The 109,453-nt window shown below is 33.9% G+C and overlaps 2 protein-coding genes across 6 annotated transcripts; one reads left to right on the top strand and one right to left on the bottom strand.

Moving 5' to 3' along the window:
• Positions 1 to 10,521: 10,521 nt before the first annotated feature.
• LOC143243774 (transmembrane protein 209) lies at positions 10,522 to 70,814 on the bottom strand. 2 transcript variants are annotated; one of them, XM_076487412.1, is made up of 17 exons: positions 70,635 to 70,814; positions 62,071 to 62,209; positions 61,112 to 61,170; positions 49,954 to 50,085; positions 48,947 to 49,124; positions 46,869 to 46,932; positions 46,437 to 46,551; positions 40,690 to 40,770; positions 38,151 to 38,320; positions 34,939 to 35,001; positions 34,235 to 34,331; positions 28,495 to 28,620; positions 23,544 to 23,641; positions 16,353 to 16,467; positions 14,835 to 14,929; positions 12,797 to 12,870; positions 10,522 to 10,779 (listed from the first exon to the last, which is right to left on the bottom strand). In XM_076487412.1, the coding sequence occupies exons 2-17, from the start codon at positions 62,205 to 62,207 to the stop codon at positions 10,725 to 10,727; spliced, it is 1,659 nt and encodes a 552-aa protein (XP_076343527.1). In that variant the 5' UTR covers positions 62,208 to 62,209; positions 70,635 to 70,814; the 3' UTR covers positions 10,522 to 10,724. The 2 variants fall into 2 exon arrangements, with proteins under 2 accessions (XP_076343527.1, XP_076343536.1); XM_076487421.1 differs by lacking the exon at positions 12,797 to 12,870.
• Positions 70,815 to 85,301: 14,487 nt separating this feature from the next.
• On the top strand, positions 85,302 to 100,292 carry LOC143243633 (uncharacterized). 4 transcript variants are annotated; one of them, XM_076487391.1, is made up of 3 exons: positions 85,302 to 85,422; positions 98,523 to 98,771; positions 99,411 to 100,292. In XM_076487391.1, exons 2-3 carry the CDS (start codon positions 98,600 to 98,602, stop codon positions 99,602 to 99,604), a joined length of 366 nt encoding a protein of 121 aa, XP_076343506.1. In that variant the 5' UTR covers positions 85,302 to 85,422; positions 98,523 to 98,599; the 3' UTR covers positions 99,605 to 100,292. The 4 variants fall into 4 exon arrangements, with proteins under 4 accessions (XP_076343506.1, XP_076343422.1, XP_076343517.1 ...); XM_076487307.1 differs by lacking the exon at positions 85,302 to 85,422 and adding an exon at positions 92,762 to 92,947 and having other exon boundaries at positions 99,411 to 99,680; XM_076487402.1 differs by lacking the exon at positions 85,302 to 85,422 and adding an exon at positions 92,763 to 92,947 and having other exon boundaries at positions 98,523 to 98,751; positions 99,411 to 99,680.
• The last annotated feature ends 9,161 nt before the right edge of the window (positions 100,293 to 109,453 follow it).

The following is a 109,453-nucleotide window of genomic DNA, read 5'->3' as shown; positions in this document are numbered from 1 at the left end:
CAAATTTATGGATAGCTTGCTCAGCAAAGCTTTGAGGCACAATATAGAAGCGTAAAACATTTGTACACTAACAGAGATGGTATCCATGACAATGAGGATAGAGGTGAAAACCTTAGACAAATTGCACAACACAAGAAAGCCTACAGAAGCAGTTAGTACATTAACTACCAATATGTGCAATTATACTCAAGTCCCTGCTTATCGTCAAGCTCAAGTTTAACTAAGAGCGAAGTGAACCTACATCCGCCAAATCCAGATGTTGTAGTGCAGACAGGCTGGCTTATAATTCATAGGCAAACTACTCTACTCCATAATGTAAGCCACAGATGAGGCTAATGATGCTTTGATTCATATGAAATTTGGAAAGGAGGACAGAACACTTGCTTTCGTTGTGGGCTCATGGGCAACTTAGTGTGAAGCTCCATATCTTGCTATACAAACTAACTACAAACTACAGCTCTAGAAAATTAGCAGAGTCAGAGTTGAGTCCGATAAATAAATCAGGGGAGCATATGATACAGTTCGTGACAAAGAATTTTGATGGTCAGCTCAACACTTTCATGGTGGTTTGATGCTTAGTATGTGACTATAAAGATACACAGCTGGATAATGAGCTCCTTACTGATACAGAAGCTAGCAATACTTGTTTAGAAATTCCTGTCTATCAGGTATATTAAACCACAATATTGCAGGAGTATCACATTGCATTATTCAGTTATGCAAAATTCGTATGTAGATAGACTATCTTACCACAAGGCAGGGGCGAAGATTTTTTACACTCGACAGGGGGGGGGATGATTTTTGCAAACACTTATGTGGACTGTTCAATTTGCAAATTGGTAATCTCTCATTACGTGAACCTGAAAGCTGTAAACATGCGGCCACAGAGTAATTTTGTTGCCACGATACTTGCATGTATACTTAGGCCTACTGACTGATACTTACGAACTATCGCTTAGATCGAAAAGCTTAGAAGCATGCCTATATTAAAGATGTACATTTCGGCGATTGAAAAAGCCTATATCTAGGCCTAATTATGTAATTCGATTGGTAAGAACACGAGAATCACAAGAACAAACACACAATTTGTAGGCCTGTGATGCAATAAAACAATTCAACAGACCAAACTGTAGGGGGATGATTGTATGCATCATACCCCCACCTAAAATAAAGGGGGGATGTATACCCTCCATCCCCCCAGGATATACACCCCTGCCACAAGGAAAGAACCTGAGATGTCTTGACTCTAAACATTAGCTCCAGAACTCTTAAACGATTGTAGTACCCACAAATAATGATGGCACTCTTTGCCATGAAGCAAAATAACATGTGATCATTGAAGGTTGAGGAATGTGATGCAAGTGTACGCAGTCTGTGGCACTCGTACAAGAAGTTACAATTTCATAATACTTTTAGACTGTTTTGCAGCTAGTGCGTTACGTAGGCAAATTCTCCATAATGCAAATACTAAAAATACTATCGGAACGTATTTGTGTTGTGGTATTCAGCAGCAGTGTCACCACTGCATGAACATATTCAATTCCAGCAAAAAAAAGATTGGCTTTCTCTTCTAATAAGTAGCCCTTATATTGAGTTTTCTTTGAAATAGAATGATTAATTTGTGTGTGCTACTTATTTTCAATTACTTTAATAAGTCTAAACTTGGTCTAAAATTTAGCATACTCCATTTCTGATGTATTGACAGAGCAATGAATAAGGTTATTTAGCATTCCTGAAGAAATATTCACACAAAGGGCTATCTGTTCTCTGTCCACCACTGGTAATGAAACCCAGTTTATAGCAGTACAAGTCCACAGACACACCATTGTGTCACTGGGGGCGAACTAATATGAATAGCCAAATATTCTATGAGTTGTATGAAGTGTTGGGTAAAGATTCACACTTCAGCATATCACTCCTAGACAAATAATTAATCAGAGCAGGTAACACAAATTACTGAGAATATGAGTGTGATTTGAATTTCGCGCAAATCTACACGAGATCTATCTACGCTAGCCTTCCCTAATTTAGCATTCAAAGACTAGAGGAAAGGCAACTTGTCATCACCAGCTATTACCAACTCTTGGGCTACTGTCTTACCAACGAATAGTGTTATTGACTGTTACATTATAAAGCCCCACGGCTGAAAGGACGAACATGTTAGGTGACGAGGATTCGAATCCACAATTCGTAGATTGCAAGTCCAGCACCCTAACCACGTGGTTATACCAGGCTGAGAATTTGACTGCAAAGTTTCTTAATCCTGTTCAAACTAACTGGAACAAATCCTTTCTACATGTTGTGATGGGATAAAAATCAGTTCATGTATGGTCACAATATTATTCTCCCTGTAGATGAGATGTAGGATTCATAACCTAGCAATAGGTGTTATCTTGAAGTGGCTAAGGCGCACTGACCAATCACACAAGTTTGTGCACCAGCAACTAAGACAGGACATTGTATGATAGAAGAAATATATCTTGACAAAACATTCAAGGAATGGACTTTTCAGTTTTGATATTGGGTATGACTTTGATTTCATGTCATTAGCGTGAAGGCAGCTCGGTTCTATCTGTACAAATCCAGATTTATTATTTTAACGAGTCTGTCCATTGAAACAGGAGATCCAGTATTCATGAAGCAAGCAAACATGTACAATGACCTAATGTAACAGAGGAATCTCTCATTACTTGATTCGCCTAGGAAGTGGAGTCCATGAATAATATATAAGGGAAATATTAGGATGCAGTATTAGGACATCCATGGTCAATTGATAAGGAAGACGCTGAGATTACTAATCTGGTAGTACAACATGCTAGATGAAGAATACTTATAGAGGGTAAGGAAAACTCTAGTGGTCAGTCAAACTATGATGCCGACATTCTTATCATTATGGCTGGGAATGACTCCTATTTAGCAGTTTGGATATTGGATAGATGAATATTGTGCAATCACAAAGTGAAAGAAAGTGGTGATTCTTATTCATGTTGGTCCGAGATTGGCGACCATTACAGTTAGTAAAAGCACATTTACCAAGAACAGTTGTATTTAACTGAAATTTGTTGCCTGTCTATTGATATAAAAGTAGTTACAAGACAAATATTAATCTTAGAGACAGTAATTTTAGCTTAAATGTCTAAGTTTGGATAAATTCTCCATGTAATTGTCTATTTCATGATGCGTTTAAAACACTGTTGAGTTTCACTACTTACAGTTGGCGTCACTCTGTTAAAGTCTGACTATCAAGGTATAATCTTTGGATGTAGCCTAGATCAGTTACAATGTTAAAAGTACACAAGTCTAAGGTGGTCTGTTTACTGATACTATTGTAAGTGACAATGTGTCAAAGTTTGAAACTCTTAAATATGTCAACAGTTGAATGAGCGAAGGTGAGAAGATATATCATTCTTTATAATCCCCATATACTTGTACCAAGAGGACAACATACTGATCAAAATTCGGGTGTGAAATAAGTGTCATGTACTGCATGCAGTGTCTGATCTATATAGAAAGAAACTACTATATGTTACTAATGTATTCTAGAATAAATTAATTCAATAGCATTAAAAATAAATAAATATTGATAAAAATAGTCTAATTCTATATATTAAGTTTTATTGCCATGCCATGACCCCATAAGTGGAAAGATTATTGGCCAACAGATCCTATTTTGATTAGTCCAGTATGTTTGCAGACAACGAGCCGAAACAGATTTGAACAAATTTGGATATTTTATCATTTTAATGATAATCAGAAAATGGACGAGTTTTCAGGCAAGTTCTTCAAAATTCAACCAGTACTGGACTATTCCTTCAATAAATTCAGGGCACTATACAAGCCAAAGCAACAGTTGTCATTGGATGAGGGAATGATTCCATAGAGAGGACGTCTACAATTCCGAACATACAGCTCTGCAAAAATGATAAAATAAGATCTTCTGGTGAAAATGGTGTTTGATATTTGCAACATTAATTCTTGTACTGATGAGGGTAAAATTGTAGGAGAACGGTTCTTTCAGTTCTTGCTCACAATCTTGGACTGTGGCATCATGTATTCCAGAACAATTATTACAACAGTACTTCCATTGTAAACCTGTTCCTAGAACATAAAACAAGAGTTTGCAGAACAATCAAAGTGAAGAGAGGGTTGTTACTAAGCCTGAAGTTTCAACAATGAGAAAAAAAGTTGAAACAGCCTTCCGTAGAAAAGATGATGTTCTCGTTTTCAGGAGAGAATGGTTAAAACCAACCACGACTCATCTGTTTCTACCACAGGAAAAAACATAGAATAACTGGAAAAGAAATAAACCTGTGTAGATTACCCAATACAATGTCCACATGAAAGGTGCTGATCGTGCAAATCATTACCTCTCATTCTTCACCATTCTCAGAAAATCAGTGAAATGGAGAAAGAAAGGTAGTACAGTACTTTATCTAATAAATTGTGTTCTTTTCAATTAGTATATAATACACAAAGCCCTGAATCAACGGAAAAAATATATAAGCAGTTCCTCCTATTTGAGGCAAGAGAATGGGTCACTAACAGAGAAAGAAGGCTCACTGTAACTAGAAACGAACCTGTTCCATCATCTGAAGGAACAAGATCTTTACATTAAGCTCTCCCAGGAGAACCATCTGGTGACATGAACCAGCATATTCATGTCTTCATTTCATCTAATAGAAAAAAATTACTATCACAGCCTGCAGTTGGTACTGCTCATAGAAAAACAAGTAAAAAGTGATCCGTATGCAAGTTCTGTACAGTTCCACTCTATGTAAAAAAATGTTTTACACTTTAAACATTTACTGGGCGTCTTCATGTACGTACTCTGTATGTTTTAACTGAATAATAAAGAATATAGCTGAGTTACAAAAAAAAAAAACGCGCTCGACTCCTTTCAAACTCAATATTTTAATAAATGTCACACAAAGACGCTCTGCACGAAACGCGAGTTAACTCATGATCTGTTTGCAATGTGCTAAAATTAACTCCTAGATTTTATGAGTTAGGATATTGTATCAATTTCAAATTTTGTTTCAAACAAAGTGCACGTCAAAAGTACACAATAAAGGAAAACATGAAAATAATTACGTAGAAGATATTACAATCAACCATAAATCATTGATCAAATAGAAACCTAAATCAAAACTGGGTTCAAGTTCTCATACATATGCCATGGATCCCAATGATTAATACCGTGATATCTATAGATAGTGCAAGCATGTGATATTGGCCGTAAATAGGTTTGTACAAAGATTTTTCAGCTCACTTATTTGACATGAGGAGAATACTCAAATAACAAGTTTGTCCTGCAGATTGTTTGTTTAGTCATTAAGGTACAAAATGGGAATCTTTAAGCTGCCTCCCATTTCCATTCTATCGCAGAATATTGTCTATTCTTGAATCACATTTGTATTTCGTGATCATGCTGTGAATGTATTGTCAACAAGTCTTAACACAATGTTTGGGCATAGGACGTTTGTTTCCAGTGCATTAACTTCGAAATATTCCATGTAGCGGTTACTGAACATTAGTGGTAAGGGCAGACTCTTGTTGTTGGTAGTATGTAACTCTAACACAGAAAAGAAAATCCACTCCTAAAGAAATGCCAGAAAAACTTGGAACAGAAATGATCAAACCACTAACAGTAAAAACCAAGAGAGCACTACCTTACTGATCAAGGTTTACTTGGATTTCACAAATAAGATTACACCCTACGGCCCATAGTTACCCACAGAGATTCGTTATGCTACCCATTAGTTAGATATTTAGTAGTTATAATATCACCATTAACAGTAAAACATCCTCTCATGTTAACAACTTTGCTCACTTTGCAGAGATTATAGGAGTAACCATAAGATACCAGGATTAGTTTGATGCATCTAATCTCTTCACTAACATACCAGTCCCTGACACATTACAAATACTCCTCTAACAGCATAGAACTATTAAGGAACATACCCAATAGAAGAGGAACACAGAGCTATCGAAACTTGTCGTACTTAATTTTAAAGTGATAGTTCAAAAGGAAAAGAGTTAGTGGAAAACTGCTCAACACTTAGTCTGGAGTTACTCTTTTGAGACCAAACAGTGAAATTCAGCTGTTACTGTCGTAAAGAACCCAACCACATTTACGTTGGCAGGAATCACACATAAACCTTAGAAATACAGCTTCGAAATCTGTCACACTAAGCCTAAAAATGATGTGGCTAAAGTAAAATGTTCAAACAAGGAAAACAGAAGCTATTAATTTTATAAAAGTGAAGTTAAATCACGATAAAAAAAAACAACACAAACCAGTCTTATTCTCATACCTGTGGTATCTGCTGAGGTTCAGTAACAGAATACATGTTATTAACCACTTGGTTAGGAAAACATACCATTTTATAACAACAATTCTGATTCATTCTAAAAACCTGTAGAACCTGATGGGGTACAGTAATTGAGCCTCGTCGTTTGTTAAATCGTCGGTTAAACAACCACCTACTGTCTTACAAAAACATTGATTTATAGTTTTCATGAGTTATTAACCACAAAATAGATTTCCTGTGCTCTGCTCGTCATGGATATTGAAACCCTATATTTAGCAATGTAAGCCCGTAGGCTTACTGATGGACAGAAAATTCTAACAAACACCGAAAGAAGTGGGAAAAGAGAGCAGGTGTTTGTTGTGGGCTATATTTTCAATGTTTTAATTTGGGTGTTAGCTAGAGGGTGTACGATGTTAAAAGTAAATATATTTGCGGAAATAGGTGTATAATACTTTGAATATTCTAAGTGACATCAAGAAAATCTAGTCACTTAAACGAATATCTAGAAGTGATTCTTGTATTATAATTAAGAGAATAAGTGAATCGGTCAGTTTTGTTCATTATTGAAGTACTTGGTTCAGTGTTAGGTATTGCATATATTTTTGTACTGAATCGATTAGCTACGAAATTGTACAAATAAGTTTGTGTACATCAGTCACAGTAATATAAGCGAGATATATTACAAGTTACAACAGTGTATAAATGAAGTGAGTTTGTGGAAAGTTAAAAAAGAAATGAACTAATTTGTTATCATTCTGGGATCTGGCCTTTGAACAATTTTTTATCAAATAACTTGATAAACTTGTACGAAAAAGAGACATTACAACGATTCACTCCATAACTGTGTAAATTATCATTTTTAAAATTCATGATATTTCATGTCTCCACCTTTTATTAGGTTGTAGGTTTTATTTCTCTATAATGTTAACATTATTTGTAATAGTTTAATTTCCTTTATTTGGAACTGACATTTTGTATTGGTTAGTATCACAATATTTACACGCACGTGTTCTTTGAAAAAGGAATTATTGTATTAACGTCACGTGATATTTACACGGGTGCTCATACCTACAACACTGTGAAACTGGTATTGATCGTCATATTAGCTAACATCACGTGATATATTTACACGTGTTTTTGTTGGATATATACGACTATTTGACTTTAACGCAAGTATTACGATTAAGATTACTTAAGTGTAATTCAAAAGTGTTGAATTTACTTATTTTTACAAGCCATAATCTACGAATCATGCATTGTGTAGTTCAATTGTTGTGAATTGGCGATTGTTATATCATTCCGTCATTTTTGACGAACGTTTTAAGTTTTCTTTGAGTATTATTGTATTATATCTTGTAGCGTGTGTAACGCGTCCAAAATGTAGTTCGATTAGTAATTTAATGAGAGCAGTGGAGCCTGCAGATTCCCTCGTTTTTGTAAATTTATTAATGAAATACTGTTTCAAAAAATCATTGATATGCAGAACAAATTTCATATGAACATTACTCAAAATTAAAAGAAAAACGGTTTTAAAGAAGAAATTACACTTATAGATTTATTACTTTACTAAGAGGAGGGCAATATAGCAATGTCTTAACGAACCAGATATGTGCAGAACTGATTGAGTGTTTATATTTACATTCTAATGAACAATAATTAAAACTAGTTCATTAAGCCAATCATTACCCATCGTACTCCAAAGACATGTTTTGAGATAATGCTAAATGCGCATTCTGCTATTGATGTAGACACTTCAGCGAACTCTGAAGGTGTTGAAGATGTTCAGATAGAATGTACAAGAGTCCTTGTATGCACTAGAAAGGTTGTAACTTAAAATATCACCGGAAGTGATCATTGCATGTCATGATGTCAGTTCAGTGTCAGCACACTAAAGGGAAGGAAGTGTAGATATTCTTACTTGATATCACAACGTGAGAACATTTTTGTATATATATATACGTGTGAGTACTGCACTACCCAGCATTGTGTAATTGTAAGTTGAGCAATAAAGAGGATATAATGGCAGATTTATAAGCGAAATTATCACAAATTGTATTGCAATAATGGAATAGAGAATAATAAGTTGTCTTGTCAATTATATTCTAAAGTGATTGAACAAGCCAGTGTGGAATATGATGAAAAAAGAGAGAATTATCTGAAGCTCTGGAAACAACTGTGATAACCAAGAGTGTAACAAACGTTTGGCTTACTTTAAAACAAGTAGACTGTTTGCTGTTTCATTATTATTAAAATTTATTGTCAACAAGTCACAGAAATCTACTGTAAAGAAACCAGCCCATGTTATCTATAAAACTAGACATGGTAAGCCAGCCAGCCAGAAGCTGTAGGGGTAAACAGTGGTAGAGTAGACAAACAACTACCAAACAGACCCTTATATACACACAGCTGCAGTCGTGGCACAAACATTGTAGAGATCACAACCACACTTTATAACCATGTCGACTGGTTTTTATAGTGAAAAGAAAAGGACGAGCAGCTTGGGTTTAAAGACGACGATCAAGGAGAGTTTGTACAACATCACGAACGTGAGAATGTTGACAGAGAAAACATTGGAAACAGAAAGAATAACAGTACAAACTGAAATCACCAAGCTCACCTACCAGAAAGATGAAGGGCCGAAGAATAACAATGAGGTCAGAGCTAGAGCTAGCTGACTCAACCTGTCCCACATTTGATAAACAAAAAGATGAAGAGGAAGGATGAAGAATAACAATGAGGTCAGAGCCAGCTGACACAACCTGTCCCACATTTGATGAACAAAAAGATGAAGAGGAAGGACGAAGAATAACAATGAGGTTAGAGCTAGCTGACACAACCTGTCCCACATTTAATGAACAAAAAGATGAAGAGGAAGGACGAAGAATAACAATGAGGTCAGGGCTAGCTGACACAACCTGTCCCACATTTAATGAACAAAAAGATGAAGAGGAAGGATGAAGAATAACAATGAGGTCAGGGCTAGCTGACACAACCTGTCTCACATTTAATGAACAAAAAGATGAAGAGGAAGGACGAAGAATAACAATGAAGTCAGAGCTAGCTGACACAACCTGTCCCACATTTAATGAACAAAAAGATGAAGAGAAAGGACGAAGAATAACAATGAAGCCAGTTAGCTGACACAACCTGTCTCACATTTAATGAACAAAAAGATGAAGAGGAAGGACGAAGAATAACAATGAAGCCAGAGCTTGCTGACCCAATCTGTCCCACATTTAATGAACAAAAAAATGAAGAGAAAGGACAAAGAATAACAATGAGGTCAGTGCTAGCTGACCCCACCTGTCCCACATTTAATGAACAAAAAGATGAAGAGGAAGGACGAAGAATAACAATGAGGTCAGAGCTAGCTGACACCACCTGTCCCACATTTAATGAACAAAAAGATGACAGATTTTTTTCCTGCAGAAGTGTGAAGGATTTATTCAAGTTAACAACTTAGACAAAGGCGACTGGGTAGTCTGTTTCAAGTTACTTCTCATGGACTATTTCCCAGCCATCCATCATAAATACTGGAAATAAGGATCCTGTGATAACTAAGATTATGAAATGAGAAATAATGATCCATTACCCTGCAAGATTAGCAGATAATTATATATTTTTGCAAAGAGATATCAATTACATAGAACTTTCATCATGGAGGGCAGAGAGTTCAAGTACATTGAGCTTAACCCAATAGTTCGTATTATGGCCTCTTAATTAGGTTTTAAAACATTTTTTTGTTCCAAGTTCCTTGGGGTCCATGACTTTGTTCTTTTGCTTACAGAATCAATAAGAACAATAATAATAATACATCAGTCACGTAATAAAAGTGAAGAAAATAACTTTTAAATTTACAAATATTTTCCATAAATAATGCTGGAATCCTTTATGTATCTTAGACAGAAAATAAGTGACTCCACCCACTTTATTTGGACAGATCTTTACACTGTTTCTCAGAACAGCTGGTAGGGGTATTAACACTTTTATTGATAAGCAGAGAACTATGTTTCGACCTTCCTAGGTCATTTTCAGACTAACAAAGAGAGAGTTTGTAACTGACCGTTGCTGGACACGCGTCTTCGGGATGAGAGTATAAACAGGTACGTTGAATGTTATTTTACACTGAATGTTGACAAATAAAAATGTAAAATTACTGTCTACAATATAGTCTGTGGATGCTACTGGCAATAAAAGATATTCAAGCAAGTTGGTTAATATGTTTTTTATTTACATTTTTTTTAAAAAAAACATTACAAAAAAATTAACAAAATGCATATGAAACTAGATGCACACAAAACATATAAGTCTTTCTCATCAGGAGAAACAATCCCTCGCTGTTAAAATCAAAAGTTATTTTTGTCAGCCTTCCATGATACCCCTGACACCTAATTTCTTGTCTTTATAGTTTCTTCAGTTCTCCAAGACCCACAGAATATTAATTCCTGAGAGTCCAAGATTAACCCTTCTGGAAAATAAAATTTAATATTCTAGTTTTTAGCAATAACTTTCCAATAACATTTATAAAGAGAACAATAATGTATGACATAATAATAATATGTATTTCAAATGAATGCAATTCACTAAAAATGAACAGTAAAAATTACAACATACCATTACATACCAACTGAAGAGCCAGGTATTAGATATGATATAAAATTAAAAGTGAAAACGTTTCCAACTGGTTAAACCCAAATTATAGTCTAAACAGTACAACATTCACTGTTTTATAACACCAAGTAATACAAGAGTAAACTGTTTACTAGTTATTTAAACCCAAGTAATAAATAAAACACCCATTGTTTTATAATATTACAAAATAAAAGACTAAAGTTTTATTAATTATTTAAGCCCAAATAATAAATACAACAATAAAACACCCATTGTTTCATAATGTCACATAATAAAAGAGTAAAGTTTTATTAATTATGTTGAGCAAGAGATGAGTGAAGTAACTGTATGTCATTCAAAATAATCTTTTGTATTTTTACAGTTTTATAAAACAAAATTAAGGAACACGAAATTTCTTTAGAAAGAAAAATGGAGTTTCATTTGTAATGATTGTTCAACTCTTGAAATTAGTGACTGCTAGCTGGAAGAAAAGCCAGTGGGTTCAACTGTTTAATTAATAAGCATTAATGGATACTAGAATTTATCATCATTTGATAATCCAGATGAGACTGTGATCATACAAGGATAACATTTATGGAAATGTACACAGTAAGATTAACTTTGCTAATAGTTTATTGCTTATTGTTAACGTACATATCACCAAAGTTCACAGTAGCAAAAAATAACAGATTCAAAAGAATTTTCAGCATTTCTTATTATTAGTGTTTCATTTCATATGATAAAATGTAATTATGACTGCAAACACAGATATAAATGTTAGAAGTTTGTTAAAAATATTTGAAATTAGAAATGCATTGTTTACAGGAAATTCATATCAGTTGAATAGTTTTATCTGCTAAGGACATAAATCTCATGTTCTTTTACATTTTTGCAGTGTGAAAAGCAATTTTGATGGCAGGATCTAAAGTAACTAACAAACATTTGCTAGTCGACAAAACAAAGTTTCAATCCATGATCACAGTGTGAGATGAAAAACTATACATTATTTCATTAAAACCTGCTCACTATTTTATTATAGTTTGTCTGCTAATTCTTTAAAATGGGTCCATTACTTCATTAAAACTTGCCCTCTATTTCATTATAGTCTCCCTACTAATTCTTTATAGTGCCCCTTCATTACAAGCTGTCCACAATTTCATTAGTCTACTAATTCTTTAAAATGTGTTCCTTACTTCATTAAAATATGGCCACTATTTCATTTAAACTTGCCACTATAAATACACTTAATACACATACCTACATTCTTGAAAGTTCAAAATATGTGGTACGAATATGCGGTTAAAAACTTAAGTAAATAAAACTAAAATAACCTTTGATCTCATTTCACAAGTTTTGTAAAATGTTTCCATTACTTCATTAAAACCTATCCACTACTTTTTGATGTTTGTTAACACAAATAGACATAAACATATTGTTCTGAATCTGAAAGTTCTGGTATTAACACACAATGATCATCTAAAGAAACCATTTATTTCATATAAAATTTGTAATGGAGTTACCTTCAAAAATATCCTATACATCTAAACTTCATATTGGGTTACAAAATTTTGACCAATTAAAATCTTTGAGTTATGAAAATTAATCAATGACTATCACCAATGATAAGGTTCTTTTAAATTTAAGTTTTCTTTTTCTTTAGTACTGCAGGTTTTAAGATATTTTACATTAATAACTAGCACAAAGCTATCATATAATAAATTTAATACCTGGTTTAAATTTAAACTGGCTTTACTAAATTTTTTTTCTTAGAAATAAGTTTTAGTTTATAAATATTTTTTCAAAACATTCAGAAGAGTGTGTATACAAACTTATATTTTTTCAAAACATTCAGAAGAGTGTGTATACAAACTTACCCAAGCATACTAGCCTCTTTCACCTTAACATGATGAAGAAAAAGCAGGATTGCATAAAAAATGTTGTTCCAACCCTAAAAACATTAATATAAATTTCTAAATCTAAATTTATTTTAAATGTTGGTTGTATAAGAATTATATCTAGCTGATACGTGTTAGTTTGTACATATATTTTATTGGACTTTCTTGGATTAGGTGTATGATATAATTTAGTAAATTTATTGATGGATGTTGAAGAACATTTAAATTATGGAATTATTGTTTTTATTTGTAACAGCTATAGGTAGTCAAAATACAGATTTTAATAAAATGCCAAGTATATTCTCTTTTTCAATAATTTTTAAAATATATTTTATATATGAAGAAAGTAATTTACTCTTTCTTGAAAATTATTTCAATTAGTTACTTTTCCAAAGTTAAGTTTAGTGGACTTGTAACATGCCTTGGAAACTTTATCAGTGGACGAGAGGGTGTTACTACTGTTTCTAAAGTAGTATATTTACATGTAAATAATGACATTGTTAAATAATACATTTTGTAGAAAGGAGTCTCTAATGATCTACACCCTTATGCAAATTAATTGAAACAAGACGAAAAATTAAGATTTTTTCAATTTTTTGCATTTTATTTCTGAGAATCCAAAATTACTCACAAATTAATACATAATATAACCTCCTTTACTTTCGGATCGTGATACCACACCTCAATTAGCTTATCATTCTTAGTACAGTCTTTTCCCCGAAGTCTTTCTTTACAAATCGCCCAAAGATTTTCAATAGGATTTAAATCCAGAGAGTTTCCAGGCCAGTCCAGCACCTTTATTTGCATTGTAGTCATAAAATTCTTCCCAAGTTTTGATGTGTGGCACGAAGCCAGATCCATCTGGAAATCTTTTTTTCAATTCTGGAACGACTCTTCTCTGCAAAACTTCGATGTACTGTGGTCCTCGCATCATACCTTCTACGATATGTAAGCTTCCTACACCATAGTAGCTGAAAAAGCCCCAAAACATCTTCTTCAAGGGATGTTTCACGAATTGATTGATGTGAGATTCTCGAAGTTTCTCACCTAGAGATCTGCGAACATGCAGACTTCTTTGACCCTGTACGAAGAAATGTGTTTCGTCACTGAATAACACCTTCCTCCATTGTTCTTGTGTCCAATTCTTGTATTTCAGACCCCACTGATACCGTTTTTTCTTCATTGAGTTGGTAAGAAGTTGTTTATTGACTGGTCTCCTTGCCCTTCTATCGCAATTTCGAATGATGTAATATTCCTCAAAATTTCGTCATATATTCCAAAAATAGATTGACCGAACTGCAAAACACAGCTAATGATGCTGTCTGTGTGAAAAAAATGACTATTAAAGGAAATAAGCTGGTCCAGTGAGTCTACACTGGCCACCATGCTGAAAATATTGTAAAATGACCATTTGTTTCAATTAATTTGCACAAGGGTGTATACACAGGAGCATTTGGGACAGCTATGGGCTCTAAAATTCACATCCCAAGCCATATTTCCTGTTAACATTAATAATATAATAAACTTGTTTTTACTAGAAATATACACAATAAGTATATTGTTCATATACTGTTACCTTCATTAATAATACTGGTTATATTATCTACTATATGGAATGTAATTACTTTTAATTATTATTTTGACAAGTCATTTGTTATTATACTTTTATTGCAATGATTTATTTGCATTATTACCTTAGAATTTGTATTTAGAACTAACCCAAATCTCCTAAGCTGACTGAGCTTTGCCAGATATTACTGATATTGCAGCCAAAAATACTGTTAACAGCAAGGGTACCCAACTAATAAAACAATGTATTTTAACCATTATATGTAGAAACATAAGAAAGGTGTTTTTAATTAGCTACACTGATGGCCAAGTTTATTTAGTCTCATTCTAAGTAAATAGCTTGCCCTGATCAGTAATTATTACAAATTACTATTATTTAATAATTCTCACAAATAGTTTCAGAACATTCAACATATTATTTTAACGATACGTTATGTTGCAAGCTTACCTTTGGTGGATCCCACGTATCCTCACCAGTCACTACTTGATAATGTGGTGGGTTGATCCATGATTGGTATATATTTATATTGCTTTTAGTGACATCTGAAAATAATAAAATGAGAAAATGCAGTGAAAATAACAACCACACACTTTTTTCCAACAAAATCTCGTTGTGTAGTGAAATTGTTATTAACACATATGGTATCAATGTAAGAAGGAAACTGATGTAATTTTAGAAGGGTAAAATTCAACATTAGTGAGCAAATAGAGTGAACTTTAGTAGACTTGCATCACACAGCCTCACAATGAAACTCGTGCTTTGAAACAACCACACTGTTTAAAAGGTAAAAAACATAACCCGATAAAGAATGCTTCAAACCCCCAGTTGCTATTAATCAATGTTCTTGACAATGTTTGTATAAAACTTAACAAATTCAGAAAACAACATGTATTAAAGTCATAACTGTTCAACCCTCAACCATTTCACATCAACAGTACATTCAGCACAAATTAAAATACTTCACATATACAGCAAAAAGGTAAACTTAAAACTATTCCTTTTAACAGGAGATTAAAGAAACACTTGAATTTAACTGGACATGACAAACCTGGAAGCAACTAACTCATACCCTGGGTGATGAACATTCACTTTTTTCAGTACTTTAACATTTAATATTGTGATTTTCTTTCACTGTAATAACAATGCTCTTATAGCTGTTATAGAAGTTTCACATTTTATGAAGCTTAATCCTATAACTACATTACAGAAGTCCTGTAGCGTGAGCCTTAATACTACAACTATGTTACAGAAATCTTGTAGTGTGAACCTTAATACTACAACTATGTTACAGAAATCTTGTAGTGTGAGCCTTAATACTACAACTATGTTACAGAAATCTTGTTGTGTGAACCTTAATACTACAACTATGTTACAGAAATCTTGTAGTGTGAACCTTAATACTACAACTATGTTACAGAAATCTTGTAGTGTGAACCTTAATACTACAACTATGTTACAGAAATCTTGTAGTGTGAACCTTAATACTACAACTATGCTACAGAAGTTTTGTAGTATTAATCTTATTCTTAGAGCTATGTTACAGAAGTTTTGTAGTATGAACCTTATTCTTACAACTACATCACAGATGTCTTGTAATGTGAATCTTTCTTACAACTACGTTACAGAATTCTTACAAAGTAGTTCTATCACATTTGAATCTTTCATATTTATGTTTGAAGAATAAAGTGGTTTTAAATTATATGGTTGTTTTTTAGTGAGTGTCAGATAATGGTCACAGAAACTAGAAGCCCAGGAAGTAAACCAGACACTAACTCAAAAATAAAAAAAGCCTTATATTTTGTCATTGTTTATTTACATTTAAAACACAGTTTCTAAACTACTTTGCTATATAGAGAGTTTGAATTCATCATACATAAACCTGTTTGGCTTATCTGGAGCACTAAAATATTTTTAAATAGGCCATATACAGAGTTACAGTATATTAGAGATAAAATAGAATCTTACTTGGCTTATCTGGGGTCTTTCTGAAGTACTGGGAGGTGAATGTCTTCCCATCTGGGTAGTGTGGGTCAGCAGGAAGGCGAGAATCCATGTACGTACAGAACATATGCATCACTACCTACATTAACATGTGTCAACACATATCTATGTTATTACAGATAAAACTACTTTAATTCCAAATCTACATCAGCATATGACAGTGAGAATCTTCTCATGGATATTTTAATTTTTACTTGTTTCAAGTGCAGAAAACAAGTATAATAAATCACAGGACTGGTCAAATAGTGTCTGGACATAACTTATTTTGAAATACACATGCTAATACTATATATTAGAAGATGGCTAGCCATTTGTAGGCCAATAAAAATTAACCACTTCTTGTAGAACAATTACTGAGAATAATTTAGTTTAAATGTTTTGTATTAACTATTTATGTTTGTACTTTTACAATATCATAACAAATTTTATTTTATATAACTTATTTCACTCTGCTTTCTAGATACAGGGTTTAAACAAAGAAACCTAGCATATTGTTGTCTTCTACACAACTTTCCAAACAAAGGGTTTATATTAAGATATCTAATCAAATATATTTTTCCATACCTTTTAGATACTGAGGGTTTAAACAAATAAATCTAGAGTATTGTTGTCTTACACACAAGTTTCTATACAGAAAGGATTGATACCAAAATATCTTGCCAAGTTTCTTTTCCATAACTTCTAGATACTAAGGGTTTAAACAAAGAAACATAGTGTATTGCTATCTTACACAGAACTTTCCAAATAGAAAAGGCTTATATTAAGATATCTAACCAAATGTCTTTTCCATAACCTTCTAGTTACAAACGGTTTAAACAAAGAAGCAGTTTTACAGATTTTTTTTTTAACCCCACTGATATTTTATATAAACAGCCATGTAGTAATTAGTGGAGGATCCTTCAACCAACAAAGTTATGAGCCAAAAAGCACGTTAATGAATAAACAATTGACAAAAATGTGTTTAAAAATGATAATGCCAGGGTTAGATAGTCAAGACATGTATTGTAGTTTTATAGTTCCCAGTGACAAAACTTAGGTGATACTGAAGTAAAACAACAGATGAAACTTTGTAGAAAGACTTTCGAAACGTTGTCCTCTACACTTGCGTCTCCACAACAGGCAATTGCCGTCCATTCTACAAAGTTTCATCATGAATACTCTGCCTAAACAAAGAAAAGCAGTGGAGTATTTTAGATACTAAAAGAAAATAATGGTGTTTTATAATCCCATAAATAATAATGTTGGATACTCAGAAAATGTCGGAAGCTTTACAGATCCTTTAAATAAAACTAAGGTTTGATACACAAGAACAGTGAAACATGACCATTTTACCAAATGATCTTTTATGTTCCACAGAGAAAATTCTGAATTTTTCCCCATCAAATCAAACATTACGTTTGATCTTTCTTGAAAGATGTGTTATTCATGAGATCTACATCTTGTGAAACTCTCCACCTACATCAATGCTCAATCTATACTGATACTGCATAAAAGCACCTTATTCAGGTAATGTTATCATGTTTTTGAGACTTTCTCAATCCCAGTCTCTAATACTGGCTCTCACTGGGGAGGAAAGACAGGGGAGTGTGAGTGGAGGTAACTATTATTAAAAATATATTTTGTAATTTAGAAAAATGTTGATTTCCAAAACATACTTACCTTATCTCCCACTTATAGCTAGAATCCCATGTTGAGAAAATGGAAGGGCCATTGAAGGCATTATTCAGACAAAAATTATCTCCATATATCATGGTTGTGCCAATATAAGATTGGTACCCTTATGGAAGAACAGGTATGTTCTTTTCACCCATAACTTAATTCTTGTATTGGGTGGAATTTATGAGAGTTATCATCACTATAAGCTGTTCCACACCAAGAAGCTGAGGTTTCACAACTTGTGGTTGCAATTAAGGGAGCCATGGTCCCTATATTCCATGTTGATGGCTAAGGGAATTGGGTCACAAACATTGTATATACATACTTGTGAATGTATAAAAGAGCAATGCATTACAAGTCATGTGAATCATGACCATAAAGTAAACAATACTAAAGTAGACAAACTTTTTCAACCTGAGGAAGTTCAAAAGGAAACACCCCAGGCTAGGAATGCTGGGATCTTGTATGCCATACTAAATCTTATGAGACAGAACTCATCTGGTCTGGAATTATGAATACTCATCCTCATTTCCATTTCCTTGTGAGCATGTTTGAAATTATACTTTACCATGAACAATATACTAAACCAATGTTAATCAAGAAGAAGGACCATGCACATACGACTCAGATATCTGAGTGTCAAATCTTAACTGGCATTATTAGTATGCTTCTGAAGGAAAAGAGGTAGTAATGTACATTACAGAGCCCTTAGGAAACAGTGCAGTAGCTGAACCAAGTTCCCTTATGTTTTTAAAGCAAAATTACTAGCAGGGACAAGCAGGATACCCTTATGCTTTACTCACGAGTGGTAATTCAGCACAGAAAAGTAATACCACTTGGTCAACTTCTAAATGGTTTTATGGAACCCTTCATTTCTACAGAGCTTGTTGCAACCTGTATGAAGTATATTGAATTAATGGTTTCTAATGTGGAATTGGATTGATAAAAGCACACCTGCCTGGGCATCACTCACCACAAACTGGGATCCTGTGAAAACAAAGTAAGAGGCCCTAAATGGTAGCAATAAAAGTACTTGCCCCTTCATATAATCTGTGAAAGTGGTTAAGATAGCTACAGGGTGTAGCCAAATACATTCAGATGAAGAGACTGCCAGATCATACAAGTAACGTGAGATAAAAGTACATATACTAGTCTGCAAAATAACCTCCAGTGAGCAATTTGACCAGGCTGTTAAGGACATAAAAATGTTACAAATGTGAAAAATCCTCATTTTCAAATAGAACCCAGAATAAATGTCATTGTTTAGCATATCTAAAGGCATTAGTGCAAGCAACAAAATCGTCAAGACCCTCACTGAACATGATCATGATCAAAATCTGTTTCGACACAGAAGTGAGAAACAGTGATCAGATAAATCAGTGAAAAGAACTTAATCCCCCTTCCTGTCCAACAGTGTCTTGTATAAGAACTGGTCTTAGAATGAAGAGATAATGAGAAAGCAGTCTGTGAACAAATAGCACAAATCACTGATCAGTGATGTCACTAGGCTAGCATCTAGGAAAAATAAACTTTCAGGTAAAGGGAGATACACAGCATATAAGAGTCAAACAGGTGTTGAGAAAGAGCATGTAATGTAACATTAACATATTCGTTTGGTAACCGGAAAGGTCTTTTGGAATTAAGAACCCAAAACAACTTGAGAAACTTTGAGAGCAATGGGGATTAAAAAATATGTAGTGGTGATAATTGATCGGAAGTTGATAAGGCCTCCTTAATCAAAGCAAATGTGGAAGATACAAAAACTTCTGCCACACAGTCAGGTCAAAAATGAATTACAGTTGGCACTTCTAATCAAATGGGTTCAATCTCCTTTCAATAAACCACTGTCAATATATGCATGTCATTTCAGTTGATAAATGCTCATTTTGGATTAACTGAAAACTGAGACAGATACATGGAAACCATAGACACTAAACCTTGATGCCATGTGAAAGACTGCATAACCTTTATTCCTGAAGCTTGAGGAATGTTGTACACCTTGTTAGCCAGGTGTACCATATAAGATCATGATTATTTCCACAGATATGGCCTAAGGATAAGTAGAAGAGATAGACACTCTGGAAGGTACTGCAGTATCCAAACTGGTGCTACCAACAGGACCCAACAATGGGTTGGAATAAGAACATTGGGTATTATATGAAGTAAAGAGAAGGCTTAGAGTTGTAACCTCATCTTGTCCTGATAGAATGTATTTATCTGCCAAAGCCCAAAGATGAGTTACTGAAGACCAAATGGCCAGAAGTTGGGTGATCCAATAAGAGGTAAACCAATCCAACAGAATCTATCAATGCAGCATCTCTATTGTCAGGAGAATCTGTTTGGATTAAGACAATTTACCAGATATCATTGACATAACCTGTTAAACATGACACACTTGTAGGGAGAAAAGACAGAAATGGTTCCAAGAAAGGACCTCCTTGATGAGAAACACAAGACATCAGCAAGGAATTGTTCAAGTGAAGCCAGATGATTCCCCTTAATAAGCCCAGTCATCTGACATTGCTTGTTAAAGAGTAAGAAGGACTAGAACATTGTGTAGAGAATTTCTCTCCATCCATGCATAGTTCCTGGTATTCCTGACTGTTGGTATATGCATCCTACCTCTGCAAAAAGTGTCCAGAATGAATAACCCCTCAAGATTGAAGAATAATCCTGGCTAAGGAAACTGAGAAAACCAGTAAACAGAGGCTTAGGACTTCTTTATTGCATAAAAACCTTGAAAAAGATATTGTATTCTCATCCAAAAGGCACAAGGCATTTGAGTGAAGCATATATTCCCAGATGAGAAAGAACCATCCTGCAGAGGGAGGAGAGGTGAATAAGAGTGTGGTGTCTTACTCTCTATTGTTGAGTCAAATGGGAGTCAGTAAAGCATGACAGACAAGATGGAAAATTACAAATAGTCAGACTAATGACATATTGAATTTAAACAAGAACAGATGCCTCAACCCTGAAAAGGAAGCTTGTTCTGATAATTGACAAGATGGTGCTAGCAGTATCAACTCATCCAAGGAATGGCGTGTAATTAGTATGAAGGAATGGGGGTAATGAAAATTAAGAAAAACACTTGTACCAAAGTACAGAAACCATGTGAAACCAATGGTAAAAACCTAGATCTGCAGAATATGACCCTTTTTATATAAATGCTGACAGTGGTGGGATAGCCTTGTCATGAAAAAGTTCAGATAGAAACCAACTACAAATTCACACATTTACATCGTAGTAAAAAAGTCAACTCAGATTTAGGTATAAGTAATATAAAAACCTTGTAGAATCTTGGCATTAATATAAACAAGATGGATTGAAGACTGGATACCAATCTCCTATCTGCATGTGCCGAACAAATGGAAGGAATGATATTTCAGAAAAACTAGCACAACTCTCTAACTACTTCCAGACCAAAAACTCTGATAGCTCTAGAACTAAGTTACAAATCCTGATGATGTGTAGGAGACAGAAACCCTACAATTTGGGTAGATAACAGTGGAGACGATGTGAATTGAAGGACTGGTCCTGACTTGCAGTGCTCCTTGATCCATGGTTAAGGCCCAGAAATTCTTGGAGCTGAGCTCACACAGATCCTGAAGGTATACAATAATTATCAATGCTACTGCTGATCCAACCAAGCAGCAGAATCTAGGCACTAAGGCACTGATGTTGGAGGTCAGGACCAAGAACAGGGGTGGAATTATGACAATCTGTAGCAGCCAATGAAATTTGAGCCTCCAACAACAAGGAGGAGGAACGTAAAACCAAAAATTGAATCAATGTGCATGATAATAATGGATCCAATTCATCATCAATGAAGTTAGTGATTGATCCTGAGAGTCTTTCAACGAAGTGAATTAAAGGAAAATAAATCTGTTGGATTTTAGAGTTGCAAGTCTGTAAGTGGTCTCCTTTTATATTATTATAAATCACTTAAAGACTGTGTTGACTACCATTGATTGGAACATCATTTTGCAAGGTAAATTTGTTTTGTTGAGACAAAGTAATGTTGGGCCATCTGCTACATCCACTCCAGGGAATTGAACCCCAAAGCACTGAAAGTCTGCAACTCCCAATTATCCCACAAGGTGTCTGAAAAGCAAAAAGACTAAAAGAAGATGTAGGAAATAGCAAATCTAAATTTTCTGCAGGATGTTGAAAATCATCCTCAACTTCAGCCTCAGAGGACCAACACTGATCTACATATGTGTTTTCATTAATAAACTCACTGACAGTCTCAATCAAAGCCTTCCCAATTGTTGTGTAACACTAGTCATCAAAGGTGGGATAGGAAAAGCCTGATTTGTCTCCATGCTGGAGATAATAATTACGGAATTCAAACCATATATTGACTTGCCACTTAAATAAAAAAAAATTTGAAACTTTATTAATGCTATAAAAATCAACTTGATAACATGGTTAACATTCAAAGGAATAAAAATTATCATAATGCTAAGAAACTTTGGTTTTATTATTTTTATCTTTAGAAATTACAGTGGAATAACAAAAATAACTAGATTTTAATATTGTAACATGTAGCATAATGTTAAATTATACTTAGTACATGTAATGGTTCTTTAGGTTCAGTTATAATTTAACTTGAGATTGTAAGACAAATTAAATACATTACTTTATTTAATATATAGTCTAAAAAACTAGTTCTGTCAAACTTAGGCTTAACAGTGTAAACAACAGGCTACTGGTATTTAATCAAAGTATTGAGTGTTTATTTCAATTCTACAAATAATATAATGGTTAAGACTAGTTCAAGGGTTCTCACTTTATTAGGTGTGATAGGTGCCATGAATAGGTTTTATTTGAGAACTCTGGACTACTATGCATTTTTAAGGAAGCTAGCAGTGAGGATGCTCAATTTATATGTAGAGTTTACAGGTTGGAGGAAAAGATGGAGGCTATCCTAACAAAAGTTGATAAAACAGATAAAGAGAATTATAAAATGTGGGAAATGACAACAGGACTTCAGGAGGAACTAAAGCTTTTTCATGCAAGGGAGGGATCAGCTAAGATTAACAATGACATTCATGAAGTTAGAAAGGGTATTATTAGGATTAAGAATAGTGAACTTAACTGTAAAAATCCTATTATATTGTGCAACATATTTCAGCCCTTGACTCATATGTATCATGTATTTCATGATAAACAGCTTGGTTTGTACAATGTAATAATATTTTAATTTTCCAGTTTAGTTTAAAAAGTAATTGTATTACTGTGTATTTTATAAACTATTTTTTAATAATGTTTTCAATAGACAGTATCACATTGAGAGAAATGATATAACCTGTTTGTCTTTAGTAGATGGGTTATAAATATACAGGAAAACCTCTTTGTGTCTATACAGATAAGCTGTTTATCATGAAATATATTGTGTAACAACAACAGTTCTGAAAATTAAACTGGAACATTAAAAGGATATTACACTATTTGCTACACATAACTTATACCCAATTTTTTTCTAATACATTAACGTACATTACAGTCTGTTGGCAAATAATCTCCCCATGGCTTTCCCTTATAGCTTCCACCCTTGTTCCATTTGAACTCACTCATACAGCCTCCTTTAGCAAGCTCTGCAATGAAAAGTAAAATGTTCCATTGTTTTATTTACTTACTAGTAAATGTTTATCCTGTGATGACTAGGAATGTGTTAACTATTGAGTGAAACATATTTTTAGAAGAATAATCATGTTATTGAAAGGACTTCACTTTAGTTAATTGTAATTCCTAAAATGTTTCTTAAAATACAACTACAACACTTTTATAAACACCCTCTATTTTTGCAAACACCAATCTTCTTTCTCAAGAATTTCCTGTCGTATCAAGTACACATCAACAATATACACGTGATAGCATTTACCAATCTTCTGTCACAATATCAGCTCATCCCATAAGCAATGTCTGATTTTTGGTTGAGAAAAAGAGAAAGGATTTCAAATGCTTTTAATGTTATTTAATCAATGATGTATGTTCTATTATTATTAATTACTTCCTGTCAATGATTCACAAGCATTTACATGCCACTTCTAGAACATTCTTGGAGTTTGGAGGAAAAGAACATAGGGTAGGTTTGACACATTCATGTGTTCCAAGTTCTTTTCCATCAACATAGTTCTGAAAACTTCAGAATAGATGATAAACAGATGGGGCAAGGTCTGGAGAATAAGGAGGGTGTGGAAGTTTTTCCTAGTCTAGCTCTTCATTCTTTGCAGATGTGATCCTTGATGTATGGGGCCGTGCATTATCCTGGTGTAACACAACACCTTTGCGATTGATTATAGATGGCCTCTTTTCTTTCAATGCAACATTCAAGTGCTCTAACTGTTGACAACAAAAACCTGATGTAATAGTTATATTAAGTGGCAGCAACTCAGTGGATCTCACCAACATCCCACCAAACGCTTAACAAGACTTTCCGAGGGTGGAGGTCGATTTTGGGCTGTGCTTTAGCCAGTTTACCTGCACTGAGCCATTGTCCGTGGCACTTAACATTGTTATTAAATATCCATTTTTCATCTCAAGTCACTAACCTGTCCGAAAAAGGTGAATTACATCCACGATAGTGCAGAGAAGTGCGAATGTCCACTCTTGCTCTAAAGTTGGCTTCTATCAAATCATGGTGGACCCATTTTCCAAGATCTGACACCTTTCCAAGCTCTCACAAAAGATGGTGAACTGTTAAATAGGTTAAATTAAGCTTCTGTGCTAGTTCTTCAACTCTTATAGCACAATCTTCATCAAGTGCAGCCAGCCGCTGCATCACTAAAAGTCATCATTAAACTCAAAAGGACGACCTGAACATGGCACATCACTTAAGCTGTAGTCATCTGAAATGAACTTCTGAAACCACCTTCAACATTTTCTTTCAGAGAGACTTTGCACCATAAACACCTTGAATGTTTCTTGTAGTGTCTGCTGCACTATTGCCTTTTTATAACTCATTATATGCTTAATGTGCTCATCAGACACATCCATCTTCAAAAGGATTTGATTAATGATCTGAAAAAGTGGAGTCAGGTTAGTTTCTTTTATTTGTCTGAACATTTTTATACACATCCTACTACATATTTTAATCATTAAAGCATTCTACAAAGACAAAAATGATGATACACTTTCTGTATTTAATTTTCAGACGTTACTTATGGGATGTCTCAATACATCAAGTACACCTCAACAGTATACATGTGACAACAGTTACGGATCTTCTGTCATAATAAATCAAGTACACCTCAACAGTATACATGTGACAACAGTTACAGATCTTCTGTCATAATAAATCAAGTACACCTCAACAGTATACATGTGACAACAGTTACTGATCTTCTGTGTCAATACATCAAGTACACCTCAACAGTATACATGTGACAACAGTTACGGATCTTCTGTCATAATACATCAAGTACACCTCAACAGTATACATGTGACAACAGTTACGGATCTTCTGTCATAATAAATCAAGTACACCTCAACAGTATACATGTGACAACAGTTACGGATCTTCTGTCATAATAAATCAAGTACACCTCAACAGTATACATGTGACAACAGTTACTGATCTTCTGTCATAATAAATCAAGTACACCTCAACAGTATACATGTGACAACAGTTACTAATCTTCTGTGTCAATACATCAAGTACACCTCAACAATATACATGTGACAACAGTTACGGATCTTCTGTCATAATAAATCAAGTACACCTCAACAGTATACATGTGACAACAGTTACTGATCTTCTGTCATAATAAATCAAGTACACCTCAACAGTATACATGTGACAACAGTTACGGATCTTCTGTCATAATAAATCAAGTACACCTCAACAGTATACATGTGACAACAGTTACGGATCTTCTGTCATAATAAATCAAGTACACCTCAACAGTATACATGTGACAACAGTTACGGATCTTCTGTCATAATAAATCAAGTACACCTCAACAGTATACATGTGACAACAGTTACGGATCTTCTGTCATAATAAATCAAGTACACCTCAACAGTATACATGTGACAACAGTTACGGATCTTCTGTCATAATAAAACAAGTACCCCTCAACAATATGGGTAACAAAGTTAATAATAGGATTCCTGGAACTATCAGTTAACTAGATTTAAGACTTTTGTAAACCAAGCTAAAGACAAATTAAAACCCTTAGACATGTTTTTGTGATCACACAATACTGCAAGAGAAATATATAATATTTGAGAATCCACTCTTTTAGTATGTGAACATTTTCTACAACTCCTTTTGAAGAGCCAATGAAATTCAAAAACACAAAAAAAATCATCAAATGTACTGTATGAATTGAACTGATGCAATCAATCTGTTTTACAACTTCTGAGGTTTTTTCAACATTGTTCTCCAGCTCTTTCACTTAAGTACAATTTTTTTTCATCATCTCCTCTTTGCATTGCTGATGATATGAATTATTTTTCTTCCTGTGCATATTTCAGAGATTAAGTTACTTCTTAGTTTTTCCATTCACTTTTAGGTCATTCTATTGTTATTCAGGTCCGACACTTTTCTTTGAAGTCAGCTTTGTTGTTTTTTTCTATTCTTGGAACATGATATTTTGAGTAGGCATCCTAATCTTACTTCAGTAACTCCTTGCACATAGTGACCTTGGTTTCTCCTCACATACACTGATATAATCACACACCAGCCTCTATGCAACAAATAATATAACATTCTGGGACAACAAAGGACCTACTGATCCATCTTGGGTATCCCATCCTCTAAACTAAAGCTATTATTAAAAATCTAAAACAACCTTAAAATGAATCCCTATAATTCATACACTCAGCAAGCTTTCTCTTAAGCTCACTTAAATCTACTGGTTCCACAACATTAAATATAAAAAAAAATGATGCATCACAACTACTACAATTGTAAACACCTTAATCAGAACATTCCTAGTTTTTGCTTTATTTCAAGAGAAAACAATTTGAAAGATTTCACCCTCTTCTCATATGACAACCCCTCCATTATAGGTACCATTCTAGTAACCTTTCTCGAACCCCTTCCAACAATGCAATGTTTTTCCTATGGTAAAGAGCACAAAACTGAACCAGGACCTGTACAATAAAATTATAACTTCTTTAGACTTGTATTCAAATATATCTATAGATAAAACCGAAAATCCTACCTGCCCTACCACCAGCATGGCTTAGATGGCTCTAGATACTGATCAACTATTACACCAAGATACTTTTCTTTCATGACATAGTTAAGGTTATTCCTACCCAAATTATAATTTGAATTATGATAACCCACATGCATTTATTATAATTAAAACCTATCTGCCATTTATCCATCCAACTCATTAAATGATCTAAATCCTTTTTGTAAATCAACAGATCCTCCTCATAGCCAACAATACCCAAGACCTTATCACTTGCACATTTAGGTAACTTACTGACAATTCGTTCATCTATGTCCATGACTTATTAACTTTCCTCTAATCAGTTATCATTCAACACACTTTCCTACAATAACATTAACACTTCAACACATTGTTCCTGGCTTAATGCAAACATACTATAACCACAGTAGGCCTAGTCCCACCATTTGCATTAGCAGAACTGTATGTCTATCAAAATATGCTAAACTCTATTTTGTACTCCTAGCCCAGGCAACAGACCTAGACAGAACAAATGCATGCAAACTTAATCTAGCACTCCCTGTTTCATGTAGGTCTACATAGAATGAATACAAAGTGCTTTACTGCTATTAAGCATAGGTGCACTGTGGAAGAAACCAAAAGTTGCAAAAAAAAGATACAACATCAATACCCACAGAAATCATATTTAAGACCTCAAAATCCAACACCCGAGAATTTAAAATTTTTCAAGTCTTTAAAAAATACAAAATTCAATTTAATACTTTTTAGAGACTGCAAGAAAGTGTGGAAGTAGAAAGGTTATAAAAAAGAAATATGGGAAAGATGTTTGTATGAAGTTGACCAAAAATCATGGATAGAACAGTGGCTGAAGCAGAATTAAAAGTAGTTTTGGAAGTATTCCAACTTTGAAAAAATATTTGGGGAACATCCAATATTTCATTACTGTTACAATCCATTAAGTTATAAATATTTGCAAAACCTTCTACAAAGAGATATTTGTAAATTCTACCATGCCATACTGACTGTTGATTTTCTGAAGTTTTTACTCTCTTAAGGTCAAATTGTTTCATTAGTACAGTATTAAACCATCAAAAAAGCATAATAAAGCTGTTGAATCATAGGTTTTACAATAAGTATTTTAAATAATTGTTCCAACTGCTATGTTTTACACAGAAAATATTAATTTTTTTTTGAAATACATTATACATTTTAAAATCACAATAATATGAAAAAAAAAAAAAACCTACATTTACCATTTGTAGAATGGTTTATGGTAATGAAGAACCAAAATAAAAACAAACCTTTTATTCTTTGCACCAAATAATCTTGGTTAACTGTGAGGTCTAAATATGGCAAAAGTGTGGCTAATTTTGGCACATGCTGACCTTTAGTCAGTGCTACTTGGCGCAGCGTAGAAAAGCTCACATCTAAGGATATAAACAAAACATACAACTATATACTTTGTATTTCAGTATTTCTTAGACATGCACTCTATCTAACCACATACAGTTTTTCCTTACCTTACTTGTGTCTATACATTTTGTAAGGATTCCTTATTTCCAGGCACTATATTGAAAGAAAACTGTCTGATGACACCAAATGCTGTTCAGCATTTCAAAATATAGTTGCCACTACCTCCCCTCAACATCTTTGCACAGAACAAATTTGTCAATAATAATGATTTTAAATTACTTTCCAAACCAATATTATCTTATGGAAAATATTCAAGATGTAAATATTCATAATTTTATATTCACAGACCATGGAGACATGATGATTGCCAAAGTTAAGCCAACATTATAAAGGATACTGCAGAAAGAGGAAAAGGTAAGAGATATGTAACAAGAAATCTCCTACACAGTAACTAATTTTTCTACACATTTTTTCATAGTACACTTCACTGTCCATCATGTGCTACTGTCAAATGATGTTGTGTATATTACAGGTGCATGACTATGTTGACATTGTTCCAGAATCTGTATTGAACATTAGTTAGGTGCAGATGAAGATTTAAAGACCAAATATCAGTTATCTTTCTGCAGTAGATTAAGGATCTTTAAAAATATTTCTTTGCAACATTAAAAACTGAAAACTTACATAGTATTAAAACCTCATGCCAATTTTATTCATACTTTGTTTTTAAAATTCCAGCTTCTACTTAATTTATTAATGTAATAAAATATCAATGTATGAACTGTTAGAAATTGTCGTCATTTGTAAGGTATATGGTTTCCAAGTATGCGAACTCTTTAGATACTAAATACACATTCAATTAGTAAGCTGGTGAAAAGGATAGCTTGAATCAGAACCAGAGTCAGAACATTATCTTATATACTTACTGTTGATACACCTACTGATACAAGTTACCAGTTTTATGTCTATCAGTGTAATTCACCAGTTTAAATTTCTCGCTATGGGTAGGTTCAAAGTACACATCACAATTTTTTTTAGAGTTACATTCAAAATTTAATTAAACTTCTTTATTGTCTTTGTATATGAATAAGGTTGGCATCAAAATATAGTTAAGAAATCAGATTTTAATACATGTTTTAAGTTCTTAATGTTATAAAGAAACACTTTAAGAAATCCTCAATCTCCTTTAGTATGAGAACTGTGATATTTATTCTCTAGGTCTTCCCTCATCTCCAAATTATCTATATTCCTTCCAAGAAGATAAGAATTTATTGTAAATTACACATTACTATACAGATGCTACCAGGTAAGCATAATTATTAGTTTGTGGAGCCATGAACTAGAAAAATAAGACCAACATGCCACACCTATCTGTTACATCCTCTCTTTCAGAAACGGTTAATACTTTCTGTTAGCATTTTGTACAATATAATTTATAGCTAATGTAAAGACAAGGTTTAATCTATCAAATGGCATATTATATTGCATTGGTTTCTGTACAAAAAACTTGTCTATGTTTCCTTCAGTTTGAAAAATTCTTTTAGAAATTTTATCATAGAGATAGAGAGCCAGATAAATTAAGATAGCTACTGAATTTTGTATGTGTTATAATTTTGTGTACTTTTGTGCATTACTTAATTAAATAAAAATCATTTAGTATACCATTAATTCAAACAAGAAGCTTAACTTCATCAACAGTTGGCAGTAAAAAAAAGACGACTTGGGTAGGAACTTTATTTCATGTTTTCATAAATATTCATCATTATTATAAATGTAACTAAAACGTAAGGATTAGAAACTTGTTTTAAAAATAATTATGATAACAATTATCTATGGAGTCTGTTCACAAGCAGATTCTGTATTACATAATTCAGTATGATAACATGAGCTACACAATCATACAGTGATTATTAGTTAGACTTGGTTCATATAGTGATAAAACAAAAAAGTACATTGTTTAGGATAAAAAGACAGTTTCATGTTAACACTTGCAGTATTTTTTTACGGTGTTTATGAGGTTAGTCAAATTGACTGAATGCATGTAGAGTTAGGGTAGAGAAAATAACAGATAAAATATAAAGTTTTACTGAAAATGTTTATTTAATTAAGAAGTGTAAAGTGATTATCAAATGAAACTTAACAATTTTCAAATAAAATTATTTTTAATTTAAATATGAAAATTACTTTGTACTTAGACCAGCCAACACTCTAACTCCATACTAGCATAGACAAGTTTTAAGTGTAAATACTTAATTAAAATTTTGATTTTTTTTGTATATAAAAACCTGCCAAATTTCATGAAGATACATAAAACATATTAAAAGTTATAGCACAGAAACTGATGGTTGAGGGAACTTTTCAACAACACTCACCAATAACTTTTATCTAATGAAATAGTAGGCTTCAATTATTACTCACCAATAACTTTTATCTAACAAAATAGTAGGCTCAATTATTATTCAACACCAACTTTTATCTAACAAAATAGCAGGCTTCAATTATTACTCAACACCAACTTTTATCTAACAAAATAGCAGGCTTCAATTATTACTCAACACCAACTTTTATCTAACAAAATAGTAGGCTTCAATTATTACTCAACACCAACTTTTATCTAACAAAATAGTAGGCTTCAATTATTACTCAACACCAACCTTTACCTAAAAAATTGTAGGCTTCAATTATTACTCGCCACCAACTTTTATCTGACAAAATAGTAGGCTTCAATTATTACTCAACACCAACTTTTATCTAACAAAATAGTAGGCTTCAATTATTACTCAACACCAACTTTTATCTAACAAAATAGTAGGTTTCAATTATTACTCACCACCAACTTTTATCTAACAAAATAGTAGGCTTCAATTATTACTCACCACCAACTTTTATCTAACAAAATAGTAGGCTTCAATTATTACTCACCACCAACTTTTATCTAACAAAATAGTAGGCTTCAATTATTACTCACCACCAACTTTTATCTAACAAAATAATAGGCTTCAATTATTACTCACCACCAACTTTTATCTAATAAAATAGTAGGCTTCAATTATTACTCACCACCAACTTTTATCTAACAAAATAGTAGGCTTCAATTATTACTCAACACCAACTTTATCTAACAAAATAGTAGGCTTCAATTATTACTCAACACCAACTTTTATCTAACAAAATAGTAGGCTTCAATTATTACTCAACACCAACTTTTATCTGACAAAATAGTAGGCTTCAATTATTACTCACCACCAACTTTTATCTAACAAAATAGTAGGCCTCTAATTATTACTCAACACCAACTTTTATCTAACAAAATAGTGGGCTTCAATTATTACTCAACACCAACCTTTATCTAACAAAATAGTAGGCTTCAATTATTACTCACCACCAACTTTTATCTAACAAAATAGTAGGCTTCAATTATTACTCAACACCAACTTTTATCTAACAAAATAGTAGGCTTCAATTATTACTCACCACCAACTTTTATCTAACAAAATAGTAGGCTTCAATTATTACTCAACACCAACTTTTATCTGACAAAATAGTAGGCTTCAATTATTACTCAACACTAACTTTTATCTAACAAAATAGTAGGCTTCAATTATTACTCAGCACCAACTTTTATCTGACAAAATAGTAGGCTACCTTTACCTAAAAAATTGTAGGCTTCAATTATTACTCACCACCAACTTTTATCTGACAAAATAGTAGGCTTCAATTATTACTCAACACCAACTTTTATCTAACAAAATAGTGGGCTTCAATTATTACTCAACACCAACTTTTATCTAACAAAATAGTAGGCTTCAATTATTACTCAACACCAACTTTTATCTAACAAAATAGTAGGCTTCAATTATTACTCACCACCAACTTTTATCTGACAAAATAGTAGGCTTCAATTATTACTCAACACCAACCTTTATCTAACAAAATAGTAGGCTTCAATTATTACTCACCACCAACTTTTATCTAACAAAATAGTAGGCTTCAATTATTACTCACCACCAACTTTTATCTGACAAAATAGTAGGCTTCAATTATTACTCAACACCAACTTTTATCTAACAAAATAGTAGGCTTCAATTATTACTCAACACTAACTTTTATCTAACAAAATAGTAGGCTTCAATTATTACTCAACACCAACTTTTATCTAACAAAATAGTGGGCTTCAATTATTACTCAACACCAACCTTTATCTAACAAAATAGTAGGCTTCAATTATTACTCAACACCAACTTTTATCTGATAGAATAGTAGGTTTTAATTATTATTCTTGCAGTGCATCAATAACCCCAAAATAAACAAAATTTGTGGTAGGAATTAACGTTTGAAAATCTTTCAGATCTTAGAACTAATTTCTGGGTCCTGGAAGACAATCAAGAGTGGTCAGAAGCTCTTGCTGCATATTAAGAAATTAAGTGCCTAACTAATCTGTAGAGAGCTGCTTGACTTAGAAGATGGGATATGAGAATTTAGGGAGAAGGTTCGATGGATATGCAATGTTTAGGAATGTGCTGATAAAGCCATGGAGGGTCTGTCATTTAGCAGCAGGTATGGAATATGTGGATAGCAGAGATGTCATCAGAGAAGGAGCAGGGAAATGGAGACAGAGTGAATGTGATTTAGTTTTGTGAGATTTCATAAAAGAAATTTTATTAAAGTTAGGGGATTTTGAAGAATTTTGATAATAAACTCTGATTAATTAGTTATAGTGTTGGATGCTTGTTTTCACTCAAAAAGGCTGCAACTGTGCAGTGATTGCAATTAAACCTTTAGTGTATACCTTTGACAAATCTTACTAGGTGTCTGTCTGTGTTTTATGCTAGTGTTTTGGTTAGTATTGAGAATGCTGTTGATTTCTAGGTGATTTTCTCAAGATGTTCAACAGGCTTATGAGTCTATGTGTGTTTAGTTCAAGTCTTTCATGAGGATGACTTTTATAATCGTGGACTTCCATACTGCTGAATAGTACGTGGAAAAATAATGATACATTACATACGGAGGCTGGGCGTTTAAGTATATTGTCAGAAATGTTTTTGATGATGTTGGTTGTGTTATTTATGTGATCTTCACCTGGAGCTGTACGTTTGAGTATTTTAAGGATGATTTTTATTTGTGTGAGGGTTTGTGTATGTGCAGTAGTTGTAATGTTCGTGTAACGTGGATAGGTCTATTGGGAATGAAGAGTTAAATATGGTGTAAATATGTAATTAATAATAGTGTTGGATGTCAAAAGTAGAGCCCAAATTCAGGAGAAGGTTTTTTTAAGGAAATGGATAAAAACTAGTAATCCTAAGATTCAGAGTCCAAGAATGCCAAGTATAAGGCCATTGTCAGCCCATAATCTGTAAAACTTTGACGTACATTTTCTTGTAGTTTCTTCTAAAATTATAAGTTCCTTTGCAAATGTCTTTGCTTATCTATTTCCACACACACTTAATGTCAACATGTAACCTTTAAACAATGGTACCAAAGTCCCTCTTCATACTTATAAAGCTGAGAAAGAGAGGACAAGTTGCTTAACATTTTACTATCTATTTTATAGCAGAATTTAAAATGCATATTAGTAAAACTGTTTAAAAGAACAGTTTATGGCTAGATTGGTGAAGAACTTTGACTCACCTCCAATCTGCAATTCTGCAGAGCCTAACCTCCTAAGACTTTCATTAATATTATCTATTTCTGTAGCCAGTTTCCTCAAGATTGTTTGGGTCAGCCACTAATGATTATAGAAGAGTACCGTGTTAAGAAACATTACAAATCAATTTAAATTCATTCATTAAAATGATTGATTTATCAGTATATTATTTTTCTAGTTAAATCATATTTTCGTATGGGTATTAACACTAATTCTACAATGTGTTCTACTACAATCTTTTCTGACTTTCACTTAAAAACAAAATTAGCTATATGAACTAATAATTTTAGTTTTACTTCTAAAGAAATTTATAAATTTACAAATTCCAAAGAGAATCAATAAATTTTAAAATATCATAATAAAGTCCCAGAAAAATTGCAGTAAACGTCCAGTTAACAAAGTTACAAAAAGAAAAGCACTAAACTTTCAAATAAAATTAATATAGTAAGAAATGTAATAAACACCAAGTTAGCAAAGTTATATGAAATAATGTTCAAAATAGTAAGCGTTAGTGAAAAATGTCTGATGCTAAAGTTCACCCTTCTTTCAACATGAAGTCTAGATAATAGTTAGATACAAGAACAAACTTTTAGTCTCGGAAGATATAATAAAGAAATATCAGGAACGTATAACTTGTTAAGATGCATCCTTGTAACTTAAATATATGTTAAATGTTTAAAAGTATAACCTTTCTCAGGTTTTCTACCCATACGTTAAGCTGGTTCTCTGTTATCTTCAACCTGCTGAACACCTGTAAAAGGGTTAATACCACATATTAACTTGATAAACTAAATACAGAAACAAAATCCAGAAATAAGGATGTACACTAAAGACATCATTTCTTTGAACTATAAGGCAAAGATTTTTAAGTTACATAAAATTTAAGTGTTTCTGTTAAAGAAGATTCATACTGGTGTTCCACTTAATACATGACATATGGTACAGAATACTTAGAAAGTGTATATACGAATTTTTTATACGAAATGTAATCATATTTATTCATTTTTTGTTTGATTTAATCATGTTTTTATTATTAAGTTCATTAAATACAACTATGGTCAAAAGAAGTTCTTTCATATTTTCTCTTTATTAGTAATCATACCAAATCAGGTAAATTGCAAAATAAATTAACAGCCAAAGAATGTAAATAAACAATGAAATATACATGAATAAAAATATTTCTGCTATCATAGCATATGAACATCAATACTTTTGGAACAAACTACAGAGGTTAAGTACATTTCATTAAAATGACATAAAACCTCATCAAGTTGTTACAGTCTATGTTAATCATGCTTCATTTGACAATATCAATCGTGAGTCCTGTATTGTAGTTTCTACTTGAAAAGGCACCATCACAGAACTATCACGACTAAAGCACATCATATTTCCCTTTAAACTTTCAGTAATCAAGCTGTCATATGAAAATTGTGGTTTCACAGCATCCATTTAAACAGTTCAATCACCTAGAAATACAAAGGCATTGCAGGAGTAGCATGAATACCCATTTCATTTTCCAAATGCTTGAAGTATGGAATACTTGAACTGATGTATGCATGACCCACATTTCTTTCTCATATGAAAATCCTTCTTGTTTATGTTGTGTACTGTTGACTTATTTACTCATGAATTCTCATCTTTTATATGATGCTGCATTTTGCTTACCACAAAAGTGGTTTGACTTGTTGCAGGCCTTTTTCTGAAAAATCCTGGTGGCTCAAGTTGATTCATATTGCTTAGTTTTCTAATACTATCAAGCACAAGAGATAACCCCCTCTTAGAAATTCTAAATCCATACTATGCACATACCTTTATTATTTGAATGTATGTCTATTTTGTTTTAGAATTGTCTATTACATACCCTTTGCATAAGTAATCCATTTCAGTAATATTACTATACCTAAAAAATTATAAAAGTAAAAAGTAGTTCTTATATATGTAGATTCACCATGGCTTTTTATCAGTTGTGGTTGTCATTTGATCTTCTGACTTGCACATTCAAAATTGTTTTCATAAAATGTTCCCAGCTCTTTACAATCTATGTACCTCTCATTTTGTTGAAATTTACAATTTCTATTTTTATGAAAACACAAGAAAATGCATATTCATTCTTAATGTTTTATATGATTATAAAATATGTACTTGAAACTATATGGACCATGAAAACTTAACTACCAGGAAATTTCTCTTATGTGCTTATTTACGTACTCTGGTGCAAACTGAAAAAATTAAAAAAAAAATGGTACAAAATCAAAATGATAATTTTATTTTAAACAAGTTAATATTCACTAGGATTCATTACAAAGAAACTGAACCACAACAGTGAGTTCAAAGTATATCATTACAGAATATACTTTCAGTTAATCAACATTAACAAACTGAATCACAATACTGTTTAAAAAAACAAGCTGTGTCATGAGATCACCAGAAAGAAAATAAACAACATGCAGAAGTTTTCTCTTTTTATCCTTCTTCAACTTCATTAGGGTTCAGTCTCAACTAATATTCTTTTTACAGCTGTATAAGTTAGTTCTCAGATCTTGTTAAGCCTCACTTTTCACTTTGTATTGCTTTATATGATTGCATACATTAGTTTCCCATCATTTTTGAATCTCACTTTATTTTTTTATGCCTGTATAAGTAGCTTCCCATCGTTGTTAAGCCTCTCATTTTACTGTTTTTTTATGTCTCCATTAGATAGTTTCCCATCCTTGTCAGGCCTCACTTTTCACTCTGTACTGTTTTTTTATGTCTCCATTAGATAGTTTCCCATCCTTGTTAAGCATCACTTTTCACTTTATCTTTTTTTTTTTTTTTTTTGATTGTGCAAGTTAGTTTTCCATTTTTGTTATGCCTCACTTTTCGCTTTGTATTATTTTATATGGTTGTGTTTCCCATCATTGTTGAGCCTCATCTGGCTACAGTTTTCAGTGTGCAATTTTCTATGGCTATACAAGTGCACATTTCCAATCCTTCTTGAGATTCACCATGTCTCAGTTTTCATTCTGTTGTGATTTTTAATAACTGAAAGACTATGACAATGAATGTTAAGGAAGCTGCATTTATATATCATTGATATGTGATAATTTCATGATTTCTTTCTGTTGATTGTAAAAAAAAATTTAGGCAAACATTTTGGAAATTTTTGTGGGTTCATATTAATTAAATTAACTGATTGTTTTTGGAGCCATCAAACATTAAGAACCATTGTAAGAAAAGTGATACATTGTATTCTCTATTGTAGATATTTGTTTATAGTTATTTTCTTTTAAAAAATGATTATACTAATAAACAAACAATGTCCTCACTATTTACTTTGATTTATTGTTTATTAATATTATACATTTATTACACAGATTATTAGCTTAATAGTTATGTTTTAGAACTAACCTAAAGCTGGCTGAACAGTGTGAAATATTGGTATTATGGTAAAAAAAAAAGCGCAAAAAGCAAAACAAACAAACAAACAGTAACAGTGAGGACACCTAGCTGATAAAATATTGTATTTTAATCATTACAAAAAAACGTATTCAATTCATTATACTGATGGCCAGGTTGAGTTTTGTACATAGCTTACTCTGATTACAAATTATTACTTCCTTTATGTTCCTAAAAATTCCATAATTTACAACTTTAAATTTGCTAGATTATTGATTATTATTATTATTATTGAAACATTATATTGTAAGAGGAAAATATGTAGCTGTACAAGTAGTGTATGTCTGCAAAAAGTAAAGTTAGTTAATATGATCATGATTGAGAAATTGTTTGTTTTTAGATAATACTTAGCCATTATGGATATTATATACACACATAATCAATACCACCTGGCAACAGTTAATTTGGAGCACAAAATCAGTGGATTTCTTCATGTTGGGAAACAGAATCTATTTTACTTACTCCATCTCCAGACAATCTTGTTGGTGAATCTGGATTATCCTTAGAGGAACCTGAAGACTGTGTAGATCTTGTTGCTGGTTGATACTGATACTTCCTTAACAGGTGTGTGTAATCTGTTGGGCTTCGTTGATAAAACATGTAGCTACCTCCTCCTGCTGTGTCCACTCTCACTGAGGTAAAATGAAAAACTACATGGAACTTTGCTGATAGTACCACAATGAATGATCTTATAAATGACAAGTAGAATTCAAGTAATAAGTATACACACACACACATACTAACTATTCCACCTGAATCTTTTATCTAATTACATAGTAAGAACAAGAACCACACCATTCTTCTTAAAACTGTAAAATCCTCAACTCCAAAACAACAGATTACAAATTCTCTATTAAAGAAAGCCTTTCCATTTTCAATGATCACCCAGCACTAAATAATAACATTAGTTGAACTCTGTTGTGATTATTCATTTCCAGTTTAAAGTTTTAACATTTCCTCAAACATGTGGTGGTTTAAATTTGTTTTATCCTTTCCTCACAATGATTTCTCTTAACTATGTTATTAAACATATGTCTGTCATACATTTTATCATTCATTCTCTTACACTGTTTAAATCTGAGTTCATTTTAATGTCTATTTGTTCAAAACAACTTAACAGCTAATGTTGTCTTTGGTAAATGGAATGATGCCAATTAATTGTCTGAAGTTTTAATGATGAATATAAAATTTTAAATAATTCCAAAACATCTGTGAATAATAGTTTTTTGGTATTCCCACATTTTAAACATTTATTTGGGTAAAAACATTAACACAAGAACTACAAAATAAAAGCAAATAAATATTTTTGTATGTCAGCATTTTGTTTCATAGAGCATTAGACCTTGTTTTCATTTTGTCATGCAGTTTATCAGAGTCTGGCTGTGGATATTGTCACAAACTTTCTTTACTAGCATTACCTTCCAACCTTCTTAAACAGATAGTCTAACGTTGAAACAGAGCTCTTGAAGTGTCAATTATATATATAGAACTTGGATATTCATTTAGTTATACATCTAATGATGTTATTTTCACTTCTAATTATGAATTAATTAAAATGGGGCATAAGAGTAGATGCTATCCTTTCATTTTGTTCTTAAGGGATCTTAAGATGTTGAAGGACTGCCATGTATCACTGAATATTGAAGAAAACTTTGGTGAAGTGAGAATCTATGTTAAAAAATACAGCTTTGTTTTTATAACTACACTTCTGGAAAAAAATCTTATAACATCTCAAGAAGAAATTCAAGTTTTTATTCAACAAGGAAAGCATACAGTTTAGTTACATAAATATCAGATAACAGAAACCAAGGAATATTCTTGAACGAGCAACATTATGTGAAGAAGTTTATAAAATATTAAATGACAGTAAAAATAAATCTACAAATCAAACACAACTGCAAATAAATTTTAAATTTCCAACTATGAATGTATGCAGAGATACAACGTTACTGGAGGCCCATGTTTGAATAATACTTGTTTTACTTAACATTCACAAACAGAATATTTGTGTTAAACAAATAGTTTCAAGTACTGATAACCATAAACTACACAATTTATGTTGAGACCAGATATATATATTTTATATCTACATGTTCTCTAAACTGATGTCTTTCAAAACTAATTAATCCCCTTCTATGTTTAAATGCAACTATTTATGATCAGGTTGATGGGTGTTGCTATCAGAAGTAAATATGCATATGCTATCACTAACAGGTGTTTCAGTGTTTAACACTCCTACGAAAAGTGGGACCTAATAGGCCCCAGAGCAACTTGAAAGGTTATTAATATTAGGCTAATAATTTTGTATTTAAATGAAATTGCCATTTAAATCTATTAATGAATGGATTAACGAGATTCCCACTGTCCCTATCTACTATCTAGCGAAACCACAGCCAGGGGAACGGGCTTGGAGAAATCAGGACTAGAAATGTCTTTTTGTAGGAGTGTTAAGAGATTTATCAGTAGAGCTTTAGAAGCTATTTTATATTACTGAAAGATATGTTCATGGCTCAATTACTGTTTTGAAAGGAGTAAAGTTTACTACTGGATGAAAACAAGAGCTTAAATCTATAACTAGTAACAAAGTAGTCACAACAGAACAACTATAACTGGTAACAGAATAGCCATAGCAGAAAAACTGTAACAAGCAACAGAATAGTCATAATAGAACTATAACTAGTAACAGAATACTCATAGAACAACTGTAAATAGTAACAGAATAGTCATAACACAACTGCAACTAGTAACAGAACAGTCATAACACAACTGTGACTAGTAACAGAACATTCATAACAAAAAAATTATAACAAGTAAAAGAATATTCACAGCACAATTATAACCAGTAACAGAATAGTCTTAACAGAAAACTATAACTAGCAGCAGAATAGTAATAGCACACCTTTAACTAGTACCAAACAGTCTTTAGCAGGACCATGACTATATATACGAGAAAGTTGGACTTTACAGTATATAGGTTCTTAATACAAACAATATAACTTACTCATATGTGCACGTTGTTCTCTGCTTTCATATTCTTTCAAATATTCATCTAAACTTTTAGCATCAGAAATTTCTTCTTGCCCTGTTGAAAGAGAAACATTTTATCATTTACAATTCATAAACAGCAAAACGTAGTCTCATTCCAAAACTAAATATTCTTATGAAAACATAAAAAGACAAAATTTTTGAATGATTATTGTGGAAAGGGATGTACACACGAGTTGAGCAAGTCTAAAGAGAATATACCCTTTCTATACACATCTTGTGAAGAGTGGTGTATGAAGAATGTTTATAATATATGTATATTGTTAAAAAGTGGTCTGTAAAAACACATCTGTAATATAACTCATGAAACAATATATTTCTCATGATTAGTCTTCAACATAAGCATGTTGTTGAAGGTTCTCTGAAACAATCAGTTTAACTTTCTCAATGTGGGCTCAGTCTATATGACTAATCACATGACCTCCTTTTACATTTAATACTTCTATCTCTTTATATAGCATGCATATTTCCACAATATTTGGCAGTCTTTCAGTCAATATTGTAAGCCTTTCATATGTAAACAATATTTTTTTAGTGAAGTATTTTAATAAATTAACATACAAGTATTTGTTTTGAATAGTCTGCATGAAAAGTAATTTTCACATTAAAATTAAAAATATCTTTCCTCATCTCAAAAAATATCAAATTTCTTTTGCATAATTCCTAAAATCTCACAAATTTAAGTATAGCACAAGTGTTGAATTTAGTTACTTTTACAAGTGAGAGTTTATTTCAGGTTTGTTTACCTAGCTGTTTGCGACTCATACATTGTGATGTTGAATACTTATAAAATGGTGATTGTTATGTTATTGCATCATCTTAGTAGAGCATTCTGCATTTTTCTCATTGTTTTAATTCAGTATTATACCATCATAGCACCTAGTACAGTGGAGTGCCATTAAGTCGCGGACCAGTAAACCGCGCAATCACTTAAGCCACTGTAGCAAGTCTTGTGAGCGAGGATTATCGTGGCTCACCGCTAATTTAAGAACGTGTAAAAACGAGGCTTACGAATTTAATCCTGGCTTTATAACTTCAAGGGGATATTTAAAAAGGATTTGCTTAAAATTGGGAAATAAATAAAATATATTACAATAGAAATCGATCGTTAATCTACCTTATCCGCTCTCTATGTCAGCTTCATGGAGGCCGCCATTGTTACCGAATCACACCTCTCCATACATTAAAGTTAATCCGTAGTAAATCCATGAAAAAAGTGATCAATAATTAAAGTATTATTTTTAATTTGATAATCCAATATAATGATCATGCAATGGCCTGGATGAGGCTCCTCAGCAGAGCTGTTGGCGACTTCAGCTTTTCAGTCACAAAGGTTTAAGCCGCGGTTAAGCAGGTTGACCCCCCAAATACCGTGGCTTAACAGCACTCCACTGTACTTTGCAGAATGTTCTAGATCTCTGTCAGAGTATAAATATGCATCAATGTAGTTTTAAAGATAAATATAGACTGCATGATTGTGAGTTTGGCCATAAAGTGTATACAGTATGGATTTTTAAACTGAATTTATTAAAGATTTATTGTAATAACATAATATAAAAGAATAAATAATTTTTAATTGTGTTCTATAGTAACTGAACCATCCTGCATAGAATTTGATGAAAACAGACAATTACTAAAAGTTCTGGATTCAACTATGGTAATCAATAGTGTAATGAAGAATTGTATATATGTTTGATTTGTATTAATATATTATCTTAAAACAAGTAGATTTTGTAACTTTCTTTATTGTTAAAATTTATCATCAAGAAGTCACAGATACTTACTGCAAAGAACCTGACCTATACAAAAAACCCAACAGCTGGTGTATAACAAAACAGCAAGCTCTCCCTTTCATGCTTTTCTCTCCTGGATTCTAAATCTCATGAAGGCTGGTTTATAACAAAACATCATATTCTCTTTTCATGCTTTTCTCTCTTGGATTCTAAATCTCATGAAGGTTGGTTTATAACAAAACATCAAGCTCTCCCTTTCATGCTTTTCTCTCCTGGATTCTAAATCTCATGAAGGCTGGTTTATAACAAAACATCATATTCTCTTTTCATGCTTTTCTCTCCTGGATTCTAAATCTCATGAAGGTTGGTTTATAACAAAACATCAAGCTCTTCCTTTCATGCTTTTCTCTCCTGGATCATACATCTCATGAAGGCGAGTGTATAACAAAACATCAAGCTCTACTTTCATGCTTCTCTCTCCTGGATCCCACATCTCATGAAGCCGAGTGTATAACAAAACACTGAATTCTTCTTTATCGCTACTCTTCAAACATTTATCCTTTGTGATCAACTTATCAGTTTGGTTAAAGAAAAATACTTTAAGTATGTCATTGTGGACAAATTTTGAGGAAATGATTATCAGAATATACCTAAATCTACTTGAAACATTGTAGAAAAATTTCATAATTACAGTATGCAGTGATAAGTTGTATCAACATTGGTCCCAAATCATACAAACCAAGAGAAAACATGATAACAAAGTTTTAGTGTGCAAGAATCTGAAACTGTGAACAATGAAGTGGTTGAAACGATACCAAATTTGAGGTACAATCAACCAAACACCACACAGTAGTGTTTTGTCAATCATACCTTAATTTTCCACAGTAGTTGAGCTGTACTTATTTTTTAGATATATTTACAAAATCATGTTATTATTAAGCTATTTCAGCAGTGATTCTTAAAGTGACTAAATGAAAAAGAGCCAGCTGTGTTTGGGGTTCCTTTCAGTAATATATTACTAACTACATGAAAAACAAAATTAGAGTTCACTGAAGGAAAATGCCTGATACTTTCAATGCCACAGAAACTGTGTAAGATGCACAAAGTATATCATATCTTTACTTCCTTACTCTACCAGCACTTTGTAAATAGAGAGGTTTCACAAACGGATAAAATACTCCTCGTCTTTTGGAAAATAATCAAACATCTTTATTGAGCTACTTTAATGTACTTTAATTTTTTTTTATCTGTGTTGTAGTTTTTGATTAAAATATTTTTTTGTTGAAATATGTTTCACTATGCTACTAAAGTTATCGATTTGACTACTGCTGTGTGTTAGTAGCCAACCTGGATATTGGCTTACAATTCATTTCACTACTATCTTCTCTATAGTGCATGATGGTGAGCAGAAATTATTCTGCTTATGCCAAAAATATTAGATGGGAATTTAATAACTGTTTACATATAGGGAGTGTTCATTGCAGTTAAGTACCATATGAATGATGGATAATAGAAACATCAGTTGCCTTAGGTGTTGATGATCTTGGTTTATTTAAGGATCATGAAGACAGAATGAAAATTACTACTTCAAGCTTCTGTGAAAACGTATAAAAGAACTAATATGCGAGAAATTTAAGCATGTATGTTTTATGATAACGTACTTCTGAATCCTCTGTACAATATTATGTGATGACACAAGATATATATATATATACACACCTCTCATGTGTTCAGTTTTCTTCTGTATACTGAACATCACAGTGCATAACATATAAATACCTCTCAGTTATTCCTTGCACTCTGTATATCATCATGTTGCACAATGTCTACACATCTCTAAAGTTATCCCCAGTACAATGTAAGTCACTGTGCAAAATGTATGTGCATGTTTTGTTTCTTGTCTATTCACTTTTTAGTCATTTTTCCAATAAATAATTGCAGTGACCAACTGTTTACCCCACTGGGTAATGTTACACTTGTAACACTACAAAGGATACTGACTCTCCTGTATTAAAACTTTTTTTATTTTAGTTATTCAGGTACATATACAGGCAAACTTTGAAAACAAGGTAAATATGTCATTTCTTCACAGCTTGGAATGTTAAATGTGCTCATGTAGAAAATTTTCTTCATATTTTGACTGATAATTACACAATATTTTATGACTAATATCTTAACTTAATATTACTCATTCTTTTAAATGCTTTTGCTATTCACTTCAGTAACTCAGTAAATATAACCACATTTTACAAAAGTTCTAACTAATACATACCTCTTAACCTTTTCCAGACAAGATTGGATGAACCAACCTAGTTCATAACTATTATGCATTCCTTACAATTTCCATACTATAACTTTAAATACAGTACACATATCATAATAAAATTTGAAAGACCTTTTGTAAACATAAGATTTTTTCACACAAAAATGTACAATATACAATGAACATGTGAATATACAATAGCTTTGTTTATCAGTTCAAATAGTTATTTTTATTTTGCAAAAGAAATACCATCAGTCATCTGAAAAATTTTAAATTTCAGTTGTATAATCTCTGAAACCTCTTGAATAATGATAACTTGTCGTTTTTGAGTAAAACTTTACATTTTATCTGTTATTTTCTCTACCCTAACCCTAAATACAAGGTCAGCCACTTTGACTAGCCTCATAACCACAAAAAGATCTAAACTTCCTTTTTCTCTTTCCAGAATGATTACATGTTGTAATATGAAATTGTATTTGTTTATTCTAACTAGCTATAAACCCATAACAGTATACACCTGTTTATATTTCAATGTTATTGTTTTTTGTCCTTTCACCCACGTCTAAATTAATATTCCTGTCATAAAATCTGTAAATCAACTGGTGAACATAGCACTCAAGTTACCCTACTGAATTACATAATGCAGAGACTACTCATTAACTGCTTGCAAGAAAATTTGTGAACAATTATTATTAATCTTTACTTTATCTACTCTAATCCCCTCTATCCTAAAAGGTTTCTAATTTTTACATATTAATTTTATAGTAATAAATAAAGAACGCACATGAAAAACAAGGAATAACCACCTATCCGAGTCTTCTTTTTTTTGGTGTCATCTGCCAATGAGACTTAACCCTACTTTTTCATGTTAATGATACTACTGCACTGAATATTTGTTCATTTAATTAAATAATGTACCAAAGAACACAGAATAATCACCTACAAAAAGGAAAGTTTGTCCCATAAATATCCCAATTTTCCTGGCTTCATAACTGTGCAACAAGAATCTTTAAAAATTAAGAATCATCTGCAAAGAAAACAATGTAATATATAATTTGATGGATTAATACCTTGGCATTCTATTAGTTTTAAATAACAGAGTATTCAGTGTCAGAAAGAACTACTGAAAATTTCTGAAAGAAGGGATGTGACAGGCGGTAGGGGTCTGAATTTTTATTTGACGGCTCTGTAACCAAATAAGATTGAAGGCTGTGCTCTGTAACCAAATAAGATTGAAGGCTGTGCTCTGTAACCAAATAAGATTGAAGGCTGTGCTCTGTAACCAAATAAGATTGAAGGCTGTGCTCTGTAACCAAATAAGATTGAAGGCTGTGCTCTGTAACCAAATAAGATTGAAGGCTGTGCTCTGTAACCAAATAAGATTGAAGGCTGTGAAAATTGTACTTTGCTTGAGTGATGTCAACATTGTAATGAGCAATAAATAAATTACAGAAGAGGGGATACCTAAAGAGTATATGTCACAATTCTCACATTACGGGAAATTGAGGATTTTTAAAATATTGCCTTATAAAATTAAGAACTTAACTCTTATATAATGTTAAAATATGGATTATTCACTAAATTTTAATACCAAGTGTATTTAATATTATGACAAGAAAGTAGTTTAATCAGATTTTGAATGTAACTCACAAACTTTCTGAAATACCCACAAAATACCTTTTCTGAAAGTTGAAACTTCAAACTTACCCAATAAATTGCTCGTGTTAGCTGTGGTGTTCCAACGTTTTTTTAAACCAGACTTTTCTGCACTGTCTGACAGAACTGGTGATGACCTTTTAGACCATGAAGTCTCTCTTGATCTCTATTCATGAAACACTGATATCAACTTGAGAAAATCTCAACTAGGTTTTACAAATTTACAACACTTATAATGTACTAATTCCATTACCAAATCAACAAACACTCCAAACCTTGAAACACTACAATTGATAAAAACTTTGCTACACAAACTTTCAAAATAAAGAGTAAATCATTTATGCTATGTGTGGATTTTAACATTAGGAAACTAATATTTTAACTTTAACTTGATAAATTGTTATAAAATATGAAACACATTTTATAAAAGACAACTTGTATTTTAAAAATTAATTAACAATAACATGTACATGGATAAATTACCTGTTCAACTGATCCAGGAAAGAACATCCAAGAAGAGCTGCTTAGACTGCCATCAGACATCATGCTAAAAATAATATTCAAATTAAAACACATATGAACAAAACTAACCAGGCTATTGTCATTTAATTCATATACTCCAGCACTCTGATGTGGTTCCAAATATTTTGATGAATTGTATTATATTAATTCTTTTGTTCTTAAAGTCATATGGTACTTTTAAGAAAGCCAGTAAGCAACTAAAAGATGAAGTGTCTGTACTGTAGTTTAGTCATTCTTTTTAAAATTTATGTTACTCTGAAGTCAGTGAGAAGTTTGTTATGTAATTTAATTCTTAAAATTTATGTGTGCCTCATTTATCTGCAGTTTTTAAAAGTTTTCTTAAAATAATTGTGCCATAACAATTCTAGATAATAATTCACATATTTTGGAGAAATTGTTGCTCAGAAATTTGGTTGCAAAACTTCACGTGTTGAAAGATATCTGGGGTTTTCATTGTCTGGTGTGCTCCTAAATCATAAGTCAGCTGGTTAAAGCTTATCCTTACCTCTTCTCATTTTATCTTTTAAGACAAGAATATAAAATATCTGTAACTTGGTTAACTATATCTGATTATTGGTTAAAAACATGGTATGCAAAAATATGTTACCTGTATGTGATTAGTGATTAAAAACATGGTACACAAAAATATGTTAACTGTATCTGATTAATAATTAAAAACATGATATGCAAAATATAAATTAAGATTTCATAAACATTTCACTCGTCTTCAGTTATCATCTGCTGTTCTATACTGCATGGTGAGCATCTTTTAATCACAGAGATAATTTATTTTCAGTGTTTTAACAAAGGCTTTTTATTGGTTTGTTTTCTGTAATAATGCCCAAATAGATTTGCACTAATTTTTTACTTGTTTTTTCACAGGTGTTGACAGTGTGGAAATACACATCTGGGTTTATAGATGAAAAAGTCCTTAAATTTATGAGCTATTTACATCTATTTTAGCAATTAAATTGAACTAAGATCTAAAAGGTAATCTATAGAGGAAATATTACAGGAGAAACAATGGAGTTGCATTTGTGTAACTCAAAAAATTCAGAGAAATCAAGCACGACTGACCAACTGGCACTTGGCTTTTATGATTGAGGAGATTTTTATAACTTTTATCACTGACCAACTGGCTCTTGGCTTTTATGATTGAGGAGATTTTTATAACTTTTATCAACAATGTGATTAAACAAGAGTAAAAATATTATAAATTAATAATTTTATTTAAATTAAAAAATAGGCTGATAGATGAGATACACACTAGTGTATCCTCTGTTACTTTATCCTGGTTGTTTGTTCTTCTTTTCCCTGACCAGCAAGATAATAAAGGCACTGGTATATTGTGAAGTTTATTAAGTGTACAACAGTGAGTCATCATTCCCAAAATTAACATACTGCTGCAGAGTTATTGTGAAGTTGATTATGCATTCTGAGTTTTCTTCTCAAAATTTATCTGTTACTGAGAAGTTAGTTATGCATACTGTAGAGTTTCCACTCTTAAAATGTATACATTACCATGAAGTCACTGAGAAGTTAGTTATGTGTACTGTAGAGAGTCTTCATTCTTAAAATGTATACATTACTGTGAAGTCACTGAGAAGTTGGTTAAATGTACTGTAGTGAGATGTCATATTGTTAGTAATGATACATCTACCTTAAGCTTGTCAAGGATAAGTATACAGTAATGATACATCAGCTTGAGCTAGCTGAGGATAAATATATTGTAATGACACATCATCTTGAGTTGAGTAAGGATAAATATACAGTAATGATACATCAGCTTGAGCTAGCTGAGGATAAATATATAGTAATGACACATCATCTTGAGTTGAGTAAGGATAAATATACAGTAATGATACATCAGCTTGAGCTAGCTGAGGATAAATATATTGTAATGACACATCATCTTGAGTTGAGTAAGGATAAATATATAGAAATGATACATCATCTTGAGTTGAGTAAGGATAAATATATAGAAATGATACATCATCTTGAGTTTGTAAAGGGTAAGTATCCAGTAACGATACATGTACCTTGAGTTTGCCCAACTGGCTGCTGAATAATCTACTGGTGTCATAGATAAAAAGGACTGAGATGAAAGTCTGCTGGAATGAAGTGAGGGTAGAAAGAATGAATTAACTGGAGATGGTGTCTGAGGACTAGAACTCAATGGTTCAGTGGATTTGGGAGCTTCCGTCTTAAAACCTACATCTGAATAACATACAAAATAAACAGTGAAACTACAGCATTTGACATTAAGGTTGGTTTACTCTATTAACATTTTAAAAATCTTTACAGAAAAAAATGTGTAATCCTTTCATTTCAATGAAACACTTCATGAGGAACTTAAGGATAATTTGAAATTAAAGGTTACCGTACTCTGAGTGATTTTTGGTGAAACAAAATACATGAATCTTGAATTACATTTGCTCTTTAAGCAGGTACAAATTCTTAGCAAAGCAACTAGTGAATCACTGAACAAATGGAAAATGTATTGACAATTTTTTACAACCTATATTGAAATATAAATATATAATCTCATGGCTAAAATGCATGTTATTTTTTTTTTTAAAGTTCAGAATGAATTGGTGGGGAAGGTTTAGTGAGTTGAAACACTACGAGTCCTATTACCAGATAATTCCAATGTTAGTGATATCTGATCAACAAACTATAGTTCCTTGTATTACAGCACATTTACAAAACTGATATAATTTTTCATTCAATCAAAAGCTTTAAAATCTAAATCAGTTGTAAAAGTTTATGAATTCTGTGAATCAAGTTACAAACAGCAATACCAACAATGAAACACTACTAAAGATAAAATATAATATTTCTTAAAAACTCTTTATACAAGAAGAGTATAACAAGAATAAAATTCGTATAAAATACCAATATGAGAATGATTGGCCTTATCATACAAGGAAGAAAGACTTGATATTTATCTTATACTTCATACATTAAATGTTCCTCTTACTTCAAATGTTAACCATACAATGTTTAATATTTGTAACTCCAAATATATTTGTACATTTTCTCTTACCTTGATCAGAAATAGCAAGCAACTTTTTAAAAGATGGGGTAACATATAAACAGTTTTGACCAAACATTTGCCACAAGTTCACAGATATACTGAACAATGCATTTGTTATGAACATCAGGGTCAAGAAGAATTCTGAAAATGTTCAAAAGTAAAAACTTATATGGAAAGTAAAATGTTTAACTGCCAAGAATTTTACAAATTTGTATACATAAATGAACCTTTGAAGAATGCTTATCAAAATTAAACTGATAAAAAGCAAAATGTTAAAAGCGTTTAGAGTAGTTTAACTTACGTCATGTGCAACAAAGAAAACCAATGTGCTGCAGTTTAAAAAAAAAAAAATATATGGACTAAGCTAACCAAAAATACAGCTTAATAGCCAATACACCCTTATCTCGATATTTTAGCTACCTTTTTTTGAAACTATAACATTTAAACTGACTGTAGATTGATATAAAATATAAAGATTTTATTAAAGAAACTTCTGACTTGTCTTTTGACAAATGATTCATCATTCTCCAAACCTTGAATATCTGCTAAGGTAGTTAAAACATCTACAGAGGAAGATGACCAGTAATTACACATTGTATTCCTGGTTTAGAGGAAGAGAGACATACAGGAAACCACCCATATGTAACAAGAGATTTGAAGATTTAGCTGAGTGAGGTGTTAATGTGAGAACACCACAGATAAAAACAAGTTTCATCAACAAAAATTAAATACCTTATTTCATGTACAATTGTTTTACAAGGTTTCCAGGAAAATAAAATAAAAGTGAATGAACTTGAAATTAAAATATAGTTAAAATAAATATTGCAAAAAAAAGCAAATACAGAAGTACTAAGACAATGATAAAACTTGCATAACACCATTTTAAGATCTCTTTTCAAGGTCATTTTAATTTTCCCTTAAAGTTGCAAAACTACAAATACACACACTCCTTATAACCAACCAGTCAGAAAAATGGCCCTGATATGATAAAATATTTTTGTTCTTGTTTTATTTCATAAGCACAGGACCAAGCAGAACTCAATGCAAACATATCATGAAACAGTAAATATGTTCCTGGATCAATAAAGCTACAAAAAGTAACACCTCTAGTTCAGTTTATTACTGAATATACTACAATCTAAAGTCGGGACTTTGAGAAATCTAATAATTTTGTATGTAATAACGATATATTGTAGCAGAATAGGGCCACATCAATCAACCACCTTAATCTATGCTAAAATATCCCTGTAATTTTCTGAACACCATCATGTAAGCCTAATCCAAAAATTATACGAAAAGTACACAGTTGTTTGCATTTTCAGCAAATTTTACAACTTGATCTTGAATTTTGCTTTGAATCTCATATGTTTTGTAGGTGTTTTGACATTCATCTGATGAATATATCACCAAAATGATAACTAGAATGCATTTTGAGAAATTGTTGAGGTAATTTCCTAGAATTTCAAAACAAATATCAGCATGTCATACATTAACACGTGTTAAGTATCAGGTCATCTCATACAGTTATGACAGAAAGTGTTCATACCCCTGCGTCCTGAGTAGTTAGATAAAGTATATGTAGATAACAGCATACTTAAATGTAATAACATACAGTATTTTGAGTTAAAAGATATTTTGCATTTAATAGTTAAGTGTATTAGAAATTTTATAACAGAGAAAATTGTACCCATGAAAGAATTAAAAGAAATATGAACTAGCCCTTTACAACAGGAAGTGTTAACATTTTCAGATAGCTGTTTCCTTTTGATTTTGTACATTCTGTCTGCGAGGTTTGCATATCACCCATTCTATGAAAATTCCCACCTAATTTTGCATCTGTCTGTATGAACTTGTGCTAATGCACAATGATGTATTATGCAGAAAAACCCTCCACCGACCAGAGTGCAACACACCTTCATGTGCAGATACTCCCACTATATTTGCATGCAAGAATCTCCTTTTTTTTTTTTTTTTATATAAGACAATACAGATACGTGTACTGAAATAAAGGATGAGTGTTACGGTTTTTTAATACAAGGAGACAGATTCTTTAGATCAGATGTTTATGAGTTTATAAATGGACATCACACAACCCACTTGTTTTAAAATAATATATTCAAAAGAAGTTACAAGTATGTACAAAAATTCATTATACTATTGGTTACCACAGTTGTATTTAAAGCTTTAAATAATCCACCTTTTCATCTCAAATCCACACAGGCTAGTTCAGTTATTATAGAATCCAAATGACAAGCTGAATACCAACAGAATCAGTGATAAATTGGCTTAAGTTATCTGTTAGGTTACCACAGTTATTTAAGAGTTTTAAATAGTTGTGTCTTTTTTGTCAAATTCATACAGGCAGGTTCAACTAAATTAGAACACCATTTGAGAAGACAGTTCATTCTTGACTGTCTCTGTTGCCACAATATTACAGTGAAACTCACTTCAAATATCATCTAGTAAACCTAAATCATTTATCATGCAATCTAATTTCATTTTAACTACCTTAAATTTAATTTCTTAAACTTACTTTTGGTTATCACAGCTGTATCCAGAACTTTAACTGATTGTCTCTCTCTCTCTTTTTTGTGTGTCAAAAGTCAACACAACAAGCTGGTTCAGTTCTTTATAACACAACTGACAAGACAATTATTTTCTCCTACCTCTGTTGTTTCAACACTACTGTGAAACTCACTTTAGAAATCACTTGTAAATGTTAATCATTCACACAGTTATCTCTGTCACTTAACTTCCTTTCTGTATCTGCATGAATCTGTGACATGACAGAATCATTTAGAAGTATCTAGTCTTCTAAGTAACAATATTACACATAATGATAAAAACTTAGAAGTACAAATGCTAAACTACATACAGAATGTGTGACTTATACTGAGTTACTTAAAACTTGACACAATTACATTCTAACACTTGTTGTGAAAAATAAATAATAATTAAATATTAAATCCTTAAATAAACTAAATAATAACTGTTAAATCAAACAGTATTGTATATTCAAATTTAGATGAAAAAGTGTACAAATCAGAAACAGATTTTCAAGTTAGGAAAAATGTTAACTGTTGAAACACTCACTCATTTCCATACAGGAATATCTAGAATCCCACATTAAGATTGTTAATGAACCATTGCAGAGATTATGATTATCCATATAAGCTCCTCTCAGAAAGTATCTGAAGAAACCCCATGGGGTGTACCATCTTATGGCAGGAGCTGCAAATGGACAACTCAAGAGAAACCACATCTTGTTTTATCCAGGGTATACTATTCACTCATTTATAAGAAAAGGCTGAAAATAGCCATAAATGCCTTGCATGGATGGGTAGAGTACACACATGATCATCTAAGGACTCGTTCATAAGTGACTGGATGGCCAATGCAGAGACGTTAGGGCTCGTTCAAACTGTACGTAATGTACTCACCATTCCTGCTATCAGACGCAAAGGGTCAAAACCAGTTGTGAGGGAAGGGTACTTGTAATAAGTATCCATGCTCACCACCTCGACTGTTAGTCACTACAGGTTCAATGTCAGCTGCAGGAAAAATAGAGCATACTTACGTAGCCTCTACTCTATCATCAATCACTATGGGCTATGGAAGTAGACCAAGAGTGATACATTACAGTTGTATTGGGACTAGTTCATTCAACTGTCAGACTCTGTGGGTTCAAGTTAGCTTCAGGAGCAGGAACTGTGACAGAAAGGTGAATATAAATGAGTGATATATTGGGTACATGCTATCCTTAGGAGCAGGAACTGTGACAGAAAGGCGTATATAAATGAGTGATATATTGGGTACATGCTATCCTCAGGAGCAGGAACTGTGACAGAAAGGTGTATATAAATGAGTGATATATTGGGTACATGCTATCCTCAGGAGCAGGAACTGTGACAGAAAGGCATATATAAATGAGTGATATATTGGGTACATGCTATCCTCAGGAGCAGGAACTGTGACAGAAAGGCGTATATAAATGAGTGATATATTGGGTACATGCTATCCTCAGAAGCAGGAACTGTGACAGAAAGGCATATTTAAATGAGTGATATATTGGGTACATGCTATCCTCAGGAGCAGGAACTGTCAGAGAAAGAGAAACTGAAAGAAAAAGTCGTGAGAACTACAAATGGAGGAAAAGAGTAACAAAATACTGAGTAGCTAACACAGGACATCAGATTAGAAAGGAAATAGGAGGAATGGAGTGACCATAGTTTCCTGCCATAAAATATGAAGGAACAAACACATGGTTAGGATTGAGGAGGAAGTATGTAAGGTAATGAGAATGGAGGAAGAAACAAGGGTATGTGTATATGTAAAGAATAGCGATCACAAGTAAGTTGGAAGAAAACCAGCATGTAGGGGTTAGTTACTTGACTGTTTGCCATTTTATGGCACAAAGCAACCAGGCTATCTGTGCCAAAAAACAGTAAAAAATTAAAAATAAAGTAAAATTATTACAATGGCAGTGATAGCCCTAGATCAGACAGACTTCAGTTGCAGTGTCAGCAAGCTTGAATACCAAAATGGCCTGGTATCCAGAAGAACTGGATAGAAGTAGATGTTAAAGATAAATGGATTAGTCAGGTTTGAATACCAGTGAGATCAGAGTAAGAACTAACGTAATGTGATTCTAGGACAAGTAGAGAGCTAAGCGAGTCAGTATAAATAGTACAATTCGAGTACTGCTCAGCTTCTATATGATTCAGTACAAGAGAAATGGCATACAATTCAGCAGTGAACCACAAGCAACCATGGCAAGGTTCACAGAGTCACCTGATTTTGAACCATCAGTATAAATGGGAATGGAAGGATGGTTTAAAGTGGGGTCCAATATCTTCAAGGCTGAGGTCCTAGCAAAGCCATAGACTGAAGACCCATAGCCCAGTTTGATTGAATGAGGGCATGATAGATTTTCAGCATAGAACATCAACCTGCTCCTCAAGAGGTGGAAGAGAAGACACAGAGGACTTTCAGTGCTCTTGTACATTTGACTCGTAGCTGCTTGATGTGTGGTATAAAGGCCAGCTTAGGTTAAAGATAAGCCCCAAAAACTTTACCTCTGACACCACGGGAAGCACAACTTCAACTTCACTGACACAGAGTTCAGGATTGGGGTGAATATCTCATTGGTGGCAAAAGAACATGCAAATGGTTTTAGAGAGAGAAAAGTTAAAACTGTTTGCTGTGATACACTTTATTGAGGGCAGCCTGTAGCTGCTGCTAAATAAACCTCATGTTTGACAACGGGCATGAGATATGGAAGTCGTCAACATAGAGCTTGTTTGCAACAGGAAGAAGTTGTCCAATGATGGCATTAATGTTTATACTAAAACATTTGGCACTCAAGACACAGTCCTGAGGAAATCCAGGTTCCTGTAGGAAAGAATGAGAAAGTATCAAAGAGAACTTGGAATGGCTTGCCCATTAAAATTTTTTCAATAAAATTGTGCAAATGCCCACACAACCCATATGAGTGGAGGTCTTGCAAAATGTCATACCTCCATCTAATACTGTAAGCCTTCTCAAGGTAAAAGAATACTGACACAAGATGTTGTTGCTTGAGAAAGACTCCTCTGATTGATGTTTCAAGTCAAATCAGGTAGTCCACAGTGGAGAGCTGTTACCAGAGCACACACAGGGTGGGCAAGAGGATTGTTTGATTCAAGGAACCAAACAAGACAAGCATTAGCCATCTTCTCCAAGGTCTTACAGAGACAGGTCGTCAAAACAATTGGACTAATTTGAAGGGACCGTGGGATCTTTCCTAGGCTTAGGGACAGGTAGGACAACAGTCTGGTGCCACACACCAGGAAGAGCATTCTCCCACTAGATCTGGTTAAAAACAACCAGTAAAATGGCAAGAGAAGAAGGAGAGAGATGGCACAGCATCTTATAGTGTATATTATCAGGTCCAACTCATGAAGAGCAAGCTTGAGTTCCACCAGTGTATAGGGGTGATTATAGCCATAGAGACCATCAGCCCAAAATGAAAGAGGCAATGACTCTGTCTGAGTGTTGATGGCTAAAAAGGTGGAGGATGAAATAGAAGTGTTACATACCCAACAAAAGCTTTTGCCACAAGTATCGACAATGCTCTGGGTATTAGCAATTTCCTGGCCATCAGAGAACAAGATCAAAAGGGAAAGAGAATTACACTGCCCACTTGTAAAATAAGAAGCTGTAGAAGGTGGTAGATATGTTAAGCAAAAACCTGAGACAGAAGAAACATACAGTTAAAAGAACAACTGTTCTGTGAAAGAGCAGAAATAGGTTACAAATCAAAGAGGAAATAATGACAGTAAGATCAAGATGATGGAAGTGGTAGAAGATGACAAGAGTAGAACAAAGGGACAGCTACAAGATCAGGAGGATAGACCAGACTAATCCCACACATAAAGATAAAGAAATGTCTTCTTATTCCAATAAAAGGGAGATGGGTTAGGATGAAACAGAAGGGATCGAATGTTTGGAATGAGAAGTCAGGGCTGAAACAGAAGGAAACTGAATAATAGAAACTACGATTGGGATCACCTGTGAAGAACCACCAAAAAAACTCTGCAAAGGTTGTCCACAAGAGAGCAAAGACCTGAGGGAGGATGGGGAGAAGAAGATAAGAATAAAGATGGGATCAGTTCTGACTGAAAGAACAGAAAGGAGTGAGAAATAAAGCACAGGAGACCAGAAGAAAGAAAGGTTAGCAATTATAAGTAATGTTGAAAACACATCTTGCAACGATGTGCAGTACCCTTAGAACATGACAAGTTATGAAACTCATCCAAATAGAAAAAAACAACTCAAATCTGTATCTGAACATTATCTACTATGAGCACATAGGGGTAAGTATCCACAACTAAACATTATTTACAATGTGCAACTACATCTAAATCTTATCTTCTAATTGTAAATGAAAGAGTAATTAACCAAATTATTTATTATAACCTACATGGACACAGTAAGGAGTAATGAATGACATTCAAATATTACTTTCCATGTGTATAAATTATGGAACAAACAAATGAAATTAAACATTATTTTCAATGTGTAAACATTAAGAAATTAAGTCTACACATTATCATACTGAAATATAATTTGCTATGTGTTCATGGTCAGAAATAATGAAACAGAAGTAAATACAATCAACAAAGTGAACATCTCAAAGATGAAGGAACTAGAACAAAGCATTATACAGTGTGTGTATGTTTTATGAATTTTGTGCAAAGCTACACAAAGGCTACCAGCTAGCTGTCCCTAATTTAGCAGTAGACCTGGAGGAAAGCATCTAGTTATTATGCAAACTCTTGGGATACCATTTTACTAACAAATAGTGGAATTGACCATCACATTATAATGCCCCCATGGCTGAAAGAGCACGCATGTTTGGTGTGACAGGAATTCAAACCCATGACCATTTGATTATGAGTGAAGATGTACGTATTAAGAAATAATGAAAAATTACTTTCTATGTGAAAAAAGGAGTAAGTTACTATGATTAAACATAATCTGTGTGTTATGTGTTAGGCAGTAATGAACTCGATCTAAACATTATCACCAAAATGTATATGTTAGAGTTTGTAACTACATATAAACACAAACAATTAAAATGTAAATGAAAAAGACCAATATACCATGACCAAACTTTATATGTTCATTAGAAGTAAAGAGCTGTCTCACATAATCTCCTCTATGTACATGTAAAGAAGTAAGAATCAGAAATGGTGGTAAATTATTTTGTGTGAGGAATTTCATCACCCACATTAGCAGAGAAAGGATTCACACTGATCCATCAAATCATATTAAGTATGTTAAACTCAATTAAATTGAAATAGGAAAGTAAAAAATAATCACAAATCTCAGAAAACTCAAAGCAAGTCTGAATGTGACCGTGCTGGGGAAAACAAAAAAAATCATTCTGATACACAAGTGCAGAGGGAGTATTTGCACATGGAGGTGTGTCACAATAAAGTTGGTGGTGGGTTTTACAGCATGATACACCACTGCATTTCAGCACGAGTTCACTTTGACACACAAGTTTTCATAAAACTGGTGGCATACAAGTCTCTCAGGCTGAATTAGCAAAGTCAAGAAGAATTAGCTATCTGTGTCCAGACGTGAATATCTGTTTCAGAAAAACTGCTCCTCTTGTATACTACATAGCAGTTTATTGTGTTTGTAGTTCATCAGTGTTAGGTGATTACTGCTTTTTAAGAAACAGTTCCTAACAGCTCTAGGAAACAGTTAAGCATATCATCCTTGTATACTTTAGCATCTAACCTTTGGCCTTGCCAAACTGGCAATTTTATTTCACTTTTGAGAATATGGTGCTATCAATACAAACTACCAAGTTCTTGCCATACTGGTGGTTCCAATTTTATTGTGTGTCATAACAATGTTGGAAACTCCTCCATCCCACACTACTTTGCTTCTAATAATTCAGTCTTACTACACAGAACTTGCAACTGTTTCTCCTAAACAAACACTTGGGTCACATAGTTCTTTATCTAAGAAATTGAAGAATGTGTATACTGATGTGAGTAGACTTAATCTTCTTGTATGTGAGCAACAGCAGAGTCAAAAGACTGGAAAATCACATACATTAGCTCACTCCATGTGACACCAAAGAACTGGTAAGATGCATTTACTGATTAGTAACCTTGGACTTCCCATCCTGCTTATATATTCTTGTATACATGCCTTGTATCAATTTCTGAAGTCCTTAATGCCTATCTGGTCAAAGTATGTTGAGGGAGTCAAAAAACACTGAAGATCAAATAAGAATGTTTATGTATTGTTCATATACAACATTAACAATGTCAAGACTTGGTCAAGTTTGCTTATATTCAGTAAACAGAGATAATATTTCTGTTCTTTGATTCAATTTAGATATGTAAATAAAATGCAATAAATCTTTCAAAGTTAAAGCTTTTTCATAAACTGGCAACTGAACAATTAATCGTTTTCACAATACTATTATATTCTTATAAACCTTACTTCAGATAACTTTATGGATGTTTTCCAAACTTTTTAGGACAGGTGAATACAAATACTTGAACTTCATCCCAGTTTACTAATAGGAATCTAAAATAGGGTTCAAGTATCACACTTCCATGCTAACATTAAACTAAAATTTGTGGACCACTTGTCAAGAAATACAATAAAAAAATAACTCATTAAATATAAATATTCTTCTTATCATATAACTTCACCTTTATAAATATTACACTTTGATTTTATATTACATTTTCCTAATGTATGAATTTCTCTCACACCAAATATTATTCATAGCTTGTCACGATAAAAAATTGTCTTGCTAAAGATTATTCACTCAAAATAAAATATCTTGCTACTGAATACTGTTGAATTCTAATGTCAAATAATCTCTTATTGAATATATTTTTAAATTGTACTTTCAAATAATTTCTTACTGAGAATACTGTTTAAATTCTACTGTCAAATAGTTTCTTACCAAATACTATTAAAATGCTTTAATGTAGGATACTAGAAAAGCTCAGTTATTTATATTTTTCTTTTACCATTTTAAAATTATCAACTAAAATACAAATGATACTATATGAATTTTTTTTTGTACATGTTTGTTGGCTACTTTGTACCAAAGTAGATCTATAAACTTCATTATTATCTACTGTAATTAGAAGTTTCCCAGTTCCCTTTAATCAATATAATCTCTAAACAACACAGACAAATTTACCAACTTGATGTTTATACATAATACCAGACTTTAACAGATTTAATTTACTATGTAGAATAAGTCAATTTCTATATAATGCTATGTTTCATATATTTCATCACTAACCATCAGTTTCCATATTATAACTTTTAACAAGTTTTGTGCATCTTTACAAAAGTTTTTAAACTTTTAGCAAACATTACAAGTCTTTAGCAGATAATAAGATCTGAATTTTTGATTAATTATTTTTTACTAAACATTTGTCTGTGAATGTATGGAGTCAGAGTGTTGACTGCTCCAAGTGCAAAGTGATTTTCATGTTTTTCTTCATTTAAAATTTTCCAAATTTCATTTTTTATAATCTCTAAAACTTCACAAATATTAAATGTTTTTTTTTCTTCCAGAAAAATTATATCTTTTATTTTCTCTATCATAATTTTATATGGAGTTGGCCAATTTCACTAACCTCATAACCACCAAAACAGTTTAAAGGTTGAAACATATAAAACTGAGTGACACATTTCTCTCCTCTTTAGTGTACATCACAAAGTTCCAAAGTCCTTCTGAGAGTTTCTACACCTAATCTCTTCTCATGTATTTCTCACATTTATTTCACTGTTAGTGGATGAAGAAACATGTTAATTATAAAGCAATGAATCATTGCTCCTGCCTTCAGACTATGTATGTGATATCAGAATACACTACCATTGATGACAAACAAGTTAATGCAGTGCAACTACCAGAACTTTCCCAGAGAGTTTATCAAATCATGGTTATAAGAACACAATGAGAGAGGATTTATTAGCTTATTTATAGTAGAGTGGTTGTTAAAGAGAATGATCTAATAAAAGTGAAAGAAAATGTTTATGATATAGCTTTGTACAATGCCAAAGTCTATGATTCAATAAACCTTATATGTATTCAGTAGTTGTTTTTTATGTTTTCAATGGAATAAGTGTACAAAGTCTGCAAGTTCTTATGAACATATATCTTATTTACTCATAAATACTTAATTTCTAGTTCTTTTCTTTAAAGTATAATATAATAAATAAAAACATATCACAAAAACAATGATTTCTAGTACTTATATCACAAAACTGACTTGTACTCATGTGTCATACTTGATAAGCCTCATTTACTCTTTATCTGAATAAGGTATTTAAAAAAAACAAGTAATTTCTGTTCAGAGTAATGTCTTACTCAACAGACTTCAAGATTTCCAGTCAAATACAAGTATCTTCTTCAAGTAAAATGTAAACAACTGTCATATTTCATAAGTTTGGAATGTGTCTTCCTATTTGTTATATATATGTATTTCCTAAGACATCTACACCTCATGATGCATTGGTTGAGAGAGTTAACACTTAGGTTACTAAGCAGAATAAGTGAATTTGTATATAATGTTTTTACATCTCTGGTACAGTGCAGACAATTAATTGGAATACACAAACATAATCAACTTACCAAAATACCATAACATTGGTACATCTTCGCAGAAGTAACGAGATACAGATCCTAGTTTACTACAGGAAGAAACATTATATGTGTTTTAATTACTTGTGTCCTTCTGAAAAATAGCCATACAAATATCATTTAACACTTGAGAAAGTTTTAAATTACTATTATTTGAGTTTAAGTTACAAGCATATTTGTACTTAAAAAATCTCTGATGAACCATGCTGAATTCATTAATACAGACAGGAATCTTCCTTTATAAAAACGAGTTGCATGTGGTGATTTAGTGGCATAATTAGAGGTGCAGCTTGTCCATGGTAGAAAGATCAGTAACTAAAACACTATTATTAGCTAATCACAAAAGTGAACTTTTCCTGAAGTTTTAAGCTGCTTTTGTTGGATTGTACTAACAGTTCTCTAGTACAAAGTACAATCTTTTTAAAACAAAAAAATAGGTAAAAAACATTTCAAAGTTTGAGTTTATAAATAGGTAATTTACAGGTAATTTAGTCAAAGATCAAATACAACATCATGTGTGTATTGTGAATATGTATAAGTACACAATAGAATGGGATGTTGTTTTGAGTAAAGGTCTTCTCTAGGGTGCTAGTTGCAATTGGACAACAAGGGGGTTTAAGTTGGTTAACTACTAAAACCGAGTCTTATACTTAACAAGAGAAACTTAAAAAATTTTAAATTATATTTTACAACAAAGTTACATTGTCCAAATTCTCCATTTTCATCAAAATGTGTAAAAAAAATTCTTGGAACTGTAATTAATCCTATCAAATACTGTTTAAAAGAAAACGAGTGATATCACCCAGTGTATCACCCTTCATATGAAGTATTTCAGTATACAAAAATACAATAAATACTCAGTATGATGTAATACATGGATCCAATGAGCAGTCAACAGTGAAAAAGTTTGTAATTCAAGAGTAAAGACTATATAAATAAATAATACTTACATATCTATAAATAATATTATTGCTATTATGAAACTAATAACTCCCCACAAAAGGGATGTCCTAGCTCTTTGTACAGCAACCTTGCGTGCTAGGATGAAGTCTGCATTTTCAGAAACAAGAGATCTTGAGGAAGACATGTCTGTTTATAAAAGAGAAAGACGATTATTTATTCATAAACTACACGAATAAAATGTATAATGAAGTTTCTTTTTACAATCAATCAAACTGATAAGATCTTGAGGAAGACATGTCTGTTTATAAAAGAGAAAGATGATTAATTATTCATAAACTACATGAATAAAATTTGTAATAAAGTTTCTTTTTACAATCAATCAAACCAACAACATAATTATCTCTGTTATAGATGAAAGATGACAATAACAATGAATTATCATTGTTAGATATACATTGTACAGAGAGAAAATAACAAAATTAGCTCAGTAATGTAGTACCATAAAAACCAAAGGATGTTTTAACAAGTCTATTGTTATCTTTCATCCATAAGAGATAATTATATTGTTGGTTTGACTGATTGTAAAAAGAAACTTTATTACAAATTTTATTCATGTAGTTTATGAATAATGTTTATAGTTTATACATTGTAGAAGAATAAGTTTTTTATTTTTAAAGGAAAGCTGCAAACGTGTAGTCTCTGCTTAATGGACTTTGATAGACAAACTTACTAGTATACAAAATGTTTTCAAAATATTCAACACTTTGTCCATTTATCATTTCCAACATTAAAATCTATTTAAATCAGTAATAAGGGAAATCAAAATAAATCATCCTTTTCTTTAACCCTTTCACTGTGGTTGTGACATATATTTCACATTGCACTTTTTAAACAAGAGTTGGCATCATCTTCCAGACCTTTACAGACATCATGTTGGCATTAATAACTGTAATTGTATTTGTTAAACAGAAGTTTTCCAAAAACCTTTCCACATATTTCATTACATATTGTATCAAAATAGTTTATTTACAGCATAACACTATTTAAAATTATCTCAGTCAACATTAAAATACTACGTGTTACCTACAGTGCTGAATGTACAACCATTACATATGTGTGAAGTGGGATATTAGATTATTAATATATTATGTAATATAAAAGTTTTAATTATTATAATGTTGGGACATCAGATTATTATTAATATACTATAGAATACAGAAGTTCTCATTATTGAAATATTGGGATATTAGAATATTAATACACCATGTAATACAGAAGTTTTAATTACTATAATACTGGGATATTAGATTATCATAAGTATACTGTGTAATATAGAAGTTTTTTATTATTGTAGTACTGGAATATTAGGTTATCATTACTATACTGTGTAACACAGAAGTTTTAATTATTGTAAATCTTATCTTTTAAAGTTTTATAACTGATAGGGAATAAGTAATAAGAAAATTCAGATCCTAATCACAACAACTGTCATTATAATACCAACACCATTCAAAGTCTTATATGAAAGCACAGACTAATGAAAGGCTAATTTAATTGTTGTTATCCAGCTTCTATGATTTTGGATAAAACAATTTTCAGGGACAACAATGGATCTATTAGTCCATCTAGACTGTCCCATCTCTAATATAAACTAAAACTGTTAAAAAAAAACACAAAAAACTAAACCTCAAAGTTAGTTGTTATCATTCATAAAGTTTCAAGTTTTCTCTGAAACTCACTTAAAGAACACATTGCAACTGAAAAAGAATGCTGAAAAGTTAAGCTGTTAGACTTCTGAAAGTTATTTTATGTTAACATCATAATTTGTAGTAATTTGGGTTAAATAACACAATAATAACTGAATATAATAATTTTGGGAAATAAAAGCAAGCCTGTAAAGGTTTAACTTAGAGTCTGGTGGTGTAAATTTGACAACTATGTTAAAATAGGCTTAGAAAGTGTAATGGCATTTTAGGTTTCTAGGTATATTTCAACCTTCTGGTATACTGTTAAACAGGATAGAAAAACTGTTTTATTAAATAAATACAATCTTAAGAACTAGCATACTGTTTCTTGGTGTTTTAAATTCTACACATACTGTTACACAGTAGATAGGCTATCAATCAAACTAATTACATTTTATTAATAACGTTACATATATTGTCACTTATATTATAAATCATTAAGTTCTGTTTCTCAGTTTCCTATAATTAAAGATATGCTTTAGTGTGAAAACAAAGTAATGATGAAAAAAATATTATTGGTTCTTAAACATTAGGCTTAACAGAAAGAGTTAACAATAGGTTACTGGTATTTGGTATTAAGTATTTATTTTCATGCTATACAGTCATGTGAAAATGTTAGGTCACCCTATGAAAGCCTGTGTATTTTTGTAACATTTTTGGATATATAGATATTTAATCTCAATTTTAACAATACTGAGAGATTATAGGAATATAACAAAACAATTAAAACTAAAGAAAAGACTTTTCAAGATCTTCTGTAAATGTACTTCTACAAAAATGCATATTCGAACTGAGGAAAAAGTTAGGACACCCTACCCCCTAATAGATAGTGTTACCCCATTTGGCTGAAATAATTGCACTGAGACGCTTCTTGTAGCCATCTACCAGTCTCTGACATCGGTCTGAAGAGAGTTTTCCCCACTCCTCAATGAAGAATTCTTTCAGCTGTCAGATGTTTGAGGGGTTTCTTGCATGTACAGCCCCGTTTCAAGTCACCCCACAGCATCTCAATGGTATTAAGATCTGGGCTTTGACTCGGCCATTTCAGGACTCTTTATTTCTTAGTTTTCAGCCAGTCCTTGGTGAATTTACTGGTATGTTTTGGGTCATTGTCGTGTTGCAGGGTCCAGTTCCGCTTCAGCTTTAATTTTCTTACAGATGGACTCACATGTTCCTCAAGCACCTTCTGATAGACAGTAGAATTCATGGTGGATTCTATGATTGTGAACTGTCCAGGTCCTGCTGCAGCAAAGCAGCCCCAAACCATGACACTTCCACCTCCATACTTCACAGTTGGTATGAGGTTCTTTTCCTGGAATGCTGTATTTGGTTTACGCCAAACATGTCCTCTGTTCTGGTGTCCAAATAATTCAATGTTAGACTCATCTGTCCAAAAAACATTATTCCAGAAGTCCTGGTCTTTGTCTACATTCTCTCTGGCAAACTTCAGTCTGGCTTTGACGTTTCTTTTAGAGAGCAAAGGTTTCCTCCTTGCACACCTCCCATGCAAGTTAAACTTGTGCAGTCTCTTTCTGATTGTAAAGGTATGCACTTTCACATCAACAGTAGCCAGAGCCTGCTGTAGGTCTCGTGATGTTAGTGTGTTTGGAGACCTCTTTTAGCATCTTGCGGTCTGCTATCGGGGTGATCTTGCTTGGACGATTAGACCTGGGCATGTTGCCAGTTGTTTTGAAAGCCCTCCACTTGTTGACTATTTTCCGGACAGTGGAATGGCTGATTTCAAAATCTCTTGGGATCTTTTTAAATCCCTTACCAGACTCATAAGCTGCTACAATTTTCTTTCTGAAGGCCTCAGACAGCTCTTTTGTTCTCACCATGGTGCTCACTCTCACTTTAACAGTCAGGAGTACACCAAACTAAATGTCTGAGGTTTAAACAGGGCAAGCATCATTCAAAATGCTAAGTAACGATCTTCTAATCATGTGCACCTAGTGTGATACACTTGTGTGTGAGTTGAGCCATTTTAAGTGGGAATAAATGTGGGGGTGTCCTAACTTTTTCCTCAGTTAACATATGCATTTTTGAAGAATTACATTTACAGAAGATCTTGAAAAGTCTTTTCTTCAGTTTTAATTGTTTAGTTATATTCCTATAATATCTCAGTATTGTTAAAATTGAGATTAAATATAGATATATCCAAAAATGTTACAAAAATACACAGGCTTTCATAGGGTGTCCTAACTTTTTCACATGACTAAGTATAAACACAATGGTTAAGACTAGCATTAAGCATTCACAGTTTGCCAAGTGTAATGGTTGCAATGAACGAGTTTTATTTGGGAACTAGGGACTGACGTACTTTTAAGAAACCTAGTAATGAAAATTTGCAATTAGTGCAGAGAGTTTGTAAGTTGGAGGCTATCATGATTAAGGTAGGGGCAACAGATACAGAGAAGCATAGACTAGGGAATGTGGTAACAGAATTTCAGGAAGAGCTTAAGATTTTACATGGCAAGGAATACATCAGCTAATGTGACATTCAGGAAGTTGGAAGAAGCATTATCATAGTAAAAAGTAGTGAATTTAGTCATAATGACTTTATTCTGTTGAGCAACAAATTTCAGCAGATGATATACTATTAGAGAGAAGAAAAACAAAAGGGTTAGAGAAGGATATGGATCATACAGTTATAGGTGATTCCTTGACAAGGCATTTGGATAAAATAGTCTGTGGAATAAATAGGGAGAAAGAAACAGGTTATACTATTTAGAGACATAGGGAGTATATAACTGACAGAGCAAGAGATATAATAAAGGTGGGCTTGAAAGAATGCAGTTTTTTTGGTACATGTATGGCACAATGATGTAGTGAAATGTAGGTCAGAGAAGTTATTTAATAAGTACAGGTTGAAAAAAGGCATTTAAAGAAAAAAAACAACACAAATTTTGTCAGCTGAACTGCCAAGAATTGTGGGGATGAAGTGGTACCAAAGTGGACAAACTTTCTCTTCCACCCAAAAAAGTCCAAAAGGCAACAACCCAAGCTTGGAATTTTGGGATTGTGCATGTCTTACTCAGCTAAAGAAATAGAACTAATCCCATCTGGAATCATGAAAATTTATCCTTACTTCCCGTCTTTATGGGCAAGGAGCATTTCACTTGTCCCTAGAGTTATGAAGAGGATGTAGAATGGTGTGCTTATCCAAAGACCTACAATGGGAATACTCCACAATCAGAATTACAAGAAGATAGTGGACCTGCTTCCATAAGTCAGAATTACAAGAAGGTAGGGGACCTGCTTCCATAAGCAACATGTTAAATCAATATTGATAAAAAAAAAAAGAAATTCACACCCAAACTGAATAGCTTAGCATCAAATCTGAAGTAGGCCCCCATGGATGCTCTCCTACAAACATCTAAGAAAAACATCCAGAGACCCAGATAAGAGGGCCTTCAACTTTACCCTCTTCTTCAAGAGTAAAGGAAAACACTCGAACATTCTGAAGGAAATATCTGTACCCACTACTCCATTGACTGAAAACAGTGTGTGGTAAGGACTCTTTAGCTCCACCAGTAGAATCTCTAGAATAATGTGTATGATGGAGTCCTCAGGCACAGTGCTCTAGAAACAGTGCAATAGTCAAATCAAGTTTTCAAAATTGTTAAAAGCATACTGACCCTGATTTATTCAATCTCATGACTGACAAGGATGGGCAAGATCCTCTTTACCTTTATTCATGATAGTTGATAAGTGGTAGTCCAGCAGAATATGGTAATACCATCTGATAAGCACACAGGTGGTCTTATGGAACATCTTATTTCTACAGAGCCTGTTGCAACCAGTAGGACGTTTGTTTAAATTTGGTCTAATGCAGAAGTGGATTGATAAAATAACACCTGGCTCGGCAACACTCCCCACAGAGTAGAATCCAATGAAAAAAAAAGAAAAAAAAGAGGTAAAGGACCCCAGAAAAGAAAGAGACAAGGGGAGTACAAAAATACTCACTCCTCATAATCTAACAGATGTTTTTAAAACAGGTGCAGGGGACAGTTGAAAATCCTCAGAAGAAACTGCCAGATTATATAAAGAATGTGAGTGAAAGGTATCGGGAGAAAGCCACATACCAGCCTGTTTGATGACCTTCGGAAGGTAATTGAAACAGGCCACAAAAGACACAGAAATATGATGAATCTGATGAGGTGTGACTCTCAGAAGTTTCCTTGCAAAGAAAGTTCAGAATAATCAACATAGATATTTGCAAATCTACCTTGTTAAAGAAATTGGAATTCCTTAGACAAACCAAAGAATCCCTATGAATACAGAGTCAAGTATCATCACCTCAAAAAAAAAAGGTAGTGCAAGCCACACACCACTTTAGGGCTCTGAGAGGAAATAATTCATCAGTGTTTAATTAGCCACAGAGGTAAGATATAGCTGGCAAAATAATTGATAAGAAGTATTTATCATCTTCCCTAGCTGCCAGACTTGGAAAGAAAGGAACTAAAAGGGTATATATAGCAAATCCAAAATGGAGCAATAAAATCCTGTGCACATATAGTACAAACAATTCTTACCAATGACATTTACATGCTAGCAGCAACAAAAAGAGAGTAACATTAAGGGAAATGTGATACATGGTACCTGAGGCTAAAGATTTAAATAGTTGTTGAGAAAAAGCATTTAATATTACCCTAAACTGCCAGCAATGTAAAAGAAAAGGCCATTTGAAAAAATGACTAAATAACTGGATGGACTACCATCAGCTCTTAAGTAGAGGACTGAATCACAGCCAGAACTCTGATTAAAAGAAGGCCTATGAAAAAAATAGAGGTGCAACAACATCCAATCTACAATGAATGCATCTACTGTCAAAGCCTAAGGATGAGGTATTATGGTTCACAACACGTACAGTTGAGTATAAAAGAGTTACAAATGTGTTGATCACTTGAGACCTGAACTTAGAGCAAATCTAACAGGAAACCTTGCAATGGAGAATCCACATGGACATGAGAGTCAATTAGGTTAAGACAGGTGACCTGTTATGAAATTCACCACCCCAAAAAAATGCCATGCTAGGCTGATACAATGGGAGTAAGCTTCCCACAGAGAAGTAGCAAAAGTTTGAAAATAAAGGTCCTGAGAACGTGTTCCTATGACAGGAAAGTTAAGAGACCATTGTGAAAACAATGGAAAGAATCATAATGATATTCATCTGTAATAGATCTAGACTGTGAATCATAACAGGACAGTAAGAAGTTTGAAATTATTGATGTGGAAGGAAGGTTCACCTCCCATCCATATACCATGGAATTCCTAACCTCCAGTATATGCACCCAATCTCTGAGGTGAGGCATATATGAAAAGATGAAACCTGTAATACAGGTATATTGATGGTAGTGTTGAAATGACTCAACCACTACTCGAAAACTAAGATGCAGTTCCCAAGGAAAACTGGATGGTTCAGTGGAGTAGAATTCCTGACTGACTGGATGTATAATAACTACTGAAAGGATAGTATACACGCTCATCTCCACCAAATCAGAGATTCCTGGAATGCCAAAATCCACAAAAAAAAAGATAGAAATAAAACCATCCATATATGCAAGAGCATCATTGTCCATTCCATAGCCTGGAGCCAAATGAGAAAAGTAACGAGTAAAAGTGTGAAAAGTAATAAACTAAAACTCTTCTGAAGCTCAGTTCTTGAAGATGGTTTAGAGAATGCTATTATTCAAAAGGGTGATAATAAGAGGGAAAGATTAAGATCTCTTGAAATGTTTTAAGTAAAGAGGAAAAAACTCAAGGGTGCACGGCTTATACTTTTTAAGATTTTATTAGAGGTTAAGAATTCCTGGCTGAAAGTAATACCTTTTGATTATATGATGCTAGCCTCAGTTTAGGAAATATCTTTAAAACTCCATTGTTATGTTTTAATTGGGTAGTCAGTCTATGGGTTAGTTAACCTTCAAAAGTTAAAACACTGAAAGAGTTTGAGAGGATATGAGTGTTTAAGGAGATTACAATTTATTTTAAAAGGGGTTTCCTTATAAAAGATTGGAATAGAGTAATAGTAGAAAATCAGATAGCTTAAATGGGTCAAGTAGCCCCTACAAATTTGTTTACATTACAGGTTAGCCACTCAGCAGAAAGCTTTATTTTTTATTGATATGAACCTGATATATAGTTACTTACCACAAGGGAGAAAAATCCAAGTAATAAACTGGTTCACACTTCCTCTGAATAATGGAACAGTTAATATAAACTCAAAATAATAAGTAAATGGTATTATATAAACAATATTATATTATTAATCACTTCTCTAATTCTAATCTTTGAATGCATGCTACATCCGATACAAGTTTCACCAAGCCAGAAAAGTCACAGATGTCCAATCCCTGCTATCAAGACATCTCTGGTTGGGGAAGAGACAGTGTTTTAATAAGACAGCATAATATATATACTGTCAGAGTGGTATTATTATTATTACAGTACTAGTACTAGTCATAATGGTATTACTTCTAGTATTGTGTCACATAATACAGTCATAGTGGTATTAGTAGTAATAATGTACTATTTGTAGTTAGTCTGGTGAACCCTGGTACAGTGGTACTGGTATTAAGTGAACACCGTATACAACAAATATACTGACGTTAACATATCATTAAGCATTCCTCTTTACTTTCACTCAAAATTTCTTGAAGGTCAAGAACTTTATTACGTATTCTACTCATTACTGTTATACTTACAACCTACCGTTAGTGCTATAAATTCCACTTACGGCGTTGTTGTAACTGTTACTCACTCAAGTTACTGTGTTAATAACTAAAGTATAGGAAACAGATATGTACTACTGTAACCGATATAACTTAAAACTATTAGTATTATATTCCATTTAATAAACATACCTTTTAATAGTTCAAAACAGTCTCTACTGAATTGTTAGAGATATTTTTTGCTTCCTAATACTTCAGTTTAAAGTTTACTTTAAACCACCAACATAAAGTAGTTTAATCTATGAATTTTGTAAGAAAATTCATACTTAATTTTCCCGTTTGAAAAGCAGATTCTCACGCCAAATAACAGCGCCCTCACCCTAATTCAGAAATAAATAAAAAGATGTGATTGACTTTGTGATTCAAAGTTAAAAGCAAGGTAACATACAGAGTGTCCCAAAAATGTACACATACTTTGAATGATTATAAATACAATGTTTATTAAGATATATCTAGGTTTTGTATTCCAAGTTTAAGAAGAAAGGTGTATAATCTTTTGAGTTATCGCAGGTGTTCGAACCGATGACCGTTCTGATCTAAGCACTACTGATAACGCGGACAGATGGAATTGCAAACTTCACGAATCATTTCATTTGGTATTTGGGTTCATTCTCTTTCTCTTGTTGCTCTCAGCTTATTGATTTTTGCAGGTTTTGTGTTATAAACCCTATCTTTGACGTATCCCCATAAAAAAAAGTCCAGAGGTGTGAGGTTTGGTGAGCGTGGGGGAAATTCAGTGCTACTTCTTCACCCAATCCATCTGTTCGGCAAATTTTCGTCAAGATAGGTACTCACATTACGATGGTAGTGGGGAGGTGCTTCATTTTGTTGGAAATAAAACTTCTCATATCAAAATTGCTTTCAAGTGCGTGGCAGGATATATTCTTGCAGTAAGTTCAGATAAATGAGACCAGTGACTGTGTTTTCGAAAAAGAATGGTCCAATTACGCCAAACGTTGATAATTCACACCACTCTGAACCCCTGGTAAGCTTACGTAATGCTCAATCGCAAAATGCGGGTTCTGAGGTGCCCAGTAGGTGCAGTTGTGGCGATTAACTGAACTATTTAACATAAAGATGGCCTCATCGCTCCAGACAATCTTGTTTGAAAACTGTGCATCTTATGCAGATTTTGCCAGGTACCATTCCCAAAATTCAACTTTCCAGTCAGGATCATCTTCATTAAGGGCGTGGACTAATGCCGGAATAAAACGTTTCTAATTAACGTTTTTAAACATGCGACGGATGCTCGATTTTGGGATTCCTGTCTCACGGGCTATTTGACGAACAGATTTTCTTGGAGATCGGTGGAAACTTTCCATCAGCTCTGCTTCTCGTGTAGGACTGATGGACGACCGCGGTCTTCCAGAATGATGCCTTTTATGGACGTCTTGAACAGTTCCATTTGTTTCAAGCTTATCTCTGATACGAGTAATAGTGAGTCAATTTGATAAATCTGTTTGAAACTCCCTTCTAAACCTTTTTTGCACTTCAGCTACGTTCTCGCACTTCCAGTAGCACTTTAAGATAAATTTCTTTTTTTCAAATTTTAGTCTTGCTTCTGCCATTACTTCAAATCAATTGCACCTGTAAGAAAAGAAAGGTTAAGTGAGTTATAATCATTCAAAGTGTGTGTACATGTTTTTGGGAATCATGTAGTTGAAGCCGAATTATGATATAATTAGAGTAAACATTAATCAAAAGAAAAAGTAACTTAAGATTAAATGATGCAAACGTTTGCGTTAACATAATATTTTGTGACCATATGGAACTTATTGGTTCATCTCGGCTGTTTCTAAACTAAGCCCCCGCCAAGGTTTCCCCTCCTCTCAGGAACCATTTTAATAACCCTTTTCTGATTCAATGTTTTTCCTAAGGTAAAAAGTCCAAGACTGAAAGCAACGTTCCAAATGTGGCCGAATCAGTGACATGTACAATGAAATTATACCTTATTTGGACATGTATTTAATATTTTCGTGAATACAAACTAAAATCCTATCTCCTCTATCACTAGCAAGAGCACACTGCTTAGATGACTTAAGAGACTGATCTTCTATTACACCAAGATCTCTTTTCTTCATAACACTGTTCATGTGGTCTTTTTCATTCGAAGAATCTGACACGTTTTCATAAACAAGACCATAATTCACAATTCGTGCTTGATTAAATCCAATTGAAATTTCATAGACACCCCAAATCGTGAGATGACTTGACAGACGAGTGTCATCGCAAATGTTTTTGTTTCTTGATTAGGAAAAAACATATAATTCTTCTCAAGTGCTTATGATTGGGCTGAGTGCTTTAAAGTGATGATTATTTTAAAATAATATATTCATAGAAATGAAATGTAATTATAACTGTTCATTACACTGTTGGACTCCACAGTTGTTTGTATCCAGAGATTTAAATAGTTGTTTGTTTTTCCCCCAAGTCCACAAATGCTGGTTTATTTACTTTAAACCACAATTGTCAAGACACATAATTTTTCTTTATTCTGTTATTACAATGCAATCTGTGACATCTTGACTTTCAAAATCGCCACAACGTTCCCTTTGTGGCTAAATCACAATCATGTGGTCTAGCTCTACTTATCTTTCGAACTGAATTTTCATTGTGTATTTATTCATGAACACAGGTCTAGAATGTTCCTTATACTAATTAATGTTATGATTCAATAACAATTTATTAAATCATCAAGAGTAACTTAGAATTGCCTAGTAACAGCAATAATATAGCAACTGCCAATTCACAACAACTGAACAACAGAATATGTGATTTGTAAACAATTATGTAAAAAAGCTTGTGATGAACTATCACTTTTAAAAATAACTAAATGTAACACTCATTCTATATAAGCTATTTAAGTTATAATATTTCTATTAAATGTAAATTGAAACAGCCGTTTATATTTAAAAGTAAATCTCTTTTCAAAAGAATTATTTACAATATTTTTACTACTATATTAAAAGATTGTTTTCAAGTCATGTATAAAGTTTAATTATACAGTCTGCAGTAACAATGGCAGTCCTTTTGATGGTTTCTATGCAAAATTGATAATTCTGGAAACACAACTCCCACCTCATGATCCTCACGCTGTCAGTTTTGCACCACTGGATGTACTCAAAAGGCTGATGGTCTGTCTGGATTATAAACTCCTTCCATTAGAGGTAGTTCTGGAAGTTCTGTATGACAGATAGGATAGCCAGACACTCTTTACAATCACAGAGTAGCTTTCTACTACTAAACAGCTTTTTTGATGCTTTACATTATGGAAAACATTCCGTCTTCATGCTCTGGAAGAAGTATTGTTTCAATTACAACATCTGAAGTACTGGCCTGAATGATGAACTTCTTAACGTGTTCTTCAATTTTTTGGAATGCCATCTGCTGTGGTTGTTCTCATTTCACCTTGTTGAGTTGTCATTTCTTTGTCAATTCAGTCAGTGATCTACCAACTTCAACAACGTTGAGAATGAGCTTCGTTTAGTATTTTACTACCAGACACGATTTGACTTGCTGCTGGGCATTGAAGCTGGTGAATTTCGTATGCAGGTTAGCTTCTCCTCTTATTTGACTACCTGTTGATCGCCAATAACTGATGCACCACTCATCCAAACAGCTTTTTGAATTTCTTCAGGTGGTTTTTCCCATCTAGCTGTGTGTTTCAGAATATTGTTTACATAATGTTCATTGTTGGTGGTTTTGTGTATCATTTTTAATTCATGTGGTTGAATGTTGGTGTGAGTTGAGTAACTCTAATGATATCATTTAAAACTGGTAACATTAGTTTATTGTGACAACATCTGTCTTCTTTTTTATATTCTGTTTCCACCAAGATCTGCTAGTAATCTTTACTAAGGTCAATTTTGGTAAAAAATTTGACCCTTCTGTCATGATAGCTTTTGGGTGGCTCTAGATTTGTAGTCGAACTTCGTGATGAGGCTCAGCTTCCAGAAATCTATACAGAAGCAGTTTGAGCCATCATCTTTTTTCTTAGTGATTAACATTGGTGAAAAGTAGCCTGAATTCTAAAACACACTTATTCTGTCTTCTAACGTTGCCTAAATGTCTTGCTTGATCAAGTTCCTAATCACATTGGACAAACGATAGGACTTCATCTTGCTTGGGTCCCTGGACTTGATCTTCTGTTGCACAAAGTTTATCCTTGTTTAGTCTAACTGTGAAAACATATGCAAACTGATACTGACACAGTAACATTTGTAGCTATTTCTTCTGCTTGCCTGTCAAATCTTTGCTGATGTTAGCATCTTTATATATATCATCTCCACCTAGCAATCTTAAGTATAACAGGTTTTGATCTTCAATGAAAAAGTCACGATTTTCTGCATCCATAATAGCTATACCTGTAATGTTAATCTGTGCCTCAAAAGCTGGACCCACCAAGTCTTCTCCCCTCTCAAAGTAATTCTTCAATGATTGGCATGGTATACTTTTATTTTCCATCTACTTTTACTTTGTAGTCCATTCTTTTGACCACTTCTTGAACTTCAAAAGGCCCTTTCCAATGCAAGGTTAGTTTGTTGACGTATGTCAGCAGCAGAATCAAGACTTTCTGTCCGATATTGAAATACCAATCCTTGCTTCTGACTGCTTTGAGCTGCATACTGACTTTCACACAAAAGTTGACAGGTTTCTTCGAGCCAATTTCTGAGGTCTAATATATATACTGGCAAGGGGTTCTTCATATCAGACTCTTTTCTTCTCATATCTATAGATCTTTCTATATTTTCCTTGGACATCGTATTGTTCTTCCATATAGTAGTTCAAAGGGAACTCCAGACTGGTTCCTCCATCTTGTACACACTTATAGAACTTCTAGGTAGGTAAATACTAGTACTAGCTGCAACTACTTGACCTAGTTATGTGTTCTCTCTTGATACATCTTTTGCAACATGTTTTTTAAGACTTCATTAACTTTCTCACAAAGACCATTACATATGGAGTTGTAGAGGATGGTGTAGAGCTTTCTAGTATCAATGAGTCTGCATACCTCTTGCATAAGTTCAGGGACAAACTGGGTTCCTCTGACACTTAAGACTTCCTTTGGAAAGCCTACTTTGTAGAACACATCCAAGAGGACTTCTAATACTCTCTTAGGCTCAGTACTATGAGTTCTTGGTAAGATAGCTCATATCAGCTGCCCTTGCCGAATACAGGTACTATTAGTGCGATCAAATCTGCAGCTATTTTGCTGAATGGCTCTTCTATGAAAGGCTTCTCATTCAGTGTCAGTTTGGCTACCTTCAGTCTATGTATTGTTCTTTGGCAGATGTCATATTATCTAGAGAATCTAGTCATTAGCTTTGATGACCCTTGGCCAATGGAAGTTGCTGGTGTTCCTGTCAACCAAATTCCGAACTCCTAGGTGTCCTTTTACAATCAACTTGTGAGTCAGGTTCATCACTTGATTCCAGTATTCTGTTGGTACAACGATCGATGTAACTTCCCCAGTGGAACTGTCTAGATAGATCCAGTACAGCACTGTAGTTCCAGTCCTTTATTCTCTAAATCCTTTTGTTCTTTGTCTTATGTTCGACGTTCCCCCATGCACTGTCTCAACGTTTTTGCAGTGAAAGTCTTTCTTCTGTGCTTCCCTTCAATTCCTGTAGACTTACATTCCAAACGTCATCTTTGGAGACTAGCAGAGGCTTGATTTCTTTCTTGCTTTTTTTCACGAAGTTCTGTGATGACTCTTGACGACAAAAAACCAATTTGAAATAAAAATGTATCTCAGGACTTTATGAAAAAATCAAGCCTTTGCTAGTCTCCAAAAGTGACATATTTAGGTCGAATTACCTACGAAGATCGAAACGTTGTTCTCTGCTTTATTAGTAAAAGTGTTAATACCCATACCAGCCATTCTGAGATACATTTCTATGGTGACTGCTGATGCCTCATCAGTTTCTTTTTTGTCTGGTTCCTCCAGACTGCTATTTCCAGGTATATTGCTAATCATCACGTCATTGATGGTATATTCATACACATGGCCTCAAATTCTCTCGCGTAGTGTAGAGTGTCCATATGAATTATTATCATGGAAAACTTTCTCACTGTCCCATCAATCAGTACACAGAATGTATCTTGCCCAACATCTAACCATTAGATACTAGACTTGTTCTCAATGCTGCACCAAATGTGTTACATGATTTTCACTTTCTTGTCCTTGACACAGCCTTCACTTACTAGCATATTGTGGTTTTTGGCTTTGTTAACTCGCTTACAAAGTTGTGCTGACCATCAATCACGAACTGTTTAATTATGATGACAACACTTCCTTCTGGTGAGTTGTCTCTTTTCTTGTTTTTTGCCAACATCATCTTTGTAGGTAGCTCCAGGTGTTTTAGATGAAAGTTTTGTTGTTGCTTATTGGTGGAAAAACTCCACTCACTTTCATCTATTTTATAGCAAGCAGATCATCTCTTCTCTCTTATGTCTCTTGATTTCTTATCACCTTTGGTGGCATTTTGCTTCTGGCCAGCTTCATCTGGTTTCGTATTTGACTAGTTAATTTTGAATATGTCAGTTATAAAGCCTCCATGGGCTTTCATATACTGCTAGGCCTGGCATGGCCAAGTGGTTAAGGCACTTGACTTGTTATCCAAGAGTCGGAGGTTCGAATTCCTCTCACACCAAACATGCTCGCCCTTTCAGCTGTGGGGGCGTTATAATGTGACGGTCAATCCCACTATTTGTTGGTAAAAGAGTAGCCCAAGAGTTGGCGGTTGGTGGTAATGACTATCTGCCTTCCCTCTAGTCTTACACTGCTATGTTAGGGACGGCTAGCGCAGATAGCCCTATTGTAGCTTTGCGAAAATTTAAAACAAATGTATGCTGCTTTGCAAGCTTCATCGTTTCGTCCATGTCTTTCACTGTTTTCTCTCTTTTAAGAACAGTAATATTTCAGTAGAGCATATGATCATGAACTGTTTAGGTATTAGTAGATTTGCCAGTCCTTTCAAGCTATCTTCACCCTTGAACATGCCAATCCTCTTTGGGAAGTATTGCCATAAATTGAAATATAGTTCCATTAGTGCTAAGTTTGACTTCTTTGAACTTCTAGCAAAAACTTTTTTTCTGAAAGTTCATAGTATTTCAGCAAAGCCACTTTTAAAATGTGATAGTCCGTGGTACCTTCTCACGTCAAATCTCCATATATTTTTAGGCCTTCTATTGTGAGAAGTGTGCTGAGACAGGTTTCTCAGTTGCCTCTGTCCCAGTTCTGACTTTGGGTAAGTCTTTCACACCTTTTCAGGAAAGCATTCATATCTTCCATGATGACGAGAACTCCACTTGAAGTAAAAATGTATTCTAAAGACGGCTAACATGGGTATTCAACTTTAATTAAAATAAAGTACAGAACAACGTTTCGACCTCCTTAGGCCATCTTCACGGAAATTTGTTATAATAATTTCATAATTTGCATTGGTTAATTAAGGTAGCCGATTTATGTGACATTTTTAGCTTCTTAAATGCGTTGAATCTAAAGGTACAGGATACTGACGTAAATATTTTTGAAGTCCAGGAAAATATAGAAGCAGTGATAAAAATTAATTTGTGAATACATCGAGTTGAGAACAGAAATTAAGGTTTTCTTTACTTTAACAGAATTACAAAACCAAGATGAAGAATGTAATATTCCAGATGAGATTTCCTCATCAATCAAAGAGAATTTTTAAAAGCTAAAATCATACTTGAGGAATATTTTCATCTAATTGACAGCAGTAAAATGTGGATCAGGAACCCTTTTACTGTAGGCACAGAAAATGAGGAAGGATTACAACTGATTATAATAGAAATTGATTCTATTATAGAACTGTCCTTGAAACTGCGCTGAAAGACTATTTTAGTCAAGTCTCGTCAATTAATATTTGGCTGAGCTGTCATGCTGAGTATCCAAATTTATTACAAAAAGCATTACGATTTCTTACGCCCTTTTTCACGACTTATAAATGTGAAGCAGGCTTTTCAACGTTGGTTTTCTTAAAAACAATTATAGGAAGAAAATAGATGTCGAGTCAGATTTGAGGATCAAACCGATTTTGTTTCCTCCTGATTTGAAGTTGCTGTGTGATGAAAAACAGCATCATCCTTTTTATTAGGTAAGTTACTCCTTAAAAAAGCTTTAATAAATAGACATTAATGTGAAGATTAAGTAACAATGAAATATAATTTATTTTATTTCTTTTTCACAGTAGAACAGTAAAATACCTGTGTATTTTATACTTGATGATGTATTGATGTAACTATTGCTTCCAGCTTAATGTTAAGACTTAGCTCTGTATTAGTGGGTTATCTAATTAGAAATACGAGGAGGCTGAGCTTCACGAAAAATTACAAAAATAAACTGGTCCCTAGTTGGAAAAGTTTGGAAATGCTGATCTGGAGCAATGGCTTACTGGACAGCTATGACATAATACTAAGCAATATATATAAAGCGATTTTTCTATTTGTTTATAATGTTCCAATGTTCAATACTTTCTGTTTATATGTTCTGTTTAATTTAATATTAATTTATCAATTTTATTTATTTTCTTCTTATATGGTACCCTTCTTCAGCTCACAAAATTAGCTCTTCCTATTTATTGCTGCCATCTATATGCAAACTTTTTTCTGAACACAAACCACAAGTCTTCAACATCCCTTTCTTGAAAACCAGATTTTCAACATGTCTTTAATGCAAATTGTATGTCAACTTTCCACCAATAAGAGAGTACTACATGTGACGCGTGTAAATCCTTCTACGCGCCATTACTGAACTGTCACTTCTGGTTTAGCAATGTTCGAGTGTAGAATTTTTTTAAAACCAATGATTACTTTAAAATTGATTCAACTTAATTTAGTTTAATTTTACTTTTCTGTTGAGAGAACTCGATGTTTATCTATGTTTGCCTTGCATTTTCCTCTAATTTAGTGTCTAATATAAATTCCGAAGACACTGTTACCATTTCAGGTGCATATCATTCACCTGTTACAGCACTATCAGTTACAGGCGAGCTGTTTGCAGATTTCTTTGTCTTTTACCCAGAGAAATGGAACATTCCGTGGAGCATATACTATCTTCTTTTCGTGCCCTTCTTTGATACGCATTATTTCATCCTTTTACAGACATAGGCTGATGACATTTTAATCTCCACCATTGGAGTTTGTCATGCCTTCCCACACCTTCTTAAGGATTCTGTTCAACCCTTGTAAGCTTTGTTGGATATTACATCCCAGGTACACAATGTTTTATTTCTTGCCATTGTCATATGACGTTCCTCATTGTTTCTACCTCTTTACCTTGTGTTTTCCACATTCCATCATGTTTGGGCTTACATTGTATTTTTACCACCCTGTCAGCATTGATATGCCAAGTCTTCCATGAGCTTTGGGTCAAATTGCTCTCACAACATTTAGGGTGGCCTTTCAGTTTGTCGGCCACTAGTTGTGGGCTCACTTCATTTGTTTGAGGGGATGGGTTCCAATTTTCCTTTTCATCCTACTTAAGCCACGTTTTCCCACCTTGGTATTTCGCTGACACTTTTTGTAATACTTCACTCATTCACTCTTCTCACTGTCTAAAGCTCTTTATTGGAACTTCATGACGTTTTCTAGGGACATTGTCTTTCCTTTCACTGTGGGCAACATGTTTTTAGCACTGCAGACATAGTTCACTTTTTCAGGTCATTTTTAGGTTGCAGCATGATATTCTCATGGAGTCATAACCTAATTCTATATATCAGATTATATTATAATTAATGTCCGAAAATTTAATATAGAAAGTGCATCGTCATTTCTGTCTTTGTAGAAGGCTTTAATGACTAATATATGTAGTAGGATGTGTATAACAATACTCAAACAAACAAAAGAAACTAACCCAATTCCACTTTTTCAGATCATTAATCAAATAAACCCTTATGCAGATGTATGTTTTTGAGGAGCACATTAGGCATATAATGCTTAATGAGTTTAAAAAAGGCAAGCAACAATGTAGAAGAAACTACACGAAACATTCAACGCAAAAATTCCTACTTTGCCTATACAGCAAGGATCACATCTCGAAAGATTGAAGAGCTAGAGACAGGAAAAACTTTCACATCCTCCTTATTCTCCAGACATTGCTCCATATGATTATCATCTATTTTGAAGTTTGCAGAACTATCTTGATGGAAAAGAGCTTAGAACACATGAAGATGTCAAAACTAACCTCTTTACATTCTTTTATAGAAGTGGCATTTAGGAGCTTGTGAATCGTTGACAGGAAGTAATTAATAATAATGGAATATACATTATTGATTAAATATCTTTAAGAGCGTTTGAAGTCCTTTCTCTTTTTCTGAACCAAAAATTGGACATTACTTAAGGGGTGACCTGATATATGGGACCTACTTATGGCTACATTTTTATTACATTTCGAGTATGACCTCATTAATGTGTCCTTGGAGTCGCTGGTGGCTTCTGTCCAACAATAATCCACTTTTCGCATTAGTTTCCCTATTGGAGCCAGTTGGGGTTCCAATTCTTGTCTCTTGACCTTACTCTTTACAGCCCTGTCTGTCCCACCTTTACTTCAAACTGCAGTTTGCTGTTTTTCATGACCTAGCATTGAGGGCAGGTAATGGTATCAATTACTGCCTTTTGAGTTTAGGACTGATGGTAACTCGCCTGGTGAATTTCGTTCCTCAAAGCAGCACTTTCCTCTATTAGAGAATTTCATCTTATCATTTTCCCTCTAACTCTTATTTCTTTCCTTCACTTTAGAATTCCTATTCATCGATTGTTTTTCGTACTTTTTCCACACGGGTTTTCCTCCCGTCAATTTGCTTCTTATGGGCTGGCATACCTTTTCAACACCAGATTCTCTGGTTTGGATTCCATGCTCTATGTTTTGCTGAGTGGTTTGCCCCTTTGCGTGACATATTCATACCCTGAATCTACATTTCTATGTGTATTTGGACGATTTACTTCTTCTTGCCCTTTCCAAATGGGAGTCATCTAGTCCTGCTCATCAGCTTATTTTTGAAACTGTGCAGGTGGGATGGTTGATTACACTGAAGGGGTTCTTCCTTCATTCTCCCCAGTACCTTGTACATCTGATTGTTTTTTAACACATATCCTGGTCAGATATTACCTTCTCTTCTTTTTCTCTATTCTATGGAACTGGCCATTTGGGTAACCATATCTGCTCTGTTACTTACTAATGACGTGTTTTTATGACTTTTAGGAGAGGTGTTCATCACTGAAACCAATCATATCAATTGGTAGCGCTCATACGTGTTCGCTTAAATAAACTATTCATGACAAGTGGAACATAATACGAAATCTCTTGGATCCTTGTATTCATCTTCTCTTCGGTGGTGTACGAGGTCCACGTGTTGGTGAGTGTTTTGCTTCCCTCTCTGCAGCTAGAGTTACATCTGTTCATAGATGCATCCCTTCAGATTGAAGTGCATTGGTTGATCAACAGCAGGTTTCAGGTCATTGACCTACAAAAAATTCTCTTCACCTCAACATCTTGGAACTTCCAGCTGTTTGTCAGATATTTGATCAGCTTATTTTAATCAATAGCTATTTCCTGGTTATGATCCATTTAGACAATTTTACAGTAGTGACTTATATTAATCAAAAGGGTAATACCCAGTCAAGAACCGTATGTTTTGTATATTGGCTCTTATGTATTTGGTCTACTCCTACAACACTCATTTGATAGCATGTCATATTCTGGGAATATTTAATCTGGTTTTGTATGATTTTTTCTCAGTTGGATTGGGTTTATCTCATGGAATGGTCCCTATATCCTGCTATTTTTGATAGTATCATCATTGTTTGAGTATTTCTCCATATTAATACGTTTCCCACTGCCCTCAATTACAAGTTAAGTTAACTTAGTTTGGCCTCTGGTTTCGCCATCCTAGGCTTTTCAGTAGATTTTTCTTAAATTTTCTCTTCCTATCTGATTTCTTCATTGGGTAGTATACCTTACCCTTGCTACTCCATGCAGAGCCCTTCTGATTGCTTCTTACTGGCTCACTGAACCATGATTTCCTTGATTGCTTCAGCTATGGGTGAACAATACTCTCCCTCTTTCCTTACTTCCATACCTGTTACATTAACCTCCATTTGTTGGTTATACCTCCCACACTTCCGATCCATCATACTCACTCCTGGCTTTTGTTCTGTCCTTTGCAAGGAGTGCGAGATTCTCTCTCAGGGTAGCTTCTCATTTAACCCATGCCATTCGCCCTTCTTTGGTTACTTACCTGAGGAAGTGAAGTGCTTTTCACTCATGGGCTTTGACTCAGAGTTTCTGGGCTTCTCATCCTACAGTTGTTCCTATCTCCAAGTTTCTCACGTGGCTTCTTAAGAGAAGTTCTTCATTCTTCTCAGTTTCAAGGTTTCAGGTGGAATTATCACATACCTTCTGTTTTGCCCATTTCTACAAAGTCTTTGCTTCCCCTGTTCTTCCATGTTGATTTATTTCTTCTGGTCCTATGGGCCATCAAGGTATGTGCCATTCCTGGACTGGGACATTAATGTGGTCTTTCATGCTCTCACTTTACCTCTATTTAAATTAATGTATACGTATTCATTTTCACCTCTCTTTGAAGCCATATATCTTCCTGTTCCTGGCATGCATATGTCACAGGTCAGATATTTTTGCCTTTGACATTACCAGGACCTTGTGCTACTTCTACTTTATTCATTATCTGGATTATGTTTTCATTCCTAAGACATCTGTGGCTCAAGAAAGTCAGTTCTTCTTTTTACCTATCAGTCTTTCTCTTGTTTCTCACCTCAACCCTCATCCTAATTTGGATAGACTCCTCTGTCCTGTCTGTTTCTTCTGTTGTTATATATTGTTTGCTTCTTCTGAGTACTTGTTCTTGTCTTTTTAATCCACTGGAAATCTTCTTCTTCCCATGATTTCTCCCTAATTACCATGACCACTCGATTTTGACATTTGATTCAATTGGCCTCTTTGTCCTTGTATTCTTCCAAGTGTGATTTTTCATATTTCTTGACATCAGATATATCACCTTACCTTCTCCCTTGCCCTTTGTTGTCTTTGGGCAATTAAAGGATATTCTGTGATCAAGAATGTGGATAATTATGCATGCATTTATCTTTTACTACCTACATCACATCACTATTTCTACTTCTTTGGGATATCATCTGTGGCTATTAAACAGATTTTGACTTGGCTATGACAAGAGGTAGCTCTCTACTAATACTTTATTTTCTTTCTGAAGCCCCTTCACTTTAGATCCCAGTTTGTAGAATTTTGTCTGTACTTGATATGGGTTATATTCAGATTACTATAACCATTTACAAACATCCTGCTGTCAAATCTACACTGTAAAATAAATAAAATTCGTAGCAGGTATTTTGATTTAACACTTTGCATCTCAAGAAGAGGTGCAAAGCAATAGAGGGCGCTCAGAAGAGACCTTCTCTTCGCTCTACTCCCGAAGTTAGATTTAGCTGGGCTGGTGATCAATAGTTACTCCTAAACAATTTAAAGTTAACGAGATTATGCTGTCAACTGGTGGCAAAGGTCCATTGGTGTTTCGCAAGAGGTTAAATATTGACTCCATAAAAAAACATACACACACACGAGAACAGGAATCTGTAAATCCCAATACCCGGTAATTTAGCTGTGGGAGGAAAACGGAAAAACCCGAGAAAAACCCGCTTTCATTAACCAGACGCCAAAATATATATCTGGTTAGTGCCTGATCTGTAAACAAAAAAGATAATTAGACAAGATAATCACAACCAAATTGCGATAAAAGACATTAGCTAATAGAGTTGAGTGTATTAAAGGGTGAAATGTGCTTTTGCCCAGAGGAGAGGGTAGCTGATAAATCGGTAAACTGGGCTTTAAGCGAGTTATGGTTTACTGCTTTTTATAAAATTTAGTGGCTAGTTGAGGCAAACGTGTTGCCCCCCGCTAGTACAGCGGTATGTCTTCGGATTTACAATGCTAAAATCAGGGGTTCGATTACCCTCGGTGGGCTGAGCAGATAGTCCTTTGTGGCTTTGCTTTTCGAAAAACACACACACACGCAAACGTGTTTTAATAGGCGGTATGTCGTATATTTTATCAAGGTAGCAATTGGGAGTGTAGCAAGGTAAAAGGGAGGCAGTCGTGATAGCCGTGTATTGTAATGCTTGTAATTTTTTGGTGAGAAAGTCGGGCATGTTTCAGAGTAGCATGCAACCATATTCGACTAGAGGTCTAATGTACACTTTGTATATTAACATAATAGTTTGAGAGGTACATCCTTTGTTTATACTGCTAATCCTTCGAAGAAAGGAGATGCGTTGACTGATACGTGATGCAATTATGTTAATATGGGTTGACCACGTAAGTTTATAATTAAAATGGAAACCTAGAAATTTAACAGATGTTGAGAGGGAGATCACAGTATTGTGGATTTTAATTTGTACCTTGGACATTCTTTTCTTTTTCTTTTTAAAGCATCTATAAAATAAAATGGCTTGAGATTTATGAGGATTGAGTGCTGCCCGTCATTTGTCACACCATTCATGGTAGTCTGAACACGATAAGCGGCTGTAACTTCAAACAGCTATGTCATCGGCGTATTGTGAATCATGAGTAATGGCAGGAAAAGGAATCTCATTTACAAAGAGAATATATAACAAAGTGCTGAGTACAGAGCCTTGGGGGACTCCCGCTAGTAAGGGGAACGAGTGAGAGAGTCCATTGTTTACTTTAACTCTGGGGAGACGGTTATTTAAAAAGCTAGCTGTCCAACGGATAAAGGTATACGGAATGTTCATGGATAATAGCTTATAAAGGAGAGAGTTATGCCACACCGAATAAAAAGCTCGGCTGATATCAAGGAATACGCCCACGGCTACCTGGTTCCGGTTAAAAGCTTGAAATAGAGATTCGGTAAGTCTAACGAGGTTGTCAGCAGTTTGACGTTTTTGCCTGGAGCCGTTTGATAGGAGATTATTAGTCTCAGCGAAGAAAATAAGTCTATTAGTAACGATTTTCCCTAGTAATTTGCCTAGGGTGTTAATAAGGCTAATAGGTTTGTTATTAGAAGGAACAGACAAGTTAGTTGGGGATGACAATTATAGTGGCTGTTTTCCAACAATTAGGATAACAGCTATGCAGAAAGGAGTAACTATAAACAGAAAGGTTAAGGGTAGATGTTTAATAGCCAGGTTATTTATGCCATCTTCTCCGGCGGCGCTATTAATTTTGAGTCATTTAATGGAAATTTTGAGTTCGGCTAACGTGAGCGGTTTGGTTATATAGGAGTTATGGATGGGAAGGTCTGAACTAAAGTTGGAATTTAATAATTCGTGATGTTGCGATGTGAAATTATTTATTTTGAGGAGGTGAGTGCTGTAAGAAGTGGGAAGGTTAGGTGTAGAGAAGGATTTCTTGAGGACTTTGGCGAAAATGGTACATTTATCTTTATCAGTAGAGGCAGTTTGGTTGTTATATACTAAATTATGAGAGTTAAGGTTTAGTGATGTTTTACAAACAAATTTAAATTTCTTCCAGAAATCTTCAGGGTGGTTGCAGGAATTGTCTATTGAGGCGCAGAATATTTCCCACTTAAATATTTTTTGTTCTTTAATTAGTCGTTTAATGGTATTATTTGATTGATTGATTAATGTTTTAAGATGTTGGTTGCGTGTAGAGATACAAAGTCTGCGTAGGTGACGTATTTCTGTGATATGACTATGGATTTCTGGGGTTAAAGTCCAATGGTTTAATGGCAGAGTGGGAGTAACAGAATGGATCAGTAATAGATTTAGTGAATATAAACATAAGATCGTCTAGGACTTGGAAACCAGAGATTAAGGGTGTTAGATAAAGTAGAGTTGAAAGCATCCCAGTTGGTATTAGAAAAGTTGAGGGTAGGGGATGTGGGAGGGGAAGAGCATGTAGAATTATCAAAAAGACGAAAGGAAACAGGAAGGTGATCACTACCAATGTAAAGAGGAAGGTGATCACTACCAATGTAAAGAGAAAGGTGATCATTACCAATGTAAACAGGAAGATGATCACTACCAATGTAAAGAGGAAAGTGATCACTACCAATGTAAAGAGGAAGATGATCATTACCAATGTAAACAGGAAGGTGATCACTACCAATGTAAAGAGGAAGGTGATCATTAACAATGTAAACAGGAAGGTGATCACTACCAATGTAAACAGGAAGGTGATCACTACCAATGTAAAGAGGAAGGTGATCACTACCATTGTAAACAGGAAGATGACCACTACCAATGTAAACAGGAAGGTGATCACTACCATTGTAAAGAGGAAGGTGATCACTACCATTGTAAAGAGGAAGGTGATCACTACCAATGTAAAGAGGAAGGTGATCACTACCAATGTAAAGAGGAAGGTGATCACTACCAATGTAAACAGAAAGGTGATCACTATCAATCTAAACAGCAAGGTGATCACTACCAATGTAAAGAGGAAGGTGATCACTACCATTGTAAACAGGAAGATGACCACTACCAATGTAAAGAGGAAGGTGATCACTATCAATGTAAAGAGGAAGGTGATCACTATCAATGTAAACAGGAATGTGATCACTACCATTGTAAACAGGAAGATGATAATTACCAATGTAAACAGGAAGGTGATCACTACCAATGTAAAGAGGAAGGTGATCACTACCAATGTAAAGAGGAAGGTGATCACTACCATTGTAAACAGGAAGATGACCACTACCAATGTAAACAGGAAGGTGATCACTACCATTGTAAAGAGGAAGGTGATCACTACCAATGTAAAGAGGAAGGTGATCACTACCAATGTAAAGAGGAAGGTGATCACTACCAATGTAAAGAGAAAGGTGATCACTACCAATGTAAAGAGGAAGGTGATCACTACCAATGTAAAGAGGAAGGTGATCACTATCAATCTAAACAGCAAGGTGATCACTACCAATGTAAAGAGGAAAGTGATCACTACCAATGTAAAGAGGAAGGTGATCACTACCAATGTAAAGAGAAAGATGATCACTACCAATGTAAACAGAAAGGTGATTACTATCAATCTAAACAGCAAGGTGATCACTACCAATGTAAAGAGGAAGGTGATCACTACAATTGTAAACAGGAAGATGACCACTACCAATGTAAAGTGGAAGGTGATCACTACCATTGTAAAGAGGAAGGTGATCACTACCAATGTAAAGAGGAAGGTGATCACTATCAATGTAAAGAGGAAGGTGATCACTATCAATGTAAACAGGAATGTGATTACTACCATTGTAAACAGGAAGATGATCATTACCAATGTAAAGAGGAAGGTGATCACTACCAATGTAAAGAGGAAGGTGATCACTACCATTGTAAACAGGAAGATGACCACTACCAATGTAAACAGGAAGGTGATCACTACCATTGTAAAGAGGAAGGTGATCACTACCATTGTAAAGAGGAAGGTGATCACTACCAATGTAAAGAGGAAGGTGATCACTACCATTGTAAACAGGAAGATGACCACTACCAATGTAAAGTGGAAGGTGATCACTACCATTGTAAAGAAGAAGGTGATCACTACCAATGTAAAGAGGAAGGTGATCACTATCAATGTAAAGAGGAAGGTGATCACTATCAATGTAAACAGGAATGTGATTACTACCATTGTAAACAGGAAGATGATCATTACCAATGTAAAGAGGAAGGTGATCACTACCAATGTAAAGAGGAAGGTGATCACTACCATTGTAAACAGGAAGATGACCACTACCAATGTAAACAGGAAGGTGATCACTACCAATGTAAAGAGGAAGGTGATCACTACCAATGTAAAGAGGAAGGTGATCACTACCAATGTAAAGAGGAAGGTGATCACTATCAATCTAAACAGCAAGGTGATCACTACCAATGTAAAGAGGAAGGTGATCACTACCAATGTAAAGAGGAAGGTGATCACTACCAATGTAAAGAGGAAGGTGATCACTACCAATGTAAAGAGGAAGGTGATCACTACCAATGTAAACAGGAAGGTGATCACTACCAATGTAAACATGAAGGTGATCACTACCAATGTAAACAGGAAGGTGATCACTACCATTGTAAACAGGAAGATGATCACTACCATTGTAAACAGGAAGGTGATCACTACCAATGTAAACAGGAAGGTGATCACTACCAATGTGATCATTAACTTGAAAATCAGAAGTATGATACAAAAGGTTAGGAGTAACTATAACCAAATCAAGGATGTCTTGAGAACCGTTAACATGTGTATGTGTTGGATGATCGTTATTGATACATGTTAAATTGTTCGAACGTAGAAAATTACGAATAATAAGTCCAATGCGATTGTTAGTGTGGCAAAAGAATTCTTTATGCTTGGAATTTAAATCGCCTATGATTATGAAGTGTTTGTTGAGAGAAAGGGCATATTGTAAAAAAACAGAGTCGGGGGGCTGAGTAGAGCTGACATAATTAAAACTAGAGTGATGGTGGGAAGTTAAAGGGGGTTAATTTAGCTAAATTAATTTCGTTCATAAAAAAGTTCATATTTCTTAAAATAAAGGACACCTTGGATATTTATATGTAGAAAATAAACCATTATATTTAGCTGGGGATGGCCTTGGTCCTTCTTGTTTCAATCCAGTGATGCATGACGTATGGATCCAGGTTTTTGATATCTAGGAAGAACTTGGAAGATTGGGCTATCCATGAAACTAGTTGGTACAACGACTCAAATCGTTTTTCGAGCACCATGGTAGCAACATCAGCTACAAAAGTAACCAGCCGCTCGAGGAAAGCATCATCGAGACTTCTGGGATTCCTTGAGGTAGGCTCTGAGGTTTGTTGTGCTCCAATTTTGTTGACATTTGGGCTCTGTGATTTCAGGACTGCTGCATAGTCGACATGCTGCGCCTGCACGGACTTGGTATTGCTCGCAGAAACGCTGGGGAGATCACTAGAAAGTCCAACCGAGGGTGCTGGTTTACCAAGCTTCAAGTTTTTCAGTTCTAATACTTGTTGATATTTGGGGCAGCCATGGTAGGATGCAGCGTGATTACCATTACATTTGCTGCAAGTTGTTTCCAAACGGGGCTTCTGGCAGTTACTTACGTGATGAGACCTCCACAACGAACATACCATGGAGAAGCTTTACAAGCGGTACGAGTGAGACCAAAACGTTGACAGTTGTGACACTGGATGACAGCATTCACTGACGAGGTTTTAGCTGTCTCGACAGGGTATTTAGCAAAGCAGAGAGTTATACCATTGGCTATAACTTGATCTTCGAGGGCAAGTTTCGCAAGAGGTGGGGTAGGGAGGCCGGTCTTGAAAGATTTAATCCTTTCTACACTGAATGCGTTAATATTGGTGGCAACAAGTTCAAGTTTTACTTCATCTGTGATAATGTCTAAAGGAATGTCATGTAAAACCACATGAAACTTTTTTTCTTAGGGGCATCAGAAACGTGCGTCGAGATTTTGGATCCTTTGAATGGGGATCCGAGCCATGGAGATAATAATTTGGCGTAATGTCTCGGATGAGAACACTTTATGACTATACCCCCCTTCGAGAGTCTTCTTATTTTTGTGAACTGAATGTCTGGAAAGGTTTTTAAGATCTCTTGAGCGATGTCGGACTGGCGGTAAAAAGCTGGAACACCTTCAATGATGATAGCATGGGGAGTTTTAGGATTGGCAGACCTGACTGGGGACTTGTTTGCTGGCGACTGGATGTGTTGACGAATAGGTGAAGACTCACAGACTTGTGGTGATGCAGTCTTGCTAGGAGTGAACACTGTAAGCTATGTTGATTCTTATATATTTTCCATGCCTGTATATGCTCACCCTTGATAGGATGTTTCACATGATAGAGTGTAAATTCCATGCGATAATTAGGTAATAGTATGTCCATTCTGAACTGTACCACCAACGGACAGCATGAGTAAAGCAGTAAAGGATTGCTGTCTATCACTATCATGCTTGAACTGAATAAATTGTTGTGGTCTGCCTTTAAAAATAGGTTTTTGTATGATTGCCCTTTACACTGTTTTGGGTGTTGCAGTCTCTCTGGACTCTCCGGTTTACTTTTCCCCCTCTTCTTCCACTGGAGTACAGTAATCCTTACCACTTACCGGTTCAAGCTGCTGGGGTGGTTGACCATGGAGGCAACCTTCTGAATGCCTTCCACAATAATGATTATAACTATTCAGTTCATAGTATGGCTGTGCTGTCGTGCCAGTGTATAAGAAGTTACAAGACCCTCCGAATGTGTAACTAATTCCAGAAGTCAAGATGTCCAAATGCAGTTCACCCCTGCAATTGGGTGACCTTCTCCTACCCTCATGTGGATGTTGGAACCTTGTGGCTAGTTTTTGGAGATCCAGTGAACAAATTATATAAGTCTTCAAAAAGGTTTCATCAGTGTGAAGTTTTGATGTAGTTGACTTACTGTGTATGGTCTGTTGCACCATAGCCAATCTACACTATGGGACACGTCCTCACTTACCTACTTTCTATCATGGAACTGAGTGATTCTGATGTATGCTTGACATCCCATTGCTCAACTATCCTTTTATACGTTGATGAGCTACCTTCTTGTTCTTCCATGTTTTGATCCCACCTGTTCATGGTAAAAAGATACTTGTTTTGGAAATGTTGCAGTGCTCCTCCTCAGATCGTCTAATTTGTTTCTCTTATCTCCAGGAGTGTCCTTTGGACACTTTCAGAGATAAGGCTGTTCTGCCCTCACACTGGTTCCTCCTTTTCAATATGGGATTGAAGCTTATCTTGTGAGAGCAAGAAAGGTAGTGATTTACATGAGAGATGCATTGGAACTTTGGATTCTATCAGAGGGATGTGTAAGGGTTGTGGCATATGTTTTGAAAAAAGTTACATATAGAGGGAGTATGGCACCACAAAATGAGAAAAGCTAATCTTTTGAACGGAGGGATGTATGTATTGGAAATACACTTTCCTATAGGAAAATTACAACTTTTATGTAAAATTTTAGTTTAAAAGTATTGTTAAATATTTTATTAAATTATTGAACTGGAAAGTTCTGGCAAAAACCTTTCTTAATTACCACATTTCAGTTGATATTACATAATATATTCTAATAGTTGAAATTTATTATTTAAATATGGATAGGCTGATCTGAGAAGCATGTATTATGTTATTGCAGCAAAAAATTATTACCATTGACAAAAAAAAATAATTCTTTACTCTGACATTGTTTATTGACAAAAATTCATTGTGTGACTATAATTATAAATGTGTGGCGACAAGAGCACCACTGCTATGTTTTGTTTTGTTTTCTATAGAGAAAGAGGTCCTTCATTAAAGTAGAGCACACAGCTTTGTTTCGTTGGCTGCATTAAAAGCCATCAGCTAATTGGAGGAAATCTAAAATTCATTCCTATATTCAGAAACAAATTAGGTACTGCAGTCTAAACAGACAAGTGCGAATAAATATTCATGAAGAATTATCTGATAATATGAAAATCACAGAAACTCAACTCATTCTAGAAAAGCTATAGTACATCTACGTCGAAATATGCAGAGCTTAAGATCTGACAATATTAAAAGACACGTCCAGTCATTCACAGTTTTTGACCCATTGTACTGAGGAATTTATGAAATTAAGTTAATAAATTTGGAGTACTAGTGGTTACAATAATTGCATTTCCCAAATGTGGGAAATAACTAGCTTTATGCATCGCAATGGTTTCGTACACCATTTGAATTGTTTCTCTTTTCGATTAGTTCTTGACCAGGTGGGTTAATATATTCGACTCGTAATACGAAGATCACGGGTTCGATCCCCGTCGTACCAGACATGCTCGCTCTTTCAGCCGTGGGGGCGTTATAAATGTACGGTCAATGCCACTATTCGTTGGTAAAAGAGTAGCCCAAGAGTTGGCAGTGGGTGGTGATGACTAGCTGCCTACCCTCTAGTCTTACACTGCAAAATTAAGGAAGGCTAGCGCAGATAGCCCTAATGTAGCTTTGCGCGAAATTCAAAAACAATCGATTGGTTCTTCACAAGTGAATTGTCACACTATTTTTGCAGTTTCGTGTCTCAAAATTCACAGTCTAAAAATTTGAAGGTTATGAAGGTTTTTTTAAAACAAATAAATATTCTTATGATGCAAATATACGATAATACATTCTCTGAAACACAGTGACAAGAGTTAAGGGAAATACATCGCCCAGGAGGAAGTGACACAAAACGGAAATGCACAACTTGCGTCAACGGAGCTAAAGGTGTTTTTTTTTTAAGTACAAATGAAAGCAATTGACAATACATATAGACTAAGCTCTAGTTTGGCTGTTACTGCAGGGTGGACAGCGTACACTTTCTTGAGTCTCTTCTAAATCAGACAGTTGGATTATACAGGAAGTGATGTAAAATGGCAGGAAGAGTTTTTGTAACTCTCTGTATTCTTGACCTACTGGGTAAGCGTTTCTCTGTTTTGTTCATTACACCATGAAATGTCTACTGTATTGATATTACACTGTACACGTACATTGGATGTTGGGCTTTGACCAAGAAATGCTGAATGTACGTAATTATTCAGGAAAAACAGACCTACATGCGTATATCTCAAAACAGATATTAAAATAACAGTATTTATAAATCACGGCAAATCTGATAAAACAACTTTATGTGTGAGACGCATATTAAAAGTTTTTTCTGAAATTAAACATAAAACTACAGAATGGGCTATTGGTGCTCTGCTCACTACGGGTATCAAAACCCGAATTCTCGCCATGTGAGTCCACAGAAATACAACTATACCATTGGAGGGGGGCTTATGCAAAAGCAGGTGGCCCGACATGGCCAAGCGTGTTAAGGCGTGAGACTCGTAATCTGAGGGTCGCGGGTTCGCATCCCCATCGCGCCAAACATGCTCGCCCTTTCAGCCGTGGGGGCGTTATAATGTGACGGTCAATCCCACTATTCGTTGATAGTGGGTGGTGATGACTAGCTGCCTTCCCTCTAGTCTTGCACTACTAAATTAGGGACGGCTGCACAGATAGCTCTGTAGTAGCTTTGTGCGAAATTCAAAACAAACAAACAAAGCAAAAGCAGAAGCTTGAAATACTACACTTTTTGTTACGTATCAAAATACTCTCACATATATAGATACACGTATATAACAGTAAAAATACTATAATATACGCCTAAGATATAATACGCTTTTATTCAACCCCCGCTAGTACAGCGGATTTACAAAGCTAAAATCTGTCGTTCGATTGCCTTCGTTGAGCTCATCAGATAGACCGATGTGGCTTTGCTGTAAGAAACACACACACACACACACATTTATTCATGCATCAAGACAGATATAAATAATTTAACTCTTGTTTATTTTTAAAAGTAAATACAAAAATAACAACTTTATTTACATAAGAAAGTGAAACAATAATACCTATATATATCTATGCTGGACAGGAACCCAACACAGATGTACAGTTTTTAATTTCATCTTCTTTCTTTATAGACTTTAAGTGTATGATTACTATGAGTGTTGTGCAATATACTATGCAAAATACTATGTGCAATAATTGCTTATATGTATAACTAATATGAAATACCAGTGATCTGGATTAACTCTGCAGCCCTCCTGTGACATAGCGGTATGTCTGTGGATTTAGAAATAAAATAATTGATATTATAGAATAGACAGGTCAATCAACTGATGTCAATCCAATTGAAAATTTATGTGCTGAGTTAAACCGATTAATGTAAAATCACAAGCCAAACATGGAATATGAACTTTTGAAGTACTCAAAGAATGATGACAGGAAATGACTGTGTAAGCTCACTGTAAGCATATTACCTCGATGTTAAGCAGTACTGAAATAAGAAAATGTAACTAAAATCATGAAAAGTTCAGTTAGTTACGAAAGCCGGTGTTAAAATTAGGATTTCTGATCGTATTTGGACATATCTCGTCGAGTATGTTCTAAAAACATATATAGTTTTATGTATGTTTTTTCTTATCCAATAAAAGATATAACAAATTAATAATATTTTTAAGGGGCGACTTTTTTGTCCACCACTGTATGTAATAAAATATAGTATTATAAATATGAGTTTGGAGTATAATAGTGAGAAAATAATCTTATTTATCAACATTTGTCAGTGACTAAAAATATACGTGAAGAAAAGACCCAAAGGACATTGGATTTTGCAAATACGTTCGATAGAAGCATTTCGAGGCACCACTAAACACTTACCAATCAAGTTCAGCTTTTGCATGAAAGATTGTTATTAGAAGAGTGAAATAGTTGACTTGAAAACTTGTTATTTGTGGACTACCCTAATACATTAGAACAAACATAAACCTATAGATATTGGGATTATATATAGTTCACAGTGAGAACACCGAGATAACGATTCAGTTTACTATGGTCGGACTGTGCCTTAGTTAAGGTTACTACAGTACTGACCTCTGAAATATTGGGTCCCCCCATATTTTAGAAGGTTTGTCTTCAAAGAAGACAACTGGATATCCTGCACAGCCACACACATCTCCATATAATTTGAAATCCTAGATATCCTTGGGAGGCACTACCTCACTTAGAGAGGTTGGCATTCTAGACAGCTACACGCTTCTGGAAAATCTGGTATCCTTATATGTGTGCTAGGAGGAATGTTAACATATCATCAATAGATGTTGTTGTAATACTTTCTGTTGTTGAATTTATTAGTTAAAGGAAAAAAAATGCATAGCACGGTCCATTTAATGACAAGGAAAGTGTTTTATTTTTCACACAACAAATTCTACAAGCTTCTAGGTTTTACATAATCAACAACAAACTTGTAGGCTTCCCAAATAAACAACATCAACATAGAAATTCCATTTATCTACTAATTTCATTTGTCATCACACACACAAACCCAAAATTTAAGCACTGAACTTCTCAACTATCTTACAGACTCATAAGGAACTGACTAAATTAACTGCTATTATTTGTGTAAGGACTAGCAGACTTATTCACAAACTCTAACCTAAGGTGGATCTTCATATCTAGGTCAAACTATCAAAGTATTTTGAATAAAATAACAAATTTTAATCCATGAGATCATCACACAGTGTCAAACCTCCCGCAGGTCTAACAACAATACGAATACAAAATAAAATACAAATATGCGCTTACATAAATTGTTAAACTACATAGATATTTTTATATAACATAATCTTTATGATTGCCTTTTCTGTTAATGAATGACTTAATTGTTGTATTTCTGAATATTAATATTGCTAATCGAAGTTTCCTAATTGCTTTTGATAGAAATACAACAGTTAAGTCATTTATTAACAGAAAAGACAATCACAAAGACGATTTAGAAATACATTTTTTTATTACTACTAAACTGTTCAATCACCAAACTTCTTTATGGCGTTTTGTTTTAATTTCCAAGGCTTGGTTGGTTGGTTTGGTTTTGGAATTTCAGGGCTATCTGTGCTAAATTTAGCAGTGTAAGACTAGAGGGAAGGCAGCTAGTCATCACCACCCACCGGGGCTACTCTTTTACCAACGAATAGTGGGATTGACCGTGTTTCAGATTACGAAGCGCATTAACGCGCTAGGCCATGCCAGGCTAATGTTATGAAGCTGAAACAATCCACTATTCTTTATCATCACGAGTAACGATGATACGATCACCTCTTATTTTGACAAATTTTCTTTCTGGTATCTGCTCTGCTGAAACGTAGGTTTGGTTGTCTATAATATATTTTGTTTCCGTTTCACTTGTCTCTGAAAATTCATCCTGTAATTGTTTTGTAATGCACAGACATTTCCTATCCATAGGTCGTGAAAATTGTTAAAGTTAGTTTAGCCTCAATCTGCGTTTTTACGTGAAACTTATTCCTAATACGTATTCTTATTCAGTTCACTTTACTCTCCCCACACTCACATATTCTTCTTAGAGAATTTTTCCACAGAGAGCACTTTTCTATTTATCTCTTACTAGAACTTTATGACAATTTTCTTTTTGTATTAGTTCATCTTATTCAATTTTTTGATGGAGACAATTTCAACCTTTTATTACCAAAATGGGTTTGACAATGGTGCTGTTGAGACAGCAAAGTTTCTTCTAACGAAACTGTTGAATTAAGTCCTTTTGTGCTTCTTAGACGTTTTTTGTTGTTGTTGCTATAATCCTTCGTTACGTATCCTAAAGCTTCTTCTATGTACCACACAGTAACTCATTGGTAAGCTTGAGACCTCATAATGTTAAAATTTGGGATTTCCCACGTGATAAGTACAGCACAGTTAATTCATTTTGTAACTAATGTTTAACTGCAAACAAACAGACAAATTATTCAATGGAATTAATGTTTATTTTAAATTTTTCTATAAACCTTACGCCACATACTTGTAATCCCTCGTTCTTAAATTTCAACTCTGCATTTATAACCTTATGACTCTTTTTTCAATATTTAAAAAAGTTGTCATTTCTTCCTCACGATTTTTTAAAAGTTTTTATCACATCTTTGTATTTATATTAAAGTTGAGTCTTTATTTTATTTAAAAATTAACATTCTTACCTTGAAATAAAAAATAATGCTTTTTATTTTTTGTGGAATATTTTGGAATGTTAACTAAAAAAGAAGAGTGCAAAGTATAATTCACTTAATTCTAACGAAAGTGGTTTATTTCATCAGCTACAAGTTCCACAGCTTTATGTAATTAAGCAGTAATTTTGAATTGTATAACATCTAAATGAAAATTTCACTTATATGTTAATTTGTAGTTCTTGTGTTTTATTACAAGCTAACACTCAAAATATATACCATTGAACCAACTACCTTGGTAACATTGAACAAACAAGCTGAGTAATATCTGCACAAACAGACTCACTAACTATTTCTACTGGGACTCTCTCATTGTATCTCGCTAACACTCTTCTAATGCTTAAAAAAATATTCGAGACTTTAATCCACTTACTGTTAACTTGATGTCAAACTGGCCAATGAACAATACAACTGACTAAATTAATTAAAAACATAGCTTAAAACAAAATGTATCTTGAAAGATATATAATTAACAACGGTTATGATTTTTGTAGTAATGTGCAGGTTTGAGTATGGATTAATGAGTCAGTGCATCTGATTATAAACTGAAAAGTCTCAAGTTCGATACGTGGCCCTACCAAACACGTCTGAACGCTTAACAGAGAGTGGCAGTTTGTTCACCATTTGAAAGTAGTCAGCTCAGGCACGGGAACCAACTATTGGTTATTCCCTGTGGTTTGTTGCTCAAATTTAGGTACAGCAATATCTCTACCCTAGCGAGTATCTACTTGTTGTGTGCTTAAAATATCACCCAAGAGAATAAACACACAAAAAATAATTACAACATTTGATATCGTATTGTTGAGAATAGTTACAACATTTGCTTGTTGGGGTTTGATATAATCTTGTAAATTGCCCACTAACGATTCAGTATCATTATAGACGTCCAGTCTTGGATATTAATCTAAAGACTACCTTATGTCATCGTATTCTTCCGCGTCATTTTTTGTGTGTCTGGAAGACCTTGTGACATTGTCATAAGATGTATGCAAAAGACGATTATAATAGACTAACGGGTTGTTATTTTAGTTTTAAGCTAACTATGAGTTGTCAGATTCAGTGCAATCCAGACTGTAAGAAAGTCCATAGTTTTATAGTATACTGATAAATAAAGACTGTTTTATTGTACTCATAAATAAAGAGTTTTATAGTATTTTCATAAGAAAAGAGTTCTATAGTTATAAAAAAATTATAAAATCTCTGATTAAAAAATTATCACACACGATCACATACAAGGACAAAAACAGTGAACAGTTTTGGGTCTCGTTTGAAAACCATTGAATTATTAAAACGATCATCACAACTTCATGTTGGTCTCAGATGTTTATTACTTTTTGTTTCATTATTTCTGATTGACGTTTGGTGAGTTACAACAAACTTTTAGTTTTATTTTTGTAATATATTAAATATTGTTTGTAGTTTTGAGTTTTCTCGAACAGCTTTTTCAAACGCCATCAGTTGTTACCAGTGTTCCTGGGATGGTGTGAAAGAGAATAAACAGAAAATCGAACAGAAGATGAGAAAACTTGATGATACTGAGGAAGAAGCGAACATCAACCCTATAGTTTATCCACTTCTAACTAAGGATCAGATGCCTGTTATGCCAGTAGAAGACGACCTGAAAAAGAACTGTACACAATGCACCATCTATGGAGGAGTTTGTGTGAAGTGGGTATTATTGTCATCAGGTATGGTATTTAAAACAAACTGGTAAAATCATACTGTTATCTACATACGTTTTTTGTGCTAGCTTTACTGATGTAATCATACTGTTATCTTCGTATTTTGTTAGTGTTAGCTTTATTGACAGAATCATACAATGTTATTATTTGGTTAATTGGAAGATTTGTACCACCAAACAAGAACACCGGAAATAAAGAGCCAGGGGAAGCTTTCACTTAAACTTTCTTTTAGGTGGAGAAAACAAATAACGCCCTCGTAGTGTGTCGATCACATTTGTAGCTCTGTTTTGATAATTACGCCCATTTCATTCATTTTGTAAGTGTCACAGATATTCTTTTGTATGTATTATGGGTATTGTTTTTTTGTTATAAAAAGTGTTGTTTCATGTATTGTCTTTTATGTTTTACAAGTATTAGCTGCACTATGGGTATTGTTTTCCGTTATAACAAGGTTTGTTTCATGTATTGTTTTTTATGTTTTACAAGTATTAGCTACACTATGGGTATTGTTTTCTGTTGTAACAAGTGTTGTTTCATATACTGTCTTTTATGTTTAACAACTATTGATTGTATTATACTACAGAAATTGTGTAGCATAGATATTCATTTCCAGTTGTTACAAGTATTTATTTGATGATGTTACAGGTGTAACACTGAATGCTACCTGGATGTGCGCACTATCTAGCGAGGAGGATAACTGTTTTGTACAACATTTATCTTCTGGCGTGAGGAAAAAAGTTTGTTTTTGTGATACTGACTTCTGTAACAGAGCTTCGGAGATTACCATATCTTTCATCCGGATTGTGTTATTAACTCTCATAACTAATTTTCTATTATAATTCACGCAATGTTGAAATTAATTGTATTATTTCTCTCTGTATTTATTATTTCACATTAAACATTTAGTGTAGAAAATTTGGTTTATGAAGTGCCCTGAGCAGAACAACCGTTGGTTATAAAGAGTTTTGCACGTGACCGTACAAACACTTTGTTTCATTCCTTACCACCATATTGGACGTCTAAATTACCTCACCTAAGAGTCATCGTTTAGCTACGTCAGTACAAGATTCACGTCTTTGACTGCATATATTGTAGTCTATTTAGTTTCTCCATATATTTTTCTTTATGCACTTTACTGGTATGGTTACAATCCTTCATCCAAGACTATTTATTGTAAGCAACTTACGCCCAATATGGCAAAGCACGCTATAGATCACCTGATTTGTGATATCAGTAGGAGATTGTATTTATAAGTAGAGCACTATTTATAGTAAAAACGAACATATAATCCCGATTTCCGAGGTCAATTCTATCATGAAATGCGTTGCCTCTGGTAAGAGTAGTCCTGAAAGTTCAAGAAAATATTATGTTTAATTTTGTATAAATATATGAATAAATTAATATTTAACTAGTTTTTATCATTATGATTGTTAGTTTATCTTGCAAGTGTCACAGAACTTTCTTTTTAACGTGGTGTAGTACTATTAAATGTTCCTTTTGAAAATAAAAGTCACAGATTCCTATTGTCATAAGATTCATGAGATATTCTTCCTGGAAAGGAATAATAAAATTATTTGAATGCTAGTTTGTAAATCAGAACATAACATAGTATAATTTCTGTAATAATTCCTTGAAGGCTATGTAACTAGGTTGTCATTCTCAAATAAAAAAAATACGAAAATCACTATTATCTATATAAATCTCTAGATAAATTCATTACAAGTTTATCAAACGGGAATTCTCGCAAACGGAATACAGTATTGACTTTTTTCATTCAGACTGTTTTAAACTAAGACGGAAATATAAAACAAGGCAAAGTAACGTACTGTAACATTTGTAGAATTTCCAGCCCTTGGAATAACTTCTTATTTATATTCTTATAATAGGTCTTTCTATTTTGAAAATATTCAAATAAATTAACTTATCTCAAGAACAACGAATAGAGTTATTAAACTACCATGACCCTCGTGTCTGTAATATTGTGATTTGTTTATTTCTTTGCCGGTACTTTCAACTTATCAAGTGTAAATAATTGATCATCCACTGCACTTAAATCAAAGCAATTTAATCTACTTATTATTCTGACTTTATTATAAGATCAACACTGTGCCTTGTGGGCTTAATTTTTTAGCCACCTTAAGTGTACCTCACAACATAAAAAATCAACCTGCACAAAGTAGCGCGATAGCTCATTCAGATTATTTCTTGAAACACAAAATTCATCCGACTTAACTCACCTCTAAATAGCGATTCACTGATAATCGTTATGTGACCTACTTTCCAATATACTATAACTGAATCTTTGTAAGCTTGAAATCTTTACTTACAACTCGCAGTTTCTTCCAGCGAACAAACAACAAAACGCATATGTAACGTACGATACTGTCTCTTCCCTGGATTTTGGGGCTTCTTGAACCATTCTAATACACTCGATAAATACACACTGAATTAAATTCTACATTTAAAAGTATGTTCTTGTGGTTTTCTATCCAGATGCTACTACGAATCGGATAGCATCTTGTCACTTGTCACTGCCCATTCTATCACCAGGAAAGATCTGCCTTGACAGTAAAGACACTGGATCGAGCCTCGATGATGCAATGGAAGTAGTTCTTATAGAAACTTTAGCTCCTCAAAAGGTTGAGGATAAGTTCTTCCATGGAGTTACTAAGCTGGATAATCTATCACTGACGTATTTCTAAAGATGTTGAGAACTGATGACCTTTGGCTTGGATTGCCTATCCTCTGAAGAACTGATTAACTTTGGAATCCGTTTAATGACAACTGTCCAGCTATACCATACCAGCTCAATGAAATCCAATACAATTAGCACTTAAGGAATATCTATCTTTCACTTTAATAAGGAGGGCTTAAGTTGGTTTTATTTTTCAAATCCACGAGAGCTCTTCAAAACACCAGTTCCTCATGACATACTGTTTATTCGGTTCCGTTAAACTCCATTCACTACATTAGTTCCTGATATGACTATATCACTTAAAGATGGCACAGTGACCACTGTCCAAGTTTTATTGGATATTCAACCATTGGTGAGCAATTGGTATGCAATGCATAAGGACTTCCCGGTCATTGATTACGAAGCTAGCCTAGTTTCATCCATGTCTCCTAACGAAACCAGTTTCTAATATGTACTCTTCCTCAATGCCAATTACCCACACATCATTAGGTATAGAGAAATTTACTGTGGTAAAAGTAACTCCCAATTCCCCTTTTGCTCTAACTTTCTGTCTACCTTACTATTACGCATTGATCCCTTTTCTCTCTTCATTTATGGAGGCATTTTGTCAAAAATTGTAGTTGTGGAACCAATGTATCAACAACTTACAAACTTTCGATCAATCACCCAGTGGAATCTTTGATGATTTTTCTCAAATAATAAATTCCATTTCACATTTGGGTTACATGAAGTATTCCCAACCATTGATTTCCTACAGGTGTGATGACCATAATTCCTACAAGTGGAACAGTTACCTCTCTTGGTAATATTCTTTGGGAAATTTATATGCAAAAACGACTCGTTTGGGTTGAGAAAATATTTTACATAGAAGAGCGAACAACGTTTCGACCTTCTTCGGTCATTCTAGGTTCACAAAAAAAAAAAAGAAGGTCGAAACGTTGTTCGCTCTTCTATGTAAAATATTTTCTCAACCCAAACGAGCCGTTTTTGCATATAAATTTCTCAACAAGTGGGTTTCTCGACATCACTGATTCTTTGGGAAAGTTCTTATTTTTTATACAGCTTCTTGTATTAAATTAAACTTGAAACATCTGTCCTTTGTGATATATTTTGTTTGTTATTTTCATTGGTTATCTGATTACTTTATCTAGAATATTCGTAGAGGGAATTGATGCTTCAGTACTAAAGGATCTGATATCCCAATAACTCCTAGATGGCCTTGTTCGTAGTTTGATGGATTAAAGTTTCATTAGTAACTACAGAGCTCTCTTTACGGATGTACATTTACTCTACTTCAGTATAAATTTTAGCTCTTCGTCAATTATCGCATTTATAAATTTGTTACGTGACAATAATTCCATCATCTCACAAGGAGTGTCTGAGTAGAATGGTTGGTCAAACCTTTCCAAATCACTCTCAAGATCAGTTGTATTTTTTTTCATCTACACCTTCTTCCAATATCCTTTTCTGGTACAACAAAGCGGCTATCAAAGCTTATTGGTTGTTAGGGCTCTTTGCTGGAACGTTACTTGATATTATCAAAGCTGGCAAGAGAAGTAGTAAGATGGATGGGTGTTGGTCACTATTCTAGAGATGACTTTGACCTGAAACTGGTGTGATGATGTTCCAGCTAGATGGTTGTTGGTCACTATTTTAGAAATGACTTCTACCTGAAACTGATATGATAATGTTCCAACTAGACACTGGAAATGGATTTGGTAAAGTTATCATCGGAATAACCCAGGAAGGTTCTTCAGTAGGAGGTAGTACAAGATAATAGGCATAGTAAGTAAAAAGTTCTCCTATTACATATTCTGTAGCAATTGGCGATTGTATCTGTAATTTCCGAGTCGGTGCAGAAAGAGGTGTCTTACAGATTATTACAGAATTGTATTTATTAAGTTAGCATTGTAAGTGCTGCCGAACTTTTGAAAAGAAACAATAAGATATTTTATTCCCACTTACACAGAACACATATTTATGTTAAACAGTAACACTTTCACTTAAAGAACAATAATGACATAAACACCGAAAACGAAGCATTAGAAGATATAAAATAGAATTTTTTACGAACGAACTAGATACAAATTAAATTAAGAAATATCGTTGTCTTGCAATAACAACTAATTGTAATTTCAAAGGTGCATTACTTTAATTAATGAACTACATATCCTTCACGTGTAAACCAACGTTTCTCAATCTTGTTAGTAACACGACCGACCCAAACTTCAAGAAATCTTCCGTGGCCCACCATAAAACATTATACAAGTAGAACATACATGGTAATATTGTTTTATAATTGCGGTGTTGGATTTAAGCGCGTGACAATGGGTAACACGTTCCACTTTTTTCACACTACATCAACTGTTATTCTCCCATTCTTGGCCCAGAAAGGCCAAATATTTAAGGCACTCGACTCATAAACTGAGGATGGCAGGTTCGAATCCCCGTCACACCAAACGTGCTCGCCCATTTCAGCTGTGGGGGTGTTATAATGTTACAAGCAATCCCACTAGTCATTGATAAATAAGTAGCCCAAGTAGCCATTAAACTTTTACTATTTCGCAATTTTTAAAAAAGAATATTAACATCTCATTTTAAGCCTTTACGTAGCCTACAGTCTGAGTTAGAATATAAATTATTATCGTGAATCCTTCCTAGAAATATACAGGCATTTTCCTGTAAACGTCACTTCCTGTCGACAATATACCATTAAATACTGTGAATTAACGAGATATTTGAAAATTTTGTCGCTTGTAGTTGATGTTTTTTCCTTGGTCGAAGAGTGTATGTTATTTTTAATTATCAAAATAGTCTTTGTGTGTTTTCTTCTTGGTCGAAGAGTGTATGTTATTTTTAATTATCAAAATAGCCTTTGTGTGTTTTCTTCTTGGTCGAAGAGAGTATGTTATTTTTAATTATCAAAATAGCCTTTGTGTGTTTTCTTCTTGGTCGAAGAGTGTATGTTATTTTTAATTATCAAAATAGCCTTTGTGTGTTTTCTTCTTGGTCGAAGATTGTATGTTATTTTTAATTATCAAAATAGCCTTTGTGTGTTTTCTTCTTGGTCGAAGAGTGTTTGTTATTTTTAATTATCAAAATAGTCTTTGTGTGTTTTATTCTTGATCGAAGAGTGTATGTTATTTTTAATTATCAAAATAGCCTTTGTGTGTTTTCTTCTTGGTCGAAGAGTGTATGTTATTTTTAATTATCAAAATAGCCTTTGTGTGTTTTCTTCTTGGTCGAAGAGTGTATGTTATTATTAATTATCAAAATAGCCTTTGTGTGTTTTCTTCTTGGTCGAAGAGGGTATGTTATTTTTAATTTTCAAAATAGCCTTTGTGTGTTTTCTTCTAGCAAAGTCACATCGGCTTATATCCTGTGTTCACCGAGTGGAATCGAAACCCCTTATATTAGGGTTGTAAATCCGAAAACTCAAAACTGTCCTACCAGGGGACTCTCGAAACACAGAGATTCTCAGTTGTCATTAAACATAAACGTATCGAATTTAATTTGTATAACTACACTTTTATGCGAATATTTCTCATCAACAATTAGCCATCACAACACAACAGGAACGTGCTCATATGTAAGTATCAACTGATTTTTCTGATAATTGTAACTCAAACATTTATTTTTTTTTAGACGGAAGAGGACGCACGAATCTGTCGAAATCAATTTCTCTGATATCAGACTTCTGACAGTTTGCTCCGTTTATTGTTTATTGCTACATTCGATATTTATTGTAAGGAAAATAATCAGAGTCTTTCATTTAGACACAAACACGTTGATTAATATATTTATATCACCTTCCTAATATTAGACCTATCACTGTGTGGATTTCTTTAGCACGATTGAACATCTACATACCACCATGGAAGAGTGAAGGATGGAAGCTATACTGGTAATTTAGGTGTGGCTTATATGTGTCCAAACGTCATGACTGCACCTTCTTGTGAAAATTTTAATGTCTTCCGATGTCTATTTGTTTGTTTCGTTTTATGCTGTTTTATAACTCCAATATTATGCTGTTGTAAGATTATAGACCATGGATCAATGAGTGCGTTATACGAGTGACAATCATGTCCCACCATTAGATTAAATGAGAATAGCCCAAGAGTTGGCGGAGTACAATGTTGTCTAACTTCCTCCTCTATAGTCTTTCATATCAAAATTAGTAACGGATAATGCAGGTAATTCTCGTCTAGCTGTGCTCACAATTCGAGAAAGAAACGAATATATAACAAAAACATTTTTCATTTGTTCTTGCGGGTTTTATTGCTAAGCCTAAGTCATGTCGTTCAGCCACCTGAGGATTTAATAAAATTATTTCCAAACTTTAGTGTGTGTGTGTGTTTTTCTTACAGCAAAGCCACATCAGGATATCTGCTGAGCCCATCTAGGGTGGGCGAACCCCTGATTTTAGCGTTGTAAATCCGTAGACTTACCGCTGAACTAGCGGGAGACCCAAACTTTAGTAGCTACATATTTAATAAAACAGGTTTTTGATACTTGTGAGCACAGCAAATATACACTATTCAAAATACAAAAGATTTCATTACTGAATGCACGGAAAACATGACTTGGAGTAAAGAAATAGAAAAACTATATATATATGTAGTATGGACCTTTTTTTTAATGTTTGGACGTGTGAATTATATAAAGATTTTTTTTCCGGTTTATAAGTATTCAATAATATATATAGTGTCCTACTATCGGTACTGGATTACCAGCAGAGTAGCGAGGTGAGACATGGCACTACAAGAAGTTCTGGGGGTTTAAGATGGTTTGTTTTGAATTTCGTGCAAATCTACATGAGGACCATCTGAGTACAGAACAACATTTCGACCTTCTTAGGTTATCTTCAGGTTAACAAAGAGAGAGTTTGCAACTAATCGTTGCCTGACAGATGTCTTAGAGACGGGAGTGTAAACAGGTACATGATTGTAGGGGGCGTTGTAGTTAAATGTTAGGTTATTAATTAACATAAGTATAAATGTGTTCCTTCATGTTGGTTTAATTTTGGTTTTAGTTGTTGTATAAGTAGGGCTTCTTTGATTTTACGTTTGTTTATATTTCTTTCCTTACTTAGTATCTGGGTGTTGTCTGCAGTTATGTTCTGTTTATTTGACTTGCAGTGTTCAAAAACATGTGAAGATGTTGTTTTTTTTTGTTTTTTGAATCTGGTTTAAATTTTTCTGTTTGTTTCTCTAATATAGTAGTCGTGGCAATTGTTGCATTGTATTTTATAAATAATATTGGTGTTACGTCTGTCAGTGTAGTTTTTACATAGTATAGACTTTAGTTTTGCACCTGATTTTGGAGCCGTACTATTTATTGGGATACAAGGTTAGGCATCTAAGATAGACACTATTCGTCAATGAGCCATGAGTAGAAGTCCAGCGAATTGAAGAACAGTTTTCTAAACCAAAATGTCAGACAGGTTTATAGCAAACGCCATCTCTGGTCTTTTCAGAGACCACAAGTAAGATCTTGTAGGAGGGTTGATAATCCTCTTCAGAGCTAACAAGGATAGAAGAGGTTCTAAAGAGGATGAAACTGAATAATTTGAGAACTGTAAAGCAAAATACAAATTAAGTGGCAGCCCATGAGTAAGAACGATGGTAATCTATCCGTTCGCTGGTATGTGAGACCATATGTATGAAAATTACGACAGATACATATTCACACGGTGTGATTCCTTAAGTTTTTCACAAAAGAGACTGACAAAACAGACATCTGAAAAACTACATAGAAAGTATTCTTTGATAGATTGTTTGGGCAGAGTATTCATGACAAACCTTTGTAAAAAGGACGGCAACTGCCTGTTGTGCAGACACGAGTGTGGAGAACGACGTTTCGAAAATCTTCCGCCTTTCGTCTTCAGATTTGTGCAAAAGGAACTGAGAAGTGTCATAAGAAAGAAGGAAAAGAGCCAGAATGAAACATACCTGAGATATTATGTCCACATAATGATGGGATGGTCGTATACTCTCCTCAATGGGAGGGAAAATTCACAAAGCCTAACTATCAAATGGAGAGAAACATCTAAATTTCCTATTGAAAATGAGGAAATGAAAGGGAATACAATTGATGGAAGTGTAGTTGTTGACTCACTAATATATGGAAAGTGGCTGTCATGTTATCAACAAGTAACGTTACTCCACTAGCGACTATTGTAATGTGACTTATGTGAGGAAATTCTTCTTCCACAATATATAAAGAAATTGTAATATAAACTTGTGTGTTCATAAATGGAGAAAACACAATTCGTAAAACAAAGGAAATCTCTTTCATTTAAACCCTCGTAAGTAACACATTTTTCAAATATAAGAACAAGGAATGAAATTAAGTTTCACGAGTGTAAAACTGGAGTTAGAAAATAGGAGTGTGGTGTTTACTTTAATTGGTGGAAGGATTTTGCTGCATTATGAGAAATATCGTGAATTAAAGTTGCAATTGCCTAAAGAGCAAATCTCTACGGTAAACAAAGAGCGAAGATAGCTTATCTATGTGAAAAGCTTTGTGTTGTTTCAGAAAGGGCTGTACCAGTCAAATAATATATCAGTCGGCTGAGAAACCCTTTCATACTGTCTCTGCAGGTTGATTCTTTGTAGATCTGGTATGGAAAGGAGTTTACATGTATTGTGTTGGGTAAGATGCCCTCACACCCTATCATGGTGAATCAATGTCTACAATTAAGAATGTCATCTTTATTCTTACACATAACTTAGTAATCCACACTTTCAGAACGAGAGAGAAGTGCGTTTTAGTAATCCACACTTTCAGAACGAGAGAGGAGTGCGTTTTAGTAATCCACACTTTCAGAACGAGAGAGAAGTGCGTTTTAGTAATCCACACTTTCAGAATGAGAGAGGAGTGCGTTTTAGTAATCCACACTTTCAGAACGAGAGAGAAGTGCGTTTTAGTAATCCACACTTTCAGAACGAGAGAGAAGTGCGTTTTAGTAATCCACACTTTCAGAACGAGAGAGAAGTGCGTTTTAGTAATCCACACTTTCAGAACGAGAGAGGAGTGCGTTTTAGTAATCCACACTTTCAGAACGAGAGAGGAGTGCGTTTTAGTAATCCACACTTTCAGAACGAGAGAGGAGTGCGTTTTAGTAATCCACACTTTCAGAATCCACACTTTCAACGAGAGAGAGTGCGTTTTAGTAATCCACACTTTCAGAACGAGAGAGAAGTGCGTTTTAGTAATCCACACTTTCAGAATGAGAGAGGAGTGCGTTTTAGTAATCCACACTTTCAGAACGAGAGAGAAGTGTGTTTTAGTAATCCACACTTTCAGAATGAGAGAGGTGTACGTTTTAGTAATCCACACTTTCAGAACGATAGAGGAGTGCGTTTTAGTAATCCACACTTTCAGAACGAGAGAGAAGTGCGTTTTAGTAATCCACACTTTCAGAACGAGAGAGAAGTGTGTTTTAGTAATCCACACTTTCAGAATGAGAGAGGAGTACGTTTTAGTAATCCACACTTTCAGAACGATAGAGGAGTGCGTTTTAGTAATCCACACTTTCAGAACGAGAGAGGAGTGCGTTTTAGTAATCCACACTTTCAGAACGAGAGAGAAGTGCGTTTTAGTAATCCACACTTTCAGAATGAGAGAGGAGTGCGTTTTAGTAATCCACACTTTCAGAATGAGAGAGAAGTGCGTTTTAGTAATCCACACTTTCAGAACGAGAGAGGAGTGCGTTTTAGTAATCCACACTTTCAGAACGAGAGAGAAGTGCGTTTTAGTAATCCACACTTTCAGAACGAGAGAGAAGTGCGTTTTAGTAATCCACACTTTCAGAACGAGAGAGAAGTGCGTTTTAGTAATCCACACTTTCAGAATGAGAGAGGAGTGCGTTTTCTCACTAGTGTGTTCCTCCAATAAGAGAAGCCACACTCCACATTCTTTGGATACTTTCCCAGGTATAAGTAGACTATACACTGGTTTGTACACCAAGTCCATGTGATATTTCTAACAA

Source organism: Tachypleus tridentatus, chromosome 1 (assembly GCF_004210375.1).
Source record: "Tachypleus tridentatus isolate NWPU-2018 chromosome 1, ASM421037v1, whole genome shotgun sequence".
NCBI lineage: Eukaryota > Metazoa > Arthropoda > Merostomata > Xiphosura > Limulidae > Tachypleus > Tachypleus tridentatus.
This window is presented reverse-complemented; position numbering and strand designations above follow the sequence as displayed.

Coding starts and splice junctions, on each gene's coding strand:
- LOC143243774 (XM_076487412.1), bottom strand. CDS start 62,207: ATGTCTTCCTCAAGATCTCTTGTTTCTGAAAATGCAGACTTCATCCTA. Junction 61,171..62,070: donor ATAATATTATTTATAGATAT/GTAAGTATTATT, acceptor TTCTTCCTGTAG/TAAACTAGGATCTGTATCTC. Junction 35,002..38,150: donor CAAGATTGTCTGGAGATGGA/GTAAGTAAAATA, acceptor ACCCTTTTACAG/GTGTTCAGCAGGTTGAAGAT.
- LOC143243633 (XM_076487307.1), top strand. CDS start 92,902: ATGGCAGGAAGAGTTTTTGTAACTCTCTGTATTCTTGACCTACTGG. Junction 92,948..98,522: donor CTGTATTCTTGACCTACTGG/GTAAGCGTTTCT, acceptor TTTCTCGAACAG/CTTTTTCAAACGCCATCAGT. Junction 98,772..99,410: donor GTGGGTATTATTGTCATCAG/GTATGGTATTTA, acceptor ATGATGTTACAG/GTGTAACACTGAATGCTACC.